The 121,894-nt window shown below is 47.5% G+C and overlaps 3 protein-coding genes across 4 annotated transcripts; 1 reads left to right on the forward strand and 2 right to left on the reverse strand.

Moving 5' to 3' along the window:
- Positions 1–4,845: 4,845 nt before the first annotated feature.
- On the reverse strand, positions 4,846–80,655 carry GLB1 (galactosidase beta 1). Its single transcript, XM_037070869.1, has 16 exons — positions 80,453–80,655; positions 59,289–59,458; positions 57,203–57,353; positions 56,614–56,674; positions 55,396–55,490; positions 52,417–52,597; positions 49,918–49,976; positions 48,580–48,701; positions 48,442–48,482; positions 43,770–43,882; positions 32,488–32,562; positions 30,329–30,418; positions 28,060–28,173; positions 26,167–26,298; positions 23,673–23,924; positions 4,846–5,423 (listed from the first exon to the last, which is right to left on the reverse strand). Exons 1-16 carry the CDS (start codon positions 80,549–80,551, stop codon positions 5,169–5,171), a joined length of 2,010 nt encoding a protein of 669 aa, XP_036926764.1. The 5' UTR covers positions 80,552–80,655; the 3' UTR covers positions 4,846–5,168.
- On the reverse strand, positions 74,819–80,541 carry TMPPE (transmembrane protein with metallophosphoesterase domain). 2 transcript variants are annotated; one of them, XM_037070871.1, is made up of 2 exons: positions 80,453–80,541; positions 74,819–78,962 (listed from the first exon to the last, which is right to left on the reverse strand). In XM_037070871.1, exon 2 carries the CDS (start codon positions 78,349–78,351, stop codon positions 77,008–77,010), a length of 1,344 nt encoding a protein of 447 aa, XP_036926766.1. In that variant the 5' UTR covers positions 78,352–78,962; positions 80,453–80,541; the 3' UTR covers positions 74,819–77,007. The 2 variants fall into 2 exon arrangements, with proteins under 2 accessions (XP_036926766.1, XP_036926765.1); XM_037070870.1 differs by lacking the exon at positions 80,453–80,541 and adding an exon at positions 80,169–80,260.
- Positions 80,656–92,785: 12,130 nt separating the features above from the next.
- On the forward strand, positions 92,786–115,342 carry CRTAP (cartilage associated protein). The gene is made up of 7 exons (XM_037070719.1): positions 92,786–93,384; positions 98,071–98,220; positions 101,889–102,060; positions 106,321–106,449; positions 109,817–109,962; positions 111,007–111,090; positions 114,553–115,342. Exons 1-7 carry the CDS (start codon positions 92,914–92,916, stop codon positions 114,604–114,606), a joined length of 1,206 nt encoding a protein of 401 aa, XP_036926614.1. The 5' UTR covers positions 92,786–92,913; the 3' UTR covers positions 114,607–115,342.
- The last annotated feature ends 6,552 nt before the right edge of the window (positions 115,343–121,894 follow it).

A 121,894-nucleotide genomic window follows, 5' to 3' on the forward strand; every position in this document is an offset into this window, starting at 1 on the left:
GGTTTCAGGTTTGATTCCGGGTCAGGGCACATACAAGAATCAACCAATGAACGTATAAATAAGTAGAACAACAAATTGATATTTCTCTCTCTCCCACTCTTCTTTCTCTCTAAAATCAATCAGTATAACTTAAAAAAAAAAAACCTGTGAGATACTGCATGCAAAATTAAACTTTAAAAGTATTTTACAAAAGTTATTTCTTTATTGTTACTGTTAGCATCATCACAGGAAAAAGCCACGTGCAGATGTTTCAGCTGACAGACCCGGTCTGAGCTCACACTCCCGGTCGGCCCAGCCCGAACGCCGGACATACGGGTGGAGGAGCCCCCAGATGACTCCAGTAGCCAGCAGAGGCCCAAAGATCACAGAACGAAGGCGAGCCCCTCTGCCCTGTCTGTGGAATTCCAACCCCAAGCCATCACAAAACAGCTGCCTCATGTCACTTATGCAAATTTGTGGAGGTGGTTTGATATGTAGCACAGACAACAACCAAAACGACACACAGGGATGAGAAATGCCCTTTGGGCTAGGACGTCAGCACGTGGGCCCTGGAAAGTGCTTAAGGTTTGAGGACAAGGGAGTGAACAGAGGCTCTCAGGAAGCGGAGCCCTGAAGAAGTCCACGCTGAGGTCTCTGAAGTCCGAACTGGAGATGTCCAGTCTTTCCCGGAGGCTCAGGCCCAGCAACGTCAGGTTAATGTCAGGTTAATGTCAGGTTAGTGTCACGGCCTCCTCGGACGATGCGCCTCCCCCTTTCTGTGCAACCTCCTCTTCCATCTTCCAGTCTGTGTCATGCCGCGGACCGTCTCCTTCACCTCTGCACCCTTACAGCCAGCACGGTGGCTGGTCAGGAGAGGAACCAAGCTGCTGAACCGAGCAGTAAGGGATGCGGGAAAAGGGTGGGGTGTCCTGGGGGGTGTTTCTTCTCCGCCTGTCCCTCAGGTGTCCACATGGGCCTTACCCGCTTTGCTGGAGGAATGTGAGGGGAAATTTCGCATCACGCTGGCATTCGCCCAGTCGGTACCTACCACATGGCTGGGGCCGTGTCGGGTGCTTTCGCAACTGCTGTATTTGGTTAAAACCCCCCACGAGGTAGAAACCACACTTAGGAGATGAGGAAATTGAGGCTTATCGGTGAACCAGTTACTTGAGATCACGCCACTGGTAAGTGATGGAGCGGGAGCATGAACCCGTGTCTGCCCCGAGCCTGTCCTGTTTCAGGTGGTGAGTCAGTGCTGCTGGCTCGGGAGTGCAGAGGACCGGGGCTTGTGGGAGACTTCCTCGCGCACGGGAAGTCCCCCTGGAGGCTCAGCAGAGCAACTGTCTAGTGGGTAATCGGTGCAGAATCTCCGCTGGGCCTTTACAGGCAACCAGACAGCTGCGGGGTGTCCACTTCACAAACCCCGGGACCAGAAGGCTGGAAGGCAGTGGCCAACCCGGAAAGTTATGCTCAGTCAGACCAAGAGCAGAGGCTGGCCTTGAACTCAGAACCACCCACTCCAATGCCCCGGACACCGAGCGGACTTTCCTCACAGCCCATGAGCCTGGTCCCCACTAGCTGTCTATTCGACCACAGACCAGACAGAATCCCTCATCCTGACTGAAAAAGGGACTTCAGAAAATGACTTTTTTCTTATGAGGCAAGAAACAAAGGCCAGAGAAGATCATTTCCTGTTTGTGTCATCTGACAGATGATGTATTGCTTGTTGGGGAAACAATGAAAAAAAAAACCCAACCCAGACTCAGATTAGTGGCAAGCAATTTTCCTCTGAATAAACTGAATTTGCTGAGATACAAAGATGGACAGAGAGAGGCCAAGAGACAAAAAGAGAGCGACAGTGAGCGGCCTGAGGCGAAGCCGGGAACAGAGAGGACGGGAGAAGGGGCTCATGCTCCAGAACTGACTGGGCTCTGCTGAGGGCCACTCGGCTGCTGTGTTTCCGCGTAAGCCCCCAAAGAGAGGTTGTGAAAGTGTTTGGCCGTTTCTTCAAAAGTTCCATGTGCATTTACCACGTGACTAAACAACTCCACTGTGAGGCATCTACCCAAGGGAAAGGCAACATATGATCGTCACACGAAGAACTGTGTGTGGACGTTCAGGTCAGCGGTACTCACAGTCATTCAAAGCGGGAAACAATGCAAATGCTCAGCAGCTGACAGAGAGGCGGACAAAATGTGGGAGGTCCGCACCATGGCATACTCCTCCGCAATAAATGGGACACACTCTTTGTCCTGGCCAGTGTGGCTGAATTGGTTGGAGTGTCATCCCATATACCAAAAGGTTGGGGGTTCGATTCCAGGTCAGGGCACATGCCTGGGTTGCAGGTTCAATCCCCAGTTGGGTCATGTATGGGAGGCAACCAATCGATGTTTGGTTCTGTTTTGTTTTTCTCTCTCCCTGGCCCCTTCCTCTCTCTCTCTCAAATCAATAAACATATTTTTTTTTAAATTTTTTTAAAGGAACACATTTTTGAACATGCTACAACACAGATAATCCTCAAACATACTATGCTAAGTGAGTGAAGTCAGACCCAGAAGACTACCTATTGTGATTCAGTTATAAGAAATTCCTGTAAAAGGCAAAACCGTATAGACGGAAAACAGGTTGGTGTCTGCCTGGTGTGGGGGTGGGAATGAGCATTTCCTGCCTGAGAGCTTTTGGGAGGGCCGGCATGTTTCAAAACTGGACTGTGGAGATGGCCGCACCACTGTATAAATGCAGTATAACTCATCGATATGAGTGTACCTTAATACGGGTGAATTTTATGGTGTGAAAATTATGCTTTTATAAAGCTGTTTTAAAACAAAATGTCCTGCGGCCTGGGGTGCATATAACTAATGGTACAGAGGAAAGGACCAGGATATTCATCACAATGAATATGGCAATGACTGAGAATATGGCAATGTTCTAAGATCTGCAGTGTTATGGCTGGCTTAGCACAAGCCTGCTGAGAAAGTCCTGGAATATTAAAATCAGCTTAGAGACAAAGTTACTATAAAAGGTTTGCAAACCTTTCAATGAAGGTACTGCCTTTATTATTTTCAAAGGTAGCATCTGTACACAGGGTTCAGAAATCACGAGGCCTAAAAGGCACGTCACATTTTGAGAATGACATTGTAGAAGGTGAACGTATGCCCCTCAGAGGAAGCGTAGAGAGCTGACGGGGTGGGGCCAGAGTCCAGGGTGGTACTATTTGTGTGTTAAGATCCTGTTTTCCAGAACATGACACCCTGGAAAAGGGCAGGCATGTGCTGTAGAAAGGGGGAGAATCCAAAAGATTGGCTCACTCTGACACCACCACACTTTGGCTTTGGGTGGGGACAGACCAGATTAGGACCGGACTCTGCCTCTCGCTGAAGCTTGAAATGTTTTCAACTCTGCCCCTCGCTGAAGCTAAGGGCTTGCTGCTGCCGACCTTGCAGTGTGGTTCTCGAAGGTCAGACGGGAGAATGGACGTGCACCCTCAACCAGGTGATCCCGCTTCACTGCCTGCACCTTCCGGAGACGCCACGCTGGCCTCCTAGACAGGGGAGGTGCAGTTTATCTATGTACATGATGCTTTAAAAGGAATCATCTCACGTTTCTTTCCAAAGCTTCCCACTGCACACCGTTGTTGAGCATAACTTTACACATTTTTGGTAACTTAGCAGTGGAAGGAAGAGCAACGAAACCGAGGCCTGGGTCCATACAGTCCCTCTTCAGCCTGTGGGATGCCCACACATCACGCGATGCAGGACACTGAGAAAAAGATGCGACGGAATAGTCCGACGTCAAGTTCCAGTCTCAGTTTGCCTCAACTCTTGCAGCCAGTGCATCTGGTCTGCAAACTCCCTGTTGACTCCCCGATTTTCATTCCTGATGTCTGTGAGATGGGGGGGAAATATACTACCATGGAAACTTGTTGTAGATTAGCATCAAAATCTTTCCTTTCTCCCTCCCTTTAAAAAAGTACCTCTTCTCTGTAAAGGATTTTTTTTTAAAAGATTTTATTTATTTATTTATTTTTTAGAGGGGAAGGAGAGAGGGAGAGAAACATCAATGCAATATATGGTTGCCTTTTGTGCGTCCCCTGCTGGTAGTTAGCCTGTAAGGAACCGGCCTGCAACCCAGGCATGTGCCCTGACTGGGAATCGAACCACAATCGTCTGGTTCGCAGGCCCGTGCTCAATCCACTGAGCTACACCAGCCAGGGTCTGTAAAGGATTTAAAACACAGGTAAGCAAAAAAGAAAAAGGGAGCAATCTCTTAGTCATGTGAATGACCCCAGATAGGGTCATATGGATGTTTTTGTTGATGTTCCAATCCTTGCCTATAGGAACGTAAGCCTGTGCTAGCCAGGCACACAACGTGTGCCTGGACACTAGAGCCAGATGACCTGGGTTCGAACCCTGTCTCTGCCACTTACCTCTGTGTCTCCTGGTAAATTGGGGAAGATGGCAGTTCTTGCAAGGGACGAGTGTATTAAATATATAATATGCCCAGAACTGGGTGGGGCATAGCACAGTGTGCAACAACAGAGAGTTCCTGCCCTGGGCAAGGCATGCGTATCACACAACACCTTGCAGACATAGCATACGCACTCATGTGTGTGTGTGTGTGTGACCACTGACATGTGTGAAGGCCTGTGTTAAGTGTGTGAAGAGATGCAGCTGCTACATCAAAACACACAAAAGGGGCTCAAACTTCAAACAAGGATCAGAAAGGCAGCAGTCCACTAGATCAAACCAGGACGATTTTCCAGGCCTTTGAACCTCGAGCGAGTGAAGTGGCTTCCTCAGCCCACTCAGGTCTAGTTATGATCTAAATCAGAACTATAACTTAATGCCTGCTCAACGTCAAAAACAGTAACATTATGAATGCAAAATTTATTTTTAAAAAAGACAGAATGATTCTTCCAGAATAAAAATCAGAAACACCTCGAAAGCTTCTGTTCCGACTCTGCAGACACACCCATGTACGACCACCCCCACCCACCACGCGGCCTTGGCAGAGGTGGGTCAGTCACTGCGAAGCTGCAGGGAAACCTCAGGTGAAAATCCACAAGCTAAATCTCTTTTCCAATCGAAGTCTCCAGTGAATGCTGCCAGTGCAAGGAAGGAGACATGGGGGGTGTGCAAAAGGCCAGCGCTGCAAAGGATCACAGGCTTGCACCATCACCCAGGGTCTTGTCAGGAGTCTGGATCGGGCAGGTCTTGGAAGAGAGGGTTGTAGGTCACGGCTGCACTGATAACAGGTTTGTCCACAAACTCCACAGCGCATGGTTCTAGGGGACTGTCACTGCAGGGCGCACGCTCCAGTTCTAGCACTACGATGGTGTTTGGGGCTGATGCCACCAGGATGTGCTGTGGCACAAACAAGGTCATCTGGGGGCCCCGTACGGGCCAGTAGCGACCAAGATTGAAGCCATTAATCCACACCTGACCCTGGAGAGAGAGAGAGAAAGAGAGAAACCATCAATCCCAGCTGCACGAATCCTGAGGAACAGGAGTGCCTTGATGCCCGGACATGCCAGCAGCCGCAGTCAGAAAACACCCCCATGCAGGCCTGCTCCGTCACAGCGGAGGCCAGCCTGGGGTCCAGTGTTCTGCGGGGATGACTGGCCAAGTCAGGCAGGGGCTGGGTGGGAGAAACAGCCAGTTGCCCCAAATGCCCACTCCCACTTTAGGAAAACACGTGCTTGGTTCCTCTGCCTGGCTTCTGCTGTCACACGTCAGTGCTGGACAACACTGTGGCAGCTTCGCCAAGTGTCTGAAGTTCATCCTGGGTCCTGGAGGACTACCTGTCTCCACATACCAGCCTCTCCCTGACTCTTCTGTACAGAGAATGGCAAACGGCCTCCTCAAGGAGGTGAGCTTTCCTTCTTGGTTCCCTGCTCCTAGAGGCAGATCTTGACCACGCTGTCACCGTGGACTAGGTGAGCACAGGGCCCGCAGCCTGGGAACACACAGGTCCCAGAGGCTGTCCCCAAACAACCCCTCCAGAAGGATGTGGGGGCTGGGGGAGGAAGAGCCCCATCTGCTTTGGTGTCTGCATAACTGCCGTGTTTACTAGTTTTCGCACCAACATCAGGGTGAGAGTGGCATGCTTGCTTCCAGAAGCAGAGGGGACCCTACAGGCTGCAAAGGCAATTTCTGTGAGGAGAGAAGCCGCTTCCACTGCGAAGCTGAGAGCAGAGGAGAACTTCCTGAAGGAGAGCGCTGACGGTTGGGTGTGCCCCCCAGCCTCCCCGCAGGTGCCAGCATCTGCTCAGGGGGCGGGATGCACCCGCTGGCTCAAGAGATGGACCTTTCTATCCCAAAGAAAGGGAGCAAAGGAGGGACGATCACACACAGGAGAGAGATCTCGAAGGGAAGAATACGCAGGAGAAGAAAGAAAGAAGGAATAAAAGGAGAAAGAAGGGAGAAAGGGAGAAAGAAAGGGAGGGAGGAAGAAGTAAAGAAATTCCTCTCCACAGGGCAGCTCAACTCATGACTTTTCGACACTACAAATTGTGCTAAAGCAATGCATATAACAAATTACAGAAGATGTTACTGTAAATAGGCTTTGTGTTAGAGGATTCTGCCCCACCGTAGGCTGAAGTAAGTGTTCTGAGCATGTTTAAGGGGCTAGGCTAAGCCATACTGTTCCGTAGGTGTCCTACATGCATTTTCAACCCATGAGATTTTCAACTTATGATGGGTTTATTGGGGTGCAACCCCAATGGAAGTCCAGGAGCATCTGTAATGGGGGGGGAACCCTGACTATCACCTGCTGAGCCCTGATACCCAGCATGCTCCTGGTCACAGCTGCGGTCCCTTCCCTTACAACTATTTAGTTGCTCAGCTTTGGGTATTTTTTTCAGCTTTCAGAGATCCCCTTTATTCCAGCTCTCTCTGCATTTCCTAGCTGGGTTTAGTCCCACCACGTGCTGGCTGCCTGATGTTGGGCAGGGCCCAGCTCACACCAGTAGTGAGGACGCAGAGGACAGGAGGATGCAGTGCATGCCAGTGTAGTGCCAGCCCCGGGGAAGTGACCTGCGAGCTGTGGCACTTCTCCTGCGGTCCAGTGAAACAGTCGGGGTCTTCCTNAGCTATTTAGTTGCTCAGCTTTGGGTATTTTTTTCAGCTTTCAGAGATCTCCTTTATTCCAGCTCTCTCTGCATTTCCTAGCTGGGTTTAGTCCCACCACGTGCTGGCTGCCTGATGTTGGGCAGGGCCCAGCTCACACCAGTAGTGAGGACACAGAGGACAGGAGGATGCAGCGCATGCCAGTGTAGTGCCAGCCCCGGGGAAGTGACCTGCGAGCTGTGGCACTCCTCCTGCGGTCCAATGAAACAGTCGGGGTCTTCCTGTACCCACACGAGCAGGCTGGTGATTAAAAACCGACTGTCGTTGGGATTCAGTCATTTAGAAAAAGGATGACAGTTTCACAGTAGCCAGAACCACGTTACTCTTGTTTTTTTTAAACCACGGGACACGTTATCTTGATCCATCCTGAAAGGTAGGTACACTGACAGCTTTACCAGGTTTTTATCAGTTTGACATCTGCCGGCGCCTTGTTTTCACAGGATTAACGAACAGCCACACTTCACTTTCATGGTCGAGGGGGGAGATGCGTTCAGAGGTAGATTAGCATTGGGGGTGGGGTGGGAGGAGGGTTCTGTGAGCAGCCCATGAGGAACAGCTTGTGCACCATGGATGCCACAGTGCGTTCCAGGTGAGGGCCAAGCTGACTCTTCACCCAAGAGTGAGGTGAAGAATGTGGAGGTTTGGTTCCTTCTCCCTTAAAGCTCTTGAGTTGAGTCATATCCCCCTGGAAGACTGGCAACCATTTCCCTAAATCCCCTCCACTCGAGGGTTCTGGGCCAGAGTTGGCCAAAAGAGGACCTTGAGATAGGGAAGCAGCAGCCCTTGAGCTTGGGGGTTGTCCCGGCTACACCCAGCACCGACAGGACCTTGGTCTCCTCTGCTCCGTGTCCACCCCGTCTTCGTGAAGGCTGTTCCGCTGACCGACAGTACAGCAGCTTCCCAGGGCGCCAGTCCCAAAGCCCTCCCCGTGAGCTCCCCCAAGTGCCACTTGGGTGGCCGGACTTGTTCCCGAGAGTCCCCTGAAGCGCTGAGTTGCCCAGTGCAGGTGGGCCAATTAGTGTCCTTCATCTGATGCTCTGTCCCCTCTTCCAAATTCTAACTCCTAGTGAAGGGTCCCCCCAGCAGCCCCACTTCCCAGACTGCACCGTGACCGACAGACACAATGCCAAACTGTCGCTCCCAGTTATTGATCAGAGTTGATACTAGCTTTCTCCTAATCACTTCCTTAATTCTGGACACTGCATATTCTGTCCTAGTTATTCTATTTTTCCCCAACATTATCACATGAGGCCCACCAGGAGCCTCCAACAGCCATACGGACTCTCCCTCCTGACTCACCCCCATGACTCTCCAATTTGTAGACCCATGCCTCTCACCTTCCCTCCCACATCCCCCAAATCCAGGGTCATGTCTTCTTGGGCCTTGGTTAGCTCCCCAAAGCTAGGAACGTCTTCAGGACAAAATTTCCCTTCACATGCAGCTTTAACGAAAGGGCAGCCAATGAAATTGATGGCAGTTTGGTTGCCCTTCCCAGAGAGAGGAATGACAAATTTGGAAAGAGCAGGTCGTAGGCAAAGCCCGGAGGCATCGCCGTTCAACAGAACTTTCTGTGCCGATGGGATGTCCCGTGCTGCCCAACAGAGTAGCTGTGCGCACCTGAGAGCGACTATTGAGCACCTGCAAGGTGGCCGGTGCGAGGAAGGAATGGAATTTTCTCTTTCAGCTGAAACGTAAATAGCCACATGTAGTTAGCAGCTACCGTAAGGCTGAGGTAGGGTGAAGCACCTATAATTTCACCTTCAGACCACAGTCTCTCTGCTTCTCCCCGGCCTCACAGTCCGCCCTCCAGAGCAAGTCGTCCCCACTGCCGCCTGAGATGACCGCAGCCTCCTCTCAGGCCTCCTGGAACCCCAGGCTCCACACAGCAGCAGAATGAGACGCAGGTGACTTCCATGCATGCCTGCCTCCTACCTCCGTGTCATGGCCTACAGGACCCACGCCTTGCTCCTCTCCACTCTGACTCTGCCACTCTGCCCCTTGCTCACTCAGCTCCCCGCTGAACCTGTCCCCATTCCTTTAACACACCAACTATTCCTCATGATGGTGCCCCAGATCGGAAGCCTTCTGACGGCTCAGGTCTCAAACCACGGTCACTGTTCTTGGTACTGGGCCTTCCGCTCCAAGTCCCTCACCACCCCTTCAATCTCTTCATTTTTTCCTAGTATTCGTCATTGTTTGATATTCGTATCATTTCTTTGATTACTGATTCATCAGCTATTTCCAGCATGGGCTCTATGAAGAGAAAGGCTTTGCCCCCCTTGTCTGGGGCGACACGCCTAGCGTGCTCGTCAGATCATACTGGTCGATCCGCCTGAGAAAAGAGTCACCTACAAGCTGACACGAAGCCCTACTGAAAAAATACTTCGTGTTTCTCTGATCTGCTTAAGAGTTTTATTTTATTTTTCTAAGTACAGATTTATTTTCAGAGAGAGGGGAAGAGGGAAAGAGAGGGAGAGAAACACCAATGTGTGGTTGCCTCTCACACCCCCCCCAGCTGGGGACCTGGCCCACAGCTCAAGCATTGTGCCCCGACTGGGGATCAAACCAGGGACCTTCCCATTCACCGGCCAGTGCTCAATCCACTGAGCCACATTACCTAGAGCAAGGATTGTAGAGAACATTGTTGAAGAAAAAGGAAATATTTGCACTCCTCCTTGATTAGCATGGTCATTTAAAAAGGAATATATACCTTCTGACTTTTGAGTCTCTTAAACAAATTATGCTGAAGTTATTGGTGGAAGGGTGAGGAAGCACATGCTGGTAAATGCCACGTAGAAGTAGACACACTCTGAATTAAAGGGGTGAGCACCACGGGGGCCATGCAGTGGCTTTTGGGGCTTCCTGGGGCTGTCCCAGCTGATATTTTCATGACGACACCTGACTTTCTCTGACCATGGCTTGACACTCGACAGGCTTCCCACTCTTTGCTATTATTACTAAGGTGATAATAGTATAAATGTTAGGTTCCAGGAAAGGCCTGACCTATTTAATTAATCAGACAGATACATGTGTCTGTCTGTTCTAAATTCTCTAGATAAGTCAGTCCTCTCCTACGTTCCAATGCTGTTTGAAGTCACGGTTTAAAATTCTTCAAATTTGGCTAAGAGTTTATTAAAAACAACAAATTCGGGCTCAATGTTGATTTGATCACATGCTGAAAGAAGGCATTTAGATACTTGGAGAACTTAAAGTCAAGAGACAAATGTCCATTTCCCAAAATTTAAAGGGCTCTTATCATACACAATTCCCGGGCAATGGTGATGCTAACTTTGGGAGAAAGAAAAGAAAAGCAGATTTTTTTTAGACAGGTAAAATAGTCAAGGGCTTGCTCAGATATGATGTTAGAGAAATCTCAAGGCAGTACCCAGGAGGAAATGAGTTCTTCTCTCCAGCCCAAAGGGGTCTGTGGCTGAAGCACACCCACTACTTTGCTTCCTCTCTGACCCACAGCACTGGTGTGAGAGCATTTTTTTGGTTTCTCTGTAGAGAACCAAAGCCATGAACACCTAAAATATTAGCGTAAAAAATGAATCACGTCTTCCCCCCATCGAACCCCAAATGTAATTTCCTTTCCTTTGAAACTCACAAAAGTTCCATCATTTCTTGATTTTTTTAAAAAAAGATTTTATTTATTTATTTTTAGAGAGGAGGGAAGGGAGGGAGAATGAGAAGGAGAGAAACATCAATGTGTGGTTGCCTCTCGAGTATCCCCACACTGGGGACCCAGCCCACAACTCAGGCATGTGCCTGGACTGGGAATCGAACCTATGACCCATGGCACTCAACCCACTGAGCCACATCAGCCAGGGCCATTTCTTGATTTCATTAATGGAGTACTTTGCTTAACACTAGTCATCATACCACCTCACCTATGAACAAGGCTAAGAGCTGGTGAGCAAAACCCGCCTCCAGGTGGCCATGTGTTTGTTGTAAAGTCCATGCACGGAAAAGCAGAGGTGCCCTCCTTCACTCGGGGCCTGCTTACTCCTGCTTACACACAATTCAGGTTCTGTTAGTAACTTGATGTGTATGTACAGAAAGCAGCCCAATTATCTAGTTTCCAAGTTCACAGGACTTGTGACAAGAAACAACACATTAGATGGAAATGGTAGGGGGAAGAGTAAGTGTAAATCAGTCCAGAGAAGTTTAAAAATCACATCAAATTCAGAACGAAAGTAGGATCAGACAGTACTAAGACCTGTGGCAGAGTGCAAAAATACCCGCAATTCTTTGCAGTTCCCCTTAAAAGGAGGCAGAGTCTGTCTCTCCATCCCTCGAAGGGAGATGGTGTAATGACTTGTGTTGGCCAAAGGACACAGAGTAAGTGACACACAAATTATGGCTTGAACCTTAAGAAGCATCACACGTCTGCATTCTTTCTTTGAACGCAGCCAGTCACCACGTGGAGGAGCCACGTGGAGGATAAGAGAGAGGGCCCAGTCTTCTCTGTACCCTCAGCACCCGGCCAGCCAGCCAGCTAACACCTAGGAGCAGAGCCCCCTCCCTCACTAGAAGGACACGCCCACTGAGACAAGCGGAAAAACCACCCATTCTGACAACACCCAAAAAGATGAGCTGACCTTGGCGGGTGTGGCTCAGTGGGTTGAGCGCCAGCCTGTGAACCTAAAGGTCTTGGGTTTGAGTCCCAGTCAGGGCACGTGCCTGGGTTGTGGGCCAGGTAAGAAGTTTCTCTCCCTCTCTTTTTCCCTCCCTTCTCCTCTCTCTGAAAATAAATAAATAAATAAGGTCTTGAAAAAAATAAGCAGAATAAATGGGTGTTTTAAACCATTAAAATTGGACGGGTTGCGGAATCTACATATCCTGTGACCACAATGCCGCCGTGAGTCTTCTCCTTTCCCTTTCTGGCTTTGATTTGAGTGGTGCTTTTCATGACGCCTGTGATTCGGTGGCAAACCCGTTGCCAAAAACCAGTCAGTTCCTCTTTCACTAATCAGCCACCGAATCTTGTGAGGGCTCCCTCAGGGTGCCTGTGCCCCTCTCAGGGCTGCTGTGAATGATGTGACCGAGTGACAGGTGTGAACACTCAGCACAGTGACTGGCACGCAGTAAGCGCTCAATGACCTGGCCGTTACTGTTATTGTCCCCAGTAGGACCCTCCCTGCCCTCCATCCCCACTGCCACATTAAGGTCCCAGCTGCACCCTTTCTCCCTGGACCACTTCTCCAGGAGAAAAGCAGTTGCCGGGGTAATAACAGTTCTGTTTTATGTGTATCAGGTTGAAGGTGCTTAAAAGACCTCCGATGATAGGCAGTTGGGTGTTTTGCTCCGGGTCCTCAGAAGTGCTGAGTTGGGTGTTACCAGCACATCTGTGGGGCGGATGTCCCTTGGAAATGTGAGAAGGGGCCCAGAATCAAACCCGGAGGTCTGAAACATGGAAACTGAAAGAGAGGCTCAAGAAGGAACAAATTGGGGGAAGAAAAACCAAGAGAAGTGTGGTCACAAAAGTCAAGAGAAGCATTTCAAGGGAGGGAGTGGTCACTCATGTCAGATGTCACATGCCAAGAGGTCAAGGCCCGAGAAATATCTGGGGAACATACCATCATGTAGGCACTGGTGGCCTTGGATGGAACAGCTTCAGAGTTAGTTTCACTGGTTGTGACCTTCTCCTACTAGCGGCAAACCTGGGACAGGTTCCTCATCTCTGCAGTCCCACAACAAGCGCTGAACACCTGCCTTTAACCTGCATTAAACCCACCTTGGGATGTACACAGACTCCTAAAGACCGACAGGCCTTCTCCAGGATGGCCCGAAGGTCTGAAAACATAGATGATGCTATTTCACTGTACTGAATGCAGCTTTATTTATTGTTTTGCTATGTTTCCAGGTTTTATGACCACCTCTTGGATTGATAGCCAAGAATGGATAGCTTCTCTTGACTGATGAGTAAGTGCCTGAGACTGAACATGTCCAAAACAGAGCTCCTCCTGATCCTTCGCCGGCTTCCCCCAGGTTCTCCCCAGGCTCCCCCACCTCGGACACTGACAGCTCCGCCCCTCTGACTCTAGCGTCTCCTTCACTCATTTTCTCCCCACCACAGCTACTCCTTCAGCAAATCTTGCCTTTCCTTTTTAAATGTTTTTATCTATTGATGAGAGAGAGAGAGAAAGAGAGAGAGAGAGAGACATTAATTCATTGTTCAACCCATCCATGCATTCATTGGTTGATTCCTGAATGCACCCCAACCGGGGACCGAACCCTCAACCCTGGCACACTGGGATGGCACTCTAACCAACTGAGCTACCCAGCCAGGGCTGCCTTTTCTTTTCCACACAGAAAAGGAACCCAAGCCCACGATTTCTTACAGGATGACTACAAGAACAATTAGGAAGAATATAAATGTGCTGTTTCCCTACCAGCACTGCTCTTGTCTGTCACATTTACACGTTCCAGTCAGTCATCAAGCACTTCTCCTGGTGCATTCTGCACACGGTTGCTTAAAACCTCCCCCGTTCTACAAAGTTCTCAAGGTCACGTTCAAACTCCTTGGTACATGAGACCACAAAACCATCTTTTCAACTGCGTTTGCTACCACGCCACACCCCACTCTCTCTGGGATGTTTTCTTTGACTTTGACCAGCTCACCAATTCTTGGACACCAACTGGGAGTCCAACAACTCCCTCTGACACCATGTACCTAAGGCTGAAGTCAGATCCTGCAAGATAAAGGGCTCCGTCCCCCAAGACGGCTCTCACTCTGACACCGGTGACAAATATCAAGCCACCCGTGCTTCTGGGCAACATGCTATAAATTGAAGGTTCCCCAAGCCTCCGTCTTAGGTTTCATAATTAGCTAGAATGGCTCACAGGACTCTGGAAACTAGTTTACTTATATTTATGAGTTTATTATAAAGGATGCAACTCAGGAATGGCCAGATGCATAGGGCCAGGTGTGAGGGTGGGGTGTAGAGTCTGCAACCCTCTTCAGGGGCACCTCCCAGCCCTGGGTGGCTCACTGACCCCGAAGCTCTCCCAGTCACCCCAGTCTGGAGTTTTTATTTATTATTTTTTAAATTTTTTTAAAGATTTTATTTATTTATCTTTAGAGGGGAAGGGAAGGAGAGAAATATCAATGTATGGTTGCCTCTCATATATCCCACACTGGGACCTGGCCCGCAACCCAGGCATGTGCCCTGACTGGGAATTGAACTGCGATCGTGTGGTTCGCAGGCCTGTGCTCAATCCACTGAGCTACACCAGCCAGGGCTGGAGTTTTTATAGAGCTCTGTTTCCAGCTCCCCCTCCCAACACTTCAACCCTCTGATCACTCGGTGATCAGGTGTCAGGAGATGACTGGTGAGAAAAGGGATTTTTGTCGGCCCTTTGTTATGAATTTTTTAGTTCATGATTTGTTATATCTTGAAAGAGGTAATGCTTGCCTTTAAAAATAAAACTGCTTTTAGTCAGTGTTCTGCTTTGATTCTGATTTAAAATAAAAGCATCATTCTGGGTGAGGAGACATTGGACGTGCTCCGCCACATACCGACACCCACAAGTGGCTAAAGCATGCAGGAAAGGCCACAGGACATAGTAATACGAGGTTTGCCCGCCCCCACCTGGAGGAGAGGCCAACAGTCCAAATGTCACTGCACTGGTGGGACACAGGTAAAGCACTGCCTGTCTCAGGGAGTTGGCAGGCAGACAAGGGTTCTGTGTAGGCACACGCTGGCCTGTGTCACTTGGATGCAGCAAAACATGCCTGGTCGGCCTGCTGAAATCCCAGCCAAGTTCAGGCATTTAAACCAAAAGTCACATCCCACTCAAGTAAAGCCAAAGTAATCAGAAGGGATTTTTTTATCTCATGAATCACTCTTACCATGACTCCATTCACTAAATCAAAGTACCGTATATTTGCCATGTATAGAGTGCACTCTTGGCCCACATTTTTGAGGGAAAAATAAGGATAAGCATTATACATGGGTTTTACCTGAAATACCTTGTATCTGTTCTTGTGTTTTGTAATTATTTGTCCCATAAAAGTTCTGGTGCCATAATATGTTAAAACACAAATGCTAAAATTCCTTTCTAATACAAAAAACTAGTATCTAAATGTAAATAAATAAATAAATAATTGATTTTTTTTTTTCAATTGAAAATGAAAGATTTTGGTTTTTTTTTTTTTTTTTTTTTTTAAAGCTTGGGCCCAAAATGTGGATGTCCATTACACACGGCAAAACAGGGGAATCCCTTCATAGCAAGTCAATAGTGTAAGCCAGGAGGCTGGGGACAGGAGCCCTGTAGGACCGTCTTGATGGAAGAGGGTTAGCCTGCCTGGAGATGGAGTCTGAGAAATGGCCATTCAGTCCCTCCTCCCCCCGCCCCCACAGCTGCCAAAGTGCTCACTCCCCCAGAAGTCAGAACTCAGTGTCCCATAGGGGAGAGAGGTCTGTCTGTTCTGTGTGTGTCGATCACTCAGAACCTCAGGAGTTGGTTCGAGCCAGTGCTCACCACCAAGGACCACTGCTGGCCAGACAATGAAAGAAAACACAGATGCTCTGTTCTAGGTATGCTGTATGTAAATACGTCCTCTCATCTCAAGATCTCCGCAACTGAGATCCGCAAATCCTGTGGATGGATGTGAATGTGTGTGTGTGTGTGTGTGTGTAAAGCTCTGTTGAGATACAATTCACATCAGTGTTTTTTGGTATACTACAGAGCTATGTAACTGTCACCACAATCAATTCTAGAATATTTTCATCACTCCAGAAAGAAACCCTGCAGCCCTCAGCAGTGATTCCCCTCCCTCCACCTCACCCCTCCCTCCACCTCACCCCTCCCCTTCTTCCTTTTCCCTGCTCTAGGCAACCACTCATTTTCCAGGGCCCATGGATTTGTCAATTCTGGACATTTCGTATAAATAGAATCATACCACATGTATGGTTTGTGACTGCCTTCTTTCCTTTAACATGTTTTCAAGGTTCATCCATGTTGTACAATGTATGAGGACTTCAGTTCTTTTTATTGTTGAATGATATTCCATCACGCACAGATATATCACATTCTGTCTATGCACTCATTAGTTGTAGGACATTTGTGTTTTTCTGCCTTTGGGCCATTTTTAACGTATTTTTATTGATTATGCTATTATAATTTCCCAATTTTTCCCAATTTTCCCCCCTCTGCCCAGTACCCTGCTTCTCTCCAACAATCACCACCCCCTCCATGGGTTGTGCATGTAAGTTCTTTGGCTTCTCCATTTCCTGTGCTATACTTAACATCCCCTTGTCTATTTTGTACCTACCAATTATGCTTCTTATTGCCTGCATCTTTCCCCCACTCTCCACGTTCCCCCTACCAGCTGATAACCCTCCAAATGATCTCCATACCTATGATTCTGTTCCTGTTCTAGTTGTTCGCTTAAATTTTTTTCTTATTTTTTAGATTCAGTTGTTGATAGTTGTTTGTTGTCATTTTAATGTTCATAGTTTTGATCTTCTTCTGTTTCTTAGATAAGACCCTTTAACATTTCATGTAATGATCGCTTGGTGATGATGAACTCCTTTAGCTTGACCTTGTCTGGGAAGCACTTTATCTGCCCTTCCATTTAAATGATAGCTGTGTTGGAGAGAGGAATCTAGGTTGTAGGTCCTTGTTTTGATCACTTTGAATACTTCTTGCCAGACCCTTCTAGCCTGCAAAGTTTCTTTTGAGAAATCAGCTGATAGTCTTATGGGAACTCCTCAGTAGATAACTCTCTGCTTTTCTCTTGCTGCTCTTAAGATTCTCTCTTTATCTCTAAACCTTGGCATTTTAATTATGATATATCTTGGTGCGGTCCTCTTTGAGTCCAACTTGTTTGGGACTCTCTGTGTTTCCTCGACTTGTATGTCTATTTCCTTCACTAAATTAGGGAATTTTTCATTCACTATTTTTTAAAGTAAGTTTTCAATTTCTTGCGTTTTCTCTTCTCCTTCTGGCATCCCTATGATTCAGATGTTGGCACTTTTGGAAATGTCCCAGAATCTTCTTTTGCTGTCCTCATTTAAAAAAAATTCTTGTTTCTTCTTTCCATTCTGGTTGAATGTTTCTTTCTTCCTTACGTCCCAAATCATTGATTTGATTCCCAGTTTCCTTCCCTTACCTGTTGGTTCCCTGTGGATTTTTCTTTATTTCACTCAGTGTAACTTTCATTTCTTCCTTTATGTTGTTGCCTTACTCAGTGAGTTCTCTGAGCAACCTTATCACCAGTGTTTTGAACTCTGCACCTGATAGGTTGCTAATCTCTATTTCATTTAGTTCTTTTTCTGGGGTTTTGTTTTGTTCTTTCATTTGGGCCATATTTCTTTGTCTCCTCAGTTTGGCAGCCTCCCTGTGTTTGTTTCTGTGGATTAGGTAGAGCTGCTTTGACTCCCTGTCTTGGTACACCTATTAAGTTGTATGGGGTAGAGCCTTAGGTATTTACCAGGACAGGGCAACCCGCTTCACCACTTTTGGGCTCTGTGTGTGGGGAGGGTTTGGAGAGGGGATAGTGCCACTGCCTGGCTTCTGGAGGTTTGCCTGGCACTCGTGCCTTTCCAGTCACTTCATCCACTTCCCCTGCAACTGGTGCTCTTCCAGCTGTTGCATTGGTGGTGAATGCCAGAGTGGGTGGGTTTGCATACGTTTGAAATCCGTGTGGGCCCTTTAAATGGACTCTCTGGAGAAACCAGCAGTTTCTCCTGCTGCCCCAACCTCCATTGTTTTTTATAGCCAGAAGTTACAGAGCTTTCTGTTCGCAGCGCTGGCACCCTGTGTGGTCTGGCCTGGGGCTGGGACCGCTGGCTCCCGAGGTATCCCTCCTGATTTGTATCCACCACACGTGAATGTGGGACCACCTGTTCCACCACCGCCACCACCTCTTCGTGCCATACCATGTCTCCTCACCTGCGCGCCCTGACTCCACCTCTTCGCCCCTCCTACCCATCTGGACGACTGTGGCTTCTTTAAACCCGTGGTTGTTGGACTTCCATACAGTTCGATTTTCTGGCAGCTCTGGGTGTTGTTTGTTTTGAAGTTAGTTGTAATTCTTGTGGTTGCCTGAAGAGGTGAAACACATCTACCTACATCTCCATCTTGACTGGAAGTCCTTTTGGCCATTTTGGATAATGCTGGTGTGGTAGTTTACGTATCAGTTTTTGAGTGGGCATGTGGATCAGATGGACTTTTGGGGTTCTGAACCCTCTGACACACCCACAAACATCGTGTATATGTACTTTTCAGATATGAAGGGGCAGACCATTCATCAGACTGTTGAAATCAGTCAAGAGCCTCTGCCTGGATAGTTAGCCCAAGCTCCTCCTTGACCTTTGAGGCCTGTTCAGTGCTACCTGCCTTCCTGCCTTTTCACATTTGCTTTCACATCAGACATACCTAGGGCTCAGGGAACTGTTCCACCACCTACTTCCGTACCTTATTCTAGATGCCCAGCTCTCTGAGTATCTGCTCATCGGCAAACAGGAGATAATGCTACAACTTCCTACCACATGTGTCACTCTTAATGATTATGGAGATAGTGTTTCTAAACTGCTGAGAGGAGCCTGGCTCTGGGACTCTTGGTGTGACACCTACATGACCTGGCCAAGGTGAACCCCCCCTGATCTCCAAAATGTCCCGGGCTTTTCCATTTCTGTACCTTTGCTTCTACTATTCTTCCACCTGAAATTCCTTCCCTGACAAAAAAAAATCCCTCCGATTCTGATGAAGAGCTTTCTATCCTTCAGGTCTGTTTCAAGCTCCATCTGAGCCACACATCCCTTCTGATGATCCCTGTAACAGACATGTTCTCTTTCTGCTTTGCATTTCTGGAAAGTTCCTTCTCTTAGGGCACTACATTGCTACCACTCAGTGAGCAATGATTTGGGGTTGGGTCTTCTCGTTTGCCTTGCCCCTGCACCCACAGCACCCAGCAAAGCCCCTCAGCACTCCCATTTGCTTTCTTCCCAGGGTTCAGCAGCAAAGGCACTGGTGCACCTGTTTGCCAGAAAGCATTTACACAGCACCCAGGCCCAGGAGGAGGGCAGGATGGTAACTATGCCAAGCACTTGAAAAAAATGCCCCACATGGAGCTTATGACCCAGTGGCTATAACTAAGGTGTCAACCTAAGTGTGATGAAGCACCACGGTGCTGAGGCCAGGTGGGGCGTAGAAGGGCTCTCAGGAGGGCAGGGCCAGCCCTTTCCTGGACTAAGGGCCTAGGAAGGTTTCCTAGAGGAGTCAACATCAGTCTTGACAGAGGAGTATGTGGTGGCTAGGCGGGCAGAGTGAGAGGATAAAAAAGCATGAACGAGGAGGGGGAAGCAGCACATCAAGGTGGAGAAGGAGAAGTAGAAGGAGGGGAGAAAAGAAGGAGCAAGGGAATAAGAACAAGCCTGCTGGCCAGAGTGGGGACATCCAGGGAGGGCTTCACTTTGTTTCAGGTTGTAGAGACCCCAGATGTCACTTCTTGGCTGCAATGCAGGACTTGGCAGAGAGGATGGAAAGGCTGACACACGCAGGAGGAAGTATGAGAACAGGATCTGGGCCTGGAGGAAGAAGGTGGGGAGGGGATTCAGAGCTTAGACTTCCTCCTAGAGGCCACTGGGCAGGAAGTGAGGGTGGAGGTAGAGAGATAAGGCTGACAGGAAGCTGAGGGAACAAAGGAGTTACACCTGATAGCAGTCAAGGAGGGTGAGCTCTCAGAGGAGGAGGTGGGAGGAAGAATAAACTGGCCTAAGTGGAGTGATGAAGGTTAGAAAGGGCCTCTGAGGGAGGGGGAGAGGCAGACCGGGGACTCCTGGGCAAGGTGGGGGCCTCCAGAGGATGGAGACAGTGAGAGGATCTAGGTCTTGATGAATGCACTGGAGAAGTCCCCTTGCAGTCCCCAGCTACCAGTGAACCAGCAAGGGCCAATGGGAGACCTACTAAAGATGGAGGATAAGCACAGAAACAGAGGAGAAGGGCAAGGGGGCCAGTGATTGATGGCTCTTAAAAAAGGATAGGGATGACGTCTGGGCTGGATAGGGAGGAACTAGCCTTAATGGTACAAAGTTTTAGGTCCTCAGGAAGATTCGAGAGCAGGCCTGGGAGGCATGAGAGTTTGGGGGAGGGACACACCTGGCCAGAGAGAGGACATTAGACCCGAAAATTCTAGAGGTACGATCACCAGAGTGTAACACATGCTGGGTCTGAATCAATTTCAGATTGTGGGACCATCACCCCAATTGAATCCCGGAACATGTCCATCACCCCCCCAAGAAAGCCCATCCCCACGCAGCCTCTCTCCATCCGTGCCGTGAGTCTCCGGCAACCTTCATCCACTTTCTGTCGCTAGAGAACTGCCTTTTCTGAACATTTCATACAAATCGAATCATACCATAGGGGGTCTTTTATGTCTGGCTTCTTTTGCTTAGTGTCATGTTTTTCAGATTGATGCGTGTTGCAGCATGTATCCGTAGTCAGCTCCTGTTTACTGCAGAATATTATTCCAGGGTATGGCACACATTATTTATCCATTCATTAGTCGATGGACATTTGAATTATTTCCAGTTTTTGGTTACTAGGAATAATGCTGTTAAGAATATTCATAGTTAAGTCTTTGGGTGGACATGTTTTCATTTTTTTCTTGAATACATATTTAGGAGTGGAATTGCTGAGGCCAATGGTAATTCTATGTTTGACACTGTGAGAGGCTTTCAAATTGTGTTCCATCTTACATTCCCATTGTAGCCTTTTACATTCCCACAAACAATGGAGGAGTGTCCCCATCTCTCTACATCCTTGCCAACACTTGTTATTGTCCACCTTTTATTGTTACAGCCCTTCTAGGGAACGTGAAGTGGTACTTCACTGTGGTTTGGATTTGTACTTCCCTAGTGACTCGTGATGTTGGCTGTTAATCTTTTCATATACTTATCAATCACTGGCATAACTTCTTTGGTGGAATGTTTATTCAAGTCTTTCTTCCCATTTTTTTCTTTGGGTTGTTTGTCTTCCCATCATTGAGGCGTGAGAATTCTTTATATATTTCAGACAAAAGTCCTTTGTTAGATATATGATTTGAAAAGAATTTCTCCCGATCTGTGGCTTGGATTTTTATTTTCTTAATGACTTCTTTTGAACCGGAAACACTTTTAATTTAAATGAAGCCCGAGTCACTAATTTTCCCCTTTGAGGATCATGCTTTAGGCATCAAATCTAAGAAGTCTTTGCTTAACCCAACGTCATAAAGATTTTTCTCCTTCACCTAGAACTTTTATAGTAGAATTAAATTAGAAATTAATAAAGATAAGATATGCTAGAAACCCACAAATATATAAAAATTAAACATCCCATTTCTAAATAACCTATGGGTCAAAGAAGAGATAATAAGGGAAATTAGAAAACATTCAGACAGAATAATGAAAATATTTTCCATAAACATTTAAAAAGCAAAAAGTATAAAAGGGCATTTATTAAACACACTCCACGTGCATGTTTTGCCCTCTCCTCTCCCAGCTACGGACCTCTGTTTTTCTTTTTCAGAGTAGAACTTTTCAAAAAGAATGATTATATTCAAAGCATCCATACTTCTGTTCACGGGTTCATTTCCTCACCCTCCACTCTTCCAGGGCACACGGCCTGGCTTGCAGAAGCTTCACTCCACGGGCACAGCCCTTTCGGAGGGTCCCGGGGGCCTCCTGCTGCCAGACCCAGCAGCAGTGCTCCTGCCTTCCTTTCACTTGTCCTCTAGGCCGCACCGGTGCGGGCTTTCCTCCTGCTTCTCTGGTCTCTCTTCCTTGCTCTCCGTCACGTGCGTATCTCTCCGAGATCAGCCTCAGACCCTCTTTTCTCCTTCTGCAGGCTCTTTTTAGAGAACCTCATTCATCCTGTATTTTCAACGAACGCCCATATGCAAATGAGCTTGTATGTGTCCTTCCAGCCCAGACCCCTCCTCTGAATTCCCAGCCCTCCTCCAGTGTCTTCTCAGCGCTGTCCTACAAGGCTTCTCCAACTGAGTTTGTCCAAGTCCCAGCTCATGACCTCACTGTCCCAGCCCATGTCTTCCTCCAAAGTTTCTTCTTTCGGTGAATGGTGCCACCCATCCAGCTGCAAGTCTGGAACCTGAGTCACCGGGGAAATGACTCTTTTCTTCAACCCCCTACATCCAATCCACCATTACAACTTATTGATTTAACTGCAAACCTCTCCCCCGTAGTGGACGTCCTCTCCCCCATGGCTACCGCCATCCCAGTTTCTTAAGGAGATTCTGATCCACTTTCCCTGCATTCACACCTATCCTCCCCCAGCCCGTTCTGCAGACTGAGGTGGGAGATGCTAGTCACATCACAATCATGGCCTGTCACTCTCCTGCTTTGATGGCTCTCAACATGAAGACAAAACTGTAATGTGATGCAACTGGCCTATTCCAACCTGGTCTCTACCCACTTCCTTGCCTCTTCTCTGAACCACACTCTCTTTTCTCTGAGTTTCACACATGTGGGCCCTTCCTCATATTCGCCGTTTTCCCCTGGAAGCACATGGCCTTTGAACACGTGGTCTGCTCTGCCTAGAACACGTTCCCCTCCCCTTTTTGCCGTGTTAATTCTTACTTATTCTTCGTATCTCTCAAGCATCACTTCCCCCAAGTAAGGCTTCCCTAATCTCCATGCCAAGGTCAGATACCCCGGTTATTATCAACTCCCAAATCTCTTCTTAGCATCCATTGCAACTCCAGTTTCACCACTTACTTTGGGTTGTTACCTGATTTGGTCTTGCTCCCCACCTAGACTGTAAGTTCCCTGAGGGCAAGGACCATATCTGGTTTTATATACAGGGGCAAAAGGAAGTTTACAGTTGTTTGTATGGAAAATAATAATACTCATATAGAAATAAGCTCTGCGTTTTGCATACTCACAACTGTAAACCTACCTGCGCCTCACCCTGTATTGTTGTACCACATCCTTAGGGCCTAGCACAAAGTTTGACATATGGTAGCCCCTGAAAAGAACTCTTTTGAATGAATAACTGAGCGGTGATAAAGTTATCTAAGATGAAAATAGGACTTGAGGTAGAGAAAATGACAGTGAAGGAAGACACACTAGTGTCTTCAAAGAATAAGGAAGAGCGGCCAAAAAACCAGCTGAGGATCACACAGACACACGTGGACACCCCTAGGGCACGGGGCGTAGGAAGGTGGGGGTGTGATGTAGGCACGGACAAAAGAAAAACAGGCTCTCCCAGAGAGTCACCCCTTTGCTGGGGCCAGATTTTCCTCAAAATAAAGAGGAAGTGCCCCTCATAATCGATATCCAAAGGGGCTATGAGTTTTCGTAGAGGAAGCAGAAAAGCCATCATTCACTAAAGGAAGTTGCCAGTCAATGAAAATGGGGTAGATGACGCCACCTCTAAGCTGGCCATTGAATCCCTGACGACCGGCTGTGGCCTCACCCCCCCGGAAGGGGTTCGCTAAAACCCTCCACTCCCCAAACTGCCGCATGGCATCTCATTAGCAGCTCTTTTTGATTCTTTCTTAGACACTGAACACCAGACTTCTGAGGCTTGAATTCGAACACTTTCTATGGAGACACGTACCTTGGTCCATCCAGGAAACTGGATGAAGGTGTCCTGGGGCAGGTCTGGGATCCCACTGGGAATGGAGAAGTTTCCCGCATAGAAGGCCGGGGCTGTATAGTTCGATGAGCGGGGGGCACAGGCTTTTCCAGGGCGGCTTCCGTCATTGCCATGCCAGTCCCCCAGGAGGCGCACTGCATCCTCTGTGTCCAGTGGGAACATCATCCAGTTCGTGAGGATACTGGAGTTGAGGGTCAGGTTAGAAATCAGACCCTGCAAAGGGGAAACGGGGCAATGAGCTGGGGCAGGGAGGAAAAGGTTTTGAGTGTCTTTGTGTTCCAGCCCTGAATTCCTGGGAAAAGCAAACTGGGATATGAAACACTAGCTGTTAAGACTCCAACCGTGTGTAAAGTGACACAGACCTGGCTTAGGGAAAATCACATCTCCCTGGGAAGAGGCGCGTTTCCCAAACCACAGCTTTCCCTCTCCTTTGCAGGCCAGATGTCCCCCTGAAAGGCTCCGAGTTCTGCCTCTATAGGAAGGGAGTTGAGCCAGTAGGGCTTTTAACCCCAAATCCCTGATTTCAGTGTTTGATTCAGAGCCATTGCTAAAAGGGTGGAAAAGATGGAACCTGAAGAATGCAAAAGGACATTCAGCTCCCTGAAGATGGAGGGAGGGGACAGACTCTGCCCCTGATGTATAACCCAGACCAAGCAAGTCTTGACCTTACGCTCCTCAGCAGCACTCACAAGGGCGGTCACACCCGAGTCCACCAACCTGCCGTAAGGACTAAAGGAGATAGAATCCATGAGGATACTTTGACACAGTAGACCCCCTCATCCCTGGGGCCTTTATTCCGAGACCCCCAGTGGATGCTTGGAACTGTGAGTAGCACTAATACACAATATGTTTATCCCTACGCATAGGCGTACATGCCTTTTCCCTTAAAGGAAATACTTTATGGCTTCTCTTTGGCATATCCAAATTACCTGCATCAATACTTTTGTGCTTTGGGGCCACTGTTAAGTAAAATGAGGGTGACTTGAACACACGCACTGAGATACTGTGACTGTTGATCTGATAACTGAGACGGCCCTGTGAGGAGATGCTGGACAAGGGGACGATTCACGTTCCAGGCAGGATGGCGTGAAAGGGCATGAGATTCCATCACAGTACTCAGACAGCATGCAATTTAAAGCTGGAATTGTGTCTGGAGTTTTCCACGTAATATTTTTGGGCCATGGTTGACTGCAGGTGACTGAAATTGTGGAGTGTGGAACTGTGGGCAAGGGGGTTGCTGAATCCATAAAGGCACACCAAAAGCAGCGATGATGATGGTGAACCTTGGATGTGTATTCTGAACTTGCTCTTCTTATCCAGCAAGGGACGGGGGCAGGTGTCCATGGCACTGGCCACCACAGTGGAGCCTCTGCTCACGGCTCATCTAACTTCCCCTTCTCAGCCTTCGATACGGGAGAACACCTCCATTCCTAGTGAGAGCCCAGATTTGTCTCGGGCCATCTCTCACTAATAAGCCTCAACTGCCCCTTGAGTAATCCAATAAAAGTTAACAGGCAGCTGTGTGCCAGGCTCTCTGCTGGGCACTGGGGACCCAGACACCACATAAGCATCCCTCTCACTCCATGGCGAGAGCCAGGCAGGAAGGGACATTACTTACTGCCTGTAACAGGGACATTTCTATTCAGAGAATGGCCCTGGCATGGCCATCCCCTGAGGCCACAATTGTTTCCCCTCTGAGCTGCCACGAAGGGGGTCAGGAAATAGCTCAGACCCCCGCCCTGTGCTAGACCAGGTTGTGCCATCATCCCCTCGGTGCGGCCTCCTGTTCCCTAAGTAGATGGTGAGGTAGCCGAGGAGCTACCTTGACATCTTTGCATCCCCCGAAGCACCACTCGGAGCAGTATGAGTTTAGCCAATCTTTGTTGAGTAATGCTCTAAAAATGTGTGTGAGGAAAACGTATTTGGACCAGACACCAGGGCACAGGGTAAGCGGCTGAGGCAGAGAAGCAGTGCACCAAGGCTTCGTACAGTTAAAGGTCTGTCGTGGATCGTATGTACCCAGGAAACAGAGCAGACCCAATGCCAGGCCGCCTTTGTGGGCAAGGGGGTGCCTTTTGGGAGCTAGGTGGGCTTTATAAGCAAAGGCAGAGCCCAGTGGAGTGGTTTTCTTCTGTTTCTTTCTGCAGGATGATTGAACTCAAACCCAGGGGAAGCGTTCTGTCTGCAAAGCTCAACTTTGTCATCAGCTGCAGAGGAAATAAGGCCTTCAAAATAACCCAACTTCTAGGTTGCAAAACAAATCAGGGCAGGTTCACTCATCAAATTAGACAACGTATGTGTGCTTTTAAGAATTGCTTCTGTGATAACAGGGCTGCAGGGGGAAAAAACGTATGTGTGAGCATTTTAAAGTAGATTTACAAAAACTTCCTCGGGTGGCTTAGGCACAGTCCTGCCAACCTTTGAACCTCACTCCCAGCAGCGAGGCTGGTCCTACCTTATAATCATTGATAAAATGGCCATAGTTCACGCGTCCCATATTTTCCACCAGAAGGTCCAGGGTGGCTCCAGCCCTGCCTGTTATGTTCAGAGTGATCACGTTGCTTCGGTCAAGGATTCCCTGGGGGACCTGTGGGTTCAGTGTCAGAGGAGAATTACCTAAGGTGAGCAAATCAGCAGACAGGCAGGTCACTCAGTTAATTCAGCACTCGTTTTCCCTCCCTGAAGTGTCACCAGACTTGGGAGGAAATGTTTTGATGGCCCCTTAGTCCCAGTCATGGGCTTTCTAAACAGGAAAGTCACCAGACACAGCCCTGAGCAAGGAAAGGTCTAGACTGGTTTCCTCTGCTTGGGAAAGTTTTGCTTCATGTGTCTACTTTTAAAAATTGACTTGAGAGAGAGAGAGAGAAAGGAAGAGAGAGAGAGAAACACTGATTCGTTATTTTATGTATTTATGCATTCATTGGTTGCTTCTTGTATGAGTCCTGACAGGGGATGGGGCTCACAACCTTGGTGTATCGGGACAGCTCTCTAACCAAGTGAGCTACCCGGCCAGGGCTGCTTTGTGTCTATTTTTAATAGGGAGGGAATGGAAGCAAAAAAAATTCCAGGGGAGGATTTTTATTGCAGGAACCTCTTTGTGTTCTCGTAGTACAAAAGGCAGGCATTAAAAAAAAAAAAGCGTCTAAACAAAATGGTGAGCAGAGATAAAAATCAAATAAATGAGATAAAAATCAAGAGTTAGGTGGAGTGTTCTTACCTCAGAATACCTGATGCAATGCGTCAACCATGAAAATTATATAATGGAGTGAACAAAAACAACAGGCATTTTAGCAGCAACCTATTCCTAATGTGTTCTTTTAGGCTTTTAAACAGAGTTTTAATTTTTCATTAATTTATTTAATTGTTGTTCAAGTACAGTTTTCTGTCTTTTACTCCCATCCCAGCCCACACCCCCAGTGCTCCCCACCTCCCTCCCATTTCCACCCCCCCCCAAGTTTTTGTCCATGTGTCCTTTATACTTGTTCCTGTACACCCTTCCCTTTTCCCCCTGAAATCCCCTCCCCTCTCCCCTCTGGTCCCTGCCAGCCTGTTCTCTATTTCAGTGTCTTTGGTCACATTTTGCTTGCTTGTTTGTTTTGTTGTTTAGCTTCCTGTTAACGGTGAGATCATATGGTATTTGTCTTTCACCGCCTGGCTTATTTCACTCAGCATAGTGCTTTCCAGTTCCCAAAAAAATGTTACTGACTATAATTCACTAATACAATTCCTAAATTGAAATGCAAGAAACAGTCGCCATCAGTATACACATAATGTCTTATAGGAACTTGCTCCCATGGAAAATAAAGCTGCTAATGACAATATAATGGGAATGTTTTAATTTAAAATGTTCTGAACAAATTTTCTTAGTTAGGAAAATCTCTTCATGTGCTCTTTCCCATGAATATTTCAATGAGAGGAATGCATCTGTTATGAAGCCAAGTTCTTTGTGGATTTTTGCTCTAACTCTCATGAACAATCCTTCAGAATATAACTTTCCTTAAACGAATCGCCACTCTGGCATGTACAAATTGGACCCTTTCCTCAAGGAGCTAAGAAGACATGGGTGACATGCGGTGATTAGTCACCCAGGATGGCCTTGCACTGGGGACACCAGAAAGGTTTCCCTGAGGGTGGGGCCTGGAGAACGGCCCTCCCGGTTAAGACACGGGAGGGGTGGATTCGGCCGATGGAGCCTGGGTGACCTCATGAGGCCACAATGGGGCCAGCTATGAGAAGGCTGGAGGGTGGGCTGAGGCCTGGAATGTCTATTCGAAAGGACTGGTGCTGCCAAGTGCAGACCACACCCCCCCTGCTGGGGCGGACATACACTGCCCGAGGCAGTCCTTACCCCATCCACAGAGACATAGGCCCGGTCGTGGACTCCGCCGAACGGGGAGGAGAGTGGGGTTGGGCTGCTGCAGTCTTCGGGAAGCGTGGTCCGGTACAGCACAAACCCAAAATACTGGTCAGAAAGGGACGGAAGAAAAATTCGTCACTTTCGCTATTCATCTTAAGAGAACTCATTTGCCCCTGATCTGGGCGAAAGTGGTATTTCTAAACCGTAAGGAATGGAAGGCCTCCCCAAGCTCTGGGAAAAGTTCAGCCGGGGAGAAGGCAGCTGGCCTCAGTTTTTACATCATGGAATAACTACCATGGTAGCAAATTTCAGGGAGCCGTGAAGACACTTTTATCAAACATCCTTTTCCTGCCTGAGCCAAAGGGACTCCGGAATGTGCTCAGTGATTTGCCCTGAATCTCCGAGGAGGGGTCCTATAGCATATATTTTGTTACCTCGAAAAACCAAACCAAAACAAAGAAACAAACAAAAGAGACAAACAACAACAAAGCCAAGACTGTTTGGTGAAACATTTTCCAGGTCCTTGGGCAATACCTGCTCTAACATGCAAAACAAGAGTCAATCAGAAACTGTTTCAAGGGCAGGAGCAGGGGAAATGGAGACAGCGAGAGGCAGGGGTGTAACCTGCTGCTAAGTCAGAAAATACTTTCAGGTGCTGGTGTCCCTGCTCGGAAAGGGAGGCCCCAGGCAGTCGGCCTCAGTGGCAACAGCACCCACAGCCTCAGGGAGTGACCTTTCTGCTCTGGACATTCGCCAGGGTGAGCTGGGCCACATCCTGAGTCAGTGAAAAGAATCCGAATCGCGATACTTCAGGGGCCAGAGAGAGAAGGTTCCTGGCGTCCAGGGCTTGGAAAGCAGGGCAGTGCACCTCGGGTAAGTGGAGCCGAAAGAAATGCCCACCTGTGTTCCTGGCCTGCGGGAAAGGACTGGAGCCGCCGCTGAACATTCAAGCCCAGGATGCCTCCCCCCCTGACCCCCACGTTTCCATTCATCTTTCTCTCTCTCTCTTTTTTCTTTTAAAAGGACCAGAATAGTAAGTCTTAACTCAGAGGCTGAGAACTTGGTGAAAGGTCCCCAGAGGGGAGTGGAAGCTGAGATGCTCCCTGCAAAGGTGTAGCTCAGGCCTCGCAGGTTGAGGGGTGGGGGAGGTACCAGGGCTGCACCCCACTTCCTGCGGCTGTGCCTCCCATGGGTTTCATTGGAAATAAATGTTTTGTGAGCTTGCTCTAGACTCCAAACAGCTGGGGCTCAGGGAGCCCCACCCAATCCAGAGCGCTGCCTCTGTCAAAGAAGCGGAGGGAGCCTGAGAAACGACAGAGACTCGAAGTGCCTATACGTGAACTTGGAATTCACTTTCCAGGCTCCAGCTGCTCTAGCATCGCGTCTTCTCTCATGGGCTGCAGGGCTGCGCCAGGCGGGAAGGCACGTTCTAGTGTGCAGATGAAGACACGCACACGTAGCCGGTGTACGCTCAAATTAAACAGGAAACTCGGCCCAATGTTAGTGAAAAAGGTGGGGTGGGGAGCTTAATTATTCGTCTTATTTATGGCATACCACATTTGTTGGGATAAAACATTCTTGTAAAATTATACAAGTGTGAAAATAGTCCCTTGTAAAACATTCTCATAAAACTTGTAAAATGTTACAAATGTAAGAATAGTAACTGGAGACAAAACGCACTAAATTAAGATTCGGTGTGTTCTTCCTGCATCATGGTTGCCGTTTTCCAACATAAAAAGTGGGGGAAGCTCTTAAACGAAAGACGGGGCAGTGCCCGGGGATTAAACTCACACCCACGCACCACACAACTCTGCTCCTCTGTTCTCTTCCAAAGCAGAAAAAAGATTCTCTGCGAACCCAATGCAGTAAAAACACAGTCCTTAAACCTTTGAGCTAACTACAAATAATTAAATTGTCATTTTTTGAGTACAAAAATGGTGGTTTTCCACTGGTACCTAGTAACAAGGATTAGTTAGATCAGAAATGCACTCAATTTATAGCTAGTACACAATAATGTTGAAAACAGGTTGAGCTACAACTTCTTTGAGTGAGAATAAGAAGAAATGGGGGAAATATAGGGACAAATCAGCCTAATGTGCAATATTTAAAACTAAAGGAGCCAAGAAATCCACTGTTAGGGTACAGAGGGTCTGATTTATCTGCTTACTATTTTGGTCCCTGTGGGGAGCAATGATACTGCAAGGCAGGATGGAAAGCACATTTTTGCAAGTAGAAAAAAGTATTACCTTTGAAGGCCTACCTGTTTCACCTGGATAAATGTCAAGGGATAAAGGCTTTTTATAGGCCCCTTGGGACACAGAATGTTCAGCGATTCCTCCACTGTCTTTAACTGAAAAGAAACAAAAGCAGCCTTCACTCATTCCCTGTGCACCCCTCCCTGGTCATCAGAGTCGAGCATGTCCTTTGCAAATGATCAAAGTTATTAGTGGACTTGACCACCCCCCTAAATAAACCTAAATGGTTCAAATTCCACTCAGTGCTGCTCCCCAGTCAGTTCCCTGAAGGCTCCTAAAATAAATGCAACCCAAGGCTCAGAGGCTGCCTCCTTTGAAGCCCTCCCCGCCACCCCACAGAGAAGTACAGGCCGGTGACTGCGCTCTCTGCATTTGGCTGCAGCATACCTTCCACACCTGCGTCATTCACCAGCTGCATCCCTTGGCCAGACTGTCAGCTCCAAAAGAGCTGGGTTTGTACTGTGTGCATCTCCCAAGGCCCAGTACATAGTAGCCACTCAATTCACACACACACATTCAGTCCAAACGATTGTGTATCCCGGCAACTCAGGATGCTTATGCTGGGGAAACAACGACGATAACAGCTACCCAACACTGTGTGCTCAGCAAACTCCAAGGGAGACAGAGCTGTACACACAAACCTCCCCGAATCCTCACAAGTACCCAGTGGGGAAGCGGTGATGGTCCCCAAGTTAGGGACTCAGAGAAGCTCACTTGAGCGACGGCAGAGCCAGGATTCGCAGTTAGGTTTGGCTCTAAACCCAGGACTGTTCACCGCAATAATACTGGTGAGGAATTGCGTAAGCGCTCTCCAAGGCTACCTTGCTGAAGTGCACCATTGAGATAAAAAATCGTAAGTACAATGTTATCAGTTCAGCTACTCACGGGGGTGCCTTCCCACGCAGACAAACACAACTCATTGTAAAGGTTTTATCCTGTGTAACTAAGTTCTCTATACATTTAATTCAGTTATGGGCTGATTTGCTCTATCGAACTGCAAGGACTTAGTTAATAACAAAAAGCCTTTTCTGCTCACACGATTTTCTTTCACAGTAAACAGAATGTGCTTTTGAAACTGAGCTAGATTTGTTTTTAGCAATGTTGTATTAAACATTTGCAGTTACTTTTTGTTGTAGAAAAAGAAAATCCTCACCAATGTAAACCCGACAAACCAACTTTTCCTTAAGTGGCAAGAGCAGTGAAGAAGTCGGAGATGCTCCGTTTACAGGTGTGATTCAAGTTTGGTTAATCTTAAGAAAGATGCCTACCAGGCAGGGCAGCCAACCACATTCTCTGTGGAATGTGACACACGAATCTGACACTAGGTGGAAAAACTTACAACAACGCAACCAAGCATAATATCAAAGGGCTTCATGAATGGAAAAAAATCACACACGATCGTGTTTGGCATTTTGCTTAAAGATAAAAACTTGTGATGCTATTTTAGAATATCAAGATTCGTAAGAAATATGCAACTGCTCATGTTTTGCTTTTTTTTTCTTGTGAGTTAACATATGTAGGAGTTAGGGATTATAAAAGGGGAAAACCTGAAGACCGATGGTCAAAACAAAGTGACTTGGGCTTACGTCACTCCTGACTATAAAATGCAACCTCTCTTCGTTTTCTCTTCTAGAATAAACTGTCTTTAACTTTTATTTATGATTGATTTCTACCTTTCCCCTCTGATGTCTCATTTACTCATTTAATGTAGATTATAGACCACAAAAGTTAGCACATGATTTTGAGATGGGAGTGTGTAATTTAGGGCAAAGACCTATTAAAATGCCCGTGACTTTCGAGAACCTCCTAAAATGGAGGTGAATTAGAAAAAAAGCACCTTATCAGCCATAACAAGGTGGCATGTTATTCCCACAAAGGTTTCTGGGATTGCTTTGGATAACTGATGCCTGACCCCAAATGACTTCAATGATCTGGAACACCTCCCAACGCCCCATGCCCCATTTGCTCACCGTGTCAACACGTGTACCCAGCCTCTCACCTCCTGTGCCCCCGTGTTCCCAGAAACATCCTCTTCCCCCTCGGGCTCACAGAAAACAAGCTCACAGAAAAATAACGTGCTGATACCCCAGCGAAACACTTTCACTCCCAACAGCTAAATTCCATTTCCTCACTCTCGATGTTTCTATGATTATTTTTTTCTTACCTTCTTCAGAGCGACTTTTCCATACGCAAACTTGGGTGTCGACGGAGGGATAGGACCTTCTGGCACTTTTTTAAACTATAATCCAGGGTGAAAAAGGGCAGAGAAGAAGAGCGGCTGTTAGACCCTCGGAAACATATCTGTACAATGCATCTTTCAAAAGGAGGGTCAGCGACGGAAACAACGGTGCCGATGCTGTTTTGGAAAGGGAAAGGAACAAAAAGGCTTCCTTCCGAGACAGGATCTGGTTCAGTTTTTACTTGTGTGTGTCTGGTTATGTCTGTGTTTCAAGCTCCAGGAATCATTCAAATAATTACAGAACACAGACTTCATAACGGAGAGCAAAAACAAGTAGGGAGAATGAGGCTGACGGAAGACTAGGGTGGGGCAAGAAAAGGAAAAAGGTTCAGAATCTTCAGGGAGGTAGCCTAGGGAAGGAAAAAATTATTTGTAGATTAAATCGTATCGGCAGATTCAAGTTTTGTATCAATGTTAAAATCGTCATGGTCATGTAAGAGCACATTCCTACCTATTCTTATGAAATGTACACTGAGGTATTTAGGGGTAAAGGGTCATGAGATACACAACCCTTCAATGGTTTAGAAAACACAAGTGGGAAGGTGAGGGGTAAATGACGAAGCAAAGAGAGTGAAATGTTCGTATGGGTGAATCCAGGTAAGGAATATGCAAGTGTTCTTTGTACAATTTTCATTCTTGACATTTTTGTAAGTTGACATTTTAAAAGTTAAAAAATAAAATAAAAATAATCTCTATTAAATGTGTATACACACACACACATATTAGCATCATAAGATATGAGGGGAAGTCCTAAGTCTTAGCACAGTCTACGCCCGTCTGGCATCTCCAAGTAGACTGCATTATGATCTTTCAGGCCCCTTTCCTTTTCCCCTCTCTCCTTCCTTCCTTCCTTCCTCCCTCTCTCCCTCCTTCCTTCCTTCCTTCCTTCCTCCCTCCTTCCTTCCTTCCTTCCTTCCTCCCTCTCTCCTTCCTTCCTTCCTTCCTCCCTCTCTCCCTTCTTCCTTCCTTCCTTCCTCCCTCTCTCCCTTCTTCCTTCCTTCCTTTCTTCCTTCCTTCCTCCCTCCCTCCCTCCTTCCTTCCTTCCCTCCCTCCTTCCTTCCTTCCCTCCTTCCTCCCTCTTTCCCTTCTTCCTTCCTTCCTTCCTTCCTTTCTTCCTTCCTCCCTCCCTCCCTCCTTCCTTCCTTCCTTCCTTCCTTCCCTCCCTCTCCTTCCTTTCCTTCCTCCCTTCCTTTCCCTTCCCTTCCTTTCCTTCTTTCTCTCTCTCTTCCTGTCTTTTTTTCCTTTTTAAAAGTAATTTTTAAAAAAGAGAATAAAAGACTGGTAAAAAGAAAAACAATAGTCTTCTGAGTCACTATTTTCTTAGCTATACTCTTCAGAGGAAACCACTTAAAAATCCTTCAGTGGTACCTACTTTTGCTTCTTTGGCTCTCTAAATAATACACATATCTGCTGTTTCTTTTATGACCCGTTTAAAATATTATCACTGATTTCTTCACTCCCTTCAGCTAACTTTCTCCAACCGACATGCGGCAGTTTTGTCATCTCATTTACTACTCACAAAAGCCCTCATAGCTATTACATTTCCCGAGACTGAGAAATCCGCTCAAGGTTGTAAAGAAAGCAAGGGCAGGCACTGGGCCCTCTGACCCCACATTTACTGTTGTTCCTATTGCTTTGTCTTACCGCCTCAATTGTAACAACAATAGAGGTGTTTTCTGTTAATTCCAAAACACAGTTCTAAGAACAAAAACACGCCACGAGACCTACTCTATTCCAGTTTTTCTCGTAGACCTTCCCCTTAAACACATATATACCCTAAAAGTAAGAGACGATTTTGTAATTTGCTATTGCCACTTATCAAATGTACTTTTGCCATGACCAAATATTGGCAATAAGTTTGTCTATTGCATATTATATTCAAATGGATATGCCAGAATTTATATAACTACTCTTTCAATATTAGGAGTTGAATTATTTCTAGTTTCTAATACGAAAATATTGTTGTACTGAACTACTTCATAGTTACGGCATTATCCTATCTTAAATTTTACTTTGAATAAAGCCCCAAGTGAAGGGTTACTGTGTCAATGATATGAGCATTTTATATGATTCTTAACATAGTATATGCCAAAATTCTTATCAAATGTATATACTTTTTTGTCTTTTACCCAGTTATCTCTTTGGATCTTGATTTTTAAACCAGTGCTATGAACTCATTATAGTATCAATATTAAGTCTCCATCTGTCCCATTTGCCACAATCTTCTCCATTTTCTTTTTAATAATTTTAGCTATTTTCGTTTATCATCATATAGCAAAATCCTAATCTCTTTTCAACTAATTTAGGCTTCAGAAAATAAATAGACACTATTCTTCTAAACCTTTATTTTTCTATAATAATCTGCTTTAACCATAGTTTTCAGACTAATCATAAATACTGCTTATCATCCTACTTATTTAGCTAGACAAACTCAATATAGGAAGTTGCTCTTTTCCCAACGGAATCACAAAGATCTTTCCCCAAGATCTCTAATGTTCTTGCTCATTCATGTAACAAAGTCCTATTAAAAACATACTTTGCGCCCTGGCTGGTGTAGCTCAGTGGATTGAGTGCTGGCCTGCGAACCACACGATCGCGGTTCGATTCCCAGTCAGGGCACATGCCTGGGTTGCAGGCCGGTTCCTTGCAGGCCAACTCCTAGCAGGGGACGCAAGAAAGTAAACCATACATGGATGTTTCTCTCCCTCTCTCCTTCCCCTCTAAAGATAAATAAATAAATAAAATCTTTAAAAACAAAACAAAACAAAAAACATACTTTGCATCAGTTCCTATGCTTGGAACTGGAGATATTAGCAGCTTTTAACAGAGCATGAGATATGTGTGTAAGCAAGTTAATTAACTCACTGTGAGGAGTAGTGTATTCAAGATTTCTACACTGTAAGGTTGTGGCAGAAAGCAAAGTGTAGAAAGCAAACTGCAGAAATACGGATGGAAGACGACTCCCCAGAGAAGGTAACTGAGGTGTGTCCTTATTTTCTAGAAGGATAAAGGCAGAGGGAACCGCATGTGCGGAAGCCAGGAGGCAGAAAAACAGCACTGTCCCTTTCAGAGAAGTTTATGTACCTTGACTTTAAGGCCAGAGAATCACATACAAGAAGGGGAGAATTGAAAGATGAGGCTTGAGGAAAATGGGGGATGAGTCCTAGAAGGCTTCCTGATCAGGCCAGCATTTTAGAGAAATCACTCTGGAAGATCGACTAGGAAAGCCAAGTCCATAGGAAAGACTAGAGCCACAAGGGTGCCAGGGATGCTTCAAAAGGCTCATTCGTTAAGTATATTCACTTTGTCATCCTTAATTATCAGACATAAAGCACTGCATTCCCACCGTGGACTGCAAGAGACAGTTTGTGTCTATCCACTGAGCTAATGTCATTCCAGCTAAAAACCAAGAAAACCAATCAGCCTCTGTAGACTGATCCTGAGGCAAGTTCCAAACTTCATTAAGCTTCCGAAGTGTTGAAAATCACTGTGGCACTTTTGCATCCCCAGTCCCCAGCCCCAGACCTCTAGCTCCAATAACCACCTCAAAGAATCCCAAGGTCAACTCCATGACCAAGATCCTCCCACTATAATGCGATAAATTTCGGCAGAATAACCCATCTCCAAAAAGTCAGCTGGATTCTTCTCTTTGATGGAAAACTCTTTAAAAGTGGATCTGGAATCCACTTTAAAGCATGCAAAAATAAACTCACCCCTACCCCTCTTAAGGCACTGGCAGGGCAGAGGAAGAGGGCACTACCCTACAGTCTGCCAGTTCATCCTCGAGGTCAAAGTGTTAACCATGTCTGGCTGAGTTTACCCACACCAAAGATAATGCCTTAGAAACTGCTAATGTCATGAGTTTTGTCATGCTTGAAGAGTCATGCAAAGGGATGCCTGGAGCTCTTACCACTGAGCACAGGGTTGTGCAGCCTGGTAGGAAATCGTCATCCATGGGCGTACATGTTAGCGAAAGATACTGTCCGTCACCACTCAATCGACTCTAGAAGTGGATCAAAGGGGAGACCCCTTCCGGTCTGTAAGTCTTCAGTGAAGGGAAGCGGCTGGTAGAGCTTTAGAAGGGGGTATTTATGGTCCCACTGTTTCTCTGGAGGCAAGACAGTATTTTGAATACCATGTAGCACACCAGCTAACTGGCCGTCTGCAACGTCTTACAAGAAAGAGCCAACTGGTAAAGCAGTTCATTTCTCTCTTCCAAACTTAAAATACCAAAAAGAGAAGGGAGAAAGGATGACTAGAGGTGAAGCTACATCTATCATAAGGTATCGAATTACATTAGTTTCTGAAGGATCGGTGTCCTTCATGGGTTCATCTTGCTGTGCCCCCTGGTTATAAGCTTGGGAATCCCCAGGTGAGTCTTTTGCTTGACCCACGACCCTTTGTGTTCAGCTCTCCGTGTTCAATCTCACCTTTCCCTGCATTTTAGCCTCCACGCCCACTGCTGACCCCAGAGTCGGAGCCTGTCCTAGTGACTCCTTCCTGGAGGTTCTCACTCTTAAGTGAGGCACTTGGTGCAGAGACCCCTCTACCTGGATGTCACGGGAGGCGTCTTGAGCTGAGCAAGCCCAGAACCAAATTTGTTTCCCCTCCCCATCCCCAGCCTGTGCACTCTCCACAACCCTCTATCTAAGTTGCTGACCCGAATACCCATCCAGTTACCCCATAAAGGCTGAAACCTGGACAAAGCAACAACTCCTCATTCTCTCTCATCTGCATGAAGTCAACTGCCAAACCCTACGGATTTTACTTTCTAAATCTTTTAAAACCCATTGCTTCCTCTCCATTCCCTGCCGCCCTGCTATCACCTCATTCCAGGTTACTAGAGCAGCTTCCTAACTCATCTTCTGCATTCTGAAGTGCCCCGAGGCAAGGTCCTACCAGTGTGTTCATGCAGTTACAGGTTTGTGTAAAANCATCCAGTTACCCCATAAAGGCTGAAACCTGGACAAATCAGCAACTCCTCATTCTTTCTCATCTGCATGAAGTCAACTGCCAAACCCTATGGATTTTACTTTCTAAATCTTTTAAAACCCATTGCTTCCTCTCCATTCCCTGCCGCCCTGCTATCACCTCATTCCAGGTTACTAGAGCAGCTTCCTAACTCATCTTCTGCATTCTGAAGTGCCCCGAGGCAAGGTCCTACCAGTGTGTTCATGCAGTTACAGGTTTGTGTAAAATCTGCAAAACAGTAAAACTTAACCGCAACAGGCTAAGAGCCCTTCTGCACCCTCTTCCTGCCTGGAGTCTTTAGAGTGACTGCAGGCATCTTTGGATTCGACCACAGGGATGCTGAGGAGGGGACTTATTTAATTAGGGTATAGAATATATATCCATGGTACACTGGCACTTCCAAGAGTAGGTAAATGATCGCCAACCGAGTGTTCCCAACACTGAATATGCTGACTCACTTGCAACGCGATCATGCTCTCAGGCACCCACCTCAGAAGTACGTGAGCTGTGGAGGAGAAGCAAGGTCGGAAACATACGGGGTCAGAACCTGTCCACAGAAATTTCTTCCAAATGTTACAGCTCACATATGAAAGAACTTGAGAGATTTCCCCAATTTTGATAACAGTCCTAAATATGTATACAGTCACACCTTGGTACTTGTCAGCTTCAGAACTTGTCATACCTGTACTCGTTGCATTTTGACGAGAAAAAAATGTTTCAGCATTTGGTGCTTGCTCAGGACTCGTCACACTTGCTAGAGCCCGTATGAGTCATACCGCGCCGCAAGAGAAAATGCTTCGTCATTGGGTACTCTTTGGTTTTGGCACTTGTCACAAGTTCCAGAATGAATGACTGGTGAGTACCAAGGTACCACTGTATATCATCATCAGTAACAAAATGCGAAGCTTTCTGTTTTTGTAAACTATCAACACTAAAAAATAAATTTCAGCCCGGGCTGGTGTAGCTCAATGGATTGAGCATGGGCCTGTGAACCACACGATCGAGGTTCAGTTCCCAGTCAGGGCACATGCCTGGGTTGTAGGCCAGTTCCCAGCAGGGGACTCACGAGAGGCAACCATACATTGATGTTTCTCTCTTTCCCTTCCCCTCTAAAGATAAATAAATAAAATATTTTTAAAAAATAAAAATAAAAAAAAAATAATAAAAATAAAAAATAAATTTCAATCAGCCACACTCAAGAGAAAGAGTCCCACTTTCTCTACAGGCAAAGATCACAAACGTGGTTGTCGTGAGAAGAGACAGTGGAATAGCACGCAGGCAACGGTAAGGAAAGAAAGACAGCAGAGGTGTTCCAAACAGTTAATAAAGCCAAACTATGTGATTAAGTTTTGTGATGATTTTAACCTTTTACATTTGTGTAACTCTAATAATTTTTTTACTCATTTAAATAAATGCACATGCATTTTCGTTGCCTCATTCCATACCCTTTCTGAAACGTACCCCGAGCATTTAGGAAATGCACTACATCACTTCCTTCAAGTCCCTTCACATGGCATATTCGCTATCATCAGTGCTCTTGGTGAGGCGGGAGATAATGCCGCCTGTATGTTAAGGGGGTAGTACCGCAGTGGCGGTTTACCTTAGACAAGGAGAAGAGACCCAGGTGCGAAAGAGCTGGAGCTAGGTAAAGGTCCAACTGAGACTGGAAGTACAAATCCCTGTTCCAGCCAGTCCACGCTGACATCCCCAATTCTCCTGCCTGGCTCCAGTGCAAGAGTGCGATGGTCAGAGTGGCCAGGACTGGTGGTCTGTAGAGCAGGGACCCTGGAACATCAGCAGCACAGAGGAAAATGTAGGGGAATGGGGAAAGACTCATTCAACCATCAATCATAAGAACCAGGGAAGGTCACGGAAAGTATGAGTATTAGGGTAGACAACAGGGTAGAAGGAACTAGCTAAAAAATACAGAATAAAAACATGAGGTTATGATAAGGCCATGTAAATATTTGTTTTACAGTCCAATTTGATTTTTTTAAATGTAAGGCATACAAAAAGCTCACTATTTCAGAAAGAAAATTACTCTAAAAATAAACCTGTCGGCAACACTACGGCTAGGTGTCTACTCGAAGGAATCGAGCTCAGGGCTTGGGCAGAAACTCGTGGCCCGATGTTCAATGTAGCCTTATTCAAAATAGCCAAATGATGGAAACCCATGGTTCATCACGAGGTGAATGAGAGACACAGATGAACAAAAGGTGATACACCCAGATGATGGAATATTATTCAGACATAATAAGAAATGAAATTCTGGTACATGCTATGATGTGGATAAACCTTAAAGACATTACGCTAAGTGAAATAAGTCAGACCCCAAAGGAAAAAGTTGTATGGTTCCACTTATGGGAAATATCTAGTGTAGGCAAATTCACAGAGACAGGAAGTAGACTAGAGGTTACTGGTGGCTGAGAGCAGGGGCAATGGGGACTTCTTGCCTCGTCGTTAGAGGTTCTCTCTGGGGTGATGAAAATTTTGGAAATAGCAGTGATGAATATACATTACAAATGTAATGAATGCCACTGATTTGTACACCACTGAATACCACTGTACGTGATATTAAAAAGCAGAATATTGGGGAATAAACATATTAAGATGTGGACAAGAACTATTTTAAGAAACCTTAAAATGGGAAGGACATCAGAGAAGACTCGAATAGATCAAAAAAAGCATTTTCTTGGCTCAGACTCAATCTTGTATATATCACCCCTAATTTGATGTATACATTTAATACAAAATGAATCAAACATCAACAAGTATCTTGCAATTTTGTTTGGAAGTTGATAAAATAATACCAAAGTTTATATGAAAAAGTAAACTTGCAGGAATAGCCATGGAAATTCTGAAAGACTAAAGATGGAAGACTAGTCCTACCCGATAATAAAACATAGTAAAGGCAACAATTAAACCAACATAGTAAAGGCAACAATTAAACCAGTTTGGTATAGGAAAAGGGGGGGGGGGGCAATGACAAAAGCAAGTTCAAAAATAGACCCAAATACTTAAAGAAATTAAGTAGGTCACAAAATGGGAACAACACATCACTGGCAAAGTGATGAATCAGTTACTGACAGGTTCTGGGGTAACCAGCTAGTCACTGAAGAGGTGAATAAGGTTAAATCCCTACCTCACTCTTAACAACAACGGTTACAAAAAGTCTGTGTATCTCAACATTGAAATGTAAAATATGAAATTGAAGATTTAAAGCACTCTATGAGAATCTCTTTGTATGAGTAGCGTGGGGAAGCAGCCATGAGAGAGTCTGAATACAATCAGCTTCCAAGACCTTCACAAGCCACAGCCCCTCTCACCGAAGTCCCTGCAAATGCCTTCTAATTGGTTTTCCTTCCCTGCCCTGGGGCTGCCTCCCAGTGCCTGGTCTCAACATTGCAACCGGAGTCATCAGCTGCTCTGCTAGGCTCAGTTCTACAAGGAGTTCCCGGTTTTATTCAAAGCCAGTCAGTCTTACACTGGCCCCTGAGGCCCCGAGGAGTTCGCCATGATCTCTCTGACCTCATTTCCTACCACTCTCTCCCTTCATTTACTGAGCTCCTGCCACCCTGGCCTCCTTGCTAGTCCTTAAAAATGCCATGCACTTTCCCAGGCTGCATTCTGCATGGACGGCTCTGGCCCTGGATATCCCACATGGCTTTCACCACCTTCAAATCTTTGTTGCAGCTTCACCTGGTTCTCAAGGAACCCTATACACTGGGTCTGGCAGAAGGAACACCTGCTTGAGTGTGGCTGGTAGGGTAATAATATGGGTGTAATAATTCATAGCGGTAATTTGAACATTTCACCTCAAATGGCATATGATGTGCTTGAGTGTGATATTGTTATGTTACAGAATGACATGCTTATGATTTTGTAATAAAAGGGCATTATTTGTGCTGGACCCTGTATATATAATACCAAGCAGCCAAAACTGCACCTGGCATATCGAGGGAACTTGCTAAGTATTTGCGGAATTATTTGTGAATAAACAAACAATGTGGGTAACATCAAATAATGTCTAAAACAATTATAATAATGCCTTGTAGTTGTTTTCCCCAAGAGGAAAGTAGAATGCATTTAGAAATCTAAATCCAAGAGAGCAAACATGCATGACACAGTATCACATATGTCAAGAGGGACGTTCTGGTCGTATGGAGGAAGTAAAGATATTGATGAATTTGAAATTACTGTAAAGTTAAAACTGAATGCTCAAGTTTTTTTGAGGAGTACATCTAGGAGTACATGCTGTGTGAACCTATTTATATAAAGTGAAAAAAAAAAAAAAGTGAAACTAACCTGTGGTGATAGAGGTCAGGACGGTGGTGAACCCGAGGGATAGAGGGAGGTTAATGACCAGGAGGGAGCATGGGAGGTTCCGGGGGTGCTGTGTGCTGGTTACAGGGGTGTGTTCACTTGGCATAAAATTTTCTGAGCCATACACTTAGGAGCTGCGCTTTTTTGGGGGGGGGTACATATTTTATACTTCAGTAGGTAACCACTAATGAGATAAAAAATATAGTGAATAACTTCTAAGCTGGGGATAAAAGGTGAAATAAGGGGGAAAAAACTCAATCCAAAAGAAAGTAATAAATTGAAGACAAAACAGAAAAGGTGGACAAATCGATTATTATAAAATAAGATGGTTGAAATTAGTTGATGTGTATCCAGAATTATAATGAATCAGATAAATAAATACACCAGTTAAAAGACCAAAATGTTCAAACTAGATTTTTTTAAAGTCCACCTATAGGGGACACACTTATATATATATATATATGTTGAAATTAAAGCACTGTGAAAGAGAATTAAAAAAACTTAAAAAGTGACAGAACTACAAGGAGAAATCCATAGACAACCCTGTCAATAAGTAATAGAGTAAGCTGACAAAAAATTAGGAAGGGTAACAAAAATATCGACAGTCTCATTGGTACGCTTAATCTAATGAACACTTATACAGATTATATACAACAAGGATAAAACCTAGTCTTTTCAAGAACACATGGAGTATTTGTTCACATCGGTATATTCCAGGCTCTAGGATTAGGTTCATTGAATTTTTAGGGATTGGTTTCATACAGACTATGTTCACTAAACAGGTGCGAATATGTTAGAAACCAACAAACTAGACAAATACTCATGTTCAGTAATTGAAAAACCCACTTCCCGAATATTTCAAGGGGCAAAGAGAAATCAAAATAAGCATGTTTAGAAGCAAACTATAACCCATTTATTACATATTAAAACTTATCAGATGGAGCTACAGCAGCACTTGAAGGAAACGTATGACCCTGAGTATTTATACTAGACAAAAAGAAGGCCAGGTTAAAAAGCTAAGCTTCAAACAAAGGAAGGAAGTAATAAAGATAGGAACAGAGAGGGCTGAGAACAGACCTATGAGACAGCTTGGGCATCCTCACGCCAAACCCTGCAGTAATCAAACCCGTGGTCAGAAGTAACCTGAGCGACATTTTAACCATACGTTTGAAAGTTTAATGAAATAGACAAATTCTCGGATAAGTCTGGATCATATTTGCTGATATGTTTCATGTACTTTATTATATAGATTTTGACACTTACACTTAAGTTGAGACTAGAGCATGCATAGAACAACAAAAAAAACCCCAAAATAGTCCATACCACTCATACCATTTATAGGCAGAAAAACCTGTGTTTTTATAACTTCAAAACTCAGGTGACTGAGCAGAAAAACTGTGGGTTTTTTTTAACCCACAGCAGAGACAGGAAACCCCACCTGAGTGCTGTGGACGCCTCAAAAGGTCACAGCATTAGCAGGACGAAGCAGTTCAGGCGGCAGCAAGCGCTGTCCCCAATAGCTCACACTGGCACCTTGCTCCCCATGCCCGCGGGTTTTCTCCCCTACGCTTTAGCTGTTTATAGGGACACGCGTTTTCTCACCTTTAGTATTAATAATAGTAATGGCTACCACTCGCTGGATAACATGATGCCTTCATGGGTTGTTTTTAATCCTTATGGCACAACCAGGGCTGCTGGTCCAGTTTTACCAGTGAATGGGCTAGTGGAGTAACCTGTTCACAGGCTCAGTCTTCACCAGCCAGAGACCAAGGCTCAAGGCCAAGACTCTCTGATGTCTCCCTTCAGCTGTCCCTTGAAACCCAGAGGCTCTGGGAAGCTGTCCACACAGCACAGGGAGGCCAAGGCAGGCTCTGCCTGAGACCAGCCCGCCGCAGCCCACACAAAGCACCCACCTTCCGAATAACATCTCGCACAGCAAAATACTTCTCAGTGAGGTCTCCCGCCTCGCTCAGCGGGGCGTCATAGTCGTAGCTGGTGGGCTGTGCTTGGTAGGGCATGTTGGCCCCTAGAAGACAAAAAACGTGCCACTAGTTACTACTAAAGACCCTGGCCCGGGACAAATTCTTTGGGATCCATGCGCTCAGTGTTATGGAGGGAGAAAATAGAACACACGTTTGAACCAATTGTTAAGCAACACAGAGGTGCCCTCCTGGATGCAAGGTTTAGAGAAATTAGTTTCCTCCTACAGGAAGCCCTTGCTAAGCACCGTGGAGCCCACAGAGCATGCTCCCCATGCCCTTTCTGCAGAGTTCACGGTTCTGACATCAGCAGATACCCCGGCCGCGGCACCGGCAGAGCATCTGAAACTCGCTCATCGCGACCAGTCATGGCAGGGCTTATGGCACGACCCGCATCTCTGACAGTTTAGTCCTGCGATCTTCTTCATGACCTTGAACTCTGCAGCTGAGAAAAGGTCAGTGGTGGAGACACGGGTGACTTGGCCAAGGACAAGCAGAAAACAACTGAGGGTCACCAGACTGAGCAAGGTGGGAGATGGCCGTACACACAGATGAACCCACAGAGTTCATCTGTGAACTCCAATATAAGGTTATATAACCTTATATAACCTTATATTGGAGTTCACAGGTTATAATCCAATATAACCTAAGGCCTTTGCAAAGACTGAGCGGGTGCTGGGGTGAACTCCTTACGTTGGAGTTCACAGGTTATAATCCAATACAACCTTAAGGCCTTTACAAAGACTGAGGGGTGCTGAGGGGTGCCTCTCGCATCCCCCTTCGGGACTGAGGCACTCACGTGTCCCCCCAGCCGCTGGGAGAGTTGGCTGCTGACGGCGCTTGGGTGTATCCCTCTCTGGTCACTGGCCTTGGCTGGGCTGCCTTGCTGACGGTTCCAACCCTCACGGGTTAGCGCCTTCCAACAACTGACCGATGTGGGGATATAAAAACTCAGCCCCTTTGCCTCCAAGGACCTTCCCAGCCCCATCCAGAGCTCTGTGTAGATCAGCTGAGCCACTTTTGAGTCCACACCACAGCCTAGTGTCTCCCTCGGCTCAGTCCTGCCCCTACACTCTCTCGCAGGTGTGTCCGTGGGCCCCTCAGAGCACAACCCAATCCACTTCCTGCTGGGTCATCTCAGAGTCTGTTTCCCTGGGAATGCAACCTGCAAGAGAGAGCAACAAATAATGCCAATGCCCTGTGTCCGCAAAGACTCAATGATTGCTGAGGGAGCGGAATCTAGAACAGAGGACCCCAATCTTGTCACACATGACATTCACAGGTGGGAGACTGTGTGCAGTATCGGGCCATGACTGTCCACCAGTACTTAGAAAACTCGCCCAGGAATGAGGTCACGTGGAAAGCTTGGGAGCCGAGATTCCCAAACCCTGCCGGAGATGCTCAGTCCGCAGCTGTGGGCGGGGACCTGAGCCAGACTGCCTCTCCAGCAGGCTCCCAGGAAACACAGACGCTGCTGTCTGTGGACCAAAAAGGCTGTGCCACAACTTTCTCTTCGACTCTGGCGGCATCTGGCCATGTAAGGGCATGAGAATAAAGTTATTTTAGAGAAATCTTATATCCAACCTAAGTTCTAAGTAAACGAGGCCCCAAATCTGAGGGTTCACATATGACTTAGTAACAAAGTCCTTCAAATGGTCCCAAGGCTCAGAATGACGGAGCCACCCTGGGCGATCTGACAGGTGGTGGCCTAGACACAGGAGCGGGGCCGAGTGAAGGCTCCTTTTCATTAGCTCTCTGCACAGAACCTGCATTTACAAATGCCTAAACCCACGGAATGGATTCAGTCATGTTACTTTCTTATGAACCAGAGACAGCTGCCTGCCAGCAGGTGCGCCTGCCTCGGGGGGTACAGATGATAAAACACATCCTTTGTCGTGAAAGGCAATGAAAAAGAAAACCACATCCCTTTTTGCAAGGAGCAGATCTTCTCCTTTGTGGTCCCTTCTCTCGTTCTAAAGTGGCAGCGACAGCGACGGTGCTGCCCCGTGTCTCTCACTTGTATGTCTCCCTGCACACTTGACACTGAGTGCACCTCACAAGTGGGTGTGGCCTCATTGCAGGGGGGTGGGGGGGGGCGGGGGCAGCCAGAGCTGGGACCAAAGAGGAGCTCTGTCAGTTGCCAAGTTGAACAAGGGTGACTTCTGGAAGCCACCTTGACAGGCCAGGAGAACCAGGCTGGGAAGGGGGTTAAAGGATGGACTAGCAAAGTGAGTCTTGGCTCTAACAGCAGAATCTTCCTTCGGAGGTTTTCAGGCCGCCAGCCTGTCCTACACAAACAGGGCCAACTCAAGCCTCTTCTCCACATCAGGGGGCATGAGGTAGGAACGCGAATAAACAGCAAGATTTACCCGACCTTGGCTCCCCGCATGCCGTGAGACGCACAGGGCAGCCTGGAGCCTGTAGGAGCCCCTCTCACAGGTGGGGACACACACAGGCCCAGAGCACAGCACACACACTAACACGGCAAGGGCACCTGACCTTGGGGAGGACAGGTAATGAGCTCATGACGTTTAGTTCTGGCAGCTCTCCCCAGGGAAGCTGGCCTGAGGAACAGCTGTCGAGAAGCAGGCGGGCTCTCCCCGAAGAAAGCAGGCCACTCGGCAGGTCAGAGGGGCCTGGCACTCACAAGAAGAGCTGGTCTAGGGGCAGGCACAGGGGTTTCAGGCTGCAAGGGGTTATCCCAAGGGTGGTGACCACCAGCTCTCCAAGGCCTGAGTTTGGTCCAGGCTCCACCCCCTGCAAGCCAAAGGTTCCGTACCCTGTTTCTCTTAGCTGGAAAGTGAGTCGGTAATCGTAGCCCAGGTGAGACTGCTTTGAGGACTAAATGGAAAAGCCGAGGTGGAAAAGAGCCTTTTATTAATTGTGGCAGGGAAAGGAGCAAGGGAGAAGATTAAAGGCAGGTTCTATTTTTCTCAGTGGTAGTTTTCATACTATTATTTTTAAAAAGAACACTGTATTGTTTTAAGTAGAAGAGTAAGATATTTAAAAATCATATCATGAATAGTAAAGTTCCCAGGTACATCAGTCTTCATTCCCAGATTGGATGATTGCTCTGAATTCCTTGAACGGAAGCTAGGTGGAATTCCTAGTTACTGAATGCAAAGGGCATCCCGGAGGGTTAACTGTTTCTAGCAAGAAGACAGAGACACACGGGGGTGGTCTAACACTTCATTTATCAACCTTGCCCATCATCTTTCAATCAACGGCATTTGAGTTTCGCGACACCTCCACTTCTTGGCTCTCTAACCATTGTAGTAACATCAAAAATATTGTAAGCTCAGCCTTCTCCCAGGCCACCCCACCCTGCACAAAATGGAGCAGTTCTGAGGAGAAAATTCATGAAAAGCAGATCTTAGCAGAGATCTTAGGAGATTTAGATTCAGAGAGAAAAATGTGGATGTAGAGAGAGGTGGGGAATGAGGGCTAGAGAAAGGCCAACCCAGCATGGAGTGTCTTTGTGAAAAGTAACAGCAATGAAGAGAATTGTGTCACCCTTTTTCTTATAAAAAAAACAACAACAAAGAAATAAGACCCTACAGAAAATGTAAAACAGCGCAGCCACTTTGGAAAATGCTACAGCAGTTCCCTCAACGTAGAGTGAGGAACTCCACCCCCAGCATGGAAATGGATTCAAATAAACACGGAGACATCAATGATCATGCATTGCGCGGAACAGCCAAAAAGTGGAAACAGCCCGATTCTCCATCAGCTGGCGAGTGAATAAAGAACACGCCGCGTACCCACACAATGCAATGCTGCTTGGCAGTAGAAAGGCACAAAGTGCTCCCACATGGATGGACCTTGAAAAGATTATGCCAAATGAAAGAGGGTGCACACAAAAGACCACGTACTGGGTGGTTCTATAGATATGACGTTTTCAGAGTAGACAGACCCACGAAGAGGGAGTGAACCAGGGGCAGGGAGGAGGGAGAGTGGGGAGTTTCTTGGGTTTGGGGTTTCTCTGTGAACTGATGAAAGTGTTCGGGAATTAGATTGAGTATATCACAAAGTTGTGATATACTAAATACCACTGACTTGTACACTTGAAAATCATGAATTTTATGATATGTGAATTATATTTCCACAAAAAAAGTTAACAAATGAAAGACCACAGCAGAGCATATACGCACAAATGAGCTAGAGACTGACTGAGGCGTGCCCAGACAGCCGGTTTAAGACAATAAATGCACAATTTGTGATCCTTAGAATTAAAAAAAAAATAAAAATGGCTCTGGCTGGTGTGGCTAAGTGGATTGCGCACCAGCCTGTGAACCAAAGGGTCTCTGGTTTGATTCCCAGTCAGGCCAAATGCCTGGGTTGTGGGCCAGGTCCCCAGTTGGGGTGCATGAGAGGCAACCACACACTGAGGTTTCTCTCCCTCTCTTTATCCTTCCCTTCTCCTCTCTCTAAAAATAAATAATAAAATCTTTAAAAAATGTATACAGGCAATTCTTATATATCTGAAAATATAGGAGAAGACAAAACAAAAATAGAAAATAAAAATTATCTGTAGGCACAGCCCCAAATCAACCACCAGAAACCTGTTAGCATAAGCTTCCACAAACACATATGAAATTGCTCTTACCATTCCAATAGGCAAAATTGGTCCCGCCTACAAACATGTACCTGCAAAGAGACAGGAGAATAGACAGTATACTTCACTGTGAGCTGACAGCTGTGGGGGGGGGGGGGAGTGCCCTCCCCTCTGGAAATTAACACTCACAAATTCACGTTCGCTCCGAGGGCAAGTATATCCTGGAGGGAGGACACTACTGCTTCAGTCTTGACTGTCGAGTGAGGTTGGCCCCAATGGTCTAACCAGCCAGTATAGAATTCAGAATTGATCTAAAAAGAGAAAGGGACATGGAGCTTAGGATAGAGTCATGACCTTCAAATGCCGGGGTTACTGCCCTGTAACTATAGCCCCAGATTCCCCACCATGGCACAGGTAGAAGGGGGAGTTGATATTTGCTGCTCAACCCGGGGCTGGGGGACCAATGAGGACTTCCAATAATGACAGCACTGTCCAAGCTCGGTATTTAAGCACTGGTAACATGGTGTTCCTGCATCAAAATTTTGCAGGTTGACTTAAAGTGAGGTCACCCTGGCCCAGTATTCTACAAGCAGGCTCCAGGCACTTCATGTTTCTCCTGGCCATTATTACCCTGCTGAGCCCTGGGTCTGGAGAAGGAAGAAGGAATCTGGATGTGTTCTGGGGCCTCCTCATCCCGGGTAATAGCTCCATCCAAAGGCTATGAGTGTGGGTTCTGCACTGCTCGCTACGCAGAGGCCAGATTCCAAAAAGGCTGTTTTGTGCAAAGGTCTACAGACAGGGGGGTTGCCTGACCTGCTGCAGAGAAGGCACAGGACGTAAGCCCCAAGCTGGGCTGAGTCACAACAAACTGAATGACGAAGGAAAGAGCAGAGTGCTGGATTGATGGACTGGACGCGCCTTCCTGGGCCTTGTCAGCACTTCCTCCTCCTCCTGGCTGCCCACACTGCACGCCACAAAGCCCAGCACCTCGACGTGCACTCAGCAAACCTGCATCCCAATGCCACCTGGTTTCCCGTCAGCAATGCAGAATCTCAGGCCCCACCCCAGCCCCAGTAGGTCAAAGTCTGCATTTTAACAAGACTCCTACATGATTCATAAGCACACTGAAGATGGAAACACGGACCTGAACTCAGATCCTGGCCCTGCCCCTCTCCAGCTGCACAACCCTGAGCGAGTGACATGTCCCCTGAGCCCCACTGAAAACGGAGACGATTACGCTAGTTATGAGACGATAATACCACAACCAAGATGAACAGGCAAGAACACCGAGCCTGGTGGGCGGCAGGACGTTCACGTCAGTCCCCATTCTGTTCCACCCCAGGGCAGGGCCTCAGTTTCAAGCAGGGGCATTGCTGCTGCTGTCACTCACGTGTCTGGAAGGCTCTGTCCCCAGAGCCAGAAAAACCAGGGATCTGCTCCCACCCTTCTACAGCACGTAACCTCTCTCCCGGCAACTGTGATGAAGTTGGTACAAGCAGTCCCTCCACACTCACTCCCGATTCTTACCAACGGTCCTCTGGGCTCATACTTCCTCTGGATTAGAAAAGCATCCGTGATGTTGGCACCTAACATGGTCAGAAGGAGAAAAGGGGTCAGTTGTGGGAATGACAAGAAACTCCGTAAAAAGAGCCCTTCATAGGACTTGAACCCTAGGCCCCAGCACTCCCCCACACTCCCATGGGCCTGCAACACTCCGAGGCCAGCTTGAGGCTGCACTCAGACCAATGGATGTGTGGGCACCACAAAATGTTGCTTCCTCCCTGAGCAGGTCCCCATGGCTTCTCGTGGCTGCATGGCCTTGGGAGTTCGCTTCACTTGCATCTTCTTCACCTGTGTGTTCCCCACAGCCTGGACTTGTCTCGTGCAAGTCTCTTCACATGGACATCTGGTTGACCCAGCCGTTCCCCACAGGATGGGCCTGCTCTGAAGATGCTTCTCTGCAGTCTCCACAGTGCCACATGCAATAATAGTGCCACAAATATTTGCCCATTAATCAATGGATCAAAGGGATGAAGGGGTCTAATTGCGTCTATCCCTAAATAATGGTGTATCGCTGAATTTTAAGTTGTACATCATCAGCTACTTGCTCTCCATTCTTCCTTCTGGAATGTTCCTTAGGATGCCTCTCTCTTGTCTTTCCACATCTTCTCTTCTCCTTTCTCTAAAAAGAGGAATTTCCCCAGGGAGAGGTCATGGCTGCCTTGTGTTAGTGAAAGAGTGAGCACGCACGGTGTCTCTCCTAACAGAGTATAGGATGCTCTCGTCCCAAACTTCACAGCATCATGAACTTCGCAGCAGGCATCTCCGAGCAGAAGTGATACCGGCCAAGACCTCTTCCATAGGACCCCTTGCTCTCAGATGGCCCTTGGCTTCCCAGTAGGACCAGCTTTCTGAAGAGAATGTGCTGATCAAGAAAGAGTATAATTGCATTTGACCTTCTGGCTGTGAATTTCTCACCATCCAGCATTAGGTGGTGTTCAGACCTTTAGTTCCTCTTCTCCCAAGTCTCTCCCCTGACCTGACCTCCATCCAAGGCCCCGCTGCCACACGGACGAATGAAGCTGCCACAAGTTCACCTGCCCCAGGTTCACGGGCCTTGCAGTGGTCTGTCCTTCAACCCACAGGCAGCAATCCCGCTGCCACCCCACCTACAAATAATGCTTGCGGCACATTCGTGACACCCTTCCAACAGAAAACGCTGCAACGGGAGGTGTGCGAAGGCAGGAGGAAACCCGCACGCCACTTCCTGTGCAGTTCTTTGGAGACGAGTTATTGCATCACCAGGTGCTCTGAGCAGTGTGCGTGTTTCTAGAAACACGTGATCCACTTAGAGCCAGAAAGAATTCTTTCCTCTTTTGGTAATGCAGAAGAATCTCTTCAAAGAATGCAATTACATCCTTCTCAGGAGAAGGAAAGTACGAGACGGGCAACCTGCGAGGAGGGTGTCATCCCTCGGATGGGAGAGCGGCATGGTCTTTACGCTGTTTGAAGAACTTATTTTGCAGTCCTTTGCGAACAAGCAGCAGAGAGGAGGCCCTTTGCCCCCATGCTTCCGTGCGCTTTTCTAAGAGCAAGGGCCGCCTTCCAATAAACACAACACGCACGTTACAACCCAGGAAACTAACGTGGCCACATCACTATTTCCTAACTACTCTACAGACTGCACGCAGATTTCAACAGTCACAACGGTGTTCTTCCCAGCAAAAAATAAAGTGAAGGGCGGTGGCCAGTTCAGGGTCCTTTTCGGAATCGCACGCTGCTGTTCATGTCCCTTATGAAAGCTGTTCTCGACCTAAATGAAGACTCTCCTAATGATAGCCAGAAGCTAATTATATCCAGAAGCATCCTAGCCATGCTGCCCCCCAGCCCAGCCCCGCGAACTTTTATTTGTGGAACCTCTGCGGTTTACATGGCACTCACGAGTCAGGCAGGATGAGTTTCGTAGCATCTACCAAACCACCTCTGGCCCACGAGAGTTCACAGGGCCCCGACTTATACAGAGAAGAAAGCAAGTTCCTGCCCTCCAGGGCTGACAGGCCAACACCACCCAGCCAGGGGCTGACCTCTGAGCTCACTGTGGCCAGGACAGGGCCCCCAAGCACCCAGCCACGATTGGGGGGACACGGAGAAGAGCAGTGTGTCCCAGCTGGAGCCTGAAAGACGACGGCTTCAGGGTCGAGATTCTCACAGCTGGCACAGCTGCTGGGCCCACCAGCCCCGGAGAGAGCGGCGCTCCAGGTTCAAGGCTAGCTCCGCCAGCACTGAACACGGAACTCTTGTCCCACAGACCAGATCGGCGTCAATAAAGTAACCTTAGCAATGGAGGGGGGTTTATCAATTACTCTGTTGCACCTGTTACTGGATAAAGGAAAACGTGAGGAATCCTACTCGGCGGCCCCATGCCTCTTCACATGGCAGCCGCCCAGAGCAGCTGGCTGATGGCGCAGCGAGGGCTGCACCCGGGGCCGTAACCGAGCTTCGTGTGACCCCAGCACACGCACCGACCTGGTCCGAAGTCCACGGTGGCGTACAGCCCCTGCAGCGACCCGCACTGCACGAACTTCTCGTTCGAGCCGTCGGTGGTGAACAGGATCACGTCGTTTCCCAGGTGGTCGTGGAAGCGCTTCTGCAGGAAGCGCAGGTAGTCATAGTCACAGGCGAAGTAGCTGCCGTACTCGTTCTCCACCTGCAGGTTAAAGGGAGGGAGGGTAACAAAAAATCCAGAGATTCCAGTGTGGTCATTCTGATGAACGTTGTCGTTGGGACAGAATACCTGAGCGTCTGTTTTGACATAACAAGGTTCAAAGATTGCTAAAAACATCCCTGGCCCTCAGTCCTCAAAACCCATTTTCCAAAAAGCAGCTCAGCGTAAAAACGTACCTCTCCACCCAGAAACAAGAAAACTTCACCATGTTCGGTTTCGGGCTGTAGTGACATTCTTCACTGTGACAGATAAGAGGTCTTTCCAACGTTACATGAATAAGACCTCCCCACGGTATTAGAAATATTGGAAAATGGATAAACAATGAAAAGAATATGGAAAAATCACCCGTTCATGTTATTACCCAGAGATAACTGACCACCATAAGCATCTGGCATAGTCTTCCAGACACGCACACACACACAGAGCAAATACACACAAACACATGCACAAATGCACGGGGAAGCTCCAGGCTGGGCCTCCGGTGGCATGAGAGCTCCGAGGGCCCTAACCACCCCTGGGCGGGGATCGGAGCCTGCAGGTAGGTATTGTTTCAGTCCTGCTGGCTGACAGGGCTCCTCGGTGGCCTCTTCAAACTCTCTGGGCACCATGAGAAAACACCAGCCTGGTGAACTGAGAAAACTCATCCTGCCGCTCCTTAGCCTGAATGAAGACAGAGCTACTGACGTTTATAGGAACGCCCACCCACGGAGGCACTGGTGACCGGTGCCAGCTTCTTTCTTATCTAATCCAGCTGCCGCCGTTCAATTCCAGAACAGAAGTGACTAGAGGTACACCTGGGCAGGGACAAAAGTAGACTGACTTCCACAAACGCTCCACAGACAGAGGCTCTAGCTGCTTGTTCCGAGTCAAGTGGATGCCAATGGAGTGAACTGGGAAGACTTTCGAGCCAGGAGGACCTACGGGAACTCGCAAAGGACAAGAGGGCAACCACGAATCTAGAGTGTCAACACTTTTTAATGATGTGAAAAAATGCTTATGACATAAGAATAAAGAAAAAAAGGGCCCTGGCTGGTATAGCTCAGTGGATTGAGCTCGGGCCTTTGAACTAGAAGATCACGGTTTGATTCCCAGTCAGGGCACATGCCTGGGTTGCAGGCCAGTTCTCAGCAGGGGACCCACGAGAGGCAACCATACATTGATATTCTCTCCCTCTCTCTTTCCTTTCCCCTCTAAAGATAAATAAATAAAATCTTTTTAAAAAAGAATAAAGTAAAAAAAAAATAGTCAGGTAAGAAACTGTCCATACAGTATGAACTGACTGTAAAAAGAAAAATTTAAAGGTGTTGAAAAAAATTTAAGAAATTCTCTCCCCAAAATGTAAAGAGCTTTGCTCCTGGCTCTGATGTTTAAATGCAAATTATGGGGTTTTTCTTATGTTTTTTTTTTCTGTATTTCCCAACATCATGTACTTGTCCATTTGGTGGCCAGGTGGCACACAGATCAGGTGGGGTCAAGGAGGGTGGACATGTAAGGGGGAGCGGAGGAGGAGGGAGCCAAGTCCGCTGGCAAGATCCACACTTGAGATAAAGGCATTTGTATCTTGAGGTTACCAGAGGTGGTCACAGAGGAAATGCACCCAAGACAGCCAGCTTTGCTCTCCTCTGCACATTCACAGTCAATTACATTCTCGTGACATTTTAACAGCCAAAGGTACCGAAAAGTTGTGATCGGAAACTGAAAGGGATCCAGGGAGAAGCAGAGACTTTCCCTAAAAATGAGAGAAACTGGAGTAAAGCCGCGATGAAGAGAAAGGCAGAAGACCCAGCTGTGCAAAGACGCACCCAGCTTGCAGACTGAAATCTGCACACAGGAAACGGGCTCCTAAACATTTAGCCAGTTCAGGCTCGGGACAGAGGGGGGCGCCGAGTGCTCCTTGTACATCCCTTTGGGGGCAGCGGCCTGGCTTTTGTCGGCCATGCATGTCAGGGTGGATGCCCTGGCCAGCTTGCCCTCTCATTGCTCCTTTGAGCTATTGGAAGGGCAAGGGAATGGCCATGCCCACAATGACAGTCCCTACACAAATGTCCATAATTCGTAAGAAGGAAGTCTGGCCCATGCTCCCTGAGGGAGCGCCCCACTGCACCTTGGCGCTGTTCCAGGATCCAGCTAGTTCGACTTGACTATTCTTTCCAATAAGAGGATCCACGGTGGATAACCAGTGAACACGGTTTGATGTTTTAAGTTAAGTTTACAAACACCTACATTCGTTGCAGGTCAAGCAAACACCCCAGAAAATACCGTTCTTCACAGAGTGACATACGGATGGGAGAAGGACAGTGGAGGACAGGAAGCAAGAAAGAAAACACAGTGGCCCCAGTCCACCACCTCTTTCTGCACCAGTGTGAACTGGCTGCCCACGCAGGGCGGTCACCGAAGTGGCTGGGTCTGTGCCACATCCTTGCAGCCAGAAGGCAACACGGGACGAGAGAAAGAGACAGGCTACAGCGGGCCTGGGGTGCTATGCTGATTCTACCACCTACCAGCTGGGCAACCTTGGACAAGTCCCTTCATCTCTTTGATGTCCTTCATTTAAAGGAGACAGTGGTTGGAATAGTTGAATAGCATGTAAAGGGCACCCAGGAGAGAGTCTGGTGCCCCGCAGGCCTTCAGAAATGGTAAAACCTTCCCCAGCTGCAATTTAAATGGAAGCACCATCTGTGTCACTGCCTCCTGGACAGACAGACTCAGGCAGCCCGGGTCTGCATCCCCGGTAAACGGAGGGAAGCCTCCCCCGACCGCCAGCCCGTGCTCATGGTTACCTGCACGGTTATAATTGGCCCTCCATTCTGATAGAGGAGGGGCTTCATCTTGGGCAGGATGACCCCCAACCACTTGTCCACCGCTGCGAGGTAATCTGGAAAACAAGACAGGTGTGACACCATCATGCCCCTTTTAGTGCAAAGAGACCCACCACAGTCTTATGACCCAGGGGCCAGCCGCAGAGATTGGCATGTGCCGGATTCGACTACGACCTTCTGAAGTGGGGTGACTGCAGGCCCTAAGGGTCAGACAAAAGTTGTCTTGCAAGGAGCTGTCTCCTCCGATGAGCTCTCAGTGGACAAGGACCAATGCGCCTGGTATCTGTCCCTGTCACTAGGACACAAAGCCTGGAGCACAGGAGGCACCCTGCCAGTGCGCATTAAATGAAGAAAAGGGTGATCGAATGGTGTGTTCTCCTCTCTGTCACAGTAGGGTTTTTTTCTTTTTACAGTTAAGTTCCAAGAAAGGTAAATATACACTGTCCAATGGCGATGATAAGTACATCCTCACAGAGTTGCCTCACAGATTCAATGACATGATCCATGTGAAAACACTGGTAATAATACCCTAAGAGTGCAAAACGTGCGGGGAATACACGCAGAGGGAAACGAGCATTCCGCACACCGCGCCGGCTCCTGGCCCAGCGAACTCAGTGGGATCTGCTCCGGGACCATCCGCACCACCACCACCCGCAGAAGAAACCGGACCCTTCAGAAGACCCGTGCGGCGCGTCAGGTTTCCAGCGAAAATAATTTCTGGTAGTTCACAGAGATGAGAGAAAGGGCCTGTCATTTACATATCACCCTGCAGAAGGAGACCGAGGACTGGAAAGCGTCGTCGCAGCCACCCAGCGGTCCTGGGCCCCCGCGCCAGACCCTACGCCTGCCCTGCCGATTAGCTAGATGCTCTCGCCCGCCCTGCGGCGTCCTGTGAACCCGGGAGGAGAAAGCGTTCAGATCAGCGGGTCAACCACAAGGAGGGCCTGATGCCAATTCAAATTTCTGTGAGTCTGTCAGCGAGATCTGGTCAAGCAGTTCAAGAAAGCTTGTTTCCTGCACATTCCCTGTCTGGTGTTCTGCGTGGACGATGGGAAACACTGGCACTCGACTTTCGGAAGCGTTTGCACGAAAGTGCCCCGTCCTTCCAAACACCCGAGTCCCCGGGCCTAAGTCGCCTAAGCTTTCCTAAGTTCTCTGGAGACGTCTGCGGACACGTACCTGGATCAGACGACCGGAGCACCATGTGTTCCTTCTCTAACAGCCAGGCAGGCAGTCCTCCCTCCGATGGGACAGAAAAAAGGGAGCCGTTACAAGGTCCATGCCCGGAAAGGCACCCGGGGAGTCAGAAATCACTAGCAGCTGCGAGGAGGGGAAAGTTTCACGGAGAGGCGGCATTGGGGTTGGGCTCTCTGATTCGGGAACTTCCGGGGGAACTAGAAATTGCATCATCGTGGTAAAAATACGGTGACTCTTCACGAGTGCCAAGTTGGGAGAATCACAGCCGTTTACATAGACTGTTCGACTGAATCTCACAGCTACGCCGTGAAGCAGACCGAGCCCACACACGCTTTCCACAGCGAGGAAACTGAGTCATGTGAGCGACTGCCACCAGGAGGACCTGGACTCATCCCTCTCTGCCTGGGCACCTCCTAAGGGTAAAAACGCCTGCACTGGCCACAGTCACAGGCCCCGTGTTTTCTGGAATTAGCGAGTGACTGAAACTGCTGTGATTCCCCCCGCCCCCCACCTGCCAGCCCACCCTCACCCTGCGCACCAGGCAGGCAGAGCCCTGCCAAGCCACGCTCACCATCTCCCACTCCGCGCAGATGTAGGGCCCAGGCCGCAGGATCACGAGCAGCTCCAGCTCATGGGCCAGCTGAATGAAATGTTCCACATCACGGTCCTCGGAAAACTGGTACTGGCCTGGCTGGGGCTCGTGAAAGTTCCAGGGCACGTATCTGCCAAGACACACACAGCCCCTCCCTGGGAACAGCTCAACCGTCCGGATGCCGGGCGCGCATTTCCCAGCGTCTGCAGAACGGCCAACCTGCAGGGTGCGCACGCAGGCCTCTCCCTGAGGCAGCCTCTGGGGAAGAGGCCTCGTTCTGACCTTCCACAGCAGCTTCCCAAGGGGATCGGGCGTGGGGCGGGGACACTTTCACCTTCACGACCCACAGAGAACGTCCATTCCTATGTACTGCCTGACTTTAAAAAAGGTGCAGAATTACACGAACACGAATTATTGCTATGTACCGATTGTATATATGCCTATGTGAGGCTTACGAAAAATGAAAATATCTGTGCTAGAGTGGTGAGGTGTATAGTCAGTGTCGCTTCACGACGGGGCAATGTTCTGAGGAACGCACCATCAGGCGATTTTTGTCGTGGGGCAAGCACCAGAGAGCGCACCCACGGTAGACCTGGGTGGTCGAGCCCCCGGTTCCTAGGCTACAAAGCCTGTACAGCAAAGCCACGCAGAGTGAGATCCGGGATGAGAGAAAATGATGCAATCAAGAGCCACGAGAGGTGGGTGAGGCTGCCACCAGGGTAACGGGGCATGCTGTTCTACGGCAAACTCTTTTTTAAATAATAACTAAAAATAGTACACTCTGAAATAACAGTAGAGCCCTGGCTGGCATGGCTCAGTGGACTGAGTGCCAGCCTGCGAATCAAAGGGTCACCGGTTTGATTCCCGGTCAGGGCACATGCCTGGGTTGTGGGCCAGCTCCCCAGCTGGGGGTGTGCAAGAGGCAATTGATTGATGTATCTCTTGCACATGGATGCTCCCCTCCCTCTCTTCCTCCCTCCCTTTCCCTCTCCCTAAAGAGAAATAAATAAAATCTTCAAAAAAAAACAAAACAAAACATAGGTGTAAATCTTTGACCTTGGATTACGCAATGGCTTCTTAGCTGTAACAGAGAAAGCACAGGCAACAAAAGAAAAATTAGAGGAAGGACCACCATGCAGGAGGTAAAATGACAAAAGTCCCTACCAGCTACCCTGACTGCCTACAGCATGGAATATAAATTTAAATATGAAGCCACGCCTGGTCATCAGAAAGGTCTCTGGTGACCCTGGCTTGCGTGCGTCCTTTTGCCACGCTCCCATGGTTGCAGGGGTCCCTGGAACTGACGGTCTTCGTCCCCTTGAACACGAGGTTGAAACTATACACAGGCCCCGTGGCCTTAAACCCAGAACAACAAGTGGGGTTCCCCCTAATTTATCTGTCCCAGGAATCTGCCTCTGGGTTTTCTCGTTCTTTGTTTTTGCGAAGCTGTTGGCAGTTCACATCAGCGGCGTCAAAACCAGAGTGGCCAGCCACCTCAGTTCCTCCTAGTTAGTCACCTTGCAACAACAGAAGAGAAGAGATGAGGAGAGATAGCTATTGGGGTGATTCTATAAGTCCCGGCTATAGAGTAAACCCAGAGAACCACAAAGACGGACTGGGTTTCAGGAATCTACCTGATGAGGCATATGCCCCCTACGAGCCGAGAGAAGAAGGTATGACTGCTCACAAACACCCTTCTCTTCGAGTCCTAGCGGGACCTCTGGCTAAAAACATGTGCTCGGGAAAGCTGCGTTTCACCGACTGTAAAGGGGAATGAATGGTTAATGCCTTGAGGAAGTGGACTCATGCCCCGCACAAGGCGAAGGCTTCCTCATCGTTACTTCCCTTGGCCTTCTGAAGCTGGCATTCACTTTATGATTTCTGGCAACGAGCTTCCAGGCTGGAAGAGGTGATGAATTATCCAAAGAAGGGCCAGTGACAAGCCCCTCCGGAACACCAGACAATGCTCTTTCTCCTTCTGAGCAATGAGATAGTTGCATTGAGAAGCACCCGCCCCCCGGGGTGAGTCCGGGCCCAGGTGCGAGCCCAGGGCCCTCCTACTTACACCTGGATGGCGTTCAGCCCGGCCATCTTCATCTTCAGCAGCCGGTCCTTCCAGTAGAAGCGGGGCACACGGAAGTAGTGAACGCTGCCCGAGATGTAGCGGAAAGGCTGGCCGTCCTTGAGGAAGCAGTTGCGGTTGTAGTCGATCGTGAACGTCTTCTGGGACACATTCTACAGGGCGAGAATGAGACCGCATAACTGTGTTACTGGTGGGAAATGAGTTTATTGCAGTGTCTAGGGGAAAAGAGTTACCTGAGACCCACATGGGGACCGGGTGGTGAACTTTATCGATGATGTAAAACTAAGGAGTTCCTGTCCTGATGTCCCATCTCCACCCGCCCCTCCAAGGAACACGTCCGCTCTGGTCTTCAGTAGGGCCAGTATGAAGGCCACTGCCCAGAGTTCCGGCTGCACATGAGAGTTCAATCCAGTCCAGCATCCGGCTGGCTTAGCGTGTGTTTCCAGCTGTGGTCCACTGCTGCGCTGTGGTCTTCAGGCTCCGCCCCCCCCCGCCCCCGAGCCTACATGGGGGTCCATGTGACCATGGGCTGTGTGGTTGTTAGGGCAACGTGGCTATGGAGAGAGGACGTGTGAGTGCAGGTCACGAGCAATAAAGAGAGAGAGAAAAAATGCTTCTTTGTTCCCCGGAGATTGTATCAATGTGAGCTTGGAAAAGACCGGCAGCTTTTTAAAAATGACCGCTCTCCCAGGGTGTCATGGGCTTTGGAGGGGTCTACACCCCCTGGTTAAGACTGACAGGCCTCCATGGTGTAGCACCTCCCCTCAAGCCCCCAGCAGTCTGGTACCAGAGGGGGCAGGGAGGAGCGTTAACCTCCTTGGTGGAGCACAGTGCTGTGCTCCCACGGAGTGTGAGAAGCTGCAGCTTCCTGGTGAGGCAACCAGGCTTCTGCCCCCCCGTTTATTAAGCTCAGTGTCTAAGTTCCTTTGTCCCCCCTTTCTCATTAACAATTAATTAAATCCCGACGGTAACACTTGCACCTTCAGCCTTTTGGAAGTGGACAGTGACCACGGTAAGCGACTCCCTGCCTGTTTAATTGCATCACGCGCTGACAGAGTTCATGTTCGGTTTCTGGGCTCTAGAGCCAACCACGGCCAAGCCGGGCTCCCTGCGTTTCACTCAGGAAACCGAATCCCCAAGGAGGCCCCCCCCCACGCGGGATTCCACGGAGCTGAGCTCGCAGAGTCCAGCCCCGCCTTGGCGACCAGGGGCGCAGACACAGAAGTCGGACGCCCACAGAGGAAACCCTGCGGGAGGTGACCCAGCTCTTGGTCACCACACCCATGTGCACACCTCCCTGGCTGCGGCTGTGACCTGCCGGAGCGCCGCGTGTACCAGAGCAGCAACGTCAGTGGGCAAGAGAGTGAAAGTCTGAGGCCCCGAAGCCTCATCCCAGGTGTTGTTCTAAGTTCCACGGTGACCTGGGCCAGTCCCTCAGCCCTGCGACCCTTCACCCATAAACGTGCAGGATGTCAGACGAAGTGAACCCTAAAGTGGTATTTTCTACCTCGTCGGCTGTGACCCGACTTGTGAGTCATGAACTCAGTTTAGATGACGGTGCTAATAAAGGAGAGAAGAAAATAGAGTGTATTGCATGTAGTAAAGACAAGTATTATTTTATGAAACTTTTATTGTATAATGCATATATACAGAATTGCACATGTGTACGTCTCTATAGGGTTGTGATACAAGGTGTAGTTCTAGCAGTCAAGTCAAATTTCAACAGACACTTTTCTGGTGGGACTTCAGAAGCTAGACGCTAGGACCTGAAGGGGAAGGGAAGCGCACAAAGGGGAGGCCAACAGTTAAGTGGAGGGCAATACTGCCCTCTAGTGGATGAACAAGGCAGCAACAGGCTCCAGGTGGCAACAGAACCGCGGCTACCGTCATTTCACTGTTGGTAAGATTTGTTGAGTATTTCTAGGCTCTCAAAGGTCTCGATAGGAACTTTTCTTAAAAGCCCCTTTTCACGGCAGCATTACAGTCAGTGAGAGCTTGGGGGTGCCTTGAGGTCACATCTGAAGCAATGGCGGGGAAGTGTGTGTCCTAGATCACACATGGCCTGAAGTCCGAGGGCATCAAGGCACTGTGACTGCATGTCGAAACACTCCAAGTAGATTGCTTTGGGGCAAATGGGGAGCCTTCCTCATGTCAATTAGAGCGACCTCAACATCAATTAAAAATAAATAAATAAATAAATAATACCTAATCATAAAATAATCATTTTCATATCGATTCATTCTTCCAGGAAACCAAGGCTTTAATTTCCATTCAAAGGCAAGATGCCCCTAAAGAAACTCACAAAATACAAAATTTATTTCATAGATGAGGTGCCCCAATTTTGTAAGCATTTTTACAGCCTATCTATGACAAATTGTCAAGTAAGGGTTTCCCACAAGTCCTGTGAGTCCAAAGCAGGCTGATGAGTTGGGGTAAGGAGTAAGCCACTTTGGGCAGAACTGGGGAAAGGAAAGGACCGTTTGAAGCCCTTCTGTCTAGGAGGCGGAGTTCAGAAAAGCTGGAGAGGAGGAAGCCAGAGGCGATGTTGGCAGAGTGTGGAATCTGGCCTTTGCCCCACACAGCACCGCACCATCCCTGTAGGTAAAAACCACATCCAAACCCAGCCTCAACAGCTCCCTGTCATCCAGCTAGAAATACTATCGAACACCTGCTGAGTAAGCACAGCGCGCACAGCCCATGGGAAGCTCCCACCTCACAAGGCAGAAACCCAACAGTGAACACAATGAGGCCTAGATAGTAAAGATAAGAGCTTCACATTGTGTACACCTTAAACTTGTAAAATTTACCCATCAATTATATTCCAATAAAGCTGGGGATAAAAAGGCTTCCATCAGAAAGCTACAGTGGTAATACATGACGTGTAATACATGACATGTAACCCAGGCAAGGGGGTGTGGGGGTGGGGGCAAGTTTCCCAGAGGAAGAGCCACCCCAAACTGTGGTTCTCACCCCAAACTGTGGTTCTCACCCTTGGCCGAACACCAGAAGCAATTGCACATGCTTTTAAAAATAGCAAAGTCAGGCCTCACCCGGCAGACATTGGGATTTTAATCGGTCTTGGGTGGAGCCCAGGCATTGGTATTCCTTAAAGCTGCCCAGATGTTGTAGGGTGCAGCAGGGTTGAGAGCTACTGGCCTAAATGAAACCCTAGGATGGAGAAGAGTTCGCCGAGGGGAACGGTGAGGCAGGCAGAGGAAACTGTGTGTGTGTGCGCACGCGTGAGCCTGGCAGACGGGGCAGAGCAGGGCAGGAGCCACGGACCTCAGTGCAGACAGAGCGTGACATCTGCTGACACAGCGCCAGGCTGGGGCCAGATCGAATGAGCCCTGAAGTTGAAGTCCCGGGCCTGGACTTAACGCTAAGAGCGGTGGAGAACAGCTTAAAGAAAAGAATGATCGCATCAAGCATGTGTTTTAAAATACTCAGGACTCTGGCCTTTTTCTAAACTGGCAAAAAAAAAAAGCAGAGACAAGGACCACGGCAGCGATGGGAGGTGGGCAGTGGGCAGGGGGAGGACCCACAGGACAGGGGCTTGGTTAGGTGTAGGACACGGGGCTAACCGCTAGAGGCTCCAGTGGCCAGGAGGAAATTTTTGAACATTATTTTTAAAAAAGAGAAAGAGAGACTTAAGAGACATTGATTTAAAAAAAAAAAGACTTCAAGGATATTAACACCTATGAGTCTGTAATGATATACTGGGGGAAGGAAATTCACGGGTCACCTTTGAAGATTGCTAGATCATTCATTACTCTAAAAAATGATAAATAAAGGGAAGAACCAAGCTGTTTATTTCCCTTTCACATCAAAACTGTATTTCAGGGTAACTGAACAGTTGACAGTGGAAAATTCTGCACAGAGTTCTTTTTTTTTAAAGATTTTTATTTACTTATTTTTAGAGAAGGGAAGGGAGGGAGAAAGAGAGAGAAACATCAATGTATGGTTGCCTCTCGTGTAGCCCCCCACTGAGGACCTAGCCCACAACCCAGGTGTGTGCCCTGACTGGGAATCGAACCTGTGACCCTTTGGTGCACAGCCCACACTCAATCCACTGAGCTACACCAGCTAGGGCAGAATTCTTGCTAATACATGCAGATGGAAGAGCAGACGCTGAAAAACACCCTTTTCTAACACTTCGTAAAATAACAATTTTAAGCCAAATCATCAGCGGATGGTAAAACCAACAGCAAGGTGGATAAAGAAGGGACCGGGCGGATTCTGGGTGATCCCTCTGCTCCAAGTCAGTCTCGTAAAAACGAAACAAGCAGGCATCTCTGAACAGGAAGCACGCAGCCCCGCCTAGACGCAGTTCCCTTTACTGAACCTGAAGCCAGTGAAAGCAATAAGGCAAACCCAAAATGTGGGGCATCCTGAAAGTCTGATGATAGAGTTGCTCTAGCAGACTGATGGTATTGAAATAAAATCAGATAAAACAATTGTGCAAAAACAAAAGGGCACGTAAGAAGCAACAGCTGAACACAGTGTGGGGGCCTGGTTTCGATCCCGACTCTACTTGTAAACAAAACCAGGCTGACGTAGAAAAAAATTGAACACAGGCTGGGCATTAGATTGGATTAAAATAATTATTGCTAGTTGTGTTGGGGATAATGGTGGCATGGTGATGACACAAAAGAACGAAACATTCTTATCGGAAGTATTTTAGACTGATTACTGCATCTGAAGTTACTATAGACCACATGTACAAAGAACAAAAATAGTCGAGAGTATTCAGAGCAAAACGGACCATCGTTGAAGCTGGCTAATAGATGCAGGGTATTCGCGTTCTCTCTCTCTGCACTTTTGAAATTTTCCATAATAAAAAAGCATTTTAAACACGCAATTATCCTTTCCACAATTTTTTCCCAGTGGGTGTACTTATAAGCATACTTTTTGTGGTTCTTATTGCAACACTGTGGGAACCAAATTTCCCTTCAAAATAAAGGCTTTTTCTTGGTTACAAGAGACACAAAAGCATATGGTCATGAAAAGACATAAAAAATGTTCATTGCAGCTTTACTTCTAAGTCCAAAATTAGAAACAACCAAAGGTCCGCCGATAGGAGAATGAGTAAACAAACTGTGGCATATTTATATGGTGGAATACTACTCAGCAATGAAAAAGGGCTACTGGCATTTGCAGCACTATGGACAAATCTCGAAAATGTTATGCTGAGTGAATAAAAGCCCTGCCCCAGGGAGTCCAGACTGTGTGGACTTATTTATATGAAGTTCTGTAACAGGCTAATCGAACCTGCGGTGGGGAGAAAATTGGGACAGGTGTTGCCTTTGGGGCAGTGGGGACAGGTGTGGCTTGGGGAGGACCATGAGGGACTTTCTGGGGTACTGGTCGTATTCTCCAGCTGGATGAGGGTTCCGCACCATTCGGGTGGATGCATCGGTCAGAACTCATCAAACGGCGTAAGGACAATGTCATTGTATGTAGAGTTTACCTTAAACGGGAGAAAGAAAGCTACAAACTAATATTGCCCTCTAGTTCATCATACGCATGCTGAAGTGTCTGGGGGTGGGGGACGAATCGATGTCTGTACCTTACTCTGAAATGCATCCCAAAAAATAAGGCATATTGGTGGATAGACGGAGGGATGGGTTGATAGTAATGTGTTAATGCTCGAATTTGGAGGGTGGGTATATAAATCTCTCAATTCTCTGTGTGTCTGAATTTTTTTCCTAGTGAAATGTTGATACAAGTAAGTGGACTGAGGAGTAAATTATGGTTTCTATGGTGGGTGTATTATACATGCATGTACACACGCATGTATGATGAAGTATTATCTCACTCCCAAGAGTAACGAAGCACCCCACTCTTGCCATTATGAAAGCTCTCCCATACAGAGAATAAAAAGAGAAAGGAGAGAACCCTGTTTTAACACAAGCTTGAGTCTGTAGCAGCTCTTGTGGATAGTCCAGCATGAGCTCGGTAGCCTTAGTGAGGGCAGTGTATCAGCTCAAACTCACACCTGAAGTTTCTGTGCCTTCCTGTCCCAACACCACGGGACCCTGCTGTCCCAGGGGCCCAGGAGTATTGGGAGTCCATGCCCCCGGGACACCCTCAACCAGCCAGGCTGAATAACTGCCGTCTCCGTTTTAGGCAGACAGTCCCGGAGACACCTGTAATACTTTCCAGAAGACCTGGGCAGAATCAGGGCCATTGCTTTTGCTTCTCACCTGTCCCTCATTTCCGAGCTCTGGAGTCACTCCTAAAACCACCGGCACCTGAGCCCATTTCCTGTCATGCATCCAGAGAAACCCAGCTGGAGGCAATTGGTCCCAGGGCGGGCCCACACGGCAGTTCCTCAGGACCTGAGTCTGCACCTGGTCTCCCAGATATGTCAGGCAGCAAGGACAGCCCTGCAGCTGGTGCTACGTGGGTGGTGACCACGCAGGGCCATGCATACCAATGCTAAGGCCCTCACCTGGGCCGGCCTGGGAGGAGGTACTGGAAAGGGAGGGGTGGCATCTGCACTAGCTCTACCGGGAATGGGACGTGGGAGGGACTGGGACTGGTCATTGGAAGGGCTGTGAGGTTGCCGGGCTTTTATAACAGACTTGAAAGCTTTGAAGAGAGAGATTGGCCATCCACTCCGAGCAGTCCGTGAACACACGAGGCTTCCACAGCAATGATCAGAGACCTACATTTCCTCCCGGAAGAGTGAGGCTCGGGTTTAACCACGGGAACACTGGGAGTCATCCTGAGGGCCTGGAACACAAAGCCGGAGGGAGATGAGTGTGCTGACTTGGTGCACGCTCCCTGACGTGTGAGTCAGCGTCTCCGTAAAGCACCTTTAGTCCGTGGCTGTGTGGTTGGCTTGGCTCCCTGAACCTGGTCGTGACACAGGCCCACAGGGAATGAGCCGTGGATGCCAACACTGCACCGGCATCCTGAGGATGCTGTGAGATGCTCGCGGAGGTGGGAGTGTAAACCTGGAGCCCTGACAACCTGCTTTCTGGCTGTGGTCCCCGGGACATCCTTCCTACAGGGGGGCAATGCAGCTGTGGCGGGGAGCCCGGGAAACCCGAAGAGGATGCTGTCCTCTGTAGGAAAGTGGTCACAGAAGATGCTGCTGCGGCCCTGGGCCCTGGCCCATTGTCACTGGGGATGACAAGATGCTGACAGACAATCAAAGGGGGACCGCGTGGCCGTCAGGAGCAGATGGGTATAATCACCATGAGGCCAGGCGAGGCCAGAGTGGCGGCCAGGTGTGCTGACCCACAGTGATCTTAAGCAATGGCTCACAAACCATGGCGTTCCTAGAGGGTGAGAAGGTTGGGCAGCCAGCAAGGGTGTGGCTCATCGTGTCTAACAAGAGGAAAACAAGTCATGAACCCATGAACAAAAGGCTGACTGTCGGCCACTGCAATTGGCAAATGGGTCCCTTCCTCTGGCCGCCAGCTCTGGGACGGCTCTGACAAACAGCCAGGTGACTGACCAGAAGGTTGGATGGACCCCCCCTGGGGGAGGGCCCTGCAATGCCAACCCAAGCAACATACACACAGCAGTCCCCCAGTCCTCCCCCGATGGGACTTAGGGAACCTGTTCCTCAGGGGAGTGGCCAATGGTCTGGGCCAGTACTGATCCCAGGGGACCTGAAATGCCATCCCCCTCCCTGCTCACTCTCTGGGAGCCAGGGGCAAAAGGGAGCCTTGGCCCAGGTCCTTCTCACAGTGGGTCGGACAGTCAGAGAGACCCCCTGATGGTTATTTCACAGGTCCTGGGTACACGCTGGGATGGTTTTACAAAGCAACCCCCAGAACCCTACCACGAGCAAGGGCCATCACGGAGGGAAGGGCCACAGGGAAGTCCTAGAAATGGACCCCATCTCCACTGGAGAGGAATCTGAAGCAAGACCACAGTTCCCCCTGAAGTTGCAGACAGAGTGCCTCCTCCACCGAGACTCACAGGCCACCCCATTCCAACGACTTGCGAGCCCCAGTGAAAACCAGACAGATCATGGTGGACGAGGGTGGCCACCTACTTAACTAACCAAGAAGTAGCCCCGGGGGCAGCTGCCCGGTGGATGTACGGCTACTGGAACATCAGCACAGCCTTTGGCCTTTGGTTTGTGGCTAACATTTTAGTCTTTTCAAAACTATCGATAAAAGGGATCAAAAGCAGTTTGTAAGCGGCCAGGACAGCAGTACACACATATTTGCTCTTGCCCCGGGGCCCTACTAACTGCCCCGCTTTCTCCCGGGAGAGATGTGGACCGTGAGGGCCGGCTGCGGGCTGCCCCGCTGACACCACGCCACTTGGATCTGGGGAGCAGTAACAAGTCTCGCACCGAGGGGATCAACCTGGACAGACGCAGCAGCAGCAGCATCCCCTAAGAGAGCTTCCTGTTGATGACTGCCATGGTCAAGGTTACCAGGGAAAATCCACTCCATGGTTCCAAAGCGAAGACTAGGAGAGGATCCGGCCTCCAGGGGCCAGCTTCTTTAGTATTGCCGTGCTGGGCACCACCGACAGCAGGTGACCAAGAAACGTGGGGGAGGAGGAACGAGGGAAGGCTGCCTTCCAAGTCTATTCCCCCCAGTGAAAAAAATGCAGAGTCTGCCGCCTGTGCAAATTCCAGCCTTGCTAAATTCATGGGCAGTGGGACGAAATGCTGAAGAGCCAGTTTTATTCCACACTTACGGGGTGGGGGTAGCATAAATACTTACAATGCATGAAGTCACAGCAACCCACATCAATAAGTCAATCCAAGCAAGGCCAGGACCACATTGTCCCAAGGTTCCCCGTGTACATTACATATATATATAAAAACTGGAGGAAAATAACCCCACAGAAATACCAACAAATATTATTTGTTTACCCCCAGACCAAATTACAATGGGGACTTAATACTGTCCAACACAACATTTTTAAAGTTATTTATTCAGTTTAGGTTCTTTCAGTGGTAAACAAGCATTTAAAAACGCCCATTAAACATAACACTGGTATTTACATCACCAGGTAATGTGAACATTCCCCAGGTTTCCCAGTCCTCAGGCAAAATGGTAATTATATTTCCACTACCTGTGCACATTCCTCAATTAGAGAAACAAAAGGAGCTCAGTGACCTCACAGCCTATGCAGGGGCCGGGCTGATGGTGTGAAGATGTTGTCTTCCGGTCCCTCCCTGTAACTCTGGTAAGTTCTCACTCAATGGGTCTCCATCCCCAACACTCTACATACCCTTTCAACTCACTCCAGAGACCCAAGAGCCCCGGGGAATTCCTGACATGAGCTGTTCAGGGCCAAGGTGGCGGAGACCCAAGCCTCCCAGGTTGCTGGTACCCTGGGATTGAGGAGGGATTATGGGATGGGGAGAACCTAGGGGCGGACAAGTCTTCACACATCATCGGCTTCCCCACAGTCCACAGAACAAAGAGAAAGAGGACTATTTCAGACGACTATAAAACCAACTCGAATTATGCCAGATCTATCGATCTTTCCAGTACAAAATATCATACTGAAACACCATTACACCAGGCAGGCTGGAGAAGCAAAACCACCACACGGAACGGTGAGAATGAACAGGGACCTGGAGAGATTGGTGGATGAGCTGCTAGAGCTTATACATATTTCTGTTTATTTACCCTATTTTGCCATGTATAATGCGCACCCATGTTTTTGGCCCAAACTTTCAAGGAAATAAGTCTTTCACTTTAATTTTTTATTTAAACTATTATTTATTTATACTGAGAAACAAAACCAATTCTTATATTCCAGGACATTATTTTGCATGTGGATATTGTTATTGCTTTCTAGAGTTATACATTTAATGCATAAGCATAAATAAAAGAATTTAAAACATTTAGATAAATATGGAATTAGTACTATCCATGTATAATGCACATCCTTATTTTTCCCCAAAAAAATTTGGGCAAAAAAGTGCGCATTATACAAGGCAAAACACGGTACTTATGCCTGTCTTGTTTTGCAAAGATTTTTCTTCCGCGTCCAAAAAGGTAAAGAGCATCAGTTACAATGAAAAAGGAGGGGACATGTCAGAATGGAGGAGAAACGAGCCCAGGTGGGACCAGTTCCCCGTCCTCCAGGACTCGCAAACATTGGCAGATTTAGTTATGCTCCTTCATCTCAGAGAAAAGTGCATAGTTCTTCTTTCTAAATAAATTTTTAAAATATAAATTAGTTCTTAAAAGTTAAAAACAGACCTAACTTCACACACAGGAAAGAATCATTCCAAGTGAATCTGAAGTAGTATTTTGACTATATTTTGCCTAACGATAAAAATACATCAGGGAAAGAATCATTTCAAGTGAATCTGAAATGACTATGTCTTGCCTAAGGATAAAAATACATCTTACACTGCATTTAGGCAGAACACACAAACCAACCGACCCGCCTTCAGTAGATTTCATCTTAGTACTAATATTGTATTACTATTTTGAATCTATAATGCCTAGGGTAGAATAAAGTCATTGAGTTATTGCTTTGGGTTGTTAGGAACCAAAACTTTCCGTGTGAAAAAGAAACAAACAAAATCAAAGAAAGTTAAGTAAAAACCCTGTAATCGGAGATAAGGGGGAAATTTTTGTGCCTTCCGCTGAATTTTGCTGTGAATGTAAAACTGCTCTAAAAAAATAAAGTCTATTTTTGAAAAAGCCCATAATCTTCCATCTGCACTGGAAATACTATTATAAACTCAAGCACTTTTCTTTTTCTAAAAAACATGTGCATTTCTTAGCAATACCCACCGAAACAGCTTAGAATTGACAGTGGCCATTAGCAATGAACTCCCCTAGCACTTAAGTTATTGTCTATAAATATTATCTACTAAGAAGAGCCAGGAGCCTTCAAAAAATTACTTAACGGAAGTTTGGGGCAGAGTACGTCCAAAATAAGCCTAAAATGATCAAAAACTATTAGGGTCACAACAAAATGACATAATTAGCCAAAAATGAGGTATTTTAAGCATCAAAAGATGTATTGCTTCAATGGATTGAAACACATCCAATATACAAAAATATCCTAATTCATAACACTCTCTCCCACCCCAAAGAAAGCTTATTGGTTATCCCTGGAGACTGCTGGGGCGGCAATTCATTCATCTGAAAATCGATGAGCAAAAGAGAAGGATCTGGTGTCGGTTTTGCCTTTGCTACAGACTTTTTCAGAGCAATCAAACAACTGATGAGGAGAGTTCTTTCCAGAAGGATGACAGCTGATAAATGCAGAGGACATGATGAAATTGAAAATCACTATTTTGGGGGCCGAGGGAAGGACTGTATTTCTGAGTGCCACAAAAACTCTTTCAGAATGCAAAACTGAGGCCAAAGAAGTTCCCATTGTCTCTTGAATATATAAAAGCCAACTAACTACTCCTAGAAAGCCTATTGAGTACACTGGCCTATTCAAGTCTGAATTTAACCTATCACACTATTTTTTAAAAATCGCCATTTTGCAATTGGAAGTGGAATAATGAATTTAAGCAACAATCATCAAGGACTGCTGAAACATTAAATAAAACATTGATGAGAAACTTTCTAGTGGAGGGACCAAGCTAACACCTGGCCCCACGGGTCAACCTTAGTATCACTGACGCAATGAAGTCTTTGTATCAAAAAAGGGGAAAAATTGAACTTGATTCTATTCAGCCTCCAGCTCTAACTTTTATAGATCTCTAGCTCTACCAGTGTACAGAAAATATAGGAATAGACAACACATGAAACACAACCACAAGTCCCAAATGCACAACATTCTAAGGCAGAATATCCTGGTAAGTTGAATAAACAAATGACACAAAATAAAAGAGGAGGGTGTTTAATAGACTTAGAAAGACTTAAGAAATGTATCACATACAACAGATGGACCTTGTTCTTGAATCCTGATTCAAACAAAAGAACTGCAAAGAGACATAATTCTTCAAGAAACCAGGGGAGGCATTATACCCAAGAACAGTGAAAGGAAATAATAAAGATTAGAGCAGAGATAAATGAAATAGAGAATAGAAAAACAATAGGAAAAAAACAGTAAAACTAAGAGTTTTTTAAAAAGATGAACAAAACTGACAAATCTTTAGCTAGATTAACTAAGAAAAAAGAAGACTCAAATAATTAAACTTAGGAATGAAAGAGGAAACATTACAAGTGCTGTCACAGAAATGAAAAGGATTAGAAGAGACTATAAACAACTGCATGCCAGCAAATTGGACAACCTAGAAGAAATAGATACATTTCTAGGAACACATAACCTACCAAGACTGAATCATGAAGAAAGAAAAAAACCTGAATAAACCAATACCTAGTAAGAAGATTGAATCAATAGCTGTAAATCCTCAAAGAAAAACCCAAGAACAGGTGGCTTTGCTAGAAAATTCTATCAAACATTTAATGAAGAATTTACACCAATCCTCCTGAAACTCTCCCAGAAAACTGAAGAGGAAGGGACATTTCTCAATTCATTCTATGAGGTCAACATTACCCTAATACTAAAGCCAGACAAGACATAACAAGAAAAGTACAGACCAACACTCTGATAAATATTGATGCAGAAATCCACAACAAAATACCAGCAAAATGAACCCAACCACACATTAAAAGGATTATACACCGTGACCAAGTGCAATTTATTCCTGGAAAGCAAGAATGGTTCAACATATGAAACTCAATCAGCGTAATACACCATATTGACACAATGAAGCACAAAACCCAAATGATCATCTCAATTGAGGCAGAAAGAGATTTGCCAAGATCCAACACCTTTCATAATAGAACAGCAAGCTAGGAATAGAAGGAAAGTACATCAACATAGTAAAGGCCATATATGAAAGCCCACAGCTAACATCATACTCAATGGTGAAAGTCTGAAGCTTTTCTTCTATGACCAAGAAAAAGGCAAGGATGTTTGCCAACACCGCTTCTACTCAACACAGTATTAGAAGTCTAAGCCAGAGCAATTAGGCAAGAAAAGAAAATAAGAGGCATTCAACTGGAAAAGAAGAGGTAACATTATCTCCATTCACAGATGATATATTATATGTAGAAGGTCTTAAAGATTCTACACAGTAAAAAAGTAATTGTTAGAATAATAAATGAATTCAGCAAGGTTGGAGGACACAAAATCAACATACAAAAATCAACTGTGTTTCTATACACTAACAATGAACAATCTAGAAAAGAAATTAAGACAATTCCATTTATAATGGCATCAAAAAGAATAAAATACTTAGAAATAAACCTACACAAGGAGGGGAAGACTCATACAAGACATCGTTGAACAAAGTTAAAGAAGACAGACAAATGGAAAGACATTCAACGTTCATGAATCCGAAGACTCAGTTTTGTTAAGACGTCCATTCTACCCAATGTGATTTACAGATTCAGTGCAACCTCTTTCAAACCCCCAATGACATTTTTTACACAAATAAAAAAAATCATCCTAAAATTCATATGAAATTTCAAGAAACCTGCAATAGCTAAAACAGTTTTTAAAAGAGCAAAGTTGGAAAATTCACACTTCCTGATTTCAAAATATATTACAAAACTGATACTGTGGTATTGGCATAGAGATAGACAAATAAACCAATGGAATAGAATAAAAAGTCCATAAATTGTCCTGACTAGTGTGGATCAGTGGATTGAGTACCAGCCTGTCACCCAAAGGGTCGCTGGTTGAATCCCAGTCAGGGCACATGCCTCCAAGATAAATAAATAAAATCTTTTTTAAAAAAGGCCATAAATAAACCTTCACATAAATGCTCAAACGGTCTTTGACAAGGGTGCCAGGACTATTTAATGGCAAAAGAACAGTCTTGTCAACAAATGATATTGGGAAAACTAGATATTCTCGTGCAGAAGAATGAAGTTGAACCCTCACCTTACATTATATACAAAAATTAACTTGAAGGGGATTGTAAGCTTCATGATATTGAACTTGGCAATGATTTCTTGAATATGATACCAAAAGCACAGGCACCAAAAGTGAAAAATAAACAAATGGGAAATCCTTAAAAACTTTTCCCCATTAAGAGCAATAGAACAATGTTTGCAAATGATATATCTGATAAGGGGTTAATAATACAGAATATAAAAAGAACTCATAACTCAACAAGAACAAAGAGTTACATAACCTGATTTAAAAATGGAGTAAATATTTGAATAGACATTTCTCCAAAGATGATATACAAATGACCAACAAGGATACGAAAAGATGCTCAATGTCACTGACGATCAGAGGAATGCAGATCAAAACCACAGTGAGTTCTTATCTCACACTAATGAAGAATAAATGGTAACAAATTCCAGGGAAAACACAGGGAAATGAGGTCCGTGCGCACTGTTGGTGGGATGGTAAAACAGGCCGACCGTTGTGGAGAACTCTATGGAGGCCCCTCAAAAATCTCACTGCTGGGTATGAACACCAAAGAAGAGAAAGCAGGGTCTTGGAGGGATATTTGCATTCCCATGTTCATAGCAGCACGAGTCACAAGAAACAACAACAAAAAAAAAATGTGGAAGCAACCCAAGTGTCCACTGATGGACAAATGAATACACCAAATGGGATATATACATACAATGAAACATTATTCAGCCTTAGAAGGGAAGTCTGGTCACATGCTACAGCATGGATGACCACTGAGGACATTTATGCTAAGTGAAAGAAGCCTTCGCGAAAATAACAATGCGTGAGTGGTCAAAGTCAGAGACAGAATGTGAAGTGGTGGATATTGGGGGCTGAGCGGCGGGGGAAAGAAGAGTGACTGTTTGTTATTGTTTAATAACAATAACTGTTATTAAACAGTTAATGGGCACAGAGTGTCCGATCTGCAAGATAAAAAAAGCTCTGGAGATTGGTTCCACAACAGTATGAATACACTTAACACTGGTGAACTGTACACTTAGAAATCATTGAGGTGGTAAAGTTTATGCTAGGTGCTTTTTACCACAGTGTAAAAAAAACCAAACAAACTACTGAGATAACCAAGAAAACTGCATACTAACTCTCTCGACAGTAGACTGCGTTTGAATCCTGGTAGCCACCTGTAACAGATACAGTGGCCTAAACCTCAGACAGTGGGAAAAACACTTTCACTGAGAGGTAGAAGGCCTGACTTCCAGCCCCCACACCTCCTAAAGAGGTATTAGGTGATATCAAAGAATTATTATTAATTTCATTGGGTATAATGGCATTAGGTGTATGCTTTTCTAGAAAAGATTCATCCTAAAGTATTTGGGGGTAACATTATATTTTCTAAGATTTGCCTTAATATAGTCCAGCCAAAAGAGATAGAGTGTGGGATGGGGCTGAATGAGAGACCAGCAGCATAGCCACAACTGTTGAAGCTGGGTGCTGAGAGAACGGTGCCGTTCTCTCTATGTTGTGAATATTTCTTCCATTTCCTCAATAAAAAAAAAATCTAAAACAAAATAAAGGGGGAAAAAGACAGATGGGTGTTTGGAATGGATGACAGTGGGCGAATGCATTTCCCAATAATAGGATCAGACTATACATGACATTGTTGTTGTTTTTTAAAGCATTTCAATTTAACTTGAATTTACAGATTGAAAAAAAAAACGGAAATGGAAAGAATTTTCAAGCTCCCAGTAACTATTTCTCACCACCTCCTCCAGGCATAATCAAAGGAGGTAAGTGTGTGAGGCAGAGAAGTGCAGAGGGGGCTGGGGAGGGAGCCGCATCTGGACGGCAAAGAGAAGTCTCTGCTGGGAAACTCCCGCCGCATCCTGGGCTGCGGAGGTACTGCTGACCATTCCTTGGACACCTAGGATGGCCCTGTCTGGTGTCTCATAGGGCAGAATCAGCCACGCCGGACTGGAAGGCCTGCTGCCAACACTTTGGACATAACCAGGTGGTCTTCAGGATCCCCGGGGATTCCATTACCGACCAGGCGGAGTGTGCACAGGAGACTTAACGCAGGCAGCAGAAAGCAACTCCCCAGCAAATCACTGGGCCCCGGGCAGCAGGAGGCACACGACCCACTCACATCCCCAGGACTGTCTGCTCTGTAAGTTCCCGGGCACCTGTACCCACAGCAGTTCCTTAGCAAGCCCGCATGTGAGGTTTACAAAGCAGCCACAGCACGTGCTTCACCGGTGACTGTGTCACATGCAACTCCTGCGCCACATCCCAGTGCCCTGCCCATGACACAGGGTTGAGGTAATGATAATGTCTCCATTTAGGGTGAGGCCACGTCTGACCTCACTGCCTGACCCGTGAGCAGCAGGGTGACCTCTCATCAGAGTGACTGTCAGTCACAAAAATGTTAACCCTGAGCCCTCCATCTTCTCAGACAGGCCTTTCTTAACAGGCCTGCTTACGGCTACCCAGGGCCCAGGGGTCTCACAAGGGCCAGACCGATGGAGGTGAGGTCACTCCAGACACAGTAACCTCTGCCTGTTTTGCTATGGGTCCGGTGGCCAGCACAGATGGCCCTCTGATTCTGTGACCACAGTCCTAGGGCAGGTCTGATGAGGTCAGGCCAGGGGGCAGGAAGGAAGCCGGCCAATACGAAGGATGGTCCCCACACTTCATGGCCAGGACCCAGCGGGAGGCAGGGTGGAGAGACTCTGCCATGCAGCTCCCCCCACCCCCCACCGCTGCTAGAGTGAGGGGTTGGGGGGGTCCAGTTTTCTAATCCTCCCTCCAGTGTTAACAGACATCCCACACTGCCGACTCCCCTCTGGGCCCTGGCCCATGTGGTTAGGAGTGAACTGAAATCAGCTTTAAGCAAACAACTTTGAATGAACATCAGATTCCAGGCCCTTTTTTGTCCTCTTACTTCTGGTGACTCTGAACCAGACACAGCTGCTGGACCACCGACAGTGGAGAGAACACTTTCACTGGGAAACGGAAGACTTGACTTCTAGCCCAGAGTCTCCTACGTACCTCGTCCCATTGCTAATGTCGGGCCTACAGCTCTCTGCCTGTTTCCTCGTCTCTAGATAGGGGAAAGTAGCCTGTCCTTAATTAGCCCACCCAATTATTGTACAAAAGGAGGCAAACACCCTCTGAATGCCTACCCAGCACTATCGCCATCACTTACCACGAAGCTCTGTTTCTCTCCACCCCACCCCCAACCCCAGAGGCCCAGGAGCACAGGCAGTGAAATAGCATCACTCAAAGTCTGGAACAGGATGAACCCTGTATTCCAGCAGGTTTTGCTGATTCCCTCGATAAAGACGACTCTGCGAGAACCAAGGGGGACACGAAATTCTTCTTCAGCAGCCAGAGGGGCCTCCACCTTGCCTGCTCTACCAGGTTGCCTAGCAGTATGCCCCCTCACCCAGAAAGCTCTACATCAACGATCCTGAAAACTGCCTAAGTCCTAAAGAGGGTTTAAAAAGTACTCAGAGTGCCTTCCTTACTCTGCGTTCTAGAGGTACGCATTTCAAGCAACCCCCCTTTTGTTTATTGTCACAAGCTCCACAGAGAAGGAAGGTTTACCCCACGTCATCTGGAAACCAGGTGCCTGTCCTTACGCACGTGACTTTAGTGGTCTCACAGATGCACAGTAAAAAGCAACTGGCCATCTACAGAGCCAACCTGCCAGGCAGCTCCACCGAAAATCACTCTTCAGGCCAGCTTCGTGACATGCGTGTGTGGGCAGGGCTGGGCAGGAGGACGTAAAGCAGGCGACCTGCTCCGGAGAGGAACAGAGAACAGGGGGCAGGGTGATTAAGAGGCAGACAGGGCAGGGCCAGGTTCAGAGAGCCCGCTGCAAGATGAGCTCTGTGATCTCTGCTCTGCTACCCAATCTCATGGGGATCCCATAGTAAGCTGTGCCTGGGCTGACATATACAAACGTGGTCTGGGCCACTTGGTAGAGACCGGCAAAGAAGGGGTTCAGGAGATAGGCCGCCACGTTCAAGGGGAAGATTTGTCCAGCATGCGTGTGCCCAGAAAGGATCAGGTTAATATCTGGCCTCGTTTGCAGGGCTCTCCTGGCAGCCAGGGGCTGGTGAGCCAGCAAGACGGTGGCGTGGTCCGGGCTGCAGCCCCCGAGGGCCTTCTCGAGATCCATGCCGTGGCCGGAGTAGTGCAGGATGTCTGCTTCGATGTCATCCACCCCGGCCAAGCAGATCCAGTCGTCACCCTCACCGCCGGCTCGCTGGGCCCCGGTGGCGGAAATCTTCACGTTCTCATTGTGAAGGGGCCTGACGTTCAGGGACTCCAGCAGCGCAAACCAGTTGCTGACGTCTGACGTGTAGTATTCGTGATTCCCTGTGACAAAGTAGGTGCCCAGGCGTGAATGAAGCTGGCCCAAAGGAGCCACGGCTGTCCGGAGGATGGAGGCTTCTGAGTCACAGAGGTCGCCCACGATCACCGTGACATCCGGTTGCAGCTGGTTCACCATTCTCACGAACATCTCCATTTTGGTCCTGCCCACGGTGGGGCCCAAGTGAATGTCTGAGAGGAGCACGACCTTGAGGTTGTCCATCGAGGGGGGCAGTCGATGGATGGGCACTGCCACAGTTTTTACCAGCGGGGGCTGGGCAGCGTTCAGAAGCCCGGCTATGCTGAGCACGGTGGTCACCGCCACTGCCAAGGCTGGCCTGAGGGTCAGCTTCCTTGTCTTGTCAAGGCTGCCCACAACCCTGCCACTGCGCCAGGCCAGGAGCTGGCAGGCCTGCTCCATGCCGCTGAGGGTACCGAGGAAGAAGAGCATGATAATGTACGCCCCGAGGCAGGCGTAGGCGGCCAAGGAAAACAGGTAGGGCTCCTCGGCCACCAAGAAGATCATGGTGAAGAAACTGGAATGGGCCAGGCCCAGAAATGTCACCACGGCCACCTTCCAAAGCTGAAAACAGGCCGACTCCGAGGCTGGGGAATGGCTAAGGTTGCTGACTGCGCTCCGCCAGATGTAGAGGGAGCCAATAAGCATGAGCGAGTTGACAAACAGGGCAAGCTGCAGGCGCAACAGCCAACGCCGGGCTCCAAGCTCCAGGCTCTCAGACAGGTAGGAGCGGGAGATTATCATGGACACGAAGACAGTGCCAGCAGCCAGGGCAGCCTTCACGCCCAGGGACAGCTGCCTGAAGACCACCATTTTCTCTGGTCCTAAGAGGGTCCCCTGGCAGTTCTGCGCCGGCGGGCTCTGGGAGGCGAGGTCCTTAGAAAAGACAATGGCCAAGGAGAAGTTTCCAGCTCAGGTCCTCCTGCAACCGGGAACCGGCATCAGCTTTGTGGAATACCAGGGTGTTCTCGTCCCCATTCAAAGCCCGAAGGCTGCTTACAACTGCCCAACCTGCCTCAAATCCAGGCCACTCACTTGGTGGTGGTGACACTTTACTATTAAAACACAAACACTGGCTTGTAACACAACAGGCAGTTTTTATGGTCTTCTGTCCAGTATTTTGAATGCTTAAAGCTTCTCCACAATGCGTATGGAACTTCTTTTATGATAACAAAAGCAGTATTCTACGTCAGCGGTTCTCAAAGTGCGGCCCAGGGTCCATTTAGTTAAAATTGTTTCCGTAATAACGCTACGCCACGACTGCCTTTTCCTTTCTCATTCTGAGCGTGCAGTGGAGTGTTCCGGAAGCTCTGGGACACATGCAATGGCAACACAGAGCACAGAAGCAGGTAGGAGAATGACACTGTCATCTTCTAGGGCAGACACGAGGTTTGCAAACATGAAAACCAATACCACTCTTTGCCCTAAAATTTGGGGAGAAACATTGTTATCCTCCCCTCCAAAAACCTGTAAGTCTCTTTACATAGAATAGAGCTATTATTTCTGAAATAAATTAGTGGATATTTAAAATTTCTACGTCAGTTGTAGTTTGAGAACCGCTGTTCTAAGGAAATGTAAACAAGGAAATCACAGAAAGCTCACCTGCCGGGTAGCTTCCCTCGGCTCTAGGCCCAAGAGGGAAAACCAGACACAGAAGAATTCCTGGGGTGAAGCCAGCCTCCCTTGGTGGGACCGGGCATGGCAGTCCGAGGGCGCCCCACTGCTGAATGACGACTATGCGTGACGATGAGCGCCCATCACGCAGGGGAGACTGCCTTGTCCACCAGGTAAGCCCGTGTCTCTCCCTTCCAAAAGCCCACCCCGTCCCGTCAGTCTCTGCCGCTGTCCCCTGGGGAGCTCCCGCCTTGAGGGGTGGGGGGTGCGCTCCTCCAAGACTCCTAACGAAAAAACTGGGCTAGGGCAGACACACCCCAATAAACAGGGCGAAGCAAACCCTCCATTTGAGGTGACCTTTCCCCAAGAAGAACCCCAAGTTAAAATTATTTCCAGCAGATGTTTTCCAAATATTTAAGATTCTTAACCTCGCTTTAGATAAATGTATGGTTTTGCTCTAGGCCACGTTGTGCTTTACAAGTCAACCAGCCCAAATCTCATCACTTTGGCTTACAACGTGGCTCGGGCTCAGTACCCTCAGACTCCGGAGGAACCAAAGTTAGTTCGCCGAACGTGCAAAGGGGTAGGTGGCAGTTTCAATTCTCCACCGTCCTGCTCGTCCCGGCAAACGTGCCCCTCCCCCTCCCCATCGCCCCTGCAGACCTCGGTCCAGCAGCTCCGGCTGCCACCTGCCGCCCGCCTCCTCTCCGCCCGCGGCCTGGACTACCCCAGGAAGGTCTGGAAAATCCTAGCCATAAAGGGAAGCGGCAGGGAGCGGCGAGATATTTGAAGAGAGCTCCTCGGAGGACATTACCCCAAAGTTCCCATGGCGGGGGCCTCCCCTGACCCCATTTTTCTTTTTCCAAAGCAGTTCGCAGGGCACACACTGGGCAAGGGAGGGCGCCCCAGCCCAGAGCCCCAGGCTTCCTCCAATCACACGCGCTAGGGCACTTCCAATTCCCCGTCTTGGGAAATTGCAGAGCTGCAGAGGCGTGGGCACACCTCGTCTCACCCACCTCGTAGCACCTTGGGGGATGTGGGTTCAAGCGAAACCGGTAGCCGGAGCGGAACACATAGGAGACGAGCTACCGGGAAGGACACGCGCCCCGCTCGGCCCGCCCCCGACAGGAGGGCCAGTCCACTGCCTGCGGCCTCTCTGCCGAGGTACGCCCCGGGGTCCCGGGTCCTGGGTCCCGGGCCCAGCGCCCTGCAGGGCCCCCGTTGGCCGCAGCTACAGCCTGGTCCTCCGCCAGCATGTCCCCTAGCAATGCATCCCCGCGCGGGGGTCTTGTGGACTTACACGCAAGCCGTGCGCAGGGCCCAGCAGCAGGGACACCAGCAGCAGAGAGAGGACGCGAACGATCCCCGGCAGATCCGCTCTCCAGCCTCTCTGCTCCATCGCAGTGGGCGCCCCGGCCAGCTGCTCGGCGTCACTTGACTGAGGACCCGCGGTCTGGCGCCGCCCCTCTCGGGGCCTGACCACAGCCCGGGAGCTTTCTACGCCTGGTGCTCCGCCCTACGACAGCGGACCCGGGGGCGGGGAATGGGCTTGACGAATCTCGAGGCCACGCGCGGCCGCGTGACTCCAGGATAGCGTTATCTGGTTCCTTGTTCGCCTCTGCTACACCCTTTGCGTGAGGCCCGGCTGTCAGCAGCTTGATAAGGCGCCCCGGGCTTAGACTTCACTTAACAAGGGCCTCCCAGCTCCCTGGCTGCCTCAGAGGACAGAAGGGGGAAGTTGAGACCAGATAAACCTAAGTGGCCCAGAGAGAATCCTAGCCCTGCACACCGGACTCTGCAAATTGCAGTCCCTGGACCAAGCCTGTACCTGGAACTTGTTAGAAATGCAAATTCTAGGGCCCCGCCCCAGGAACTGTAGGTCAGAAATTCTAGGGCTGGGGCCCAGAAGTCTCTGTTTCTGCACACTCCCCAGGTTTGTTGGCGCATGCTAAAGTTTGAGAACCACCTTCTAGGTTACCGAGAAATTTAGAGCTGCGAAAAACCCTTCCAAACGCCAACCTTCAAAGCATCAGGGTCTGTAGGATTTTTATTTTATTGCTGGGTTTTGACAGATCAAGAGCAGCACCTCCCACCTTTCAACTTTGCACTTGAGAGTCTTAACAGCCCTGCCGTGCGGATGTAGGCAGACCTGTCACACTGGGGTGGAATACAGTCGTGTCTCCCTTAAGGACGAGATACAGTCTTAGAAATGCAACATTAGGTGACTTTTGTTGTTGTGTAAACACAAACCTAGATGACTATTACACACCTAGGCTGTACGGTACCGCCCATTGCTCCCGGGCTATAATGTTATTAGACAAAACAGCACGAGATTACATCAAACACAAGACAAAATAATGCAGTCAAAAGACGCGATAAACGTGACATGCTACTTCACAGCAAACACTCCTTAAATAAGTAAAAGAGTGCCCTCTAAAACAATGACAAAAGATGTGGTAAATACACGAACCAGTAACATAGCTGTTTATTGTCACAATCAAGTGTACTCTACATAAGTAACTGAGCTATAGTTTTTACGCAGCTGGCAGTGCAGTACGTTTGTTCATGCCAGCGTTGCCACGAACTCAGGAGAAATGGGTTGTGCTAGGACATTACAAAGCCACATCACGAGTCAGTAGGAGTTTTTCAGCTCCATTATAATTTTGTGGGACCCCTATTGGTCCACTGTTGACCGAAACGTGATTCTGCAGCACGTGACTGTAGTATCCTCCCATTTCACACTTGGAAAAACCGATGCTCTGCCACGTGTGTTAACGTGTCCAGGATCGCTGTCTGCCAGGAGCTCCAGGTCTGAAGTTTTGTTTCTTGACCTCGAGGAGTGACACAGGGCGGATAAGCCACAACAGAACTCATTAAGTTATTTATTCGTATTATGTCTCTTTCTGTATCTGTTTTTAAAACAAGTTAAAAAGTTACTTTTTACTTTTAAAAAGTTAAAACATAACATTGACTGTATCCAAAAAAATCGTATACATTGTGTAACAAAATAGCTACAGTTGCACCTGCTCATTCCCTTCTCCTTTTCCACTGGACATTTCCCTGGGAGACTGAGAAATAGTCACTGGCTTTCCTTTCGCAGGTTCTGTTCTTGCCTGGAACACAGGCACACTCCTCTGGGGCTGTGAAGTCCTCTCTAAACACGGCAATACTCGTCCAGAGCTAAGGAGCAAGGGCTTCGGGGCCAGGCACACTTGGGTTTAAATTCTAGCTCTGCTGTTTAATGTTTGTGTGACTGGGCGGGTCACTTCACCTCTCTGAGCCTGAGCTCCTTCGTTGGTAAAATGGGATAATAACATCAGAGTCACTGGATTGTTGAGCTGCACGAGGTGGTAACTAGAACACATTTGGCACGTGCAGGATGTTGGTGGGGCAGCTGATGAAATCAGAGTTAGGCCTGTAGGGTAACGTCCTGATTTTGATAAGAGTATGTAACAGCTAAAGCTTAAATCATATTTTTACACTAATTTATTGCTTTTGATAATTGCACTGTGTTTTTTTTATAAGAGAAGGTTTTTGCTCTTACAGAAAAAAAGGGTATCATCATGGCAACAGCCTATCCTATCAGAAAAAAATATATATAAACACACACATAGAACCAAAAAGCAAATGTGGTAAAATATTGACATTAAGGGAATCAATCAAGGAATTCTTTTGACTGTTTTTACAACTTTTTTCTAAGTCTAAATTATTGCAAAACAAAGTTAAATTTTTAAATTATATTTTATTGATTATGCTATTACAGGTGTCCTGATTTTTCCCCTTTAGGCACCCTCCACCCAGCACCCCCACTCACTCAGGTAATCCCCACACCATTGTTCATGTCCATGGGTCCCGCATATAAGTTCTTCAGCTACTCTATCTCCTATACTGTACTTTACACCCCCATGGCTATTCCCCAACTACCTATTTGCATTTCTTAATCCCCTCGCCTCTTCACCCACTCCCTAACCCCCTCCCCATCTGGCAACCATTAAAACACTCTCTGTATCCGTGATTCTGTCTCTGTTCTTCTTGTTTGCTCAGTTTATTTTTTTAGATTCAACTGTTGATAGAAATGAATTTTTTGCCATTTTATTGTTATCATTTTGATCTTCTTTTTCTTAAATAAGTCCCTTTAACACTTCCTATAATAATGGTTTGGTGATGGTGATGTGAACTCCTTTACTTTTTTCTTGTTGGGGAAACTCTTTATTTGCTCTTCTAATCTAAATAGTGTCTTTGCTGGGTAGAGCAATCTTGGCTGTAGGTCCCTGCTTTTCATGACTTCGAATATTTCCTGCTAATCCCTTCCAGTCTGCTAAGTTTCTTTTCAGAAATCAGCTGACAGTCTTATCGGGACACCACTTAGGTAACTGCTTTTTTCTTGCTGTTGTTAAGATTCTCTCTTTATCTTTAAACTTTGGCATTTTAATTATGATGTGTCTTGGTATGGGCCTCTTTGCATCCTGGACTTGCATGTCTATTCCCTTCACCAAACTAGGGAAGTTTTCTTTCACTGTTTTTTCAAACAGATTTTTAAGTTCTTGCTTTTTCTCTTCTTCTTCTGGCACCCCAATGATGTGAATGTTGGAGCTCTTGAAATCCCAGAGGCTGCTTATACTATCCTCATTTTTTAAAAGTTCTTTTTTTCTTCTTGTTCTTCTGATTGGTTGTTTTTTTTGTTTGTTTGTTTCCTTATGTTCCAAATCATGGATTTGATTCTTAGCTTCATCCACTCTACTGTTGCTTCCGGGTAAATTGTTCTTTATTTCAATTAGTGTACTCTTCATTTCTAACTGGGTCTTTCTTATGCTGTTGAGGTCCTCACTAAATCCCTTGAACATCCTTATAACTAGTGTTTTCACCACTGCATCTGATAGGTTGCTTATCTCCATTTTTTTTGTTTAGCTTTTTTTGTGTGGAGTTTTGGTGTGGTCTTCCATTTGGGCCATGTTTCTTTGTCTCCTCATTTTGGCAGCCTCCCTGTGTTTGTTTCTATGTATTAGATAGAGCTGCTTAGGTGTCCTGTAGGGTCCAGTGGCATAGCCTCCCCTGTCACCTAAGCTGTATACTTCAGGTGCACGCTTTGTGTGGGGTGAGTACACCCTCCTGTTGAAGTTGAGCCTTGATCACCGTCAGCAGGTCAATGGGAGGGATTTCCCCCAGCCAGTCATCTGCAAAGACTGGCTGTGACCACTGACCACCAACCTCCACCCTCTGTGAAGGGTCAGCTGTACAGGGGCAGGGTGGCGGTGCTCCAGTGTAATCTGTAGCTGTCCACTGAATGTGCCGGCCCCGGGGTTTCCCAAGTGTTTGGGCCAAGGTCAGCCCCCACCCGTGTTTTGCTGGGGCACCCTTCCTGACCTACAAAGCAACCTGAGATGGCTGCTCCTTGTGCTGGGTTTGGCGATTTCCAGGTGAAGCCAAACTTTGAGGCTAGGCTGGCTGCTGCTAGTGCCGGGCCTGGGCCTCACTGAAGCCAACTCTTGCTTTTTGATAGGATTTAGGAAGCTGTGAAGCACAAACCAAAACCAGCCTTCCTATGGAAAAACAGCTTGGGTTGGCCTCTAAATTGGGTGGAGCAGAGTCTCTGAGGATCTCCAAGGCAGATTCAAACAGTGTTATCCAGGTTAATGTAGTTTCAGACCTGGCAACCAGCTTGCTGGCTCTGTCGGGGGAGGGTTTAGAAAAGGGACAATGGCTTTTGCTGTCCTTGATGCCAGACACTTCAGTTTCTCCCTGTGTGCCACTGGTGCCTTTCAAACTGCTACCCCCGTGTTGGAGCTCAGAGGAAGTGAGTCTGAGTAAGTCTGTGTGTGGGTTCTATAAGGGGAACTGGTTGGGGCTCCTGACGTTTCTTCCACTGACTCGATCCCCACTGGCTTTTGCAGCTAGAAGTTGTGGGGACTTGTCTTCCTGGCTTTGGAATCCTGGCCTGGCAGCAGGGGCAGGGATGGAGTGTTAGGAACCGCCCTGACTGGTCTCAGATGCTGTAACACCCCCCACCCCCAACCCCCATGGCTAAGGTTGAGTGAGCAACATTCAGACCATAAGCCACTAAGGAGACAAAGCTTATCTCCCTGGCAGGAGTGCTGCTTCTGCTCCTTTTACTTCATCCATAACTGGCCTCAGTGCTTGATCCGTTAACCAATGATGGGTAAGATTCCCCAAGGGGGGAATGACCCAAGACAGGCATGATCAGAGGGAGGGAAAGACTTGGGGGGCTATAGCAAAAGAGGGTGATGGACCCTCGTCCCTCAGCTTTGTCAAAGCCTGGGTCCTCCTAATCTCTTGTCTGCCTTACTTCCCCTGCCTGATTTAAGCCTGAAACAATGCCTTAAGTATGAAACAATGCCGGTGGTGGGTGCAGCCCTGTGCTGGAAAGGGCAGGTCCCCTAGGGTGATCCGGCCTGAGAAAGAATATCTAAAATCCTGTGAAAGCTGCTTTGCTAAGAATGCTCTCAAATGATACAAGTCCGAGCAAGAAATGAGTTTGTTTCCCAAAGTCTTGTAGCCCTTTAGCTAACAGACCCTAACTCAGAATAAGCCCTCATAGTTCTTTGTATGCTATCTATTGTTTGATCCTTACTGCCTGACAATGATTAATGAGCTTTGCCTGTATTCCTGTGCAAAGTGAACCCAATAAAAGCCCATTGAAGAAAAGTCTCTTGGCCATTCTCCTCTGAGAGATCAGCTACCTTTCCTCCCCAAGCAGATCATGTCTTGGTAGACTTATTCTCTATTCTCATCCACGGCGGATGGGGCGCTTTGCCGGCAGAGCCCCCCACACTGGGATAGGACTAGGTCTCCATGCTCCTGAGATATCTGGATATATTTTTCACCTCCACACATGGGTGTGGGACCAGCCTGTTCTGCATCTGTGCCCCTCCTACCAGTGGGGATGGATGTGGTTTCTTTAATTCTGTAGTTGTCAGACTTCCATTTAACTTGATGTGTAGTTGTCAGACTTCTGTTCAACTCGATTTCCGATGACTCTGAGGGACGGTCATTCTATATTTTAGTTGTAATTTTGATGCAGTTGTGGGAAGAGGCGAGCCATGTCTGCCCACGGTGCCATCTTGACCGGAAGACAAAATTAGATTTAAAAAAATATTTGATAAGGCTCAAATAACAGATTCAACTTTTTTTCCCACCTTTTCTCCACTCCAGCTTATAGATCTAGTGTGATAATACACAGCAGGCATGTTTAACTGAATTGAAGCAGAAAGTGTTTAGCCTGGGATTGTGCTAAACAAACTGAAGCCAGCAACCCCTGTCCTGCTGATGCCTGTCTCTGTAAGGCCCGCCCATTAAGGGCCATGTTTACAATTTTGAATGGTTGAAGAAATCAGAAGAATAACATTCTGTGACACTTGAAAACGATACGAGATGGAAACGTCAGTGTCCATACACGAGGTTGTGTTAGAACACAGCCGCGCCCCGTTCTCTGTGTGCTGTGGCCGCTTTCACACTACGGTGGCAGGATTGAACTGGGGGCCTCATGGCCCACAGAACCTATTGACGGTAAAAGCTTGCCCAGGGACTCCAGACTGTAGTTGGTTCCTGAGGTGTTAGTACCTGACTTGGTATTGTCCTTGAACTAGCAATAATAATAATGGCCATTTTTTAAGAGACTTTATTTATTTATCTTTAGAGGAGAAGGGAGGGAGAGAAATATCAATGTATGGTTGCCTCACATGCATCCCCTGTTGGGAACTGGCCTGCAATCCAGGCATGTACCTTGACTAGGAATCGAACCGTGGTAGTTTGGTTCGCAGCCCTGAGCTCAATCCACTGAACTACACCAGCCAGGGCTTAAGGGCCATTGCTTTGTTGAATGCTTTACCAGTGGTGTGTCACTCTGCATCAAGATCCAAGTTTCACTTCACAGAGGAGAAAACGGAGGCTGGTGGAGTTCAATGACTTGCCAACAGCCACAGGGCCCGGGAGTGATGGAGTCTCTAAGTCATGCTGTCCGACTTTCACACTTGGGTTATTTTTACAAGGCCATGCCTCTTTCTGCCCATACTTGATTTTTCAGTTCCTGTCCAAGAGAAGTGTGCATATATGAGGGGGACCCCCCCCACAAAAAACTGAATTGATTTATTTAAAATTGTGTGTTTATCCTTACATATTTAAACTCCAGTCACCTTCAAAGTATTCTCCATCTGATGCAACATACCTATTGAGACATTTTCCCCATTGCTCAGAACAGTTTTTGAACGTGCTGATATCGATGCCTTTTAGTGCTTCTGCTGTTTTTCTCTTTTCACCTCTTCCGCATAGGCAAAACCTTCCCCTTTTAGGACAATTTTCATCCAGGGAAACAAAAAAAAGTCACTTGGGGTGAGATGGGGTGAACAGGAAGGGTGGGGCATGGTGACCCTGACATTTTTGGTCAAAAACTGCTTAACACTCAGCTTGGTGTGGGCAGGTGTGCTCGTAAATCACCCAGCATGAAATGGACAAATGGGTTGAAAGAGTCTTCAAAAAAAATTCACTGAAGCCAAATGCAGCCTCTCACAACAACACCAGCTGGTGCACTGATACAGATGGGTTCCTAGAACATTCCTAGCAGGGGAAACCTGTACTACAAGGGGCCCACCCTCCAGAAGATAATTCTAGGTTTTTGGGGGGCCCCCCCCTCAGATAGTGTGCTGGGATGTAATACCTGCTGCTCCGGGTTGTGGGGGGCACAAAATGACCATGAGAAAGTTGCCCTCCTGTAGGAAATCATGTCCAGTGGAAAAGGTACTCACACACACTGCTACACACAGCACAGGCTCTGTTGCAGACCAGGGCTGCTCACAGTGCGGTCCGAGGGCCACAGCCTGAATGTGGAAATTCAGAGTAGGTACTGAGAAACTTGCAGCCGTTTGTGAAAGCTTGTCTGTTAGATCTAATAACAGGAAGTTGGATGTACATTTTGTATGTATATTTTCATTTCCTTTTTCTAGCCATTTGTTTTTATCATGTTTTTACAATTCGAGGCTCAGTCCTCGAATTGATGGGAAAGAGACTGATAACTATGGACACGAAACTGATTCTTCACCAAAGGTAGTTCGATAAACACAGAAGCCCCGTCCATGGCATAAGAACAACGAGAGGAAGAGAGGCGTGGGGCCCAACAGCACAGATGAAAACTTTGTTTTTCTATCCTAATGAGGCTTTGCACACAAGTTAAGGATCAATCTCGGCCCCTTCGATAGATCAATTTTCCCTTATGGTCCTAACAGAGCTTTCCTTCTCAAATGCCTTTGAAATTTTAGCAAATTTCAAATCTTGACGTCAGTTCTGACCTTATTGCAGTGTAAGAAAGTAACTAATTTTACATGTCTGATATTTCAAAAAGTCCATGGAAGTCATTGTGATTTGGAAGAGATTTCAGGACATGGGTTAGAGGCAAGAAAAAACACAAGGCCTCCATGGAAAGGACATGGCAACCCATTGTGACACGTGTTTGTCTCTTGGACCCCGGGGGGGGGGAGTAATTATGAAAGATGTTCGGGGACACTGAACAAGAGTTGAATGTAGACGATGGATTAGAAATCATGTCGTAGCCGTGCGGCAGGCCTCTAACGGCTCCCTGGCCTCTCACGGCTCCCTGTGCAAGAGCAGACGGCTGCCCGAACCACAGCGGGGCCTCTGCCCCTGGGCTGCGGGAGCTGGGGCGAGCTGCAAAGTGGGGGGGAAAAGAAAGAAAAAGAAAACGTATTGTATTAATGCTACATTTCCTAATTTGGATAATGACACTGTGCCTATGTGCTTAGAAAATACTTGTATACTCTGAAACAGTGAGAGGTAAAAAGGCAAAATGTCTTCAATTTAATCTTAAATGGTAATAATATGTGTACTATATATAATGTTTATACATAATATAAATACGTTTATATATTATATATAATGTTTGTATATAGGTATAGCACATGGATAAAATAACAGATCAAACAATGGAATGAATAAGCGAAATGTTACCAGTTGGTACATTAGGTATCTTATATCAAAATAAACTTATTTAAAAAAATTAAAAAGTGAAGTCTCCACCCTGCAGATGTGGACAGTCTGGCCGTGCAGCCATTCCTTATCTTCCTCATGTTTAAGTTTTCTGACTCAGAAAACCCTGAGACCTTGTCTAAGGGTTACGTTGAGCAACCAGCTAACGGGAATAGTCGTAAAGGAATAAAATGATAAAACTGAAATAATTGGCTGTTCTGCCACAGCTCCGATTTCCTAAAAGTTAGCAGCTGTGTACCAGGAACAGCGTGCCACGTGACACTCGTGAGTCTTAGGATGTCCTTGTCCCTGTGTCTTCAAACTCCCTTTCGGTTTCTAAAAACAGGCATGTTTTAAAAATATCTAAATATATATAAAATGTCCCAAGTGAAGCCTGCCGTAGGGGAAAGAAACGAGGACTTTGTTTTAAACACCCTTCTCCCCTGTCTTCTTTGTGTCCCTGTACTATCTGTCAAGAGCCCCTGCTTCCCCCGTGTCTCTCAGCTGCATCTTCACAGGGTTGTTCTTTTCCCCTTCGTGTTTGATGTAGGGCTGTGGCTTCTTGCTCACCTGGGACCCTAGGTTCAGCCCGCCCTCTCTTCGTTGCCTCATCTGCGTGTGTGGCTCCCTTCTCTCAACGATCGCAGGCATTTTCTAGCTCAGTTGAAGGTTACAACTAGACACAGCCCAAAGGTGTATTTGTTCTGACAATCACCATGTTGGCTCACCAGTGTCTTAAATTTTATATCGTTACTGGGGTTGTCAACATTTAATCAGGGGAATTTACACAATCTAGATATACAGTTTCTCTTCGAAGATCAGAGGTGTGGCTACACCAGGCGCTTGGTCCCATTGGGTAACCAAAGACTGGAGACAGGTGTGGGGACACTTCTAAGGCACAGCAGGTCCCTTCAGTGGGCAATGATCTCCATCGGCTCCACGTCACTTTTGACGTGACCTGCAGGCTCTATGAGAGATTGAAGTTTGCAGCTTCAGGTAATTTGATCATACCTCCGTGATTGCTGTAGCAGACACATCTTGTGATGCTTGAGGTTTATTAGTTGCTTGTCTCCCAAACCCCAGGCTGCCTGTTTTATGTCAGCTGCCCCGGCAACACATCTGCTACCCCCAAACCAACCATCTGGAGTCTCTGGCTCCTCCAGACATTTCTGGACTCACCGGAATAAAGCACCATGCTTCCCAACTGTCTGCCGAAGAGGCTGGCAAGTACAACCCAGAAGGCCAGGCAAGTTCACTTCCCGTAGGACAGTGGGAGACCAGAGAAGGGGAAGAGCCAGTGAAAAATCCTCTCTCCCTTTCTCCCCGAGATGAACCGTGTCAAGGTGTGGTTTCTCCGCATAGCCTGTCCCGAGACATACCACGTGATCCAGTGGGTGCCCCTGCCAAGAAAATGGCCTTGTGTCTTCGAGGCTGTTGTGGAGCAGTGGCCAGTATAGTAACACATACCCAGTGTTGCTTCTCATCCTTCCCTCTCATGCCCTGTCAGTGACTGTACCTCCCCAATAAACTATTAACATTTAATTCTTGCCTCGGACTGTTTTCCAGGGAGCCCAGGATGAAATAATTATTTACTCAACACAATGAAGTTGCCCTGCAACTGGCCTAGCTCAGTGGACTGAGTGCCAGCCTGTGAATCAAAAAGTCCTTGGTTCAGTTTCCAGTCAGGGCACATGCCTGGGTTGAGGGCCAGGTCCCCAGTAGGGGGTGCATGAGAGGCAGCCACACATTAATGTTTTTCTGTCTCTTTCTCCCCCCTTCTCTTCTCTCTAAAAATAAACAAAATCTTCTTTAAAGAAACTGTCAAACTGTCTTCCAAAACGGCTGTACCCTTTTGCATTTCCACCAGCAATGAGAGTTCTTGTGGCTCCACATCCTTGCCGGCCTTTGATGTGGTCCGTGTTCTGGATTTTGGTCATTCTAATAGGTGTGTAGTGGGATCTCAATGGGGTTTTGGCCAGGATCCTTCAAAATCATCAACGGCAGGGCATGCTAAGCTGAAAAGGCCCAGTTTAGAAGACACTGCAGGTGACACCTAGATGCAATACCTGATCCTAGACTGCATCCTATTCCGGGGGCAAAGTGTTATAAAAGACATTATTGGCACAGTGGACAAAACCGGAACAGGCAATGTAGGTTAAAGTCTTATGTCAATGTTGAATTTGATCATTATCTGTAGTTTCATTCTTAAGACTTAAATACTGAGAGATTAAGGGGAGAGTGGGCCTGATGTAGGTGATCTATTTTCAAACAATTCAGAAAAAATATAAATATATATTTATATATATATAAAGGGAGAATGGGAATGTGGTGTAACGTTAGCAATTTGCGAATCTTGAGGAAGGAGCATATGGGAGTTCTTTGCACTGTCCTTGCAGCTTTCCTGTAAGTTATTTCAAAGTAAAAAGTTTAAACAATTTTTAAGTGCTGCTTTTAACATCCCATCCATATCCTTCTTCCCCAACCCCTCACCCAAGGACATTCTCTCATTGCTTTTACAGGGAAAGAGAGAAACATCAATGAGAGAGAGAAGCATCGATTAGCTGCTTCCTGTATTCACCTTGATGGAGAATCAAACCCACAACCTTTGGGTTATGGGGCGATGCTCAAACCAGCTGAGCCACACCAGTCGGGGCTCCATCCATATTTTTTGATGAGCACAAACAAGTTCTTGTACTATATTCTGAGGAGTGGAATCACAGGGTTGCAAGGTGCTGCATCTTCCACTTGGCTGGCTAAATAGTTTACAAAGTGCCACGGACATCCTTATTCATTTTAGTTATCTTTTTCTATCACCGACAAAAGTAAGGTGGTCAGCAGCGCTGCTGTCAAGAGTGTAGGCCTTGGACCAGAAGCCTCAGCCTCAGCAGGGTGCTGATTGGAAATGTGAATCTCAGAATGATGCTAAGTGAATTAAATCAGTCAGCGAAAGACAAGTACCATATGATTTCACTTAGATGTGGAATCTAAAGAAGAAAATTAACAAAATTGAAACAGACTCAGAGACACAGAGAACACACTGGTGGCTGCCAGAGAGCCGTGGGGTTGGGGGAGGGGGTGAAAAAAAAGTGGAGGGTTTAAGAAGTACAAATTGGTAGTTACAAATAGTCAGGGGGATCTCAGCATAGGGAATATAGCCAATCACACTGAAATAACGATGTATGGTGCCAAGCAGGTACTGGAGATATCGGGGGCACATATGATAAAGTATATGACCATCTAACCACTCTGCTGGACACCTGAAACCAATGTAAATTATTCTGAATGTAACCTGTAATCGAAAAATAACATTAAAAAGAGGTCATGAAAATAAAGTTCTAAGTCATAAACTATAAAAACATGCAAACTCTCAGATCCCGCAACCCAGACTTGGTGAATCAGAAACGCTGGGGATTCAGCCCAAGAACCTGCGTTTTCACAAATTCCCTCAGTGACTATAAAAGTGGCGCTAATTTATGATCCATTAGGACAGCGTCTGCCTTACAGGCCTCTGTCCCCAAACCACTAAACAGTCAAGCCCCCAGCTCGCGTGGGATAGTGTGAGACCTAGTGGTCTGCGCGCCCTTCCCAGGGCGCCCTCTCGTCAGGGCAGTTACGCCAGGACTCTCCGTTTGTTTGGAGGGGGGCGGCCGGACGGGGCGGGCCTGAAGCTGTCGTCTCCGCCTCCCAGGCATTCGGCCAGCCGCATCTCGCCCTCCTTCTTCCTTCTAGCTCCTTTCCTTCCTTCCTTCCCTCCTTCCGCCAGGCGCGATGGAGCCGGGACGCGGGGCGGCCGCAGCGCTGGTGGTGCTGCTGTGCGCCGGTTGCGCGCTGCCCTCCGCGTTTGCCCAGTTTGAGCGCTACAGCTTCCGCAGCTTCCCGCGGGACGAGCTGATGCCGCTCGAGTCGGCCTACCGGCACGCCCTGGACCAATACAGCAGCGAGCACTGGGCGGAGAGCGTGGGCTACCTGGAGATCAGCCTGCGGCTGCACCGTCTTCTGCGCGACAGCGAGGCCTTCTGCCACCGCAACTGCAGCCTGGTGCCGGAGCCCGAGCCCGCCCCCGGCCTCGCCCGCTACCCCGAGCTGCGCCTCTTCGGAGGCCTGCTGCGCCGAGCGCACTGCCTCAAGCGCTGCAAGCAGGGCCTGCCAGCCTTCCGCCAGTCGCAGCCCAGCCGCGAAGTGCTGGCGGACTTCCAGCGCCGCGAGCCTTACAAGTTTCTGCAGTTCGCCTACTTCAAGGCAAGTCTGCCCGGCCCCCGAGGCCCCGCCCCCCGCCTTAGGCTCTGGCCCCGCCCCCGCCCTGGGCTCTGGCCACGCCCCGTCTTGGGCTCTGACCACGCCCCCTGTTCTGGGCTACTTTCCACCGCTCTTACTGAACTCTGCGGTCGAACACGCAGTCCTGACGAAGGACGTCTCCACCTCCGCCCCCTTCTTCATCTTAGAGGTGGAAATATTTCAGCTAAGGCAGTGAATACATACATAGAACATCTAGCAAGGTGTCTGGCACCCGGCCAAGTGCTAGGTATTTGTTACCTATTATTGGAAGGCAGATTCATCTTTTCATATATGCCATTAAAATCCCTTTTTCTCACGTGAGTGGTGACTTTCAATAATTGAGCCAAACGAGGACCTGAGAAGCTGGCCAGCCCCTTTGAAAGAGGAGGAAATGGAGGCCAGGAAAGGGCAGGACTCGTGGTGAGGGCACATCCCAGCCTGAGGAGCAGACTTCAGCAGTGATTCATCAGGGTTGGCACTCTCTACTGTCTGTCTTTCATCTAGAATTCAACAACAGTGGGCTTCCTCCCTTTGGCTGCTGAGATTCCGTCTGTGATTGCTGGCTAAGAATAGCCACAAATTACAGTCCTGTATATCCTCTGAGTCCTTACTCTGGGGACCCACACGTTTTAAGAATGGACTGAATTCCCTGTTACTGGATAAAGAGGCTTGAGCTTGGCAAGTCTTCACTGGGTTTTGCCAAGAGAGCCCGCTCAAAGCCCAGATTCTCCTGTTTGTAATTGAAAACGGGTTTTAAAAGGAATACATTGCATTTATTTCAACGACTACAAAATTAGATGCCGGGCATTGGCCAGACTCTAGAGGTGGAAGTTGGTTGTTTTGTCTTAACTTTGCTTTGAGTCTTTGGCCTTCAAGATCTGTTTTTCGTATTTCCACTGAAACAGCCACGTGTATATTGCAGTCGTATGAGTAATACAATGGCCCAAGTGGAAGAAAAGCTGGGTTCTCTTGTGCTTGGGTGCAGTTTTATAAAACATACCAGTTTTGTGACTGTTTGTCCTGGCAATAAAAAAAGTTTAAAAATGGAACCAGGAATAAGATGAATGCATTTCCAGGACATTGAAAAATAATGGCTGGCTCATACAAGCACTATTTTTCAAGCAAAGAAAATGACTTGTTAAATTCTTTCTCTTTTTTTTGTATAGCTTTTGGCAAAGACAGAACCAAAATTGAATCACATAATCTTTACTTGTAAGGCTTGGGAGTAGCAAAAGCTCTGATTTCTTTTTTTTTTTAAGTTTTTATTTATTTATTTATCTTTAGAGGGGAAGGAGGGAGGGAGAGAAACATCAATGTATGGTTGCCTTTTGTGCGTCCCCTGCTGGGAGTTGGCCTGCAGGGAACCGGCCTGCAACCCATGCATGTGCCCTGACTGGGAATTGAACCGCAATCCTCTGGTTCGCAGGCCCGCACTCGATCCACTGAGCTACACCAGCTAGGGCAAGCTCTGATTTCTTTAATGTGTAGATGAATTTGAAACAAGTGGTGTAGGGAGGAGGGGAGGAGCATTTTACTCCATGTGCCCCTAAGGCCTGGGTTTTCTTCTTGATCGTGGCATCCTCAAAGTTTAGGGAGTTCATAGCTTCTCTTCCAAACCCTTTATAGGTCTTGTAACAATCCCTTAAAAGTCAGTACAATACCATCCTTTCATGGTATTTTGAGATCTCTTATAGGGCAGAAAAACGTTAAGAATTTCCTTAATAAATATTAAAAATTTTCATTGCTTCAACTGAAAATCACTGAGGAAGTGATTTTAGGTCGTGATATTGTGTGTTGTTTTTTGGGGGGGTTGTTGTTCCTTAAGGATGTTTGTTTATATTTTCACATTTTGTTTCTGGGTAGAGTGAAAATGATTGGTGACGGGCAGGTACATCCTCCCTGACTCCGTAAGGCAGAGGTAGATGGTGCTGGCTGCTGTGGCGGATTTGGGTAGATGCCCCCGTGCGGGGCCGATGGCTGGCCTGTGTTTCAGTGCAGAAGGACAAAGTCCTGATTGAACACACGGAGAGGGAGGGTGAGTTCCGGTGGCTGGAGAGAGGTGCGGAGGTGCGGGTGTGCCGTCTTATAGAGAAGGGGCCATCCTCCTGGCGTGTAGCTCTCAGTCCCACCATAGGTTTCATGTCACCAGCCACCTTAGGTTCATGTCACTGCCTGTGGGTTCTCTCTGTGGCTGCCATCTCCTTGAAATGCTCAACTTCCCCACAGGCCAAGGGAAAAGTGGGGTCCAGCGCTTTATCAAATCCTTAACGACTTTGAGCAGACTGAGCCGGCCCCCTCTCAGGCACCTTGTCCCATCCTTTGCCTGGATGTGGACTCTATTCTTTCCCAACCCAAAGGCCTGTCACCTCACTGATTTAGGAGTGGCTCGTTGGGCAGGTGGCTGGGGTCCTTTCATGCAGGTGGTTCTCTCTGTCAGGAGCCCATGGCTGGGTAGAGACTACCACCCCCTTCTCCAGAACCCAGCTGGGGTCTGTGTGAGGTTTAGCTGCCAAGATGTGGCTTCATGTTCCAGCTGGCCGAGCCAGGGTTAAAGTGCATAAAATCACTCTTTCCTCTTCAGAAAGGGGTTCCGCTTTGTAAATGCAGGTCCTACGTGAGAGGCCTTAAAAACCCCACTCTTTCCCCAGCTTTCTACATGCTTTTCTTAGAATTTGAGAATCTGATTGCATTGGCAAAAGGCTGTCAAATGGCTGCATTCATACCTCCTCCCTTCCTTCCGGCCAGGACTCGAAAGCTTTCTGTAGAGCCCTTTCCGACACAGTCTGCAGGCCACTGACCGGTGTCCCCAAAACACCAGCAGGGACACGTGGGAGTCATCCTCGCCCACAACTCTCTATTGTAGCCACCGCTGTTGTCTCTCAGTGACGTGGCTCTGTGCCACTCCTAGATTCTCAGGAATCCAAGTGTGACAAATAGCCCTTTCCTTTCTCTCTTCACACCTCATTCTCTCATCCCTGCATCCAAGTTCCCTCGGGATTGGCTGGAGGAGTCTCTTCGCAGGTGTATGGTGCCTCCCCTGCCCCCACCAGGTTGTGCCGTGGTTCCAGGGGCCACCCAGAGCTGGGACATCAATGTGTGTGTGTGTGTGTTGGGGGGGGGGGTCCTCTGGCTGTTGGTTGTGTGTCCGCACAGGGAGGTGTCCATATCCCTGTCTTCCTGCCCTCTTCAGCCCCCCTCCCCGCACAGCACCGAGTTCCTCCCCGAAGACCTCTGCCCTCGGGGGCTCTGCCCACAAGGGCACCGCAGCTGCTGCTCCTGCTTCTCCTGAAGCTGCCCAGGGAAACGTTTTAGGGGAGTCTCTCCTTCTCCCTCTCCTCCGTTCAGGCCAGCCAGCTTCTGCCCACCGCTCTCTCTCCCAGTTCTTTCTCTCCTCACACTCACCAAGTTCCCTCAATGGCGCAGGGCTTTTGTCCCATGAGTAATTTCTGTGTTTTGTCCAGAATTTACCTCCCATGAAGCAGTAAAGCTCAGAATCAGTTGGCCACTGCCTAACTGGGGAGATGAGAAAGGGGAAGAGAGAGCAAAAGATGGGTTACTTTTTACGATAGTATTATGTAGTCATAACGGTCATGTCCCAGTCACTGACCCTGTGTGCTGCCTTGTCCCGGGAAGTGGACCAGGCACGAGGAGTGATACAGCTGGGCCCCAAAAGGATCATAGTCTGGACGGGGGAGAGAGAGACACGTTAGCTGAGCCCACAGAGAGGTGTGAAAGCAGGAAGACAACATCCGGGACATACAAGGCTCTTCATCGAGGTTGCTAGGAGATAGGGAGGACTCACTACGATGTGTGGTGTATGAAGGCAGGGATTTCCCCCCCTTTTTTGCCTGTTGTTAGTTTCCAGAACAGTGCCTAGCATGCAGGGGGCGTTCCACAAATACTCGCCGAGTGAGTGGCTGAGTGGAGAGAGGATGTGGCGGCAGTCGCTGAGAACAGTGAACAGAAGGTTCTGCGAGGAACTTGGGAGCCTATCGATGGGTCAAGGTTTGGGCAGGAAAGCTGTGGTCTAATCATTTGGGTGAGTGGAGAGAATAAATAATGAAGGTGAGTCCCTTCATTCATAACTTATGTACAGAGGCTAGTGACAGTGGCGTGCAACTACCCTGAGGCCAAAGGGGCAAAGGGGACAACCTGGAAGGAGAGAGACTATATAGAGAGGGCCACCTTGGAAGGAGCTGTGACTTTCAGGTAAGGGACAAGAGCAGGCTGAGGTGACTAGGCAGGGAGGGAGCCAGGAGACTAAATAACCCAACGTTATTCTCTTCCCTCCCTGTAGTCTCCTAATGGGGTTCCTCACTGATGAACCCCACTGGAAGCTGGAGGGCAAAGTAGTTGATTGTTACAGTTCACACCATTCCCAAAGGCCAGCCCTCCTGGGGCACGGAGCCGGGTGGAGATGGGGAAGTAGATGGTGAAAGGCCCACGGGCCATCTGGTCACTTTCAGGGAATAAACGCTTTTCCGAAGTAGCTGGACCAGGTCTTGATGGGCCACAGGAGTTGCTGACCCCTCAGCTGGAAGCATTGTACAGAAACAAGAAGTTACTGAAAGACCCAGTAGGACCTCGTTTTGCAAAAACCACTGCTCACCATCCATTGAGTCGCTTTTGTCTTTCTTCTTTGTACTTCAGGCAAATAATCTTCCGAAAGCAATCGCAGCGGCTCACACCTTTCTACTGAAGCACCCCGATGACGAAATGATGAAGAAAAACATGGCTTATTACAAGAGCTTGCCTGATGCTGAGGACTACATTAAAGACTTGGAAACCAAGTCATATGAGGTATAGCTGGAGTTCACACAGCGGTCGGTTGCGATGTGAATTGTCGAAGAAGAACAGTTCTAGCCATGGAAGGGCTTCTAGTGATTTTTGATAGCATTTGATGAATACCTTGAAAATAGAAATAATTGACTTTTTAGCGTTGACCCATTTAAGAATGAGATTTTGCATTCCATGACGCAGTTAAAACCACCTTTCCTTTAAATGCTATATTTTTAGAAATATGGTCATTTGATTGTTCAGTTATTTATTCATTTGTAAAAATATTTATTTATTTTTAGAGAGAGGGGAAGGGAAAGAGAAAGAGTGGAAGAGAAACATCAATGTGTGGTTGCCTCTCATGTGTCCCCAACTGGGGACCTGGCCTGCAACCCAGGCATGTGCCCTGACTGGGAATTGAACTGGCGACCCTTTGCTTCAAAGGCCCATGCTCAATCCACTGAGCCACATCAGCCAGGGCAGTTTGTTTTTTAGATACAGTTGTTGATAGATATGTATTTATTGCCATTTCATTGTTCATAGTTTTGATCTTCTTTTTCGTAAATGAGTCCCTTTAACATTTTGTATAGTAATGGTTTGGTAATGATGAACTCCTTTAGTTTTTCCTTGCCTGGGAAGGTCTTTATCTACCCTTTGAGTCTAAATGATATTTTTGCTGGGTAGAGCAACTTTGGCTGTAGGTCTCAGCTTTTCATGACTTTGAATATACCTTGCCAGTCTCTTCTAGCCTGCAAAATTTCTTTTCAGCAATTAGCTGACAGTCTTATGGAAATTCCCCTGTAGGTAACTGCTTTTCTCTTGCTGCTTTTAAGATTCTCTCTTTATTTTTAACCTCTGGCATTTTAACTATGGTGTGTATTGAAGTGGGCCTCTGTGCATCCACCTTGTTTGGGACTCTCTGTGTGTCCTAGACTTGAATGTCTATTTCCTTCACCAAATTAGAGAAGTTTTCTTTCATTAGTTTTTTTCAAATAGATTTCCAATTTCTTGCCCTTTCTCTACTCCTGGCACCCCTATGATGTGAATGTTGGGCCTCTTGAGGTTGTCCCAGAGGTTGCTTACACAATCCTCATTTTCTTCTTGTTGTTCTGATTGGTTGTTTTTTGTTTCCTCATGTTCCAAATCATTGGTTTGATTCTCGGCTTTATTAATTACTGTTGTTTCTCTGTAAATTGTTCTTTATTGCAGTTAGTGTATCCTTTTTTTTCTAACTGAATCGTTTTTATGCTTTTGAGGTCCTCACTAACTTCCTTGAACATCTTTATAACCAGTGTTTTGAACTCTGCATCTGATAGATTGCTTATCTTCATTTTTTAGTTGTTTTTCTGGAGTTTTGATCTAGTCTTTCATATGGGCCATGTTTCTTTGTCCCCTCATTTTGGCAGCCTCCCTGTGTTTGTTTCTATGTATTAGGTAGAACTGCTATGACTCCCTGTCTTGGTAGCATAGCCTAATATAGTTGGTGTCCTGTAGGGTCCACTCTGGGTGCTCGAAGTATGCCCTCCTTGTACACTGTGTACACCCTCCTCTTGTAGTTGAGTCTTGGTTGCTGTTGGCAGATCAGTGGGAAAGATTTACCCAGACCAGTCAGCTGCAAGGACTGACTGTGACCACTGACTACCAAGCTCTGCCCTCCGTGGAGGATCAGCTGTGCAGGGGCAGGGTGAAGACTCTGACATGGCCTGTAGCTGTCCACTTGGTGTACAGGCTCTGAGATTTCCCAGGTGGTTCAGGCCAAGGGCAGCCCCTACCTGTGTTTTCTCCTGGGCCACCCTGCATGAGCTATACAACAGTCTAAGAAGGCTGCTGCTTGTGCTGGGCTTGGAGATTCCCAGACAAAGCCAAACTGGGGATCTAGGATGGTTGCTGCTTATGCTGGGCCTGGGACCACTTAGCGAGAGGTTTGGAGGCTGGGGATTCACTGAGGCCATCTCTTGCTTGTTTGATAGGATTTAGGAACTTATGAAGCACGAGCCAAGACCAGCCATTCCTATGGAAAAATCATAGTTAACAGTCTGGCTGGGCCTGTAAATTCAGTAGGACAGTCTCAGGGCATCTCCAGGGTAGGGCCCACGGTGTTGGCCAGGTTGATGGAGTGTCAGACGTGGCACCAGACTGCTGGTTCTGCAGCTCTGCGGGGAGGCCTCAGAGAGCGATAATGGCCTCTGCCCGCCTTTCTGTCTGAGAGAAAACTGTCCCCAGCTTTTGCCTTGATGATGCCAGACACTTCAGTTCCTCCTCATACGCCACTGGTGGCTTTCGAGCTGCTACCCTGGTGCCGGAGCTCAGAGAGAGTGCATGTGGGTTCTTTAAGGGGAACTGGTTGGGACTCCAGAAGTTTCTTCCACCCAGTGAATCCCCACTGGTTTTTACAGCCACAGTTATGGGGACTTATCTCCTGCCACTGGGCCCCTAGGCTGGGGGGCCTGGTGTGGGCTGGGACTCCTTGCTCCCGAGATATTCCTCCCAAATTTTTATCTACCACATGGGAGTGAGGGGCCAGCCTGTTCTGTGTCTGCGTCTCTCCTACCAGTGGGGCTAGAGGTGGTTTCTTTAATTCCGTAGTTGTCTGACTTCCATTCAACTTGATTTCTGTCGGTTCTGAGTGATGGCTGTTCTATATTTTAGTTGTAATTTTGAGGTCACTGCGAGAAGAGGGGAGCCATGTCTGCCTGCACCACCATCTGCCCCCTGTTTATTTCAAGGCCTGTCTTGGCTCCTCCGGGTTAGCAGGTTTTGACATGAATCCAAGATCTCTGTTTATTTCTCGTGAGACTCCCCCTCTTCCTCAGCCCTTGTTATTTCTCTGTTACCTGGTCTGGTCAACAGTGAGCAGAAATTCCTCGAGGTTTCCACTGCCTGGCCCTTGGCTGCCCTCCCCAGTAATTGGAGCTGATGTATGGCCTTCCTGTTTATCACTGCAGAGCAGCGGTTGGACAACAGCTCTGAAGCTTCTATCTTTTCCTTGATTAATTTGTAAGATCAGCTTCACTGAGGTATAATTATGTAAACTTTAATTTTGAATTTGAAATATACAGTTCAACAGGTTTGGGCAAATATAGGCAAGGCTGCAACTACCACCATAATCGGGATACAGAATCTTTTCATCTCCCCTAAAAATGTCCCCTCCTGTCCCTTTGTAGTCAAGCCTTTGTCCCAACCCCTGACCTCTCAGTGCCACTGCTGTGATTTCTGTGACTGTAGTTTCCCCTTTATCCTTGACTCGACCCTGATTTTATTCTTAAGTGCCTGCAACTTTTATAATTAAATGAAATAAGAAATGTTCCGTCGCCCTGGCCGGGTGATTCAGTTGGTTGGAGGGTCGTCCGAGGCACCAAAATGTTGTGTGTTTGATCCCCGGTCAGGGCATATCCAGGAGGCAACCGATCCATGTTTCTCTCTCACATTGTTGTTTCTCTCCCTCCCTCTCCCTTCCTCTCTCTCTAAAATTAATAACTATATCCTCGGGTGAAGATTTAAAAAAGAAGGAAAGGGTGGAAAAAACAAGGCATAAATTAAGTCACTAATTGGCTTCATATTTAATTAAGGGCCAGCGTGGTCCCTTCAGAATTAGTGAGAATGGAGCTCTGTGATGGTCCAATTCCTTTGGGAGGACAGGCGCACCTCCCTTCCTGCCTGGGACTTTCATTAGCCTCTCCTTGCTCCCCCAGAGCCTGTTCATTCGAGCCGTGCGGGCGTACAACGGCGAGAACTGGAGGACGTCCATCACCGACATGGAGCTGGCTCTTCCCGACTTCTTCAAAGCCTTTTACGAGTGTCTCGCAGCCTGCGAGGGCTCCAGGGAGATCAAGGACTTCAAGGACTTCTATCTGTCCGTAGCAGGTTGGTGGGGATTGAATCCCAGACGGCAGTGGGTAGCTAGCTGCGCATGGCCTCTGAGGAGCCTCCTTGGGCAGGGAGGACACCTACGCAGATCAGACCTGGCAGGGGCTTCTGGAGAGACAGGCAGTGTGACGTCCAAGCCTGGACCTGCAGAGGGCCTTTGTCGTATCAGCCCTGCCCGATTACGGATTCCCCACAGGCGTCTGGGAAAATAAAAACTGGCTCACGAGTAACTCGTGCCTCGTGTGACTGAGAGAACTCTGTTGGTGGAATTTTGTCAGCACACAGAAAGGTGTAGTGAGCCTCTACGTAGGTGTCGCCTAAGATAACTTTTGGGAAAAAAATTTCTGCTCATAAAACACTGCAGACTCATTCTAGGAGGTCTGGACAACATGGGAAGGAATGAAGAAGGGGAATGTAGAACCCCATCCAGAGGTAGCCCAGATTTTCCTCTGGTGGCCAGCGTCACTCCAGAAGCTGGGGCGTGGCCACGAAGGGACTTCTTGGGTTGGCTGTGGGAACAGCGACCCTCGGACCGCACCTGGTGGCAAGGGTGCCCTGGGCAAACAAGCCTGGGCGCCAGCTGGGTGCGGGCTGCCTCTCGGAGAGGCCCTACGTCCTTTGACGGTTAAAGGCTCCTAGAAACCTTGTGGTTTGGGGTTCTTGGATCCGGGCTTTTTAATTTTTAAAATAATTTTTTTTTGGCTTAGGTGTCTCTTTTTCCACAGAGTACCTTTCTTTTCCTTGCCAAAACCATGATCTTGTGAAAAATTTCAAACATTCAAAAAGTAGACAGATGAGCCCTGGCTGGTGTGGCTCAGTGGACTGAGCGTGGGCCTGTGCACCGAAGGTTGCCAGTCGGTTGGCAGCTGGTTGCCTGTCGGGCATGTTAGGGAGGCGACAGATCGATGTTTCTCTCTCCCCCTTCCCTTCTCTCTTGGATGAGAATGAAATACACCTTTAAAAAATGTTTAAAACAGGGTAACTTAAAAAACAAACAAACTCTTAACTAGATGCCAGGCCCTGGTCTCTGCTTTCTCTGTGTAGTATCTCACTTTTACAGCCACACGAGGAAGGCGAGAGCAATCTCCCCATTTTACCGCTGAGAAAGCTGAGGCGTAGAGAGTGTTGTGTTAATTGTCCTCAGGGGAAGGGCTGGGATCTGAACCCAGGATGTCTGACGGCAGAGTCTTACCTGTTAACCCTAATGGAATCGTGTCTTACCAGGTGGGGAACATTCCGCTTACACTTTATTTTGTTTTTGATAGCCAGGACATGCACATCATGCAAACGGTGAAAGAGACAAAAGGCCGTGCTGTGAAAAATGAGTCTCCTTCTGTAGCAGTCAGGGCCTGAGTGACAGTAGATGGCACACGTCCAGCAGGGTGGCTCACGAAGGGCTATCTACTGAAGTGTGGGTGAAGGAGACCCCAGAGGGCAACACAGGACCCGGGGCTACTAGTACTGAGCCATTCTCTCCTAGGCCGAGGGGAGGGAGGAGACACGGGCAGCTAAAGGCGGTCTTGCTTCCATCTACTCTCTTCTGCCGGTTCCACTCACCCCCAAAGGGAGCCATTTTTACTAGCTTCTGGTTTATACTTCTAAAAGGTTTTCTTTTTAATAAAAATAAGCAAAGATAAGTTATCTTTGAGATACCTAATATAGGTAGGTAGATAGCTAGGTAGGTAGGTAAGTAGGTAGATAAAGATACGTAGGGGATATTTTAGTTCTATTTTTAAATAATTTCAAACCTACAGAGAAGTTGCAAAAATACAAAGAACTCTCATATACTTCTACTCAGATTCACTAATTTTTTTAATTGATTTTGAGAGAGAGAGAAAGAAACATTGACTTTTGTTTAACACACCCAAGCACTCATTGGTTGATTCTTGTATGTGCCCTGACTGGGGATTGAACCTGTAACCTCGGCGTACAGAGATGATGCTCTAACCAACTGACATACCTGGCCAGGGCCAGAGTCACTAATTTTTAACATTGGTTGTGCTACTTTATCATCCTCTCCTTATGTGTATGTACATAATTGTTCTTATTTCAGGACCACATGAGAGTAGGTGGCACACATCATGACCCTTGCACCCATAACACCAGAGTGTATTTCCTAAAAACAATAATGCTCTCTGCATATCCACAGTGCAGTTATTACATTCAGGCAACTTAATATTGGTGCAATACTTTTATCCAATCAATAGTCTGCATTCTAACTTTGTCAGTTGTCCCAATAATATCTTTTCTAGTCAATAGAAACTCTTTTGCCTGGTACAGTCTAGCCCAGGATCACGTTTGCTAATTATTTTCTTCTTTAGTGTTTTTTAATTTGGAGCGGTTCCTTGGCTCTCCTTTGTCTTTTTATGCCATTGAAATTTTTTAGGAATTTAGGCCAATCACTTTATAGAACATTCCTCCGTTTGGGTTTCTATGATGTGCCCTCACGGTTATATTCAGGCTGTGCCTACTTAGCTGGAGCATTACAGGAGTGCTCTTCTCCGGGTACCACATCCTGATGTGCATGGTGGCTGTCGGCCCCAGATTGGTGATGCTAAGTTTTAAGCATTTGGTTATGGTGTATTTCAGCTTCCACCTTCTCCACAGTGTAATTACTATTTTTCCTTTTGAAAATAATAAATAATTGGTGGAGAGTGTCCATCCAACTCTGTGTTTCCCCACTCCCCCCAACCCCCAACTTCAATCCTCTGATTTAGCCTCTATTGAGGGTTCTTGCCTGAGTCATTTTTTTTTCTATAAAAGGTTGTATAGCGTGGGCCTGCGAACCAAATGATTGTGGTTCGATTCCCAGTCAGGGCACATACCTGGGTTGTAGGCCAGTTCCCAGCAGGGGACTCACTAGAGGCAACCATACATTGATGTTTCTCTCCCTTTCTCCTTCCCTTCCCCTCTAAAGAAAAATAAATAAAATCTTTAAAAAAAAGGTTGTATATACTCAAATCTGTTTTCCCCTTACTTTCATGTCTTCTTCTTTCTTACAGAATAGGTTCCATACTTGATACACTGTTGTGCTTTTTGTTCATTCCCCTTAACCACATGCCCTAACAAGTGCAGAGACATTGGGTCTTTTTTTTCAATCGCTACTCAGTACTTCATTGGTCAGGGCGGGGGACAATATACTACAGTGTATTCAATTATCTGATGGACATTTGGGTTATTCCAATATATTGCTATTACATATAACATTGCAATGGGAAATTTGAGACTTTTTTGTCTAATTATGGAAGCGTATTTTTAAAGTCATCTTAAGTGGGATTGATTGTGCAAAGAGTAAATGTTTCTGTAAATTATCTAGTATCTTGTTACCATTTTGCATTTCTACCAGCAACGGAAGAGAGTGCCTTTTCTTCTACAGTCTAACAAAATGTGCACCATTATTCTGGAGCCCTTTACTTCTAGTTGCAGGAAGGGAGAAAAGGCAGGGGCCAAGGACCCCATGGGAGATTTCGGGGGAGCAGGCCAAGAGGTAGCATTCATTAGTTGCTGCACTTCACATTTCATTGGCACAGCTAGTCAGATGGCCCCTACTCAACTGCAAAGGAGGCTGGGAAATGTAGTCTTTGATATCTTTATGTTATTATATTTAGATCCACCTATTGTTTTTCAAAGTCTTTATAGATTCTGTTGTTGGTATGTATCATACTTTATTAACCATCACCCTATTGATTGGCATTTAGGTAATTTCCAAATTTGTTTCCTGTTACGAACAGTGCTTCTGGGTGGCTATGTCTAAAAAAATTTTCCAGAATTAGACTGCTGGGTCAGAGGGTATATGTATTATAACCTTTGATACATTTTACCGAATGCTCTTTGAAAAATGTGTTCTTGTTTTGCTTCTACCGACAGAGCATGAGAGCAAGTCTCATTATTGTCTCCCTAACATGGGTGTCAGCATATTTTTTTAAATTTGCCAATATAACACTTTAAATTATCTTCAATGGCATTATAGTTCTTAATTACAAATGAGGTTTAGCATCATTTCACAGTGTTTATAAGGCATTTTTATCATTTCTTCTCTCAGCATCTTTTGGACCATTTTTACACTCGGTATTTGCCTTTTCTTGTTAATTTTGAGAAACTTTGTCCGTTAAAGGTTTCAGTCCTTTATCATAAGTGTTGCAAATATTTTACCTTTATCACCGATATTTTTACCTTTATCATCTGGGGGGTTAGGCAGAAGCATTATTAGGAAAGTGGTGAGTGCATGGCTCTGAAAATGTGTGTGTTTTCTTTCAGATCATTACGTGGAAGTTCTGGAATGCAAAATACAGTGTGAAGAGAACCTCACGCCTGTTATCGGAGGCTACCCAGTGGAGAAATTTGTGGCTACCATGTACCATTATTTACAGTTTGCTTATTATAAGTGTAAGTAGTCCTCCTCCTTGAAATCTTGGGCATGGTGCTTAATCCTTCTAAGACTCGGCTTCCCCCACTGTAGAAGAGAGGTCACCCTTACCTGTGGTTTGGAGATCAAGGTTACATCATCAGCATGGCCTAGTGACTCAGGGCGCAAGACTCTGGAACCTGACTGGCTGCCTGGGTTCAATTTCTAGCTTTACCAGTTACTCGCTTCCCTGAGTCTTAGTGTCCTCATCTGCGAAGTTGACGTGATAGCACTAACTCAGAATGAGATGAGGAATAAACCAGGTGATTGGCATGGACTGTAGAGGGAACTCACACACTGGCACACAGCAAACTCTGTATCAGTGTTTGTTCTTTCGGCCCTTACTTCCTTCCCTCCCCATCACAGGCCTTGCTTTTTTGACTGTTATAGGGTATCATTCCAGTCGGCTCTCCCTCGACCTGAAACTGGAGTTTGTCGGTCAGAGCGTTCCAAGGGGACACAGGGAACAAATGCGAGAGGGAAAGTAGTTTAGTGCTCAGTCGTCAGAGCCGGTCTTTTTGGCGTTCCTTCTCTTCCCATGATGGGCGTTGCTGAGGGCCACTTGTTCGGCAGCAGGTACCTTGGTGGCTCAGTGACAGCACAGGGGGATTGTTGGAGACAGCTGCAGTGGGAACTTCGTCGTCCTATTGACGAAATGCCTCAGTGGCAGGGGACTGGCTGGACTCCCCTTCAAACTTAGGGGCGGCTGGCCTCAGGCATTCGGGGAAGTCCCGGGAAGAGTGACAGGTGACCTTGACTTCTATAGCCCTCCTTCCCCATTGTGGACGTTTGTTCTTGGTTGGGTTCCCTCTTGCTGCACCAGCTGCCTTCCTTTTTATCCCGCCTCCCGTCCTCTTTGGGGCACACTGAAAGACTTGCCTGCTGAAGGTGAAAAGAAAAAAATTTTTTTCTCTACATATATATATTTTTCAATAGTTAATTTTTGCTTCTAGTCAAGATTGCTCCTCTGAAACAGTCATTTTCACCAGGTCTTCTTGAGTTCAGTAACTTGGCTCTCTCAGGAGTGAACTTGATCTTCCGGCAGCCTGATCGGCACCTAAGGACCCAATGAAAAGCTCTGCTGTTTTAGTTGAAACATTTCCGAGATCAGCCAGAGAGTGAGGTGTGTCTTAAACAGGTGTCCTTCCCTGAAGTCCCCATCCATGGGTGGCAGGAATGAGATCTTGTTTGTCACAACAACCCTGGCACTGGCTCTATGGTAGGGGACTATTCAGCACAGAGGATGAGAGTCATGTTCTCCATCATCTACAAACACGTTTCATGTGAGACAGCACTGAGCGCACAGTAGGTCCCCAGCAAATATTTATCGACTTGACTCTAGTGTTAAGGGGATAGTTTCTTACTAGGCAATGTTTTCTTGTGAAGAGCCCTCTTTTTTTGATATAAGCCATTGATTGGTGCTTAGTCCTGGCTTGTTGCAGCAAACCAAACCTCCAGGAGCTGTAGAGAGAAACATCGAGGCAAAGGACCCATTCCCTTCTCCGTCCTTCCGCACCCCTCGCCCCAGTGATAGCCAATTGCTTTTGTTCATCCACACTTGGAAGATCCCGTTTTAATGAGAATGATGAAAACTATGTACACGGTTTAAAAAACAGCTTACTGTGAAAACTTTAAAACACCGTAGAGAGGGTGGGATAATGAACTGCAGTCTGCCCACCACCAGCTTCAACTTTCACCAACACTTGGCTGATCTTGGGTTCACAGTTTAAATTGGATTAAAACATTGGGTTCACAGTTTCAGCTGGATTACAACATAACCTAGTTTTTCTTTTTTAAAGATTTTATCTATTTGTTTTTAGACAGAGGGGAAGGGAAGGAGAAGGAAAGGGAAAGACATCAATGTGAGAGAAAAACATCGGTTGGTGGCCTCTTGTATACACCCGGACGGCGGCCCAAACTCACAGCCCAGGCACGCGCCCTGACTGGAATCAAAACTGGCGACCTTTTTGCTTTGCGTGGTGAAAAGCACTTCATTTTGCTTTGCGCGACCCTTTTGCTTTGCGCCCAACCAACTGAGCCACACCAGTCAGGGCACGTAACCTGGTGTTTTTATTTCATTTTCATGAAAATCTGTGCTGGCGCTTCACTGAGCTGGCCCCCAGCTAGACTTTGGAACATGGGGAGAATGCATCAGGGCTTGGTTCTGCAGGCACAGAGCCAGAAAACGGGGAGTTTAGAAGTGTTCCAGACACTTCCAGACTCTGGCAGCTCGCTGGCCTTCTGAAATCTGCATGTGCTCTCAAAATTGCCCACTCTATCAGGAGCTGTGGCAAAGACTTTTAAACACTGGTAACCAAAACACCTAGCTTTGCTTACTCCTCCCCAGGAAATCTTTGCTTATTAGGGTGATAGGTGCTCAGTGTGAGCAAAATTTGCTTATCAATATTGACTTCGTGAAAGTCTGCTGTGTCTTTTTGAGGACAGGCCTTGTGGATACCTTGGCCCTAAGACCCTGGTTTTAAAGTTGTCATTACCAGAAATAGCCACTGGGTGGCATGATATATTCATACCCAGGCTTTGGTTACTGTGGTCAACCAGAGCTTGAACAAAGGTAGGGTTTCTGGATTATAAATTGGAGTAGATTGGGCCAGAATGAATACCCAGGGCCTTGTGACTCATCACTTCTTCTTCCTTGTCCCCTACCCTTGAGACAAATCCCAACCCCTGCAAAACTTCTATGCTAAAGGTGCTATATAGGCCGGACAACTCTAGGGAAGGAGGCTGGAGGTGAGAATCTCACTTCCAGGAAATGAGAAGACCAGGTGGGTTTTCAAATCTCCTGCAGCCCAGATTGTCCACCATCCTTCTGAGTTTCCTAGATTTGGTTTAGCTGTAGGAGGGTCCACCTGGGTCCGAGGATGGTGGTATCATTTAGATGGGACCCGGGTGCTTGGGAACCTAGATGCGGGTGGCGGTGGGGGAGTGGCAGGGGGGCCAGGGGGTGGCTTGTTTGCTAATAACCACATCCTCCCTAACTCCCTTATCTCCTTGACAGTCCAGGTCTTGGGACCCAGGCCCCTCTGGTTCCAGGGGTGTGAGCCCAGCTCCGGTTGCCAGAGCCCGAGGTGGAATGTAGTAGGCATTTCCACACGGGCCTGTCTGCCTAATAAGGAACCTGTATGTTTTGAAGCTCCAGGCTGTCAGGGAGACCCAGTCTGTGACCTGCCACCCAGGGACGATCCTGGTTGGTCACCAGCTACCCACTGTCTGCAGGAGGGACTGCAGAGGGGACTCGTTTGCACCCTTTTCCTTTAGGAAATTGCACTGGAAGGAAGGGTGGCCTGTGAGAGCCACTGATTTCCTGTTCCTCTTTCTCCACCCCCCCAGTGAGCGACCTGAAGAACGCAGCCCCCTGTGCAGTCAGCTACCTGCTCTTTGACCCCAGCGACCAGGTCATGCAGCAGAACCTGGTGTATTACCAGTACCACAGGGACAAGTGGGGCCTGTCAGATGAGCACTTCCAGCCCAGACCGGTAAGTGCCCCGAAGCCACCTCGGCTCTGTGCCTCCCCGTCAGTCTCGCTTTCAGAAGGCTGCTTCGCACCTGAAGACACAGGGCTGTTTTGGAAATAAAGGAAACTAATTTCTTTCCCTGTTTTCGTCTTTTGACATTTTACTGCTCTATTCTGATTTTTAAACCCGTACAAATTCTACAGATTTCAAACATTAGAGAAGTATTTTACTTAGAGAGTGAAGTTGCCCCATCATTCCGCACTTTCTGTTCACCCCCTGCCTGTAGCTGTTCTTTAGTCATCTGTGCAGCGTGAATTCTCTTATTTTTACAGAAACGAGCTCATACTTCACACACAGCTTTGTGTCCTGCTTTTGTTTTATTTGACTTTTCTAGGGTGACTTTGGTTCCCCAAACCATGCAGGTTTCAAGGGTAAAAAATCACCGGGACATCATCTGCACACGTGCACCCCTGGCCCCAGACACTTGCTTTATCTTTCTAAGGATTCATCAGGAACATTGTCCGGGTCCCGCCCCCACGCCTCCTTTGGTATCATGGTAACCGCGTCACAGCAGGCTCGTTCATGGATGCGTCATCATTTACTTCCCATGATGGACAAGCTCAGCTTCCCATGTGTTCGGAACTCCGTGGGTTATAATTACATTCAGAAGGTCTTTTCTAAATGATCTTTGTTCTTCACTTGCACTTCCCCTGGGATTTCTGTGTGGCGTCCTGGTTTGTCGGTCACAGGTCTTCTTCCTTCACACCTGTACCCACGCCTTCCTGCCCCCACGCACGCCCCTCCCCTCATACATGTCTCGTTCATTAGGGGCTGGCCACTCTTTTTTTTAAAAATTGAGACATAATTCAAATACAATACAATCCACACTTTTAAAGTACATACATCACAGTTTTATTATAGTCGCAGAGTTGTGTGCCCATGACCTCTATATCATTTTAATTATTTTCCTCACCCCCCCCTCCCCGAAAAAATTCCTATGCCTCCTCTCAGTTCTACCATTAAAAGGTTGCTCATATATACTCTTCTCTGTCTGTGTCCGAACAGGAAGCGGTTCAGTTCTTTAACGTGACTGCGCTCCAGAAAGAGCTGTATGACTTTGCAAAGGAAAATATAATGGATGACGATGAGGTAAGTTTTCATAGTNTTAAAGTACATACATCACAGTTTTATTATATTCACAGAGTTGTGTGCCCATGACCTCTATATAATTTTAATTATTTTCCTCACCCCCCCCCCCCGAAAAAATTCCTATGCCTCCTCTCAGTTCTACCATTAAAAGGTTGCTCATATATACTCTTCTCTGTCTGTGTCCGAACAGGAAGCGGTTCAGTTCTTTAACGTGACTGCGCTCCAGAAAGAGCTGTATGACTTTGCAAAGGAAAATATAATGGATGACGATGAGGTAAGTTTTCATAGTTAGCACACATCTGGCTAGGAGAAAATATTACTCACGTCTTCGCTAAACATCACTGGAAGGCGAGTCGTCCCTGAAATAGGAAACAGAAGGGGACCTTGAAACACACAGTTTCTGTGGGCGTGTTAATGAAAGTCAGAGCTCTGGTTTGGGGAGGACGGGCTTTCTAGGAACCTGGCTGAGGGCCACAATCCCCACCAGTGGGGTGGTGTGATGCGCCAGAAATCGAGAGCTGTCCAACCATCATTTTTTTGTACTTTATAAAAACACAGTGAATTTTCAATTACTCATCACGCTGAAGACACTTGGAAACGCCCATTCTGATTTTCATATGAGATTATCTTTTTTTTTTGTAAGTTAGGTCCTTGCTCTAATCCTGAGTCTCACTCAGCTGACTCCTTTCTCACTTACGGACCAGTGATTGTGTGGCTGGGCAGCCTCATCCCAGTAAAGCCAGCGTTAGGGGTAGCGTTTAGAGAGATGCGTTTGGAACAAACTGGGAAATGCTCCCTAAGACAGCCGGGGACATGCCAGCCATTGGAGTTGGAAGAGAGCGGTGAGCTTGTTCTGGTCAGACCCCTCACTTCATAGGTGAGGAGCTTGGGGGGCAGGAAAGTTCTGTGAGTTTCTAGGCACCCCCCCTGGGGGGGGCCCTGTGCCTCCACATCTGCTCTTTCCACTGCCCCGGGTTTCTGTGAAACAGTGCTAAATAACGCATCATCCTGGAATTTGATTTCTGTGCACAAATTTGCGTGGGATGGACCCATCGCTAGAATTCATTTAACTCCCTGGAACTTCAAGTCCCTTATGTATAAAAGGGGGCTAATAATACTGACCCCACAGGGTTGGGGAATGAAACACTAGGTGGCCTGTGGACGGGCTCTGTGAACTAGGAAGTGAGGCGCGTGCCGTGGGTCTCAGGCTGGGTTCCGCTGCAGCAGGTTCTCAGAGACGGTCTCAGGATGCTTTGAAGGAAGAGGTGCTACCGACCTTCAAACAGAGTCGGCTGCTGTGGTTTGTAAAGTGGAGGAAAAGATCTTTCCAAAAAGAGGGAGGAGTTGAGTTTCCAATCATCCAGAGGCAAGCTACTATTGATACTTTGGTATATATGCTTCCAGTTTTTTCTGCACATTTTCCAGCATATATTTATTATAAACTCAACTGTAATTATATATCATGGCTTTTCCACTCAACACTGTACTGTGAGCAGTTTTCCATGTTAGGTTTTTCTAGAGCAGCTGTATTAATGTATTGTTCACACACTATAAAATTATTCTTAAAGTATTCGATTCAGTGAGTTTCAGTATATGTATGAAGTTGTACATGCAACGTGACTATTCAGTTATAGAGCATTTTCATCCCCCCCCAAAGAAACCCCAAACCTATTAGTAGTCCCTTCTCTGCCCTCTGCTCACCTCTCTCTCTCCTCTGCCCCCAGCCCTGGGCAACCCCGAATCTACTCTCTGTTTCTGGATTTACCTCTTGTGGACATTTCATATAAAAGAATCACACGATATGTGGTCTTTTGTGACCGGCTTCTTTTACGAAGCATAATGTTTTCAAGTCCAGCCATGTCATAACATGTATCATGTTATATGTAAAAATTCCTTTTTATTCCATGTTCCTATGCCATGTTTTGTTGATCTGTTCCTCTGCTGGTGGCCATTTGAGTTGTTTCCACATTTTGGCTGTTTTTGATTAATGATGTTATGAACATATTTGTGTCCAAGTTTTTATCTGGACAAAAGCATTCAGTCCTCATGCCCAGGAGTATGTGCCTAGGTTTGTCACGAGGAGTAGGATTGGTCGGCCACTGCTGGTTAACTCGAGAAGTTGCCCGATCGTCTCCGAAGCAGCCGCACCGTTTTACGTCCCCACGGGCGTCGTGGGAGGGTACCAATCTGCTACATCACCATCAACACCGTAGCCTTGGCCTTCTTTGTTATAGCTGCCTGTCCTCGTAGGTGGGAAATGGGGTCTCCCTGTGGCTTTGATTTGCATTTCCCTAGTGACTAATGATGTTGAACATCTTCTCCTACGCTTATTAGCTGTTTGTATGGCTTCTCTGGAGAGATGGCTCGTCTAATCAAACCTTTGGCCCATTTTTTAATCGAGTTACTCGTCTTTTCATTGTGAAGTTGTGGCAGCTCTTTTTATGTTCTGGCTGTAAGTCCCCTGCTGGGTGTGTGAATTGCAGATATTTTCTCACAATCTGTGGGTTGTCTTTTTCATTTTCTTGATGGTGTTTTAACACACAAAAGTTTTAAATCTTGGTGAAATCCAACTTACTCGTTTTTGTTATTTGTGTTTTTGGTGTAATATTGGAGAAATAAATGATCACCTAATCCAAGTTCACAACTCCTATATTTTAAGATTGTTATAGGTTAAGCACTGACATTTAGAACTACAGTCTATTTTGAGTTAATTTTCCCTATAATGTATGCACATCAACATGCAAAAAACCCCACGGCTAACCACACAGTAAATGCTGAAACAGAACACTTTTCTTATAAGGTTGGGGATAGGACGAGAATGTCCACTCTCTCTCTTTCTGTTTGACACTATGCTAGGAGTTTTAGCTAGGGCGGTTTGCAAAGAAAAATAAGTATAAGGCACCCAGATTGAAAAAGAAGTAAAATTAGCATGATATTCATAGAAAACATGATCTCATCATTCCCACTGTCAGGCTGAGGATGTTCTCTTCTTACTTTGTTGGGTAGTTTTATTGTGAAGATTCAGTAAAGCTCTTACATGTCACCAATGAGGAAACTATTTCAGGAGAAGAACCCGGGTCTTGGTCCTTGAAAAGCTCATGGGCTGGTGAGCAGGGCGGAAAGGAAGGGGCAGTCCGTGTGCCTCTGGTATAACTGCTGATGGGACGGTGGAGGCGTGGGGAGGGCGGCACTGAGCAGGGTGTTTCGGAGGCTGGCTGGACTTCCCACCTCACGCTGGCCATCTGTGGGGGCTGCAGAGCACTTGGCTCCAAGTTCACATGCAGTGGAAGCCAGGTGCCTTCCCAGGGAGAAGCCCAGTTCTCGGCCCAAGAACAGGGAGGAAAGGCCGCTGCAGCCCAAGCAGCAGGCAGCTGGCAGTGGCCCCTCAAAACAGTCTCTGCTCACCAGCACCCCTAAAGACAGGCAGCCCAAGTAACAGAGGTGTCCTGTTGTCTCTTACAGGGGGAGGTTGTGGAATACGTGGATGACCTCTTGGAGCTGGAGGAGACCAGCTAGTCCACAGCAGCCAGAGAGACTTCCCCTTGATGTTCAGGAAACACAGATTCTTTGCCTTCCCTTTGCCCGTAGCCCAAGTTGTTGATACCTCAAAGTCTTCTCTTTACTCTGTGAAGTGAAAGGGAAGCCCCATCTCTCACTACATATATCAAGGGGTGAGCCTGCCTTCCCCGTGACCACCCCTGCCCCCGCCCACTCCTGCTTTCTCTGTGCTCACACCTGTGCTCACACCTGCCTCTCCACCTTCACACCTGTTTTCTCCATGTTCATACCCCCCTTTCTCACCATTGTGGTCGGAAGCAGAGTCTTCTATTTGTTTCCCCAGAAAAACGCAACACTATTTTTTAAATAAGAAAAATACTCCTAAAAGATGATGAATTGTGGAAAACCTACTTCGACCTTTCTGCTCTTCCAGATGTTAGTCCTTTTTACCCCTGTGCCCCGACCCAGGAAAGCTGGTGGAAGACAAGGGTAAACTTCCACATGTCCGTGGCCGTCTGCACGTGGCCCGACCCGCACCGTTTCTGGCACCCCCCGAAAAAGAAGCTGGACGGCACCGTGCAGTACAGAACTATGGCTTTGCTCCACACTTGTGCGTCTCCTAAGTCCTACCGTGGTTGTTCCGTTCCAGTTGGGGACAAGACCCGGTTGCCAGGCCCCGAGTTGGAAATGGAGGAAAGCAAAGGGAGTCTTGTTTCATATGTTCCTTCAATAAATATTTATTGAGCACCTCCTATGTGCTGGGCATTGACCTGCCATGGAGATTTTGCACAGAATAAAAGGAAAAAAGTCCCTGCCTTCACAGAGCCTGCCTTCTACAAGGAGAGACAGACAACAAAGAAACAGGAGTAAATAAATATAGGGAGGGTGTGAAGGGTGATAACTACTGTGGAGAAAAATAAACCAGGCAAGGTGGCAGGGAAGCCTGGAGAGGAGGCTGCAGTTTTAAGTAGGGTGGTCAGGGAGGGCCTCAGGTGATAGCAGAGCAGAGACCTCAGGGAAAAGCGTTCTAGGCAAGGGAACAGCACGTGCAATACTTTCCAGGGAGAACACGCTTGCTGTGATCAGGGACCAGCGAGGAGGCCCAGGAGGTGAGTGGACAAGGGGGAGGACAGAAGGACAAGAGGCTCGAGATGTGTAAGTATGGCAGAGTCGGAGAGGACAGGTGCCCTAGGGCATTGCTCAGTATGTAGGGCCTTTGGCTTCGCTAACTGGGATGGAAGCCGCTGGAAGGTTTGGTCAGAGGCGTGCCTTGACTTCCATTTTGCAATGCTTATTCTGGCCGTCATATTGTCAAAACCCTGAAAGTGAGCAAAGTGGAAGCAGGCCTGCGGGTTAGGAGGCTCCTGCAAAATTCCAGGCAGAGGGGATGCAGGCTTGGAGGTAGTCATGGAAATGCTGAGCTAAGTGCTCAGGTTGTGCATTTATTTTGACAGCCGGGCCAATAGAATTTGCCAACAGGCTGGATGGTGACCTCAAGGTTGTTGGCCTGATTAACAGATAGGATGGAATTGCCATTTCCGGGGATGGGGAAGATGGGGGGATGGGTAAGTACAGAATTCAGTGCAAAGCAGGCTGGGTTTGGGGTGAGAGGTTCAGGCTGCAAGTAAAATTTGAGTTTTCTCAGGCCTGGTCTGCGGCAGGGCCCAAGACAGCGATCTGGAGGCATGTGGTTAATTGCCGTGAAAGCCTCCATCCGTGAGTTATTGACTGTACCTGAGTGGGGAGGGGGTGCCTTTCAAGACAAGTGGCTTGGTTAGCCCAGTTCTCTGGAAAAGGGACTATGGATCACTGGCAGCCAACAGGCAAGCCCAGAGAGAAGGTGGGAAGGATGGGGGTACTGGCCCTGTGAAGGGGACCTGGGAGGAGATCCACGGTGCCCACTACTGAACCATCTGCATGTAAATGGTCCTTGAAGCCAGGAGGCTGGATGGAGTCATCTTGACTGTAGGTATATATTGAGAAGCAAGAGAAAAGGGTCGGGGATGGAGCCCCGGGGTCCTCTGGGCCATGAGAAACCCACCGAAGAGACTGAGAAGGAGCTGCCTTTCCGACTGGAGGAAATAGGAGAGTGAGGTGTTCTGGGATCTGAGCTCCCGTCATTCAACCTTATTCTCTCTTCCAATGAGCTGCTTAGTCTAGTTAGCGTGCTCTGGGGATGGAGGCAGGAGCAGACTGGACTGTTCCACAGGGATCTGGAACAGACTGGAAGGGCACTGAGTTTGGGGTCTTTGGTGTAGGGATGATTCACTGCCGGTGGGAAACACACTTTTGCTTTTCCAGGCTTCCTCTTCCCTCGTCTCACTATCCCAGCCTCTGGGAACCTGAGTGTGCCCTATTTCTCCTTTGGTCCTTTCCTGCGGCCTCGCCCCCCTTTCTCCTGAGATCCCTTCCTCTTTCACCTGCACTAAGTGTTCCTATGAGGATCTTCTAGGCTACCCAGCTACTGTGGCTTTGGCTGAATTTGCCCAGGGGCTGTATGGCCAAAGGAGTCAGAGCTATTGCCGTCACTGATGTCCAAAGTCAAGGCACCCCAGCCCAGCGATGAGTCAGATCCCCTATGGCTTCCAACTATGAGATGCTGGGTTCTCCTTTCTTCCCTCGTCCCATCCTCTACCAAAGAAGCTTCTTCTGACGTCAGTGGGGAAGAAGATCATCAGTTGGGACTACGACGAAGTGGAGGGAGACCCAGTGAGTGCCCCCCCACCCCCGGCATTCCTGAGTCATGGAGGTGGTGCACCCTCCAGCTGTTCAACCCTCCTGACGCTCTGGGCTGCCACGGACCTTCCCCTGCCATGCGAGAAAGTGCAAGGAGACCACCCTGGGGACAGGGCTGGGCACCGTGGTCTGACTCCACCCCCCGTACCCTGCAGAGCTCGCATTTGGTCCTCTTGCTTTGGTCCTGAGCCTGGGCTGGGCTTTCTGTGGAGGATGTATTTCTGCACGGGGTTGAGTGTAGGTGGTAGTGGCGGGGTCCTCATTCACTTCTGACCTTGGCCTCTTTCCACTGGGGATTGAAAAGCACCTCCACCCCCATCCTAGTAATGGCCCCCGAGAAGGAAACCCTGGGGACGGTATGGTCAACATCGTCAGCACTTTGCTTTGATTGAAGGGTGTAGAACTCAGTTACTAAGCTTTTTATTTCAAAGGAGACCAAACTGATATATGTGTGTGTGTGTGTGTGTGTGTGTGTGTGTGTATGAGCCAATATGGATGAGCCAATCCCTCCAAACCTACCATGAAACCCCAGTGTGCAGGCTGCACTCACCAACCTCAGCCCAGTGCCTCCCTGAATGGGTGTCTTAGAAGAGCCTAGAAGATTCTTGTACCCAGACCTCCTGGGTTCAGCCTCAGTCTGGTCTGTCTTTTGAAAAAACAAACCTATGTGTGAGCCTTGCTGGAGTTTCCAGACCCGCCTACGATGCCTCGCTTGCCCTCCGACCCACCCAACGTGTGCAGCGTTTGGTCTCCTCAGGCTGGTCGGCCCAGGGAGGCCGCCCACCCTGGGGGCAGGGGCATCTGTCCAGCCACACTGCCATCCTGGTGACCCAGGCAGGGGCACCCACTGGGTGGGGTCTGACGGCTCCTCCGTGAGGTCCCTGCGGATGCTCAGCGGAGGGTTGGCGTGTACACATGGGTTAAGAAGGGACTCATTGTCTGGAATATCTCATGTACCAATACATTGAACATACTAACATCTTTCTGAGTCTCAAGACTTTCTATTTACGGCCACGAACCTGTGGGCCCCCCGCTCCGGGATTGCGGAGACCACTGGGTATACTGACCACAACGGCCGCCTTAGGAAAGGTTGCTTTTAGGAGTTCTTACTCAGGGAATGTTAAAAGCACAAAAATTGTATTGAACCAAACTCCGTGGCAAACAGAAAATGATTTGTTAGATTGTCAGTGGGAAAGGGTTTATTATGACTGCTGGTGGGATAAACAGTGGCCGGTTTCTGCCAACATTTATGGAAATAACGTTTTTAACTTTTAAATGTGAGCTGTAAACCTGAGCGCCTTCAGTTTTTCAAAAAGAAAAAAAAAATTTCAATAGTGAAACTGTGGGGAGAAGGTGGAGTGGAGCCAGAGAAAACATTCTCATTTCATAGTGTTTGCACAGGGGACTACAACACAGTTCGTAGCGAGGCACTGAGAAAAGCCCACAACGAATCCTTCATCGCAGCTGTCTGAACTCTTGATCATCTGCCATCCCCCAAACAGCGACTTCTTTTTTCTGGTGACTCTAGGCTTGAATGACCTAGTGTGGGGAGTTTAAACTATATACAAGGGGCAGGGGGTGGGGAGAGGAGAGGAACCTTAAATAAGCCTCAGCCAAAGGTTTTGTGCATTGGACTTCCTGTGCCCGCAGCCGGGCAAGGCTGCCCCCCGCCCTGTGCCCGTGGCATCTCCTGGAGAAGGAAGACACCAGCGCAGTCCAGCTTCGCCTTGACTGACCCTCTCCTCCCCCAGAACTAAGGGTCAGGAGCAGCTGTGGTTTGTGCCGTCCTTGAGTGCTTCTGTCTCTAGGGCAGGCGTGTGAGCGGCCCTCTCCTAGCACCTCCAAATGCTACGTGAATAAATGGGTTGGCTCACTATGCTCTCGGCGCTGATAGGGTAAGATGCTGGTGCCTCATTGTACAAGATAAGGACAGGAACAAATTAGGCAGGTTGGCTAACAGATCAATCCCAGCACCTTATTGCTCACTGCCGGGGGGGCCGTCAGTAGGCCAAGCCATCCAGGTTGCTGATATAAAGGGGGCTGGTGTCTTTGCCACCCCTCCTCCTGGGGTAAGGCAGTTTATACAATCTCACTCTTGTGGGAAATTAGGACCTAGGAAATTGCTGAAAACAAGAATTTCTTTTTAAAAAATCACATGAACTGTTTTGCTTTTTTCCCCCCGCTACTCTTTTTTCTCTCTATCCACTGGATGAGGCTGTCTGAATCACACCCAGTTGCTCTGGGATGCATGTTCTAATGAGCTCTGTTTTCTCAGGTCCGTGAGATTTCTGACGTTGACCTAGCAAAGCAGAAGCCTCACCCCAAGGACTTTCAGATCTCACTCAGCAAGAGGTCCCTGCCTGAGAGAGGCAGGCCGAGGGCCTTTCAGGAGAGAGAGAGGCTTGTTTTCCCAAGGAAGGTTTTTTTTGTTTTGTTTTGTTTTTTTTAAGAGACCCGGGATTTCATTAGGAAAAACCTTTTCCAATCCAGGGCTGGCTTTGGGTCTGATGAGTTGTTCCCTCACTGCCAGCGTCTCAAAGGGGAAAGAATATTCACGGTTTTAAACAAGGCCCAAACTCATCTCCGGGCCTGGCTGCCAACAGCCACCAGGCTCCGCACATGTCACTAAAGGCAAGCAAGGCGAAAACCAAGAGAATGGAAGGAGGCAGGTGCAAAGAGTGAGGACCTGGCCGGTTCGAAAACAGAGACCCACGGCAGGGAGAGTTCAGACATGAACTTCTAGAGGAGATGGTTGTCACAGATTTTGTTGGTGTCAGTGGAAAAGTTCGGATTGAGGAGTGGTGACGGTGGGAGGAAGAGTTTGTGCGTTGACAGATGTCTTGGGTCTGGATCCCTAGAAGCAAAGCCTTATGCGAGTGATGAGTAATGCCTGGTTGGGTGAGGAGGGGGAGGGGGCTGCGCTCTGTAGGCTCCTCCCGAAATCCTGCTGCCGGGAGAGTTAGGCTTACAGGGTGGGCAGCCTTAGACACAGCAAGTTTTAAGACATTATCTTCAAGATTATTCGACAACCTTTTTTTTTTTTTTAAACAAGAAAAAGTCACTGTGATGTAGCCTAGGTATAAAATACATTAAGCAACCGTTTGAGGAAATAATCATTTATTTTAAACATCTCAGAAGCTTTGTGTTAATGGGCCCCCACTTTCATGCGCATTAAACATTCACTAGTCTCAAAACACGCATAATGACAGTATTTTAATCATTCCCTCTCTGCGTGTGTTTTTAGATCCCACGACATCCATTTAGATGGCACCAAATCAATGAAAACTTCAAAACTTACATGTTGGACTTATTTTGCAGTTTATGTCTACAAAACAATACATTTACATGTATTAATATATTTGCAATACATTTATTAATACGTTTGTATTAATACGACCTATTGTGGGCATGGTATGACATGAATGTTCTTGGGCTATTACATAACAGTTGGATAACACAATCCTAATGTTGAGATGGAGGCTACTTTATGCAGTTAAAAATAGAAAAGGTATCTTATAGATTAGAAAAGAGTCTAATTTATAAATATATACAGTCTCTGGCTTTTATTCTGTTGTGTTTTGCTTTGGCTACTTGCAGAAAGCATTTCATTCTTCTCATTCTAGATTTCATCTGGTGGACAGGTGTCCAGTGCCTTCAGGTCTTCGTTTCACCTGGTCATGGGGGTTAAAGTCTTTCGGTTTTCTGTAGTGTCTTTATAGCTACAGAGACTATTATTTATCCAAAGCTTGCACCCAAAAGAGGCGGTGGAGTAGAAAACATGTTTCAAGAATTCTTTTTTGCCTTAGCTCAAACACCCCTAACAACTGTTCACTTACAAAGAAGTTCAGGATCTCTCTTATGAGACACAACAAAACTTAGACTCTCAGTCTCAAAATAAATGTACGCCTTCATCACTTTTTACCAATGGAAACGATTTCTAAGGAGGTGATTCATATTAGAAAAAGGTACTGTGTTTTGCTTCTATGCCAATGCATAGGAGGCCACGGAAGATGGCATTTCACCAGCCTCAAGCGCTCCCTCCGTAGCACATTGACCTCCGTACAAGACAGACCCCAGGGGTTCCTCATCTTCTGGGCCTCTGGAACTTCAGCAGGCCTCAAAGCTCAAAACTCACTGAAAACCAATGGCTCTCAAACTCGAGCGTGCAGTTAAGGCACCTGGAGGGCTGGTTAAAATGCAGAGCCGAGCCCCCCTCCCAGAGTTTCTGCTTCAGTGTCTGGGGGACAGGCACCAGGGAATCTGCAGCCCCAGCAAATTTCCAGGTGGTGATAATGCCTCTGGTTCGAGGACCACACTTTGAGAAACACTGTCGTGCACAGTGCTTGCTGGGCCACCATGAGATGACCCGGATACTATGAAACGGGTTGCTCAACAGCCAGAGGAGGCCATCCTGGACTCATGCCGTGTCCACAGAACACGCCGTTGCCACAAGAGAGTGAAGAATGGAGAAGCACGGACCGTTTCATCATCTTAGTTCCTGTGCTTCTCCATCAGGTAGGTACCCACATCAGATAGCCTAGTCCTCAGCCCTCTTCAAACGTTTTTCCCC

The sequence above is a fragment of the Sturnira hondurensis genome, unplaced genomic scaffold (assembly GCF_014824575.4).
Source record: "Sturnira hondurensis isolate 20B ecotype Veracruz unplaced genomic scaffold, ASM1482457v3 Scaffold0019006, whole genome shotgun sequence".
In the NCBI taxonomy this organism is placed as follows: domain Eukaryota; kingdom Metazoa; phylum Chordata; class Mammalia; order Chiroptera; family Phyllostomidae; genus Sturnira; species Sturnira hondurensis.

Coding starts and splice junctions, on each gene's coding strand:
- CRTAP (XM_037070719.1), top strand. CDS start 92,914: ATGGAGCCGGGACGCGGGGCGGCCGCAGCGCTGGTGGTGCTGCTGTGC. Junction 102,061..106,320: donor CTTCTATCTGTCCGTAGCAG/GTTGGTGGGGAT, acceptor GTTTTCTTTCAG/ATCATTACGTGGAAGTTCTG. Junction 111,091..114,552: donor ATATAATGGATGACGATGAG/GTAAGTTTTCAT, acceptor TGTCTCTTACAG/GGGGAGGTTGTGGAATACGT.
- TMPPE (XM_037070871.1), bottom strand. CDS start 78,351: ATGGTGGTCTTCAGGCAGCTGTCCCTGGGCGTGAAGGCTGCCCTGGCT.
- GLB1 (XM_037070869.1), bottom strand. CDS start 80,551: ATGGAGCAGAGAGGCTGGAGAGCGGATCTGCCGGGGATCGTTCGCGTC. Junction 48,702..49,917: donor ATGAGCCCAGAGGACCGTTG/GTAAGAATCGGG, acceptor TTCTCTTTTTAG/ATCAATTCTGAATTCTATAC. Junction 23,925..26,166: donor ATTTTATCAATGATTATAAG/GTAGGACCAGCC, acceptor TCCCCTTTGCAG/GGTCTGATTTCTAACCTGAC.